Source organism: Coenobita brevimanus, chromosome 22, assembly GCF_032717465.1.
Source record: "Coenobita brevimanus isolate Jiangsu-jjx chromosome 22, ASM3271746v2, whole genome shotgun sequence".
Taxonomy (NCBI): domain Eukaryota; kingdom Metazoa; phylum Arthropoda; class Malacostraca; order Decapoda; family Coenobitidae; genus Coenobita; species Coenobita brevimanus.
The window spans coordinates 45,767,912-45,912,090 of record NC_136975.1 but is presented as its reverse complement, the minus strand read 5'-3'; the positions used below and the strand labels follow the sequence as shown (position 1 = coordinate 45,912,090).

Here is a 144,179-nt window from a genome sequence, read left to right as displayed (position 1 = left end):
TTTTCTTTAATAACGCATTGAACATAATCCAGTACAGGGACAAAGATGTTTTAAATAGTAATGAAGATTGTTATAAGGCTTAGTCGTGTGATCTCTCACTATTATGATTCGAACCTGCTCAGGTTAGCAAATTAGTTCGGGAGGCCGAGCGTGGAACTTTAATCTTGCCGCTCCGCTACCCCCCCCCCCCACTGGGGCGAGGCGGCTGCAAGGAGCGACAGTTCGAGAGTAACCACGGTGAGGGGTGGTGGGTGCGTTGTGGTTACGAACTCCCGCCGTTTGGTAAGCATTGTTGTAGTTATTTGGTAGTTATAGGGCTTTGGGAGATCATAATTATTTACTGGAGCAACCAGTGGACTACTTTATTCATATTGGGAGTTGGGTACAGTACTCGGGAAGTGAAATGGCAGTGTCGAGGTGGACCCTGGAGCAATTTTCCGAACTTGTTACACCATATGGTAAGTATTGTTTACGGAATTTAGCAGTTTTTAAACTCTGAAAACACGTACTTATGTACTCTGGTTAACACCAATTTATTTTATTCAGTATGGCGTTGGGTTACCCTACTGTAGCAAGTTTTTGCCGCACGTAAATTTTGACTGGGCCAGCTCAAACGCTAGCAACCATCACAAGTTGGCTTCGGAGTAATTTCCCCTAAATTATAGTATAGTTAAGGTGAAGCTGATGCCCCAGTGCACGTTTACGATAAAAATTATATCAAAGCAAGCCAGCAATGGGCGATGTACAACCACTTGCTCCTTTGCATGACTGCGGACGCTGCATTGTTCGTAAATTCTGGCCGCCATTTTGATTTCCTTGCAGTTGGTCTTGCGGCCCCGTACAGATGAGTAATGGAATCTGACGAACTTGTTGCTTTATTGCTGTTGCTTCCAGGCACATTATTTTCCATTTACTGATTTTAATGTGGTTTACATCAAACCCCTACAGTTTAGTAGATTAAAATCGTCTGGGGGATAGAAATAGTATTCGTAGTAAAGGGATTTATGTAGCTTGTTAATAAGGATTATTGACTTATAACGAAAGTAATTTGTATTTTCAGTTTTCATTCTTCATTACTATTTTCAGGGGTTGTAAGTACATGTTGGTGACTGAAGGGAAGTCTAATGTAACACGAAGACAGCGAAGGTCCCCATATCAGAGGTTGACCACGTATGCTGTTCGTCGCTTCAGGACAAGGTGTGGATTTTAACCAGTTCGTTGTATTTAAATTAGCTGTAGCTCGTGTTCTAATAGTCAACAGCAGAAATTAGTTGAGCATAATTGATGTCCCGGCAAGCGATTTACAATATGATGGAAGTAGCTTTTAAATGGTCACTTTATTTCCTTCGGTCCGTTGACGTATTCAAAGCTACATGCTAGAAGCGAATTTCTGCCACTGACCTCGAAAGTTCTTTGTCCACCCGCTTCATATGTTAATTTTCAGGCCCATTACTTGTAACACTTCGGCTTTCTCAGCCCTGCAGCTCTGCCGTTCACTATACTGTGCTATAATGATGGTCAATATTTCCCATTTGTAGCTAACTTTACGTAGCTCCGTGGCAGGAAAGGACAACGCTGTAGAGTACATCCTTTCCATAACGGTTTGAAGACTGCTATATATATATATTTTTTTTTTTTTTTTTTTTCATACTCTTACTAGTACGTAAGATTCAAAGCTGATATTCCGTAAATGAAGTTTTTGCTTGGCTGTGAAATATATAAGAAGCCATGGTTGAGTACAGAGAAATTCCTTAGGGATCATCTGTCTATCTATCTATTGCCAGACGCCGTAATCCCTTATACGGGGTGGCCACAAACTAATCGCCTCCACGTCACCCTGTCCCCCGCCAATTCACTGCCTTGCTCCCAATTCACACCCCCTTCTCTCATATACCTCTCCACTCCATCCCTCCATCTCATCCTTGGCCTTCCCCTCCCTCTCTCCCCCTCCACCTCACTCACATACAGTCTCCTCGTCAGTCTCTCACTCTCCATCCTCTCCACATGGCCAAACCACCTCAGTGTGTTTCTCCCAATGCTTCCTATCACATCCACACCACAACGCTCCCTCACATCCTCATTTGTCAGTCTCTCTCCATGTGACTCCACAGGCTCCTCTCAAATAACTCATTTCCACTGCTGTCACTCTTGTGTCCCTCCAACAACGTCCAAGCTTCACTTCCATACGTCAGAGTTGGTATCATAATACTGTCATGTAATAACTTTCACTTCCATGCTCACTTCATGTAATAACTTTTTCACTTCCATGCTCACTTCCCTGTTTCTTATCACTGCCCTCAAGGAACCAGCAACTTCCTTGTTACCCTTTCAAGCACTTCATCCTCCAAACTTCCGTCCTTACTCATCGCACTACCCAACTACTTAAACGTACTCACATTTTCCATTTCCTCATCATCCAACCTCACTGTACATTCACTGACTTCACCTTTTTCGAAGACCGTAACTACTCGATCTTCCCTACATTCACCTTTAAATTCCGTTTCTTATACACTCTCTCAAACTCATCCACCAAGCCTTGCAGCTCCTCTTCGTCTTCACTTAAAAACACAGTATCATCTGGAAACAACAGTACAGGAAGTTTCCAAACACTGCCCTCTCTCAGTAGGGCCACTCCAACATCCACTGCCCTACCTTGTATCTGTTTTATAACCCCATCCATAGACAGATTAAACAACCATGGAGACATGACACATCCCTGTTTCAACCCAACCTTCAAATAGAAAAACTCACTCAGTTCACTATCCACACGCACTGCAGCCTTAGCACCCGCATGCATACTCTTCACAGCATTCAACAACTTCCCATCTACTCCATATACTCTCAATACTTTCCACAATCCTTGTCTATCCACCCTATCATATGCTTTCTCCAAATCCATGAAGGCCGCATACAACTTTTCCCTTCTCTAGACACTTTTCCACTAAAGATCTAAGTATGAATATCTGATCTACACAACCTCTTCCCTTCCTAAAGCCTCCCTGTTCTTCTCCAACTAATTCCTCTGTTATTTCCCAAACTGTCAATAAGTATCCTACCGTATACTTTTGTTATTTCCCAAACTGTAAATAAGTATCCTACCGTATACTTTTCTTATTACACTAAGAAGACAAGTCCCTATGATTACCACACACTTCTTTTTCCTCTTTCCCTTTGTACAAGGCAATAAGTATACCTAACTTCCAGTCATCCGGGACCGTACCTTCCTCCCAGGCCAGTCTGCTCATCTTCCACAGCCATTCTACTACTATCTCTCCCCCATGCTTCAGCATTTCACCACACACTCCATCAATTCCTGGGGCTTTCCCCATTTTGACTTCAGTGCTTCTACAACTTCCATCCTACTGATTTCTTCGTCTTCTCACCTCCCTCCTTCTCCCAGCCATTCCCCATGCTTCAGCATTTCACCACACACTCCATCAATTCCTGGGGCTTTCCCCATTTTGACTTCAGTGCTTCTACAACTTCCATCCTACTGATTTCTTCGTCTTCTCACCTCCCTTCTTCTCCCAGCCATTCCCCAGCCACTTATATTCACATTACTTTCATTCACTGTGTTCAACAATCCATTAAAGTGCTCTCTCCTTATGCTCACTTTTTCTCCGTTCTCAACTAGTAAGCTACCATTTTTATCTTTCACTCCCCTGCTAACTTCATTACCACCCTGTCTGACTATCTTCACCTCTTTCCAGAGCATATTCTTACATTCCCTCCACAAAACTACTCTTACTAATCTTTTCACCTCTCTTCCTTTCTACGTATAACTCTCTCTTCCCTCTCTCAACTTCTTCCACGCTCCTATTTCTCATCCATTCATTATATGCTTTCTTCTTTTGTGCCACAGCCTGTCTCACCTCTTCATTCCACCATGCTGTTCCTTGCACCCCCTTTCGTCTTCTCTTCACCCTACACATCACCTCACGTGCTGCACGTATTTCCTCTGTGAATATCTTGCACACACCTTCCATGTCCTCCATCTGCTCCAATTCATATTTGCCCAATCGTTCCTCCACGTCTCTCTTATATTCTGCCTTTTTCTCATCCTCTTCTAACCTTTCCACTCGCCCTACATCTACTCCTTCCTCCCATCCTTCCCTTCTTCTATTTCTCCATTTTACTTGGACCTTGGTTCTGACAACCACCAAGTGGTGGTCAGAAAGTCCACTCCCCCAACCTCTGTTTGCTCTTGCATCCATGGATGGAGATGAGAGGGGGTGTGTGAGTTGGAGGGATGGCAGTGAAATGGCAGAGGACAGGACAGTGTGGAGGAAATTTGTGGCCACACCTTACAGGATTAAAATGTCTGGCAATAGATAGATTAGATAGATATATAACTGAATTTCCAGCAAGCACACTGTATCGATGTGGGAGTGGTAGTTATGTCCAGTGAAAACATGTAGTAACCAAGGAGACTCATTCATACCTCCATAACTATAAAATTAATGAAACTAATTAATTAAGTACTAAATTTGTGAAAATGGACCAGTTCCACCAGGTGAAGGACAGACTACAGTATAGCTAAGTGGCAAGATTATTTTTTCCTTGGTTAAGAAATCTCAGTGAGATGGAAACACAGATTTTACTCTTAAATTGGTATAGCTTTTTGTCCTTTTGTGGAGGGATACAGCTTAATGCCAGATTGACATTATCTTGCCTGTACACCTTTCTCATAGGCCAGAGGTCAGCAACCCTTAAAGCTACAAGAGCCATTTAGTTTAAAGTTTCTAAAAATGTAGTACTCTTGGAGCCGTAATACAGAAAATTCTCAAACTGAAATCTGCAGTATTTTAAACAAAACGTTACGGTAATACTATTTGATCTACTTATAGTATATTGTAGATCTTTTCAAAGTTTCATAAAAATGTAGTACTCTTGGAGCCGCAATACAGAAAATTCTCATAAACCGAAATCTGCAGTATTCTAAATCTAAACAAAACATTACGGTGATATTGTTTGATCTGCTTATAGTATAGATCTTATCAAAGTTGAATGAAAAATCTAATGTTGCCTTGCATATATAATATGATGCCTTTGTTCTGAAAGAATAAATGGTTATGAAGCTCCTGGAGCCGCTAAAGTGTCCTAAGAGCCTCGTGCGGCTTCTGAGCCGCAGGTTGCCGACCTCTGCCGTAGCCCTTCTTTAGGATAATTAACAAGTCATTTAGATACGTGTGTTAGAGCAGTTAACAGACTATACAGTAGACTATGCAAGAAAGATTAGGGAACAGTTGATACGTTATGACTTAAGTTTTATCCAGTGTGGGTGAAGGCATTGGTAAAGTATACGGTATATCTACATAGGTGCAGTCATAGAAATTTACTGTCCATTGCATTGGGCATGTGGAGAGAATGGAGGATGACAACTGGATGCAGCGGGGTAGAGGTGTGTGTGTTGAGGGTAGAGTTAAGGGGTAAATTGAGATGGTTTTGGGAGGCAGGATGGGGCTGGAGTGTATTGGTGTTGTGATGTGAAGGGGGTAGACTGAGATGGTTTGGGAGGAATGATGAGACTGGAGTGTAGTGGTGTTGTGATTAGGAGGGTGAGATGGTTTGGGCATGTGGAGAGGATGGGGGATGACATTTGGGTGCGGAGGGTGAGAGGTGTGAGCATGGAGGGTAAAGTTGAGAGGCAGACTGAAAGACCTGGGATGAAGTCAGTGTCCTCAGGGATAAAGGGCTGGACAGAGAAGCTGCTAGAGATCAAGCAGCATGGAGAACTGCCATTAGGTGATCAAGGGTGCTGGTTCCCTGGTGCTTCCTATTGTGACATGCTCTTAAATGCAGTGGCCAGGTATCTTGCACTGAATGGTTCCCTTACTTTGTTCATTTCTTGTTTGGGAAGATTTTTTTTTAACTGTAGTAGCTTCCTTATGTAATGCAGACTTTGAAATAGTCTCCAGAATTACTTCAGTAGATATAGATAAATAGATATAGATGGATAAAGCACTCAGGGAGTATGGTGAATTATCTTAAGGTGTATTAGCAGTGGTTACAGTTTCTGCCATTTTTCTAAATCTGGCCATCGTCTAAGTCGTTCAGTGGGTTAAGGTGGTGGTGTCTGATGCTTTGAATGTGTCAGGTGGTTGTGGTGCTGTGTTTACTGTAGGTGCCTGGTGGTGTAGTGGGTTAAGGTGGTGTTGGCTGATGCTTTGTGTCAGGTGGTTGTGCTGCTGTGTTTACTGTAGGTGCCTGGTGGTGTAGTGGGTTAAGGTGGTGTTGAATGATGCCTTGAATGTGTCAGGTGGTTGTGCTGCTGTGTTTACTGTAGGTGCCTGGTGGTGTAGTGGGTTAAGGTGGTGTTGGCTGATGCTTTGTGTCAGGTGGTTGTGCTGCTGTGTTTACTGTAGGTGCCTGGTGGTGTAGTGGGTTAAGGTGGTGTTGGCTGATGCTTTGTGTCAGGTGGTGGTTCCTCTGTGTTTACTGTAGGTGCCTGGTGGTGTAGTGGATTAAGGTGGTGTTGGCTGATGCTTTGTGTCAGGTGGTTGTGCTGCTGTGTTTACTGTAGGTGCCTGGTGGTGTAGTGGGTTAAGGTGGTGTTGAATGATGCCTTGAATGTGTCAGGTGGTTGTGCTGCTGTGTTTACTGTAGGTGCCTGGTGGTGTAGTGGATTAAGGTGGTGTTGGCTGATGCTTTGTGTCAGGTGGTTGTGCTGCTGTGTTTACTGTAGGTGCCTGGTGGTGTAGTGGGTTAAGGTGGTGTTGAATGATGCCTTGAATGTGTCAGGTGGTTGTGCTGCTGTGTTTACTGTAGGTGCCTGGTGGTGTAGTGGGTTAAGGTGGTGTTGGCTGATGCTTTGAATGTGTCAGGTGGTTGTGCTGCTGTGTTTACTGTAGGTGCCTGGTGGTGTAGTGGGTTAAGGTGGTGTTGAATGATGCCTTGAATGTGTCAGGTGGTTGTGCTGCTGTGTTTACTGTAGGTGCCTGGTGGTGTAGTGGGTTAAGGTGGTGTTGGCTGATGCTTTGTGTCAGGTGGTTGTGCTGCTGTGTTTACTGTAGGTGCCTGGTGGTGTAGTGGGTTAAGGTGGTCCAGCCAGATGTGCTTTGGAATATTAATAGGTCTGTTCACCTGTGGCAAAGCTAACAGGTCTAGAAGTGGTACTTTTTTTTTCTCTCCAAGGAAAGTGTAAATATCTGCTCTTGGAGAGCTTTGAGTGATTTTATGAAATACAAAGCTGCTCAGCCTGACCTTTTGTTGATTTATCATGTCAGCCATTGCCTAAGCTTACTATTGGGTGCATTTCAGTTTGACTTTAAGGAGGCATTGTAGTGGCTTATGAAATACAAAGTTGCTCAGCTTGAAATTTTGATTTGATTTGATAGGTCAGCTGTTGCATCAGCTGATTATTAAACAGTTGTCAGTTTTGGCCATAAGGAGGCATTTTAATACAAGTTTCACATTCTGAGTTTGAAAGAGAAACTTAAATATTGACTGCAGTCTGTGCAGATAGGCTCTTGTTGTTTAGGTACAGAATTTAAACTTGTCTTAAGTTTAGGTAATCCAGTTGGCTGGTGTTTGAAGGTTAGGTGTGTGTGTGTGTGTGTGTGTGTGTGTGTGTGTGATTAGGTCAGTGGGTGTAGGTGTAGAGTAGGTTAGTGGGTGTTGTAGGTTAGGTCAGTGGGTGTGGGTGTAGATAAAAGCACAGCTAATGTGTTGTTGTATTTGCAGGAAACAGATGGTGTCCAACAAGATCTATGAAGATATCAAGATGGCAAGATGAAGGCAGCTGGGTAAAGAAGCCAGCTGGGTAGAAGAATATGCTCTTGGTAATGTGTTAAAACTCATCTCAATCATTTTGCTTTAACTTGGCCTTAAAATACCTTGCTAGTCACGAAGAAGTGCTGTGGAAAGGTTTCAACGACCTAAAATTACCATCTTTGAATCGTGTTTAGCTATACTGTATTAGATCAAATTTAGTGATCTTAGTCATGCAGTGCGGTAGAAAGGTTGTAGAGCCAGTGATTGTGTCTTTGCTACTGAACAAAGTTAAGTCAGCTGTCAAAGGATATGTCTTGGCCAAGTTTAAGTGAAAGAACTGTAGTTGTGTGTACAGAAAGTCCTCGTTTATGCTAGTCATGAAGTGCTGTTTTCATGTACGTTAAATCCAAGTCATTGTCATTGTGTTCCCTGGCTGGTTTATATGGTAGTGCTGAAGTGATATATTTTGTGGCCTGGCTTATCTGAACAGGAACATGTTGGTCTGCTGGCTGCATTGGCCCGTATCCTGTAGTCCACCATATTCCTTTATGGGATGATAGGGAGGTATTAGACTAGTAACCAATAAGACTCGTGTACTCCACCATCCTTGGAGGATAAGGGAGGGAATTGGGGCATGTTTTGTTTGATGGCATTGTGAATTGAAGTACGTTGTTGATCAACCCCAGTCTGCCTGGCCAAGCAGACCCATCAACCATAGGCAAGCAACAGCCTTGCCACCTCATTTAGTGAACCAGTGTTCCCCTGTGGCAGACAGAGCCCTGCAACGGCAAGGTGCGTTGAATAGTGTGGAGGTTTGGTTCCTGGAAGGATGCTGCATTTGCATAATCCAGTTAACGTGAGCACCATAGCAGGCCCCACATCACCCCATTATTTGGTGATATGGTTACCACCCAACATTGTAAATGTTTTCCTGGGTTGCAGGAAACTACTAGGCCTGTCACCTGGTGTAAAACCACATGAAGTGGAAAGAAGAGAAAAAGTGACAGGAAGGAAAGGGAGAAGTAGGGAGTGAGGACCAACAGAATGATAAAGTTGAAGGAAGAATAGGTAGTACTACAGTGCAACCTCAAAAGTTTGCAAACCTCTAAAGTTCAATTGCCTTAATTTATGAAAAATGTCATTTTTATTTCCCAAACTTAGCTCAGAAATAACCAGAGACTAGTAAAAAAAAAAAAAAAATTCCTAGCTACACCCATCTGGTACTGATGACCTCACCATAAAGTGTGTGGTCACCCATAATAATAATAATAATTTCCTTTCCTCCTCTTGGGTAAGCTCTTTCTTACTCGAGTCAGTTTTATCATAACCAAATTTGACCATAATTGTGGCTTCAAACAGGTGTCCTGGCTTTATCAATTAGTGCAGTGCTGGGAACAAAAATGATGCAGTATAAGAATGCAGCCACAAGTACTTAGTGTGTGTGTTGTGAAATGATTGGTGATGGAAACTACCATGTATGACAAATTTGACAGTTCTCAGTGCTGTACCAACTTAAACTAGAGTAAATAACTCATTGCAGGTGTTGTCCAAGATAGCGGTGTTGTTAAACCTGACAGTGTATGACATTACAAAGCAGTGTGATAAGGTTTTTAAGTTTTTGAGTGGAATTATGGTAAATATTCCTTTATTACACACCACCATGCAACACGACTTGTCAGACGTCAACTGATTTTATTCACTTTTGACTGAAGCATGATTGTTGGTAGGCAGCAGGCTTAGTGTAATTCTAGTAGATCATTTGCATCAGTGTTAAACCACTGTGCAATCTATTTTTGAGCCGATATAAACCACCACCATCATCCAATTTTTTTCACACACACACACACACACACACACACACACACTTAAGTATTTCATCACTGAGATTGCAATATTTCTGCAAGATTATAGTAATGCAGACTGGCAGTAATTGTACATATCATAAAATGTCATAAAATAAACTGTGTAATCAGTGCACAATATGTGAAGTGTAGCATCACGTATGGGTTGGTTATATGGTTACCACCCAGCATTGTAAATGGTTTTCTGGCTTACAGGAAACCATTAGGCATTTACTCAATGTAAAGCCACCTGAAAAGGAAGGAGTAATAAAAATTGACAGGAAAGATGAGAAATAGGGAGAGGAGGACAGAAACAAAAATAATGATGGAGATAGTGGGCAGTGCTACATCAAGGAGTGGATGGTGGTTGCTGAAAGATGTAAATATTCATGTTCAGTACTGTAGTTTTTACATAAATAAATGAATGCATAATTACTGTCCCTTGCAACTTACTGATTAATGTTAAATATGAATACAACTGCAAAGTGTTTTAGAACAAGGGAACATACACAAGATGAGGAAAGGAAATGTGAAAGAGACATTTCATGGTTTTTAGCGATTATTGTACTGATCCTTGAGTTAAGAGATGAGATAAATGGTAGTGTTAACAATGGAAAATAGGATGCCTGAAGCCAGCTAGTTAGCCCAGACAACAAAGCTTGGGTCAAAAGCATGTCTAAACCATGGGAATTAAGACAGCCACAGAAATGCTTTATTAAAAGTTCAAATTTTTCAAAAGTATCAAAAGGACACAAGAACTTCGAATTTAAGAGGTTGCACTGTATATATATCAAGTGAGTCGATGATCACAGTCACCTACCACCTGCAGGACTAGTAACCAAGGAGACACATGAAAGCAAGCCTCCTGTACCTGTAAAGTGTATTGTTATAGCACATTGATATATGACTAGTAGCCATAACCAAGGAGACTGCCACCTCGTGAAGGCAACTTTCTCCATTGTCTGTTAAATTTGTTATAGCATGTTATCACACCTGAGAGATCCCTGTTCCCTTTTGTCTCAGTTGATGGCAGTGTGTAGTGTGATTGGAGGGTCGATACAACTAGTAACCAAGGGTGATGGTATCTAGGGCTGGTGGTGGTACTGTCAAAGCTGAGGGAGTGTGGCCATGTGTGGATTACCACTAGGGTGTGGGAAGGAATTACAACTTGTTCAGTGTTGGTGAGAGGCTGTGTATGTGGTGTTAGAGGTACAGTAGACTGTGAAAAATGCTGACATGGTGTGTGCAGTGTGTGGGGGGGGGAGCATATGGAGATTTCAGGCATGAAAGGATTAGTCTTGCTGTTGAGTGTGTAGATTTTTTTTTTTTTTTTTTTTTTTTTTTTTTGAGGACATGCTATGTGCTGGAGGTGGAGCTGGTGTTAGCTGTGTGGCTAGGATAAGGAGTGGCTGGAGGAAGTTCAGGGAGCTGTTGCCTCCTGACATTGAGAGGGTTCTCCCTCAGTGCTAAGGGATCTTTGTATGTGGCACGTGAGACCTGGGCAGTAAAGGATGAGGATGTTCATAGGCTTAAACATACAGTAATGACAATGATTAGATTTGTTTGTAGTGCATCCTTGAATGACAGGCCTTGGGAAGGGTGTTAGGACTGCAGTTGAAGAGTTGAGAAGAAGATTGGGACTTGAATGTATTGATGTAGTGATGAGGAGGGGTAGGTTGAGGTCGTATGGACATGTGGAGAGGATGAAGGGTGAGAGCTGTGATTGTTTAGGGTCGAGTTGTGAGAGGCAGACTAAAAAAAAAGACCTGGGATGAAGTCAGAGTGAGACCTCAGGGATACGGGACTGGACAGGGAGATTGCCAGAGATCAAGTAGTATGGAGAGATGCCATTAGGTGACCAAGGCTAACTTATGCAGGCATGTTGAAGCCTTTGTAAGCGATAGGAAAATAAACGAAGTAACCAAGGAGACAGTCATACCTCATAGTTAAGGACCATCAAACAATGCAACCCCTCTCTCGACCCTCTCCATTTTTTTTTTTTTTAATCAGTGCAACCCCTCTATCTATTTATTTATTTTTTCAAACAATGCAACCCCTCTCCTTCCCCAGTGTTTTTTGTAAAGGTTAGTCAGGGTGCAGAATTTGCCATTACCAGTTGTATGGTGGGAATACTGTTAGTTTAGGCCATACCTGTGGCTAAACGAGGACATCTGTATATGCACTGTACAGTATTTGTGGATGTGGGAGCATCTCTTGGCCAGTCAGTCAGACCATATGATTTTTCAGCAGAACTTCACTCGTGTAGATTTTAATATATTGCGGCCCTTCATGATCCCACATCCATTACTTATATATTTATATGTGCAGACCATATTTTCTTTATTCCAATAAATGCATCTTTAATGTAAATGCTTCTTTATTATAAATGTTTCAATATTTTGTCTAGTGGAGTAGAGTTTATCGCCTTTTAAGACTAATGAAAAACAGCTTGATTTTGACAAGGCAGTCTTATAATTTTCGATATTTGAGAGGTAGTAAAATTAATTGCTTTTAAAATCTAACATCAGTTGCTTTGCCAATGAGTGAAATATTGCTTCAACTTTTAATCAAAAGACTAAACACACAACCAAAGAACTGCAGCTAAAAAAAAAATAAATGCATGCTCCTGGTGCAGGCCAAAAATTATTTGAAACATCTCGACATATTGCATCAGTGGCACATAGTGATGCAGCTTGCCAATTTTTATTCCATCTAACTACAACTGTTGCATGTTTATCTCATTTGTACTGCTGTGTCAATGGTCACTGCCCCTCCGAAACGTCTGCTTGCATCCCTCCACCACCCTGGCGGGTGCGTAGCACCTGTCTAGCAGCAAACGCTCATCCCTTTTCTGTCCAGCTATCAAATGCAGGAGTTAACCTTCATGTACGCAATAGGTCAACTCTGGAACTGCTTTTCACTCTTCCTACTGCCTATGACCCTCCAGTCTTTTTAATGCTGTGTCCAGGCATCTCAAGATGAACGATCTTGAAGTTGGCCCTTAACTTAGTTTTTTGTTGGAGGGAACAGTCGTTCAGGTTTTCTAGCATTTGGTTCCTTCTTCCTTGCATAAAATATTGATTTAAATTGTTGTGGGAACAACATTGCCTAAAAATTACCTGCTGTAGTGTTCATCTGTCATGTTGGACTAAAAGACCTGTTGCCTGGGTATGAATGGCTTGGTAGGCCAGGAACAGCATTACTGATTTTATACATACAGTACTTTATTAGTTGCCTACTTGCACCAGACCATGAGCAATAGATTTAAACTCAGGCAGTCTTGGTTAAGATGTGTATGTGTTTATGACCAAGAAATTAACAAGGGTTATATAAACTGTAGCAGCCAGTTCATAAGTAACCTTGTAATTTTTTAGAAGTGCTGTTCCAAGGTTTCTTAAGGGAACGAAGTCTTAAAAAGCGAGAAATATTACTTCATTACTTTTAAAACTAAGGTGGCCATATCACTTTTTTTTTTTTTTTTTTAAAGATCTGTTATTGGTAGGTAGGTATGGCAACATTCCACGAGTTTAGTAAGAAATCATGTCATTTGGTTGTCTATGCTCCATAAATTAGAATTGGGGTACTGAGGGATGGAGTGGAGTGGGAGAGAATTAACTAGGAGTGTATGTGAGTGAGGTAGGAGGGGAGACCAAGGATGAGATGGAGGGCTGGAGTGAGAGACTAAGGGCCAATTCACACTATACGGTTCGTCTTTGTAGGGTTACGGTTCATTTGCTATGTCACCGTTCACACTATATGTCCATGATCTCGTCAGTCTGCGTGCAGCTGTGGCTCCGACAAGAAGCCTCAGAAATTGGTGTAAAGCAGCTTGCTGCAACTTTCATTTTTGCACAACTTCTTAGGTGACAATGCCACTGATGTTACAACCATGAATGTCACGAACAATGCAAGCTCTTTAGTAGACATAACTAGACAGGGAGGAAATGCTCCACAAGGTGCATTCGTTGTAAAAGAAATTTAAAAGATTCTTGAAGTCCCACTGGTTCTCTTCCATGGGCGTAAAGAGGGTTGAGAGAGAACCTACCAATGGTTATGAACAGGATGTTGGGAGAACCTGTGAATGGTAATGGATAGGGTGTTAAGAGATACCCTATGAATGGTAATGAATAGGATGAAGGATAAAATGCTATTTGTCACACTTATAATAAAAGTGAAATATTTGAATATCTTACCCAATTTTTCCAATCCCTCTCCTATTAATTTCCATATTTTTTCTTTCACATGGTTATCGTTGTATTTTCTGTTGCCCATGTCATATAGTTACTCGTAGCCTCTGACCAGTTCTAATAACTTCTCGTCACTCATGACTGCTTATAGTACTGTTCATGGCCAAAAGCAGTGACAGGCTAAAGTTGTCCTCTGTTGTCTGTAAACACACCGTGACTGATACGTATCGATGTTCACACTGATCGGTGGAGGTACGGAGCGTTTCCATACGTATACGTTTCGTTCGTTAGAGATTTCTTCCAAACGTAGGCGATCCGTACGAGTGAAAGCCGCACGAAAGATGAACAATAAACGGAAAATATAGTGTGAACAGCCCCATTGATTTCTATAAAATAATAAACGTACGAATGCTGTACAGAGACGAACTGTGTTGTGTGAATCGGCCCTAATGTGTGAGGTGTAGGGGGGGGGGGGAACAGGGATTGAGTAGATGTAAATTGAAATGGGATGGAGAGGGAAACTAACTAGGAGTGTATGTGAGTAAGGTGGATGTTGGGTAAGAGGGAGAGGGAGACTGAGGATGAGTGGAGGTATATAGGAGAGGAGGGTGTAAGTTGGGGGTGGAGTATGAGAGTGAGGTGGAGGGATGGAATAGAGGTATGAGAGGGAGGTGTAAGTGGGGGGGGGGATGGAGAGTGAGACTAAGTAGGGGTTTGTGTGAGTAAGGTGGAGGTGGGGAAAGTGGCAGGGGGAGACTGAGGATGAGATGGAGGGATGGAGTGGAGAGATATGAGAGGGGGGTGTAAGTTGGGGGAATGGAGAGTAGGAAACATAATCAGGAGGGTGTATGTGAGTGAGGTGGGGGGAGCTGAGGATGAGATAGAGATGGAGAGGTGTGTGTAAGTTGGGGTGTGAAAGACTAACTAGGCTAGTGTATGTGAACAAAATGGAGGGATAGGGGAGGGGGTGTAAGTTGGTGGAATGGAGAGTAGGAAACATAATCAGGAGGGTGTATGTGAGTGAGGTGGGGGGAGAGGCAGGGGGTGTAATCTGGGGGGAGGGCAGGTAGATGGCAGTGGACAGGGAGGAGATATGTACCCTCACAGGATCAAGATGTCTGGCTATAGGTAGATATAGCATGTCCACACTTTGACATTGTTATAGTAATATGGCCATTATATATTTTTACAGTTTTATTTGTTTGCTTGAGATTATACTCTGAACTTTAGCTTGGCCTAAAATTTTAAATATTTCCAGCCTGAATTATGAGTTGTAACTTTCTTAAAACAGGATAGTAGGCACTGTGTGAAAAGGATTATGAGTAATAGCATTGCCTTTCTGTGCCTTGAGTTACTCTTATGTGACAGCTGGAAAAGACTGAAAAATTGGGCCAAGTTAGTGAAGAGTAAATATTGTTCAGTGGAATGTGATTTTGTTGATATTTAACTTGCATCACAACCAGTCCATGTTGGTATTTTTGAACCTCTTCAGTACTGTTACATCTTTTCTCAGTGTATTGTTGCTGCTGCCAGACGATTTTACCCAGCTTAAGAAGGGGGTCTCATACTGAAGGGATGCTATGTCCCCTCCAGTATGAGATCGCACTCCAAGCTGAATAAAATCGTGTGGCATCAGCAGGAATAAAATATCCCCGTACTGAAGGGGTTAATTGGTTTGTCTTTGGTATACTGTATGTAATGTTGACTAATGGTGCATTGCTTCCTGTTTAACATGCCTTAGCAAACACACGTTGCGTGGTGCACACAGTGTTTAGCAATGCATGTTAAGTAGCCCTTTTGATCACTTTGTTGTATGCCATGTGTTCTTGTATAGCTCTGCCTGGCATTAGCTGGGCAGAGCAATACAAGACATGGCATCTACACAGTGATTTGAAGGGCACGGTCTTGGAAGCATCTTGGGGTAGGGCGCAGAACCTATCTCGATAAATCGGCCACGAAAATACGGACTGGCAACCCTCCCTTGGGGTTGCTAGTCCTTATTTCTCTGGCCGATTTATAGAGATAGTTTTTTTTTTTTTTTTCCACCTTCTTCACTTAAATGTATCTTAGTGGAAATAAAACCAATGTATTATTACCATGTCTTTATTATATACATATACCTTTTTTTGTATATTACTTATATATATAGTACTTATATATATATAGTACTTATATATATATAGTACTTATATATGTATAGTACTTATATATGTTTAGTACTTTGAAAAATATCAGAAAGAGAATACCAAAAGACATGAATAGTACGAAGGAAACATCACTTCGTACTATTCATGTCTATTGATATTCTTTTTCTGATATTTTTCAAAGTACTATACATATATAAGTACTATACGTATATAACTACTATACATATATAAGTATTATACATATATAAGTAACTTATAACATTCAAAATTTAGCACTTAGAAAAAAGTATGAACTTAAAAGGACAGTATACAAAGACATTAAAGAATAAAAGAAACATATATTAAAAACAAACAAAACAAGACACATGGAGCAGGACAGAGGAAGGACATAGCACAGAAGACAGGGAAGGACACAGCACAGATGATAGGGCAAGAACAGTAGGACATGACAGATGATGGAAGGACACAACAGGGCAGGACATAGCACAAATGACAAGGCAGGTCATAGCAAGGCAAGACAAGCAGGATACAGCAAGAGATGGAAGGGCACGACACACAAAGGAAAAAATAGCAGATATGGAAGGGCAGGACACCCTAGGCAAGAACAGCAGGACACAGGGTAAGAATAGCAAGGAGGGGAGGACAGGCCAAGGATGGCAGGGCACAGCAAGAGTGCAGATGACAATGCATGGGCGTAGGGCAGCGCACAAAGCAGGACATAGCACAGATGATGGAAGGGCACAACAAGGCAGGTCATAGCAAGGCAAGACAAGCAGGATACAGCAAGACATGGAAGGGCAGGACACCCTAGGCAAGAACAGCAGGGCACGGCAAGAGTGCAGATGACAGTGCAGGACAGGACAGGGGTGGCAAGGCAGGGCAGGGGAGGGAATAGCAAGGGTGTAGGGGAGGGAATAGCAAGGGTGTAGGGGAGGGCATGGCTGTACAGTGTATTGCATGGGTGTAGGGGAGGGAAGGAAAGTGCAAGGGTGTAGGGGAGGGAAGGAAAGTGCAAGGGTGCAGGGAAGGTAAGTGATGGCAGGACAGGGATGGAAGGACAGGACAAGGATGGAAGGACAGGACAAGGATGACAGGAATAGCAAGGGACACCTGGTAGGCCATAGGAAGGGTGGGGGTGGTAGGGTGGGTTGCAGGGTGGTAAGGTTAGGAAGAGGAAGAAAGAAAAGGGAGAGAAGAACGAGAAGTGGAGGAGGCCAAATACAATAAGAGGAGTGGAGGAGGCCAAATACAATAAGAGGAGAGGAGGAGGCCTAATACAAAAAGGGAAGGAGGAGGAAGGAAAAAAAGAAAGAGGAGGAGGATGAGGAAGGAAGAAAAGAATGAGGAGGAGGACGAGGAAAAGAATGAGGAGGAGGAGGAGGAAGGAAGAAAAGAATGAGGAGGAAGGAAGAAAAGAATGAGGAGGAAGGAAGAAAAGAATGAGGAGGAAGGAAGAAAAGAATGAGGAGGAAGGAAGAAAAGAATGAGGAGGAGGAGGAGGAAGGAAGAAAAGAATGAGGAGGAGGAGGAGGAAGGAAGAAAAGAATGAGGAGGAGGAGGAGGAAGGAAGAAAAGAATGAGGAGGAGGAGGAGGAAGGAAGAAAAGAATGAGGAGGAGGAGGAGGAGGAAGGAAGAAAAGAATGAGGAGGAGGAGGAGGAGGAGGAAGGAAGAAAAGAATGAGGAGGAGGAGGAGGAGGAGGAAGGAAGAAAAGAATGAGGAGGAGGAGGAAGGAAGAAAAGAATGAGGAGGAGGAGGAGGAAGGAAGAAAAGAATGATGATGATGAGGAGGAGGAGGAAGGACGAAAAGAATGATGATGATGATGAGGAGGAGGAAGGACGAAAAGAATGATGATGAGGAGGAGGAGGAGGAAGGAAGAAAAGAATGAGGAGGAGGAAGGAAGAAAAGAATGAGGAGGAGGAAGGAAGAAAAGAATGAGGAGGAGGAGGAGGAAGGAAGAAAAGAATGAGGAGGAGGAGAAGGAAGGAAGAAAAGAATGAGGAGGAGGAGGAGGAAGGAAGAAAAGAATGAGGAGGAAGGAAGAAAAGAATGAGGAGGAAGGAAGAAAAGAATGAGGAGGAAGGAAGAAAAGAATGAGGAGGAAGAAAAGAATGAGGAGGAAGAAAAGAATGAGGAGGAAGAAAAGAATGAGGAGGAAGAAAAGAATGAGGAGGAGGAGGAGGAAGGAAGAAAAGAATGAGGAGGAGGAGGAAGGAAGAAAAGAATGAGGAGGAAGGAAGAAAAGAATGAGGAGGAAGGAAGAAAAGAATGAGGAGGAAGGAAGAAAAGAATGAGGAGGAAGGAAGAAAAGAATGAGGAGGAGGAGGAGGAGGAGGAGGAGGAAGGAAGAAAAGAATGAGGAGGAAGGAAGAAAAGAATGAGGAGGAAGGAAGAAAAGAATGAGGAGGAGGAGGAGGAGGAGGAAGGAAGAAAAGAATGAGGAGGAGGAGGAGGAGGAAGGAAGAAAAGAATGAGGAGGAGGAAGGAAGAAAAGAATGAGGAGGAGGAAGGAAGAAAAGAATGAGGAGGAGGAAGGAAGAAAAGAATGAGGAGGAGGAAGGAAGAAAAGAATGAGGAGGAGGAAGGAAGAAAAGAATGAGGAGGAGGAGGAGGAGGAAGGAAGAAAAGAATGAGGAGGAGGAGGAGGAAGGAAGAAAAGAATGAGGAGGAGGAGGAGGAAGGAAGAAAAGAATGAGGAGGAGGAAGGAAGAAAAGAATGAGGAGGAAGGAAGAAAAGAATGAGGAGGAGGAGGAGGAAGGAAGAAAAGAATGAGGAGGAGGAGGAGGAGGAAGGAAGAAAAGAATGAGGAGGAGGAAGGAAGAAAAGAATGAGGAGGAGGAAGGAAGAAAAGAATGAGGAGGAGGAGGAAGGAAGAAGAGGGAGAAGAATGAGGAGGGGAAGAGGAAAAGAACAAGGAGGAGAAGAGGAAGCCTAATACTATACGGGGAGGAAGAGAAGAACAACGAGGAGGAGAAGAGGAAGCCTAATACAATACTTAACTATATGAAGTACTAAAACACACACAGAATAAACACTCAACTTTGTTTTCCTTTGTAATATTAATGCCAGCAAGGGGTATCATTAGTTTATGCTTCAAAAACTGCTTGTGGGTCAAATAATAATAACAATAATAATAATAATTTACTGGCAAACCCCTATCAGTAATTCCTCATTTAAGATACTTTCACTAAGCACAGTCTCTCTCTTAATGTCACTCAAAAATACTTTTCACAAACTTCTTAATTAATCTCAAAGGTGTGCTGTGAAAGATCAATGTTAATTCATCTAAAAATATAATTTTTTTAAATTTAACACAAATAAATCTTGCTAGTTAGTTCTGTCTTGCATATGATCCTTAAATGCTGGAGAAAAAGTCCCTCTTGCTGGGACCCGACCCTAACTTCATGCAATCAGCAATTTACGGGAATATATATCAATTATTAAATGAGGAATTACTTACTGCTGGCATTATACACAAACAAAACTCACAATTTACACATATTCTGTTTTTAACTGTGTGGAAAATGTGCCACTAGATCTCAGATGATGTGTTTATATATACAGTATTTCAAAGCTATGTATATATATACTGAGGTATACATGATGGGCCTGTAGAAACAGTTCAGTATTTTTATATCATTTGTATCGTACCATTCATGAAGGCTCCAACATGCATTCATTGGCCATAGTCACCTAATGGTGCCTGTCTATGCTGCTCAATCTCTGGCAGCCACCCTATGACCTTGTCTCGTATTTTTTTTCCAGTCTGCCTCACAACCCTACCCCCGAAATTCACACTTCTCACCTTACGCACCCAATTGTTATAAAATTGCGGTGCAGGCCAGACACCTTCAGGTGGTGGCACTGATATAACCAGGCCACGTCCAGTGCAAAGGGCCAGATGCTCACTCACTGACCATTTAAGCCCCTGGAATCCTGACTACCTCACATATTTCTCCCTACATAAGTGCTTCAAAATTATCAACTCCAGGACTTTCCTATTCCAGACCAACACCACCACAATACCAGCTGGTGTTCTCAGTGCCAAAAATCCATCGTGGCTAAACGCACAGACACAGGACAACGGGGACTCACAATGCAGAAAAACACGAACACATAAACCACCACCACAACCCAACAAGACCTCCACACAAAGTTATAAGGCTGCCTCCTCCCCCCAACCTCACTATGTAACTCTTCATAATAACTAATCCCATGAAACAGTGAAATTTTTAGTACTGAGACAGGAATGAGTCTCCTTGATTACTAGTTCAACTGACCCTCCAGTCTGGCCCCACTCTGTCAGAGGAACATAAAAGCATTACGGCCATTCAAACCACCAATGAAGTTGTACCAGACCAATTACTTGACCACTGCCCCAAATTAGAAAGTTACCTAAATCCAAAAAAAAAATGTGCAACCATTTTTATTTTTCCTCCTTTTTTTCTTATTTCCTTTTTTTTCTGTTAATAATTTATCCTGTACATACTGCCTACCTAGCCACTACAGCCATTCAAAGCCTATAACACTGCACGCCAGCACTAAATTTCACAAGATATAGTCAATATTTTTTTTCTCGCCCCTAAAACGGCCCCCATTCAGAAGAAACTGTGCTGTGAAAATACATGGAATTTCACAGTACAGGTCATCGGCTCCGACCACCTGCACTTGTCGCAGTCCGCCGATGGCTGTGGCCGTCAACCTCTTTTTTTTTTTTCTCCCCCCCTCCCAGTACATTATTATTTCAGAGCGTACACAGCTTTTTTTTTTTATATATATATATATATATATATATATATATATATATATACATACAGTACTTTATTTTTATTATTTCACACTGTACCTAGCTACCTATACACACAAGGCCACTACAGACATCCACAAATCTGCAGCCAAACAGGACCTTTCAAAAACCATCACCAGACACCCACCCTTCACAAACAACCCTACCCAGAGAAACATGAATACACCTACTCTCTCTCACCCTCTCTTTACTCTAACTTTGTCTAAAAATGCCTTGTGCTCTCTCTCATGAATCTATCTATCTATTGCCAGACGCCTTAATCCCGTACGGGATGGCCACAAACGTATCGCCTCTCTTATGGATGCTGGGTTGTAAGCATAGTATATAAACACTAAAATACGATCCTGGTTATGAAGAAGAGCTATGGAAGGCATGTAATAAAAACTTGCATTACAAAAAGTATTTTTAAAAAATCTATAAGCCAGGAAACTGTTTACAATGCTGGGTGGTAACCATATAATCAAACCATATGTGCTCCCTATGTGTCAACAAGTGGGTTGGTGAAGGGTTATTGCCCCTCCCCATACATAAAAGTCAAATGGCCCCCCCTTACGGGATTAAGGCAGCTGGCAGTAGGCAGACAGATAGATATTCACATCCTATACCCAACACTAAAATTCACAAGGATACATATTTTCTTTCCTACCCCCTTAAAACGGCCCCCATTCCAACAGAACCATACTGTGAAAAACATAAGGAATTTCACAGTACAGGTCACTGGCTCCGTCCACCTGCAATACCTGTAGCCAAAGTGCAGATCCACCAGTGGCTGTGGCCGTCATCCACTTTTTTTTTTTTTTCTCTTTTCTAACTTTATTTCTACTACTTCAGACGGTACACAGCAACTACCTAGATATACATAGCCACTACAGCCAAACAGAAGCCTTCAAAAACCATCATGAGACACCCACCCTTCAGACACAACCACATCCAGAAAAACAACCTATACTCTCTCTCTCTCTTTTACTCTTACTTGGTCTAAAAATGCCCTGTGCTCTCTCTCATGGATGCTGTATTGTAAGAATACAGTATACAAGCACTAAAATATGATGCTGGTTTTGAAGAACAGCTATGGAAAGCATGTAATAAGAACTTACATTACAAAGAGTACTTACAACCTATTCTCATCCTATACCCAACACTATTTTTTAGAAGGATACATATTTTTTCCTACCCCCTTAAAACGGCCCCCATTCCAAAGGAACTGTGCTGTGAAAAGCATATGGAATTTCACAGTACAGGTCACTGGCTCCGACCATCTGCAATACCAGTGGCCTAAGTGCAGTCCAGTAGCCCAAGTGCAGTCCGCCAAGTGGCTGTGGCCGTCAACCACTTTTTTTTTTTCTGTCTTTTTTAACTTTATTTCTACTATTTCAGATGGTACATAGCTACTACCTAGATATACAACAGAAACCTTCAAAAACCATCACCAGACACCCACCCTTCAGACTCAACCATACCCAGAGAAACACAACTCTAACTTGGTCTAAAAATGGCTTATGCTCTCTCATGAATGCTGAGTTGTAAGAATACAGTAAACAGGCATTAAAATATGATGCCTGTCACAATGAAAAGCTATGGAGTGAATGCAGGTCTAATGTTTTGTTTCTGCCAGTGGGACACGTTAAAAAAAAAAAAAAAAAAAAAAAAATTGTGCCAAGTTAGAGTGAAATGAGTATACCCAGACTTCAACACAATCATCATCTTTCTCTACTTCAATGCCAACACAATACACAACTCAGACACAATGCACTATGCCCACAGTGTAATGCTTCCTGCCACACCACACCACACTCACATTTACCACAGTGTAAGGCCTCCCCCCCTAACCACAACACACTACTACAAACACTCACCACATGTACCACAGTGTAGGCCTCCTCCCACACACCACACCACACTACCACAACAGACAATCCTTCAACATACACCTTTGGGGCTGCCAGGGTTTCTGTAGTCAGTCAAGTGGGATTACAAGCCAAGATTTACTAATACACAGCAAATACCGTATTCTTCAAAACAGCATAATTTTGATATAATAGGTTTATCATCCACTGACAAAGGAATTCAATTTATCATGAGAATTAACTTGCTGGAAGGGAAGGTTATGACGGCCAATACAGGTGATAGGAGGGTCAGAGGCATGTAATGATTTTAGCACAACAACAACAGGGTCTCTCTATCTCTCATGACAGAAATATTTGAGGTGGGAGCAAAAAAACAAAGAATAAACAAGCATTAAGGGGGCGAACTATCAGTACCATGCCTAGTGAAGTGGACTAATCATCATCATCATCATCTTCGTAACCAATTATTTTCCAATCATCGTACTCATTTTTTTTTTTCTTTTTCAAGCAGTCACTCCTAACCTGTTTATTTATTTTTTTTACACATGGATAAAATGCATAGGGCCAATAAAGCAAAGAGGAAACCCAAGAGAGAGTGAAACTAACTGCAAGCCCAATGAAATGGCTCATACACTCATTCACTTACCATTCAAATCCTAGTACCTTACACACACACACACACACACACACACAAAACCATGGGAACATCACACATCCTTGCTCTCTCTAATCATAAACCACGACAACCCAACCCAACAGACACCAACACCATCACAAACACCCAAACGATACACAGACCAAGAAAACGCAACAATGAAAGAGAAATATCAACAGCATAGCCTAAGAATCAGCATAACGATAGTAATTCTAAAAACGTATCATCCATTGGCTGTGATGTTGGAGACCTTGCAACTTTATACAACATCGTCTGCCATCATCCAATCCTATGTCACCCCATAAGGAGCGTAGGAAGCCAGGGCTAGGCATACTGCACAAAATTATCTGCTCAACACATAATACTGCTGATTTCTGAGATGCCCTGGGTTGAAAGACGATAGAGACCTGACAGGCAAATTGGTTCTTGCTCATGCTTAGGAAAATATGGCAAATGACTGTGTGACAGGAAGAGATATATCAAAATAGTTTAGTCTATGGGCACCCTAGGATCTCTCCCTACCTATCTATCAATCTATCTATAGCCTGACGCCCTAATCCATATAGTTATAAAATTTCAAACACGTGGCACATTTTCCACCAAACCGATAAGAGTATAACATATTCCAATTCAACATATAACTATAGTCAGTTTATTTCCATCTGACAAAACAAGGCAACTTTTATCACTTCAGTACTAAATCATTGATGAATAAAATTCAGTATGCCTTAGTGATGGGGTACGGATAAGTCTCCTTGGTTACTAGTCAAATTAACTCTCCAGTCTGACTACACTTGGCCATAAAGCTAATGGTTATCTTTGTCAGGTGAAGCAAACTGACTATAGAATAAATCAACAGAAATAAAGACACCAAAAAAACACTCCCACATCGATAAAACATAGTCAGCCACAGGAAAAAAAATATAAAAAAATTAACCGTATTAACGATAAATGTTCGTATATATGCAGGGAAAAATCTTGTTAATCTCTCACCTAAATGAAGGGAATCAACTGCTAGGTTTAATGAGGGGAATAAACTCAGAATGATTGTTATTCTTGGATATAAATGAAGGGAATCGACTCAAGTTGCTCATCAACCTTTGACATAAATGGTCATTAACTAAGGATGCTTCTTAGTTTTAAAATCTCAGTGCTATTTAGGACAATACATTTTTCTTTTTAATGCAGAGAAGCAGAAACTGAAGAGTGCAAGAAATAATACACAAAAGAGAGCCAAATGCAAGATATCTTACATCTGAAATTCCTGCACACATTGCATTTACAAGACTGGAGGTCACAGGCAGAGGGAAATAGAGATTGAGAAAAATAAATTCAAGTTGACCTGTTGCCAATTACAATCAACCAAAGAAGGACAAGAGTACATATTTTTTTCAGCATATTTTTTCCTGTGGTTGACTGTGCAGTACATCACAATGACATGGTAATAATAATAATGCAAATACAGTATAACAAGAAAATGGGCATAACAATTGGCATACAAATACAATAGCCAACATCAACAGTCCAGGAGGGATGATATATACAAAACACCAATTTTTATTGTTGGGTAAACAAGCACTATGGCTTTTTTGCAAAGTCCTTTTATTTGCCACAGTTATTTACGATCTTTTGGGCTGATAATACCTGCTGTTGTGGTGGTCCCTGGCTCATTTTAATTACTAAGAATCAGAGTCAATGCTGGAGAAACTAAATACTCGAATTTAATCAAAGAAAAGAGGCAATAGGAGCTCCAAAATTCTTACAACCAAGATTATCCTCTAATATTCTTCAGACGTGTGTGTGTGCATCTTTCAGGAGTTTACTCTGGAAAATGACACGCATATATCCTTAGCAAAGTTTCATAGCTCATTTAGCCACATCTCATTCAAGAAGGTAGATGATCAGCACACACAGATAAGCTACAACCAACTGACACTGTTTTACTTAGGCAGCAAATACTGTACTGGCAAAAATGCTGAAATTGATGCTATGTTGGTTCAGAGAAGTGGTTTCATTACAGCACTACTACACAGGCATATCCAAACACCTGCCACTGTCCTACTTAGCCAGGAATACAGGACCACAGCAACAGCAGCCCACAATTTACTAAACCAAAATACAGGGCTGCCCATATATATCTGGTGTTGTCGGCTCAGTCTGTGGGTATCGGGGGAAACACGTATTTTGACAACTTAATTCTGCTCCGTTTAACTGGGTATTAAATTACCATCATTCCTTTGTAAATGCTAGTTGAAACATGAGTAATATGGTGCTAGTCATGAAGAAGTGCTATGGAAAGGGTGTTGGGCCACAGTGCTATTTTATTCTGCCAGTGACGTGAAGGAAATGAATCTGCATAAGGACAAAAATCTTGTCTCTTTGTGTCATGTTTGTGTCATACCTTTTGCCATGCTTTTGTGTGTCATGTCTGTGTGTGTCGTGTTTCTGCATGTCATGTCTCAGTGGCTGTTCAATTTGTATATGGATGAAGCTATAAGAGAGGTAATAGGAAGGAATGTGAATATATTGGTATCTAGTGAGGGAGGGTAAGATGTGGAAACTTCCTGAGCTGTTGCTTGCTGATGATACTGTATTGTGATGAATATGAACTGCAAGGCTTGGTGCATGAGTCTGAGGATGTAAGAAACAGAATCCTACAGAGAAGAGAAGTATGGGTAAAGTTATGGTCTTGAGGGAAATCACAGCATACAGAGTGAGACTGGATGGTGAGGAAATAGATAATGAAGGTGCATCCAAGTACTTTTGAGTGAGGATGGAAGGATGTGCTTGAATGGGTACAGCAGGGTAGAAAGGTTGCTGGATCACTGAAAGCTGTGATAAGACGTTGAGAAATGAGGCTTAGATCCTGTTGGAAGGGCACAAGAGTGAGAGCAGTGGAAATGACCTGAGGAATGTGTGGAGTTTTATGGACAGACAGATATACAAATGAGGAAGTGGAAAAGTGCTGTGGTGCTATTAGGAGAAATACTTTGAGATAGTTTGGCCATGTAGAGGATGGGGAATGAGAGAATGACTAGAAGGTATGTGTATGATGTGAAGAGGAGGAGACACCATGGCAGAGACGGAAGACTGGAGTGGAGAGATACAAGGGAGGGAGGTGTGAGTTGGAGAGAGGGCAGTCAAATAGCAGATGACAGAATGACATGGAGTTAATTTGTTTGTGGCCTCCCCTTATGCGATTGAGATGTCTGGCAATAGATAAAAGTCAGTGGAGGGTAAAAATCTCTTCTTACCAAAATGAGTGAACTTTAAGCAATTACTGAAGAAAATGCAAGAGGAGATATTAAATTACTTGATAAAAAAATGCAACCAATGGATGCAAACAAGCAATCACTATCAAGTAAGAAAGGGTTATGGGAAACAGAAAATGATGCAGGGTAGTGATGGTAAAGCCGACTGAGCCTCCACCATATCAATCATCAAATAATCAAAATCAATATAATAATCATCATTCATTATTATTAAAATCATCACTGCAATCGTCATCATCATCCCAGCCTCTTCTTCCCACCTAAGGATGGGGTAAGGTATGGTTCAAAATGCAACAACAAAACACATGGGATCAGACATGTTATATATGAACCACCCTGTATTTTTTAGCATCTGTGGCACATAACCAGGACTTAACTGCATCTGTTTGTGATGTACAGGCATGTGCAAAAGTATGCCAACAATACTCTGCCAGCACTAACTTGTATTTCATATTTACCACTCTTCCCCAAATGACTAGAGGGTAACATTCCTTCTATTCCCTGTTTTCCTGATGCCTGGAACAGACACCTTCATATGGCAATGATCAGATATTGAATGTCAGATTAAAATAACAGCCTTCAGTTCCTTTACTATCCCCATACAGGAGAATGGTGGACTAGGAAAGAATAGTAACGCTGATGTGCAGTCCTTACCACATAAAATATTTCAAACAACACCTTCCATTCCTACAGCTGGCAGAGAAATGTCTACATACTTTGCTCATGCTCAGGACAGGATTTATGCTAAACATTTCATAGCCAATGGTTGTGTACGGCTGGCCAGTTGTCTATAACCTAAGTTGCTTTACTCGAATCTGGCGAAGATGTCTTCTTTCAGAGCTGACGGCAGCAGGTAAAGAAACTGGTTGTTTGATACGATTACTAATCAAAGTGGACATCTCGTGACTATCGTGAATGATAAGCCAAGTGGCTTCTGCCTACCCAGGATATAAGTTACTACACTTGGTGGTAATATACAACTAGACAGTCACGTGGTGGTGTAAAGAGTTACGGCCCTCCAGCTGGATGTGGCAATATCCAGTATTAAATTAGTCAGTAGCTAGTCCCAGGTCTCTTCACAAAATGGGGAAACAAAAAATTGGTGAATGACTGGGTGGCTGTGAATGTGAGGTCCAGCATCTGATAGATGTGAACAAAGTGTGCAACGTCTGGCTTGCAATATCCACTTAAGAACGTATGCCCAATCCTTGAGGCATTGCCTAGGCCGTAAAAAAAAAAAAAAAAAAAAACTGGCCATCAAACACAACCCCCTCATAGAGCATTCCGCCCCCTTACTGTACGGCCACAACGTGGTTATTGCAAGCAAGGCCTGAGTGCATGTTTACTTATATAATCATCCACCTGTGTGCCACTTATCCTTCCAACATACGCAATGATGGACTCCTTCTCACTGTCCGACAGTCCTCATTACCCACGTCAAAACGAATATATGTCATGGCACACAATGGTGGGTTGTGTGTGCTGTAAAAGTATTGACCCAACCCCCCAGGCATCCCCAATCCCCCAAAACCCCACTAGTAGCAAAGGGACTTGGGGCCACGCTACACGACAGTATTATGGCAACTAATTCAGCACAAAATTATTAATGCTTATTTTTACGAAGCAGATTTTTCGTTCATTTACTGCCGGCGTAAAACTTTAATCTCCTTGGTCTGACATGGCGCATATTTTTACATTCGTACTTAGCGTTCTAACTTCCAGCATGAAACTTTAAGAATTTATACATTACTCTGCTGCCTTATGTATTATGGTAGTTATTCCCACACCATACTTGTTACTAATCTTACTCAACCTTGTAGCATGCTTTTATAAGTATGTCCAATTTCCATCTGACGTTAAGAATACAGTAATCGCTTTTCCTGCCACAAATGCTTTCATGGAACAATAAGGTTAATTGTATACAAAGGGGAATCGACAGGGTCGCGGTTTGTAAACAATGAGCATACAACTAGACAGTCACGTGGTGGTGTAAGGAGTTACGGCGCTCCAGCTGGACGTGGCACTATACGGTATTACATCAGTCAGTAGCTAGTCCCAGGTCTCTTGCAAAACAGGGGAAACAAAACAATGGTGAATGACTGGGTGGCTGTGAATGTGAGATCCAGCATCTGATAGATGTGAACAAAGTGTGCAACGTCTGACTTGCAATATCCACTTAAGAACGTATGCCCAATCCTTGAGGCATTGCCTAGGCCGTAAAAAAATAAACAAAAAAAACGGCCATCAAACACAACCCCCTCATAGAGCATTCCGCCCCCTTACTGTACGGCCACAACGTGGTTATTGCAAGCAAGGCCTGAGTGCATGTTTACCTATATAGACATCCACCTGTGTGCCACTTATCCTTCCAACATATGCAATGATGGACTCCTTCTCACTGTCCGACAGCCCTCATTACCCACGTCAAAACGAATATATGTCATGGCACACAATGGTGGGTTGTGTGTGCTGTAAAAGTATTGACCCAACCCCCCAGGCATCCCCAATCCCCCAAAACCCCACTAGTAGCAAAGGGACTTGGGGCCATGCTACACGACAGTATTATGGCAACTAATTCAGCGCACAATTTTTAAAGTTTATCTTTATGATGCAGACTTTTTGTTCATTTACTGCCGGCGCAAAACTTTAATCTCCTCAGTCTGACTTGGCGCTAATTTTTTTTAAAAGCATACCGGTACTTAGCGTTCCAACTTCCACACAGGGGAATCGACGGGCCGAGGTTCGTAAACAATGAGTAACGCCAGAACTGCAGGGTCGACTGGTGTGGGTGATTTAAACGGACAACATAGCGACAATATACACAAGTATCAAACAACTGGCCTAAAAAAATCTGTCCACTGTGCATCAATTACAATACAAACATCAACATAATAATCAAGCAATAATCATATGCATAATTCATTTGGGTGTCTTCTAGGTGGCTCAGGAGGCTTGCTAAGAAATCACGTTAGGAAATCACCCCAGCCACAAAGAAGACAAGCCACTTTGACTGAACTAACACCAGACACTGTTCAACTGAGAGAAACCTACTAGCAAAGGCATCAAAAATAACATGAGGAACCTTTCCATCACAAAATTCTTGCAGTATACTGGGTATCTACCTAGCTAACACTTACTGCAATATAGCTACTATCTCTGTGTATCTGTGTAATGTTTACCTATCTGTGTACTTTATCTATTAGCTTGAAATATTGCTGAGCTGAGGCAACACCTTAGCAAGGAGACATGCTAATCATGAAGTGCAGGGGAAAGGTTTCAAAACTATCTGCTACTGGTAAACCTGGGGAATTTACTTACTGTACTCTTGTTACTCTACCCAGGCATAAAATATGCATCTTAGCAATAGTTTATCAAGCAGAATGCTAGTCATGAAGAAGTGCAGTGGGATGGATGTAGACATGTAGTACTGTGTTATTCTACCACAAAGATATATGAACAAAGCAGGTGAATGGACAAATCCCAGGCCACGTTACGGTGCAAGAAGTATGATAATTGAGCATAGACGAATATAAATAAGTTAAAAATCCATCCAATCAGCCATCATCCAATCCCACGTCGCCCCACAGAGGAGCGTAGGAACCCGGGGCTAGGCAAGTTGGTCCTGACATTTAGGATGAAAATAAGTTAAAAATAAAGCTCATTATTATCCTTAGACCCCCAATGCATCACTCTCAGTTGAATAAAACCATCTGGTGTTAGTTGGAATAAAGACAGTTGCTCTCCCACTTACGAACAAGAGCTAAGAAGAATTGCTGTTGAGATTAAACACTTACCGGCTTGAGATTTCATTCGGCTGTGTGGTTGCCAGCCTGATAGTGCCAGGGATTGACTCCTGGCACTGCATCATCCTAGCTTATCATCAATCATCGTCGTCATTGATTAGCCAGTAAAATCAGCACCTAGACTAAGTTAACTGGCCTTCTATATCCTAGTGGTGGAATGATCTAGTTATGGAGCCTAGCACTAACTATTCTATCATCAATCATCGTCGTCATCATCAATAGGCAAGTAAAATCAGTACCTAGACTAAGTTAACTGGTCTTGTTTACCCTAGTGGTGGAATGATCTAGTTATGAAGCCCAGCAATGCCACTGATCATAATTAAAATCATCATTAGGCATTATCATCATCATTCCTGACTCCTCTTCCCACCCAACGATGAGGTCAGGAGTTCTCTATTAAAATATCGTAAGTAGGGGAGCAACTGTTATACTCTGTCCATCTCAACTTGGCTTAAAAGTGATCTGGAAAGGATGCAGAGCCACAGTACTGCTAGCCTTGTCTTACTCTGCTTCTGGCCGATGAAATTAGGCTGCCAAGGACAAAACTCTCTACCAAGTCAAGGTGGACCATCCAAAAATATTCTAACTCACATTTCAGATGGGTGGTTGTAGCTGTAGTTGTAGTAGAAGGAACTGAGATGTAGAAAGGTTTCAGGATCAACGGTGCTGGGAACCTCTATATCTATCACAGGTATTTCCCGAGTTTTGAGGCCACTGAGTATTTTTCAACATTCATCACACAATCTTGTATCACTCTATGAGCAGCGAAGGAGCCCAGGGCTGGGCAAGTTGGTCCCGACATTCAAGATGAGAGTGACCAGCCACACTCATCCCCGAGTGGCATTACGTTAACGATAAACACCAACCACCCTTGGGTACAGCCACTGCATGATGAGAAAAATTGAGCCAGCACCGCCGGCTCCAGCAGGCAGCACCACCAGGATCAACGCCAGCATGGCAGCACCACCAGGATCAACGCCAGCACGGCAGCACCACCAGGATCAACACCAGCACAGCAGCACCACCAGGATCAACGCCAGCACGGCAGCACCACCAGGATCAACGCCAGCACGGCAGCACCACCAGGATTAACGCCAGCACGGCAGCACCACCAGGATCAACGCCAGCATGGCAGCACCACCAGGATCAACACCAGCATGGCAGCACCACCAGGATCAACGCCAGCACGGCAACACCACCAGGATCAATGCCAGCACGGCAGCACCAACTCAGCAATCGCAGGAACAGCAGCCTGAGTAACACAGACGGACCCTGAAAATAAGGCAAGGTTTTAGGAGATAATCTCAAGTGTGTTCAAACTCAATCCTTTTGTCTGTGGAGGAGTTCAATATGAATCTTAACCCCTAGTGTATTGGTGCTGGATGGGGGGGGAGAGCTGCCTGACATTTACACTTCTCAATGCCACACCTATCCCGCAAGAGGAGAATGATGGACTACAGAAGGGTAACTCAGCCTGCAGTCCACTGGGATAATGTTCTGCTGTGCCTGGGGTTGAACTACTACTAGTACACAAGACCTAAGATGAACAAATCCATTTTACATCATCTGTCTGGCTCAATTCCTTGGTTATAGTCCCTCAAGTACTTCCTTATTCCCAGCAGAACAAGAAATTCCGACGGCTCTGCATTATTTACTGAACTCTTCATGACTGGCTTTATTCCTGTGTTAATCTTTTGTTACAACTCAGTACTGAATAAGGACAGATGGCAGTTTAAACAGATAGATAGTGGGAAACTGGGTAGTAGATAGATTCCTTCACAATGATGGCCGTTTCCTAATATAAATGAAAGAGTCTGGTGGTAGCAAGTATATTATGACAAGAGCAGAAGGCCCCATACTACAGGTCCCTTTGGCAAAATTCAAAAAATTCACAATAGGACGCTTATCTGAGAGTGGAGGCAGATGGTTGGTATTACCGTGATTGGGCAGCTGGTTGGTATTAATTTGGCAGCTGGTTGTGGCTTTCTTCTCCCCTTTCTCCATCTCTGTTGGCAGTTTCCACAGCTGGGTCAATTAACACACCTGAAAAAAATAGTACACATTAGTCCCTTCCTTCCAAACCTTAACAAAAGTATCTGGTTAGCAGCAAGAACAATATAACCTGGGAACAGTAAGGTTTAATTACATGGCAGTAAGAATTTGCGAAGTCTGTAGTAATAATAATAATAAATAATAATAATAGTAATAATAATAATCGTTTCATTTTTAAAGGCTCTAACATGCTTGCATGAGTCAGCCTTGGTCACCTAATGGCGGCTCTCCATGCTGCACGATCTATTGCAGCCTCCCTGTTCAGTCCCTTAACCCTGAGGTCACACTTAATGACCTCATCCCATGTCTTTCTCAGTCTACTCCTCATAACCTCACCCCCAATATTAACATTTCTCACCATCCTCACCCAATTATCATCCCCCATCCTCTCCACATGCCCAAACCATCTCAATTTACCTCTGCTCATCACAACACCAATACATTCTAATCCCATCCTACCTCTCAACTCTTCCATTGTAAACCCAGCCTCCCCAGACCTTGCACGCAGGGACACACTACACATCCACCTAATCATTGTCATTTCTGTACATCTAAGCCTGCGAATATCCTCCTCCTTTACTGCTCAGGTCCATAATATCGAGTTTCTAATCTAACAGCTTCAGCACTTTAAGCACATCCATCCATTCATCATCCAATCCTATGTTGCCCCATGAGAAGCGTAACAGCCCAAGGCTAGGCAAGTTGGTCCTGATATTTAAGATGAAAGTGACCAGCCTCACTCATCCCTGAATGGCATTCCATGAGCAGCAAACCCCAACCACCCCTTGGATATGAACCTGTACTGTCTCAATCTGACCGGAACACCGTCATTACTCACTAAACCACCTGGTACCATAATTTGGTTATATGGTTACCACTCAGTGTGGTAAATGGTTTCCTGGTGTACAGGACACCATTTGGCTTGTCAATCAGTGTAGAGTCACCCATATGCAAAAGTGAGAGGAAAGAATGAAGTAAAGAAAGACAGAAGAGGAAGAGTAAAGTCAACCGTTGGCAGAAGAAAGAGAAAAGAATGAAGGAAAGAATGAAGAGGAAGGATGGGAGAGGAAAGGGCAGACACCCAAAGCAACACTACATTGAGTGAGTGATGGTGAGCGCCCCCACCTACGGTATCACAAATTATATAATAATAATAATAATAATAATATGATAACCTGTCTAAACCCTGACAGTCATGACCCTGCAGAGAAGGGGGGATGTAATGAACACATGGTCTCAGTGTTGTCCTGTCCTCTGCCATCATGTTGCCCTCCCTCCAACTCACAGAAGCAGATATATATCATGGATAAAAATGTGTATGAAGAAAGTTTTGGGTCATATTATCCTGAGACCAACAAGGCCTCTCAGCACCTCTTCCTAAGCAACTTACTGTTTTGTGTATTACATCCTAGTGTTCTCTTGCATATTATTTACATTATTTCTAAGGTACAGGAGAGGTGGAACCTTTATAAATGATACAAATGAAAGATATGAGGAGGGGATTAAAACACACACACACACACACACACACACACACACACACACACACACACACACACACACATACACACACACACACACAACTCAGGAGGAATGGGAATTACTAAAAGAAAAGTGGGAAGAAGCAAAAACAAAATCTGAGGAAAAATTAAAAAAGTATTTTTTTTTTTTTTTACAAAGTACGGTGAAAGTCCTGTAATGTGAAAGAAAGGGAACCCAGGGTCTTTTGAATTATCGTTTACTTCAGACTATTGGGAGGGACCTAAAAAAATCTGAAATATGTACATGATCTTCAAGTAAACACTTAAAATGATATGGGTTATTGTTTAACTCACTGAAAATGCATAGAAGTGTTGTTGAATAGCATGTCCAAGCCAGTTAAATCCATAGATAAAGCCCGAGAGACAGAAAAAAAAAAATCCACCAGAATTGCTCCCAGACGACAGTGTGACCTCACTATAACGGACTAATTGGGGCCCAAGCCATTCCAAAAAAGCGAAATTCTGATTAAAATGACATCCGAACCCCTCCTAATTCGGACTTTTTCCAATAGATCAGACATAGTCCGGATTGCACCAATGGTTTTTAAACTGTTTTCACTACCATTGCAGTACTGTACTGTGTTACAGCTTCACTACATTAATCAAAAGGTTTAATATATATAATAATACTGTACTGTACACTGATGAACATGTTTTTTTATTTGACCTTATTGTGGTGAACACAGCTGAAGTGTCAGGCAGTCCGGACTGCTTGCGGCTTTATTGGACATTTTCCGATATATAGAAATTTTGTCCGGTGGCTCTTCGATTCCAATAAAAGCGAATTCCAGTCTATTGAAGTCTGTTATATCAAGGTTTTACTGTAGTGTTAAGTTTCACTCAATTCACTTTTGGAATATCGGCATGAGGATTTTTGGATTACTGGTTAAAAAAAAAATGATTAGCTCCAAGAATTGTTAATTTTTACTCAATTCACTTTCAGAATACAGCAAAACTCAATATAATGGACTTCAATAGACTGGAATTCACTTTTCACAGAATCAATGAGCTACTGGACTAAATATTTATATGTATCAGAAAAGTCCGATAAAGCCAGAAGCAGTCTGGACTACCTGACCACTTAAGCTATGTTCACCACAATAAAGTATATAGCAAACATGTTTATCAGTATACAGTATTATTATACAGTACATATTATACCATTTGATTATTGTAGTGAAGGTATAATACTGTAATGGTAGTGAAAACAGGCTAAAAACCGTTGGTGCGATCTGGACTAATGTCTGATACACAGAAAAAGTCAGGGTTAGCAGGGGGAAGTCCGGATGTCGCTTTTATTGGAATTTCGCTTTTTTCGGAACGGCTTGGGCCCCAATTAGTCCATTACAGTGAGGTCTTACTGTCTTGGGATTTTTGGATTATTAGTGGTCAGATTACAGGAGTTTTACTGTAGTAGGGTTACAAGTAAGAAAATGTAACCTAAACAACAGAGACCATTAAAAAAAAAAAAAAGTGGACTCAAACTATGACAAACATGTAGACAACATTACTAAGCTGATATACAGAAGGCTCTCGATCTTCGATCGGTTTTGGGACCGAAAAAAATGTTTGAAATGCAATTTATCGAAGTGCGAATTGATAAACTTATGAAAAAAAAAATAAATGGGCCCGGCGTGTCACTGACAAACCTACAACAACTTTTACGTATACACTTACACCCACCTAAAATCTTAACACAGCCATATATTTGCTTATATTTAGTACATATTTACTTACTATTAGCAATAAAAGCAAGAAATACAAGCTGCACACACTTTAATATAGAAAGAATGAAGCTCATGTGGTGAGTGTTAGGTTCCAAGACAATTCACCGTCAAGTCAATTCACACCCTGGACGATTCCCCGTCATTCTATAAATATACATATTATTAATTAATCAATACTTTAATAACTATATTTCAGGGGGATCCATCAGAGTCTATGTTCAATAGCACTAGCTTTGGATATTACAGTATTTATTAGTTGCACCTTTAGTCAATAATTGACTTGGTTCTTCCTCGCTGTAGTCGCCTTTAAATTATATTCTAGCATCACTCATAGCTGTCTTCATTAATGACGGCAAACTGTCTTGTTACTGTTATGATGGCGAACTGACGACGGTGAATTGTCCCGACCGGTTCCAAAGCGGTGGTTGAGTCAATGTTGCCAGCCACCACTGCCACCCACGCTGCCATCACTCTCGCTCGCCCCAACCCCACTTGAGTGAACACCTGCTTCCTTATTCTTGTCCCAATCACCATGGCTACTGCTGTTGATGCTTTCACTGCCTCCATCATCACAAAAAAGATTTCAAACGTTTGAATGAGGGCAAGCTTCACCAAGTGGCCTGTAGGTGGCATGACAGATGAGCAGATGAGCTTCAAGTTGCACTCGCAACCCGGCCCGAGTGATCGAAGCACGAATTTTGGACGAGCAGGCAAGTCTGACTGACGTACGAAATATTGAAGTAAGATTAATCGAAGATCGGGAGCCTACTGTACTCACATGTAGCTAGATGGAATGGCATCCAAATTATTGGGGATAAAAGACTATACCAAAGATAGAAACCTCAAATTATTTGTCTGACAGAAGCAAAATTAATCCCAAGGATATCCAGTGACTGCTTAAAATTTGATAAATACAATATATGGAGAGGAGACAAGAAATTTGAAAAAAGGAAGAGTTATGATATTAACAAACAAAACACAACATGTCAAAGAGACAGAACTAGATATACCGTACCCTCACAAGTAGAATTAATTGCACTGAAAATCAACACCTCTGAAGGGAAAATAATGGAAGCAAATTTGAAATTTATGTATGCCGCCCAAGAGAGATGGGACAGAGGCGAATATGAAGACCCAGCAGAAAGTACAATACACCTGTACAGAGTTTAAGAATCCTGCTACATAGAATGTAAGATAAATCTGAAAGAATTATACTAACAAGAGCTTTCAACACAAATGTTAATTGGAATACACTAGATGTAAGAAGCTATGAAAGCTGTTGTGATCAAAAACTACATCTTATACAGGAGTTTGTCCTAACACAACATGTAAAGCAAAACACCAGAAAAAGAGGACCAGAAGAACCATCACTATTAGATTTCATATTTACTAGGCAAGAAAATGAAATTGACAACTTAATTTATCACCCTCCTTTCGGCAAAAGCGACCATGCAGTAGCTATTAGACTGTAATTTCAGGATAGCTTGTGATATTGCTAGTGATAATTAAAATAAAAATAGGCTAAACTACAAAATGGGCGATTATCAAGACCTCAAGAAGTATTTTATAGAAACAGATTGGGAAAAGGAACTTAGAGGACAGATGGTGACATACAGAGGTGTATGGTATGTAGGAGGACTACTGGGCCTTGGGAGCAGGCTGTGAAGCCCATGCCCAGAGTCGAGCACATAATATATATATATATATATGTTACATAAAAAAATTCTGTGAAATTTACGAAACAGGAGTCCAAAAGTATATCCCCCAGCACAAAGTGTCAGAAATAAGGATTAAGAAACGGTTGCATACTAAATATACAAAAGCAAAAGAGATTTGCTGTGGACTAGATACTATCTATCTATTGCCAGACACCATAATCCCGTAACGGGTGGCCATTTGAGTTATTTGTTTTACAGGGAGGGGCACTAACCAAGGCTGTCTTGATATACAGGCCCGGAGGAGAGACTGATGACATCACAGGAGGTGGCTGCAAATTCCCTCTGCCTTTGCCTCTCTCTCATGCCTACACATTTAAGGCGTGTTTTTGTCGTCCAAGCTGAAGCTTGGGATTCGAAGCGTGTCTTGGGGTGCTTGGTCCAGGATAAGTAGAACCGAAAAATTACGTGCCAGTCATCAAGTAAACAGAGGGGTTCGCCGAAGATCTTTTGACGAATATGCAACTTACATGCAGACGTTATTTGTGCTGAACTGGCTCTATATGTTGTTAATATTAGCCACCTGCACCCTAATTTTGTGTACATAATGCTAATTTCATTATATTTATCATTTATGTGTCCTTGCTGGCCTATCTCACTCTCCCCAAGCTACACCAAGACTGCTCCCGACCACACTTGGGTGAGATACGAAGGCGGTCTTGGTTTCGATGACAGACGCTTTGGCCGGCTTCGTAGCACTTTGGCCGACAAAAACGGGGCAGCTTGGTTTCACCGAAGATGGCTTCGAATCCGATCCCTCAGCTTGGACGACAAAAACACTGCTTTAATATTTGCTTACTTATGTATGGCTACTATTATTTATTTTTGATTATTAGTGTTAATACTAATATTAGTTATTATTACTTATTATGATAAACATTAAGAATTACACTGTTCCCGAATTTAACGCCTAAAACATTGTAATGAACAGATGTGTTCAGATGCATAATTTTATAAGATATTAGGATACCTGTCTGTGTAAAGATTATGTATCACTGTACAAACTGAAAATAACTGTTTTATTTGCACAGTAAAATAATACACACAAATCCGGGTTGGCGACAATGTTGGTGGCCCACCTTTTGTCCACCTCAATTTTGAATAATACCCACTTGAATAAACTCAATATTATGTCCACTTTACTGTTTTTAATGCATCTATTAACATAAAATCTGCATGAATTCCCAGGGAATTTGAAAAATAAAGTATAAATAACCTACACACAGATAAAAAACTGAATTGCTGAAGAAAGCAGAAACAGTACACCAAAGCAAGAAACTATAGACACTATATGTATATACATAATCAACCAATATTGTATAGGTTAAGTTTCTGACTACCATTGCACTGCATCGCATATATAATGTGCCTTTTTTTCTTAGGCTAGGTATAGGTAAATATAGCTATATAATTAAATAAGCCTATTGCTATATAACTATATTCCGATCATCGGTAATTTTTTTTTCTCCTCTTCTTGCTATGTAAGGTCAGATTAGTTTATTATCCACCTAATAGCTTCTGCCATAAAACAGTGCAACAACTTTACCTAACTGTAATGGGGACTAAATTTTATACAAAATAATGGGTACCGAGTATTAGTTAGACTTGCCCAACAGCAATTTTGCCGAACTGATATTTGTCATTTAAATAATCAGTTTCTAGTATCACATTTTCATTTCTATTTATGCTCTATTCGGCGCAAATCTCTTTTTAAGTCCCTCTCTTCAAATTATAGGAAACATGAGTATCAATAAAATACCCTGGCCTTGCTAAAATTCATATTTAGCTACCAATTCTTATCATCATTTAGGTATAAGATTTAGGCAAAGGAATACATTTGGCTTTGGGCAGACCCATACACATTTCTTCTTGGCCTAGGCTAGGCCTATGCACATTTTTCCTAACCTGGGCTTGGCCTATACACATTTTTCTTGGCATGGGCTAAGCCTATATGTTTCTTCCTGCCGAGACAAGGCACATAAATGTTTTTGTTTGGCCTGGGCTGGGCTTATAAATGTTTCATCTTATCCTAGGCTAGGCCTATACTTGTTGGTTGATATCCTTGTTACCTAGATATTTCAGTGAATACATAGAAATAAAATAAATCAAGCTACCATTGAGTAGCCTAGGTTATTTTGCATGAAGTAAAGCATCAGTAACCAAATTAACATCTCAATATGACTGTGATCCACCAAAATATGTTATGCATAGTTAATAAAGAACAATGAGAAACTTAGGCCGTGTTGTCATTTTGTTGCCTTACGTATTTATGAAAACTACTTTACTGTAGCCTAGATATCCACTGTTGACAGTCTGAAACCTCTAATTTCTCATTTAAAATGTTTTCAGTAATAGCATTGATGCTTTTCATGCATTCTAGTATGGCTATACATATTTAACCCCTTAACCGCGAGACGCAAGGGATCATACCACGGGGTGTCACTTTGGTGATTCTGTGTTATTTTGAATTCACCCGGGCTTTCAAGTGGTGGCTTGTATCATCTATCAGTACTGCCAATGTCCAACACTAGTCAGCACTCCTAATCTCATCTGTACTCCCATCCATTGTTGACAATTTAGCCTTTTCTCCCCGTTTTTGACTCCCCTCCCTACCTCCCCTCCTTTACCCTCTCCTCTCGCCTGCCCGGCCGTGCTACACTAAGTAAATCTTCCCTGGAATTTTCCACTGATTTCATCCATTGAAATAAGCCCTATGCCTATTCTTATACCAAATAATATATACAAGAAAGAAATAAGGTAAGTGATAGTGCCATACACTTGGAATTGGCTAATTATCACCCGACAACACCTCACATGCACTCGTTCGCTAATTTTCGCTGTTTATTTCGCCTTGAAATATGCCGTGTAATCTATTCTCGTAATAAAAATATATATAAGAAAGGAAGGGAGAAGCCTAAGTGATATTTACATTCACCTGGAACTACCTAATTTATTATGTATTGTCTAGATTTCCTGCCAATCATTTCATAGCGTATATATTAGCAGCTTTCACCCCGCTGACACTGGCAGCATTGCACTTCCCCTAGGCAGGCAGGCCACCACACTGTATTCAGTTTACTGTTGTCTTTCAAGGTGAAAGCACATCGGATTCGCACCTGCCCAATTACAGTGCTTTTTAGCCCCATGCAAAGGGCCCTGTGACCTCTACCCCCTACTACACCTTGTGTGGAAAAAGGTAAAGGGGTAAGTGACTGTGGAACATGAACTGGCTAATTTGTCAATGAAAATGATAGACAGTGTCTACGATCTACCTGGTGAGTAAAACAGTGCAAGCGGAAATGTAAATAATGTGTAAACAGCAAGTGAAAGCAATGAATGTAAATATAAGTGAACAGTGGAAAATACGTTTATAAGTTACTGCAAGTGACTGCATAACACAGTGTAAATAAAATGGAAATGTAAATAATGTAAATAAAATAGAGAATGTAAATAGAAATGTAAATGAGTAGTAATATACGAATACGAGTATATATACTAGGAGTAATGAAAGTGAAAGCTTCACTCTAGCATGTATATATGAATACTATGAGTTATGAAAGTGAAAATGAAAGTGACAGATTCACTCTCAATGCTAGTATACAGGATGAGAAAGTGAATGCTACGTATTTTACTGAAAGAGAAATTGAATGCCTACAGTGACATTAAACTACTATTACTGAAGGAAACTTATGGATAAAGACTGTAGATATATATGTGTTATATAGTAATAGAAATATAAACTGTGAGTGTTTTTATGAATAATAAATGACAGAACACCAGCGGTGAATGATGTCGTCGGAAGGTCATACGCGCTCGTAATTTTCATTGCATCCACAGTGGGTTTTTTTTTGGAGTATGGATTCCAAACTATCTGAGAATCATAGAATAGTGTTTCTAGTGATAATATCAGGCTGTGGTAATCATATTACGGGTTGTCGGGAAGTGTAAAGTGGAGACTTCGTTACCCAACTTCAGAGGTCTCCACAAGTCCTACGGTACTTGACGAAGGCTCAACAAACATCCCAGGAGAAAGCTGAAGGTATGTGCCATATGCATATGTAATTATAATATTCTAGGACGCTGTATGTCGAGGTCCTTCACACACACAATCACACTCTACTGGAAGCTAATAAAATCCCTGTATAAAGTCGACAACTGTGCAAGGGTAAAGAAGGCATGGAATGGTCTCCATCACCTGGGATTTTGTATCACCTAGAGTAGGGCCTCGCCTTTGAATCCCTCAAAGCCACCAGAAACCTCACATATTGCACCATCATTGTTGGCAGAAGCCAGCTCAGATGCACCATCGCATTGTGCACAGTTTCCAACATTTTTGCAACATCAATGTTGTGCACAATTTCCAACAATTTTGCACCTTTGTGTTGTGCATGATTTCCAGCCATTTTGCACCATCGTGTTGCACACAATTTCCAACAACTGCACACTGTCGCACATGATTCCAACAATTTCATACTGTCATGCCACGCATGACCTATAAAATTTTTGGTATTTTTCTGACACTCCCCATCAGGAGTGTACCCTACAGGTTTGGGGCTAGATTATTCAGTCCTGTCATAAAGGATAACCAGTCACTAGTTAATGACAGCCAACACTTTTTTTCTTCTCTCTTTCTCTCTCTCTCTCTCTCTCTCTCTCTCTCTTTTTTTTTTTTTTTTTTTTTTTTTAAAGGAATGATGGATGATGACATGACACACTATCCAGTGCAGTGAGTGTAAAGAGTGGATCCATTTCTACTGCTCAATATTGCCTCTATATAAACTAATGTGTCTACTAAAAACAAATAGAAAATACACTTGCGAAAAATGCTACATATCAAAATACCTAGATGAGGAGTGGGAAAATGTAGCAAAGGAAGCACAACAGGCGATTGAAAACCAGTCAGCCTTCAGACAAATTAAGTCTAAACCTAACCAGCCAAACAATTTAGAGAGGTTCCGGGACATTTCGCCGTCAAAACATGGATGATTCCCTGTCAGGACAATTCACACCCAAGACGATTCCCCGTCACTCTAGAAAAATACTTAGTATTATTTAATTAATATTTAGTAACTAATTTTCCTGGAAACTGACAAGGTCTGTGTTCATTCAATAGCGTAGGCTTTTAGTTCATAACGTGTTTCTACCTCGCTGTTGTCTACTTTGAATTATATTCTGGCGTACACTTATTTTTATAGACGTAATATGGAGATTATTCACATAATTTGAAAGTATGTCGATCGTTCACTTAAGGTTATTATGTACTTATATAAATGTCAATGCCTTGTACGTTGCCTTATGTTAAAGACGAAGTGAAACATCGTACATCGCCTGATTCACATTTCAATAATTTGGTTTCCTGTTAATACGGACTACTTGATGCTGTATTTTATATTCATTATAAAAATAAAAAACCACCATCACTTTTATAACTCGTATAGCTCAAAAACTAGTATACTGTACTTGCTGAATAAAATTATATGTAAACACATGAGGGCGAATCGTCCTGACGGCGATTTGTCTTGTTACTGTTGAGACAGCGAATTGACCTGATGGCGAATTGTCCCGAAACCTTCAGAGACACCCTGTCACAGCCATGATGACCCACCTAACATGCCTAAATCAGAGCCAGTGGAAATACCAGAACTTAGAAACACCCCAGAGGATACTGACCTCAGGACTTGTCTTCAAAAGATCATATTGCATCTCTTGTGAAATCTGCTTCCAAGAGAATGGGTGTGCTAAACCGACTCCGTTCCTTCTTTACCCCTGCACAATTGTTGACTCTATACAGGGGTTTTATCCGCCCCTGCGTGGAGTACAACTCTCATGTGTGGGAAGGCTCCCCACATACAGCTCTTCTTAATAAGGTGGAGTCAAAGGCTTTTCGTCTCATCAACTCTCCCCCTCTTACTGACTCCCTTCAACCTCTGTCTCTTTGCCAAACTGTTGCATCTTTATCTCTTTTCTATCGCTACTTCAATGGGCACTGTTCCTCCAAACTGTCTGCATGCATTCCTTCACCTCTACGACGGGTGCGTAGCACCCGTCTGGCAGCAAATTCTCACCCCTTTTCTGTCCAACTCTCTAATGCAAGAGTTAACCGTTACTCCCAGTCCTACATTTATGCAACAGGTCAACTCTGGATCTGTCTCCCTCTGTCTGTATTTCCTGCTTCCTATGATCTCCAGTCTTTCAAACACAGTGTGTCCCGGCATCTCTAAATGAATGGATCTTGAATTTAGCTCTCTCTTGTATTTTGTTTTTCTCTTGGAAGGAACAGTTTTGCAGGCTCATTGCCTTTGGTTCCTTCTTCCTCACAGGAAAAAAAAAAAAAAAAAAAAAAAAAAAAAAAAAATCCCACCAGGTCAAATTCCCAGATGAATGACTCTTCCCAAGATCAAGAGACTAGACCTAGGTCTACACCCCTAGACCAGGATACACCTGGGACCAACGCTGCCCTAGCAAACACTGCTACTACCACAACCCCCAGTACTGTACCAACAAAGGCAGTAACCGTGAATGCAGATTTTACAGACGAGGTACTTGCAAGCATGGGTTAAGTGGCAGAGGCCGTAAGTTCAACCATCCCACACCATGCCAAAAGTATGTAAGCCATGGTCCAAGGGACAATCATGGGGACTGCCCTAACTACCACCCAAAATTATGTTGTGACTCCTTGCAGAAGCATGAATGTCTCATAAAAGACAGCAAGCTCACTCATATAAGGGGAACAAAGCATCGCCAAACTGAAACTGATGCCCCTGAAAAAGCTGACCCTGGCAGCTCTAGGACCCAGACCATCCCAACAGTCACACAACAACAGACAGATGCACCACATCGGGAAACCGGCAACAATTTTTTTGAGATGTTCCTCGAACTGAAATCTGTCATGTCCAATCTGAACAAAGTTACAGAGGTCCTGGGACTTCTTCAACAGAGCCTGAAAAAATCAGTAAACCAACAGCGTCCCCCACTGCAAGCAATTACAGCAGCAGTACCAAACTGGGTCTGCCCCAGAGCTGGGGGATACCAGTAGAAAAACTCTTGACGGGCAATATCCAGGGTTTATACCCCAAAACAAACCAAAGCAAGCTTCCATTTCTTGGAGAGTTAGCACAAGTTGAAGACCTCATGATTATTGCCCTCACAGAGACCCACTTATGCAAACAAGTAAAAGATGAAGAAATTAAGCTGACCAATCACATTTCATTCAGAACAGACAGGAAAGGCAGAAGTCATGGTGGCACAATCGTATATCTAAGGGAAGACATTGCTCCAAATGCAAAACCACACCTGGATTACAGTGACAGACAAGTGGAACTCCAGATTATCCTGGTACAAGCACTCAACTTAGTGGTTATAAACTGTTACTGGCCACCAGGTTGCTCCCCAACAAAGTTCAGCAGTGCAATGGAGGCACTGAGTCATCTACACGACACTCTGCCTACCCCCACACCAGACATAATTTTTTGTGGGGATTTCAACTTCCCATTCATCAAGTGGCCGGAAGGAATCTTAACAGGAAGCACGCATGCCAATAAATCACAAGCAGAACTCCTCCTGGAAGTTGCAAACTCCATGTTCCTTACTCGGGTAATATCCGAATCAACCAGGGGAAACATCTTTGACCTAATTTTTATCAATAACAAGGATACAGTAAGCAGTTTCTCCACTGAAAAAACAATCTTTTCTGACCACAATCTGCTCAGAATAACTACTAATTACAAAAAACCAGGACTTCTCCCTGAAATGCCTTTGTCAGCAGAGATATGCCCATTCGCCAGGTTCAACTTCTTCAGTAGTCAAGTGGGACCTCATCAACTCCCATCTGAACAACAAGGACTGGGAGAAAATTCTCCAAAATGAAGACCCTAATGATATGCTCGAAAGCTTGCTTGCTGTCATCTTGGAGGTATGTGAGAACAATGCACCAATGAGAAGAAAGCAATCATCTTGAAAAAGTGCTATCCCGAAAGATCGGAAAATATTGATGAGGAGACGAGGTTCCCTAAACCGGCAATTACAAACTGCAACAAATGAAAATCGGAAGCATGCACTCCACACCAAAGTCACCACAATAGAGACTGGGATCAAAATGTCCCACGAAAAGCAGAGAGAAAAGGAGGAAAACCAAGCAGTGAGTAACATAGAGACAAATTCCAAGTTTTTCTTCAGCTACTGTAAGAAATTCTCAAAGGTTAAAGTCAGGGTTGGACCACAACAAGCAGAAACTGGGGAAATGTTAGCAAGCCCCCAAGAAACCTGCCATATTTTGTCGTGGTAATACACAAGTGTTCTCACTGCCAATGAGCACAATGACTGTACACGACCCTAATGAATTTTACACTGAAAACCACCAACTTCCCAGCCTCAGTGACATACAGTTCACCACTGCCGACGTAAAGAAAGCAATACCGGTAGGCGAACTCGGCTCCCGGACCTGATGGGATACCTTCCATCCTGCTTATGCAATGCAAAGAGGCTCTAGCACTTCCTCTCCAGAAAATCTGGTGCCAGTCTCTGGACACAGGAATAATACCACCATCAAGGAAGCTATTGTCTCACCAATCCACAAGGGGGGGTGACAGGAGTCAAGCAAGAAACTACAAACCTGTGGCCTCCACTTCCCACATGATAAAGATATTTGAGAAGATACTAAGGGACAAGATCATTACCGTTTGTATTTGGAGAGGAGTGATCTCCTGACAAATGCTCCGCATGGTTTCTGCAAGGGAAGATTATGTCTATCCGGCCTACTAACCCACTATGAATGGCTGCTCCAATGGCTTGCCTGTGGAGGAATTGTGGACATTGTGTACCTGGACTTCGCAAAGGCCTTTGATCGGATCGATCACGGCATCCTGCTTCACAAACTCAAGCCCTTGGGAATTACAGGGGAAAGTTGGAGTATGGCTCCACAGCTTTCTCACTGCAAGATCCCAGGTGGTGGCTGTTGACGGACACAAATCAAACCAGGCCGTGGTCATTAGTGGTGTTCCTCAGGGCTCGGTATTGGGGCCATTGCTCTTCCTGATTCTGATGAATGACATCGACCAAGTAGTAGACAACTTGCTTTTGTCATCCTTCGCCGATGACACCACCCTCAGCCACAGTGTAAACAACGAGACTGATGTCATGAAGCTGCAGACCAACCTCCAAAAGATCTCTGAATGGGCTGATGACAACAATATGCGGTTCAATGAGGCCAAATTTGAACTACTGAGGTGTGGTCCGAACTCAGACATAAAGAATTCCACCAAACCGTATGCGGTACAGGGGGTGGTCACGCTATACAGTATCACCAAGTCCAGTCGACAAGTGTTTTGGTGTTCACCTGAACGACGACGCCACCTTCAAACACCACATTTCAACAAAGACAAATAAAGCCAAGCAAATGGCCGGATGGGTCCTCAGAACCTTCAAGTCATGGGAACAAGAACTCATGATGACACTGTGGAGGGCCCTCGTACAGCCAACTCTCGACTATTGTAGTCAGCTCTGGTCACCCCACAAAAAGGGTGATATACAGGAACTGGAGGCAGTACAGAGGGCTTTCACCAGGAAAATTACAAGCATGAAAGACGTCAACAACTGGGAGCACCTGGAAAACCTGGGCCTATGTTCTCAGCAGTGGAGAAGAGAGAGATATCGGACTATACATGTTTGGAAGATACTGGAAAAGCAGGTGCCTGACCCTGCTTCCTTACCACTGCAGGCCAAATCAAATGCCCGCACTAGACGCCAGTGTGAAATACAGTCTCTCCCTACATCGGCCCCACAGAGGATTAAAACTCTCCTTGCCTCCAGCCTTACCCTCAATGGCCCGAAGCTATTCAACGCACTCCCAAAACATGTCAGAAACCTCACCGGCTGCTCCATTGTCAAATTCAAGACTGAACTAGACAACTTTCTGTGGTCGCTACCAGATGAACTTCCTGTGCCTGGTTACACAGCATACTACAGGGCAGCCTCCAACTCTGTGCCAGACCGGTCAACCTCCTGAAGGTGGACTCTCGTGCTGGCAGAAGCGGTGGACCACCACAGCTTTGAGGAAGAGCCTCCAGATTCTACCAAGTAAACCAAGTAAGTATGCAAGTAAAGAGGGAACTGAAGGCCAGAAGCATTCAACCCCAATCACTGCAAAAATTTAACTGTTTCTCTCCAATGATGTATTATTTTGCTCTTGAAAGCTGCGCTGTAACAACTGCTTAATGGCAGAATATCAACGTATTATTATTTATTTTTTTTCAAGAAGTTACAACAAGTGTTATGATTTGTTGGCCCAAGTTGTCACGACGTCCACCATCCTCCTTTAGGGGGATCAGGGAGGGACTGAGACGTTTATATAACCAGGCTAATCAATTTCGCGATAATATCAGTGTTAGCACATGAAGGCATCCCTCTCCAGCGTCAAAAATGTAAGTACAACCTGACAGGGACACAAGCTTACCTGCCTAGTATAAGCCTTGCATTTGTATCATCCGGTTCTCAAAACACTACACAACAATTCAAAGATAAAATACCATCAATATATTCCCCAGAACTACTGTAATGGGTAAAAAATACTTACAACTGTTTTAAATGTACAGAAACAGGGAAAAACAGTCCGTAAATACGAGAAATCTCTTACTTGAAAACATGGCGCCGGGCCCGCCGGGCAGGAAAGCAATGAAATGAAAGAGTGCGAATTAAAAAAAAATCTTCGAGCATTTGATTATGTCTTAATAAGGATTTATTGCAGTATTTAGTCGGAAAAATTCTTTTATCCTTTCAGATAATTCTTTATGCAATAAATCAAAGATATCTCACAGCCGACCACTTAGCTCTGCTACATGAAGGGGCTGTTTCCGGGGCGACTGTGTGACTTGCGGTCGCCATATTGAAACACTAGCACTCGTCGCCTCCAACCTTCTTGCTTTCTATCTCAGTGCTGCTTCTGTGTATACATAAATAATACAAAAATGTATATCTAATATGATTTTTTTTTTCTGCCTAGCTCTACGAATTATATGGGGTAAATTTAGCCAAGAGTATGAATAAAACTACGTCATTGGATTCTGCAGTGCAGTAAAGATAGCCTTTTTCTTTTTCATTTGTCTTTATGACCTCCTTAACCTAATGCATGTTTAATTATGATAAAGAAAAAATTGTGGTCGATGGAGAGCACATATACGAAAATAATGTATATTTCGCGACCATAAAGTATAATGGCATATCAATGTCATTATCTGTCCATCTGTCTGTCTTTATCCATCTATCTATCTACACAGATCTACTTATATCTATGTGTATATAATTGTCTTTATCTATCTATCTATATAAGAAATCCGTGACATCGAAGCAAAGAGTAGTGTTATCAGCAATCTTATAAGATTAGCAACAAGATATATTTCTTACCTTTGATATTTAATGCCAACTCTCTTCGATGAATTCCTGTGCGAATTTTTGCATCCATAAGCTGCATAGTGGACCTGGCACTATAATTTCCACATCCCATCTCAGTCTACCCCTCCTCAGCACAACACCTGAGCATTCCAGCCCCATCGTTCCTCTCAACTCTTCATTAGCAACTCTCACCCTTCACACCCTGTTGTCATCCTCCATCCCCTCCACATGCCCCTGGCATGTCAATCCTCAGAGTGTGACCTCAGGGTTAAGGGACTAAATAAGGAAGCTGCCAGAGATCGAGCAGCATGGACAGCCACATTAGGTGACCAGGGCCTACGAATGCAAGCATGTTGGAGCCTTCAAAAACGAAAATGAAACAAAACGATTTTTATATAAATATATACTGTATCATCATCATCATTATCATCATCTAATCCTGCATTGCCCCATGAGGAGCATAGCAGCTTGGGGCTAGGCAAGTTGGTACTGACATTTAAGATGAGAGTGACTAGCCTCACCCATCCTTGAGTGGCATTACATGAGCCATAAACCCCAACCACCCCTTGGATATATGCCTGTGCAGGCTCAATCCAATTGAAGCACTTTAATTACCCACTAAACCACCAGGCACCATAATTTGGTTATATGGCTACCATCCAGCATAGTAAATGGTTTCCTTATGTACAGGAAACCATTTGGCTTGTCGCTCAGTGTAGAGTCACCCATTTCAATTTTGCCCCTCTTGAGATGTAGGGAGCCCAAGGCTAGGCTACTGGAGTCCAAGACATTTATTCCCTTCAGTCCTTCCATATTTTATTTCTTGCTATTTCCAGACTGGAGGGATTAGCTGTTGCTGTATTTAACCCGTGTGGTGAAAGAGATTTCTTCCTATGCTGAACAGAACTGTATTGATATAGTAAGACTAAAACATAAATACTGCACATCACCAGACCATAGAAGTTAAGGGTAGATGATCAGTCTCCTTCCTATGGTGGTATTACATGACTGAAATGCCTCCAGCCATCTCCTGGGGATCAAACCTATGGAAGCATGTCATTCCAATGCAGCATTCTAACCACTAGACCACCAGGCACTGCGCTAGGGCTGGAGAAAAACAAGGAAAATTGGTATACAGTAATCATTTATAAAAGTTGCTTTGATACATTAATCACCCGAAATGAACCAAAATTCACCTGCGAGGAAGCAAGGGTCATGATTCATAGCCAGATTACTGTATTTCACAATATCTCCTGAACATATAAATACCATAAATCTGATACTGCTCTAATAATTATGGTGGATGTGAATTTACAAAACATCCCTCAAGAAACAATGCAAAGTGCCAATCATATAAAAAATGTGCTCCATTACATGAGAAGTTACCAGTAAGGAATACTTTATGTATAATATACCAAGTTCCTGAAGCACTTGCACCTTCAACAGTTGTTCACAGAATACAATTAACTTCCAATGTCTTAAATTTCTTTAGCAAACTGTCAATGAATAACTAATTCAAAATTGAAAAATGAAAAGCTGTTTAAATAAATGAATCACAAGAATCAGTAAATGGTAAGACACTAATTAAGAATAAATTTATACTGTACTATAAATTATCAAATAACACAACAGTATAATATATGGAATGAAGTTTTAATTTATGCAACAGTATTACTGTAATTAATAAGACAACTTTTGAAGTTGTAAGGTAAAACACCAACACATATCTTTACTAGCACATAATGCAGTACTTAAAAAGGTACCAGAAAAGAAATCTTACTAATACTCTAAATGTGGTAATTATTGTGCAGGGACATTCTTAGTGAAATTCAAAAAGAAACATTATACAGTATACTTATGGTATATCCTTCAAATTACACATTCCAAGGCTTGCCTACATGAGGCACAACTTGGATTTATTTATTTAAAAAAAAAAAAAGTTTCAATGTTAACAAGCAACACTACCTGTTCCAATTTATGAGACTCTGATGCCTGGGAGTCAGGGCCGGGATTCACAAACAAATTTATGATCAACTGCCATTCGTAACTTTAACTGGTTTTTACAGGAAGAACCAGAGGCATGGGAAGATCCTGCTTTCTTCTTTCCTTGTTGTTCCAGCAAAATCAAAATTAATAACAGAGATCTGATGTTGTCTGAAAGTCAACCTCCTGGCATTAATATTATGGTTCAGCTCTAAAGTTTGATAAGTTCTTCCTACAAAACACAAATCATAGTTACAACAAGGAGTTCATTGTAAGTCTGTTTATGAATCTACATCCAGTGCATATAAAAATTTACTGAACTGGCAGTACATCTGTCCAGGAGGGTGGGACATGACTAGTGTGGCAGGAGTCTGTATTCTCACAAACTATGGAGGCTCCACAGCACCTCTTCGTTAGTGATATCTTTTGCATATTACTCTTTACTTTTCTCTTCTGTGGTATTTATGGCTCTGTGAAACTGACAGAAACTATTAACATACCATATGTAAAAATTATCTCTTGCATGGTATTTATGGTTTTGTTATATTTACATAGCATAAATTAATTACACAAGATGATTAATGCACTATATGCAAAAATGACCTCTTGTATGGTATTTATCATACTGTCTATAAAGGCTCCAACATGCTTGCATGCATTGGCCTTCATCACCTAGTGGCAGCTCTCCACGCTACTTGTTCTCTGGTAGCCTCCCTATTCAGTCCCTTATTCCTGATGTCACACTCTATGACCTCTTCCAAGGTCTTTTTGGGTCTGCCTCTCACTACCCTACTCCCCAGTGTTAACACTTCCCACCTTCCACACCCAATTGTCATCCTCCATCCTCTCAACATACCCAGACCATCTCAATCTACCCCTCCTCATCACATCACCAATACACTCCAGTCCCATCTTTCCTTTCAACTCTTCACTCATAATCCTAGCTCCCCAGGCCTTGCATTCAAGGATGCACTACACATCCTAAGCACTGTCATTTCTGTATGTTTGAGTCCACAGATATCCTCTTCCTTTACTCCCTAGGTCTCACAACCATACAGCATTAAACTCATACAATGATCCTTTAGCATGAAGGGAGAGCCCTCTCAAATTCTGAAGAGGCAAAAGCTCCCTAAACTTCATCCAACCACTCCTTACCCTACCCACAGAGCTAGTTCCAGCCCACATACAGCACAAAACATGTTCCTCAGACAACAAAATTCTTCCACACACTCAAGAAACTCACCAGCAAAGATCAATCCTTTCATGCCTGACAGTTTCACCAACACACCGCACACACGAAATCAGCATTATCTCGTAGTCTACCTCCAGTACCACTACATATTTTATGCACCCACTTATCACAAATGCTGTGATATCGACAAAGACTACAGACAGCAAAAATTACATACAAAAGATGATCATGATATCTTGTATAATATTTATGGCTTCATAATATGGGTACAGTATCAACATTGTACAAGATCTAACACACAGACTATCAACAAACCATATGCAAAAATTTCTTGGAATGGAAGAGATGTTAGCAAGTCTCCCAAGTTGATGAGATACATACAAGGTAGTACAGTAGGTACCCACAGTACACGAGTTCAGAGTACACAATCCCCATTGTACAGGAGGACCTATTTTTTTCCGAATTTTAGTGTATTTTTCAACAGTACACGAATTGAACTCGTTGTAGGCGAGACGGCAGCGAAGAATGGCCCAAATCCGGGGTTTACCCCGAGCACGCGACATTGTCACCCCAAGAAGCACCAACCACCAGTGATGGAGAGTGGAGACTTGTCAATGATGGAGCTCAGCTGAGTACTGTGTGCCCTAGATAAATTCAAGGAAGAATTCAAGAACATCGAACACTGTCAGTTGCGAGTGGAGAAAGTGAGACTTCACTTTGAAGGGTTTATGAACGAAGTGAGTGTATTAGCTAGTGAAAGTGTTGAATGTGCTGGTGATGTGAGTGATGTGTCGGGTGATGCATGCCAGGGTTCCAAGAAAATTCGCCATTAAGTCAATTTGCTGCCAGACACTAATTAACTTGTTTCTTCCTCGCTGTAGTCGCCTTTGAATACATATTCTAGCATCACCCATAGCTGTCTTCATTAATGTTCGCGAATTGTCTTGTTATTGTTGTGACGGCGAATTGACTTGACGGCGAATTCTCCTGAAACCCACGCTAGGTGCCTCACCCTGCCTTGGATCCCCTTCTTACCTCCATTAAGCCTGCTGTCCTCTTGGGTTAAAGTAAGCAGCCATATTCTTGTTGGTTTAGTTAAGCCATATCCTTGTTGATTTAGTAAAGCCATAATTTTGTTGGTTTACTTTATCTTAGGTAATATGTCTTAGATTGTTTCCCTGTACAGCACAATACTTACGACTGATAGGAGTGTCAAGGGTTGCCCATGAAGGAGGGGGGGGGGTGCCGCCCATTTGCAATTTTTCCCGTATGCTTATGTATTCAGAGTACGCGAATTCCTAGCACATGACGTCCTCTGCCATATACTCGCGTACTGTGGGTACCTACTGTACAATGTTTACTCGCAACTGCAGCTGGTTCTGGGAAAGGATACTGGTAATTTAATTAACCTCTTCAATCAGATGATGTATTATTTGATTTCTGCTATCTTTAGACAATTTTATTCAGCATCAGAGGGACCATTTATAGTGATGGAGTTGGAAACAGTCTTCATAAAGCCCTTCCCAACCTGGTGATTCTCCCTTGGCTGAACTAAATCATCTGAAGTATGCAAGAATAAAATGCAAAAAACATATAAGACTGAAGAGATTAAACATCACTCTCACAACCCTTTAAGTAAGGAGCAGTGTTGTTTGTATCACTGTTGTTTTACACAAAACTGTAATAATTCTCAAAACCCTTCTCTGGTAAGTCACAGATCTAATCATCACAGTGAAGCTTACTATATACAGTATATTGTAATGAATATTCTTCAAAGTGAACAAACTTTTCACATAAAATATCATAATAAACATCTATACATAAAATTACGACTTAATTTCTAGATATGGGTGGATTTCATGAGTATGTTAAAATTTTCAGTGACATACTGCAAATTTTTGCTTTCACAGAGGAACCTATTTCTTACAAGTGTACTCTGTACCCTTTAGTTCAATTCATCAGATGCTGTAAGCACTATATATATATATATATATATATATATATAAATCCAGTAACAAACAAATATAATTAATCACCAAACTGTTATAATAAGTCTCAACCCATATAATACAAAAACAACTGAACTAAAAAAAAAAAAAAAAAAAAAAAAAAACAGCCAACGTGCAATTTCAGAAGCGAATGCATTAACTCAAATTCTCCAGGGTATACCTCTAAATGGCAAAATTCCTTTAGGCAAGTAAATATATTTGGTACTGTATACTGAGATTCATTATTTTTCCTTTCTATCACACACTTCTAACAGCATTTCCAGTTACAAAGCTTCAATTATGTACTACATTTCTGTAATGCTGATACAGTATATACCTGTACTATGGAAAAGAAAAATGGAACAAGGTCTAAAGCTGCCTGCAGTGATCTTTCTCGGTCAACTACTGACTAGACTAAGTAATATTCCATTTATGTGGATTGAAATTATGGAAGCTTTTGAGTTGGCTTTCAACCCCCTCTGCCTGAGGACGCATTTTCATTTCATTCATGTCATCTCCCAATGATTTTATTTTACTTATTTTTCAATTTTTATTTTTTTAGTTTAGGGATCAAATATAAGCTTCAGTAACTCCTTCAGTATGAGTGGCCTTTCCTTAGCTGAACAAGACTGTCTGGAAGTACAGTAGTAAGAACAAATTATGAGAACACGTCATTGGGCTGGAGAGGTTACGTTTCACTCAGCTTCTTTCTGAGCACCAGTATGATATTCCTTCACAAGCACTATAGTATAAAAACCATAATATTGTACTGAAGCAAATAAAAGCAAAGGCTAACAGTACTTCAAGCTTTACCTCAAGAAAAATTCTTAGCAGTGTGAGCTCACTTGCATATTTTTTTCTCTCTCTCAAACATGTGAAATTTACATCGACAGGACAAAACACTAACAAAGCATTAATACAAAACTGCCACACTTAATAAACAACTGCAAAAAATTTCATTCAGTATACTGCATTGTACTGAATTCACTTGTATGGAATATGAGCAGAAAACACACCCTTTAACACCATCACTTCATTCTAACATTGTTTCACATAGTGTCATATTCTAGGTGGCATGGGAGGAATTTTAGCACCTCTTCATAAGCTACTCATTTTCCTTGTTATATCTTACTTCCTATTATATATTATGAATGCTGTCTATATATCATTTTACTTTTTGCATGCTATGTATACCTGTTTAATACTGACACAATTTGCATCAGTGAAATACAAGATGTAAATTACGGTGTGACGCACAAAATAACTCACCAAGAAAGAGATGTTACAAGAGCTCTGATGACAGTTAGATATACGAACCACTGTTACAAGAGGTGGGAAGATCTCAGTCATACATACTAGGGACTTTACTCGCATACTGTACTTTCTTGAGCCTTAGTCCCGTATAAGACTACATTATCTGTTTATATCAATCATCACTCATATAAATACCAAACACTGCACAATCAAACCAAAGCATATATATATATATATATATATATATATATATATATATATATATATATATATATATATAATCACTTCCACAGATGTCTATTGTACAAATTGGTAAATGACTTCAGTTCAATGATGCATTCTCAATTTTATTCTTGCCATGTCCAGATGACTGTTTTCATGTAAGGACATTCTTTCCAATGAAGTAGTTAGACACAGCCTTTAGTGTTCCCTTCACTACCACAATGCTCTCTTAAGCCAAATGTAGTCAAAATAAGCTAAGGAACCATGTCTAGTAGTGTATGGGTGATGTTTATGATGCTGATGATAGTGTTCCTTCCCCTGACTTAACCCTTTCAATCCAATTTGTACAGTTCTAAAATATCACAGCTTTTTACATATAATTACAGCTATAAATTGGGGGAAACAGACAATCAACTTTACAGGTAACTCTGAAACTTTAACAGGTAATTTTTCTTTAGTAGAGATATTGGAGAAAAAAAAAAAAAAAAAAAAAAAAAAAATCCTGTATTATATTGTCGTATCCATTTATTCTTGCTACCTCCAGACAATTTTAATCAACTAAGGGGATGCCTCTCACAGTAAAGGAGTTTGAAAACTCTTCATTAATCCCAAAGCGTCAGGTGATGGTTATATCTGATATGACATTGGTGGATTGGGGCCACCCGGTGACAACTATAACCGCAAGTGTTTTCGTACCACAGTTTGAAGTGGCCGCCACTTGATCTCGTCACCGAAGGGTGGGGATAACCTTCCAGCACCTGAGGTAAGCGTACCTCGGTTGTATCTGTGACTCTACCTGGTGTAGGACGATGTCTTCTCATGTCTCTCATCCAATTCTGTTCCTGCCTTACATGGGCCCTTGCATCATCCACACCTGCCAAGCCTCTTTCCAAGGATACTAGAAAAAGGCTCAGTGATGGTGCCATAAGGCATGCCTTGGATGCAAGAGTGTCTAGTTTATCTAGTAGTGAAGTTATCATATTGACAGCAAAGCCATAGTCGGCCCTGTGAGCAGATGCACAAACACGTCCTGCTCTCGCGCCAAAAATTAGTTCTCTTCCTCACGTCATTACTCATCAATGCAATGACCTACAATCCTTGGGATAATTTCATTTGCAAAGAGGAGGAGTTGGCAAGTAAAATGGTCGTTAATTCGTGTTCCTAAGTGCTATACTTTCCGAGAGATTAAGGTTTGAAAACAGGCAATTTTCAGCAGTTTCCAGGAAACTGCCCATAGTGAGGTGACGACAGCGTTAAAAATGCCCGACATTTGGGAGTTAAACTCCTCTACTGTGAAAGGTCTTTAAAAAAAAAAAAAAAAAAAAAAAAAAAAAAAAAAAGCATTTAATGCCCTATACAGTATTTGTACAATAAATTTTTCTTCATGAATGTAACAACAGAAGAAAATTAAACTTCATGAATGTAAGAAGAATAATAAAGGAACTTGGGAAAAAAAACTCAGAATGAGATCAAAACTACTGTAACATAAGAAAATAAATGGAACAACAGAAAAAAAATTGAATGAATTAGAAAGTAAGGGAACATAAGAAGATAAATGGAATAGGAGAAAAAAATTCAATTGAGAGAGAAAGTACATTCATCTATGAAAGTCACACTGCTGATCTCAACCCACAACCCACCCTGAACATCTAATCCTTCTCATCCTTGGACCCTCACTAACCCAGAGCCCTACATTTACTGTTAACTGAATAACGCTTCTCTCCCTGCCACCGCAAATTAATTGCCTCACACTGACATGGTTCGTGAACACCAGGTTCAACGACGACTTGTGGATGACTACACGTGAGGGACAGATGAAAATGCACAAGGGAAAGATAGTGCTTGTTCATGCACATTCACTCTTACATTCTCACTCATGTGTATAACTGTACACACACACACACACACACACACCATGTACTTATTCCTTCTCCCTCTTACAGTCATACTGAGATACAGTAAGTTTTGTTACAAGTCTAGGATGTGTTTCAAAATATCAACTTTTTTCATACAACTGGTTTTGTAAATTGGGGATTTAATAATCTTACTAATGTAACAATGGGATTTAATGCTGACTCAACCAAAAAAAAGGGACTTACATAAAGGCAACATATAACATGGACTTACTGTACAGTGTTGGAAAATCAGACAATACCAAACCTCTCCAATTTACACAGCCTAACTAAACTCATTAAAGTCTAATATGAAAATGATGTCCCTGGGCTCAATGGGTTAAAAACTTACACTGCAAAGGGAAAGGCTAACCCAAAAGCTTTTAAAGGACATTTATGAACATCTACAGTTATCCAATATGATCAGCCAGCATCCCACATTACACAATGTAGCCAACATTGATATAAACATACCGAGTACATTCCACCAATGTCAGGTGCCCCATTAATTAACAAAAATTGGAGGATTGCCCCTCTACTTTAAGTTGTATGCATATACTTCTAAACACTACAGTGCATAAGGAAATCTGATTAGCTGAGATTTTTCTGTATTACACAAAGTATAAAAGGATGAGCTGTGAATTTACATCCTTCAGAAATTCATTTAAAAAAAAAAAAAAAAAAAAAAAAAAAAAAAGCTATTCAAGTTGTAAGCATACTGCCCTTAGCACACTACTATATGTTGAAATCTGAAGGCCAAGACTATGCTGCACTGCACAGTACTGGGAAGAACATAAAAGGATGTGATGTGAATAGTACTGCATTAAAAATTATTATAAAACAACTACAGACTTCCTTCTTGTTTCAAAGTTTAAGTTTTGAGCATAACCCATCCAGCTCTAAGTGGTGTGATAGGTGCAATTTTGAATAGCCATGATGTTGCCAGATTAGGCCAAGCATAAAGGATGAGCAGTGAATAGTAGTCCAAATGAAAATAAAGTTTTATACAGCAGTGTAAAGCATAACACAAAACACAATAAAATACCCCTTAAATAGCTAATAACATTACTTGACAAGAATTTCAGTTCAGAGACAAAAATGGATATCCCAAGGCAATAACATGGCGCTGATTTCAAATATGATGTCCACCTTGCTCCAGCACGTACAGTTTTTCTAACTCACTAACCTCACACGCGTCCCTATGGTACAGTGGTCCTTCTTTTCACTGCTTTATTTATGCTTATTATATGTCTTCATATATATGCAGTGTATCAAATGCAACATACACATTGCCAGTTGTCTACATCCACTATCTGAAGAATGTCTATGTAAATTCTATCTCTCTATCTACTGCCAGAAGCCTTAATCCCATATGGGGTGGCCACAAACAAACTGTCTCCATGTTGCCCTGTCTCCTGTCATTTCACTGCCCTCCCCCCAGTTCAAACCCCACCTCTCTCATGTACCTCTCCACTCCATTCCTCCATCTCATCCTCAGCCTCCTTCCCCCCCCCCCCTCCACTTCACTCACATACACTCTCCTTGTTAAATCTCTCACTTCCACCTTCTCCACACAGCCAAACCACCTCAATATGTTTCTCCTAACACTTTCTATGACATCCACATCCACACCACAACATTCCTTCACTTCCTCATGTCAATCCGTCTCTCCATGTAACTCCACACGCTACTCTCAATAATTCATTTCCATTGCTCACACTCTTGACTTGTGTCCTTCCAACAAGGTCCAAGCTTCACTTCCATACATTAGAGTTGGTATCACAATAATGTACTAATGTGCACCAACTTTTTTACTTCCATGCTCACTTCTCTATTTCATATCACTGCTTTCAAAGAACCAGCAACCTTTCTTTTTTGTTGCACCCTTTCAAGCACTTCATCCTCCAAACTTCCATTCTTACTCATCACACTACCCACGTACTTAAATGCACTCACATTTTCCAATTCCCCATCATCCAACCTAACTGTACATTCAGTGACTTCATTTCTCTTGAAGACCATAACATTACTCTTCCCTGCATTCACCTTCAGATTCCTTTTCTTACATACTCTCCCAAACTCACTCACCAAGCCTTGCAGTTCCCCTTCATCTTCAGTTAACAATACAGTAACATCTGGAAACAACAATACACGAAGTTTCCAAATGCTGACCTCTCTCATTAGGGCCACTCCAACATCCACTGCCCTGCCTTGTATCTCTTTCATGATTCCATCCATATACAGATTGAACAACCATGGAGACATGACACATCCCTGCTTCACTACAACATTTAGATGAAAAAATTCACTCAGTTCACTATCCACACACACTGCAGCCTTAGCACCCTCTTACGTACTCTTCACGGCATTCAACAACTTCCCATGTACTCCTTCTAGTCTTAATATTTTCCATTTTCTTTGTCTATCCACTCTGTGGTTAGTGGGGGGCCCCCACATCATCCACTCACTCAGTGTAATGGTACTCTATTTCCAGTAACTCTACACTGAGTGACAAGCCAAATGATTTCCTGTAAACCAGGAAATAATTTAATACACTGGGTGGTAACCTTGTAACCAATCACCAAGTGCTCCTTACGTGCCAAAAAGTGGGTTGGCGGTGGGTTAGTGCCCCTCCCCAGAAAACAACTAACTAAAATACGAGCAAGAAGCTTCAGATTAGGACAGACCAACAGGATACGACCTATGTAAATTCACTATACTGTACTTAATATCTCTCATTTCAGATTTACGGGCTGCCAATGCCTTGCAGACGTGTGAATGATCCTAATGTTATGTACAACTTGCACTCCAAAGAGACAAAAACGGAAGATCAAGTCCCCCATAAAGACAGCTTATCTACATTATTTTGCTGTTACGATTGATGACCAAGACAAATGATGGGCACCCCATATCTGCTGCGTGACTTGTTCCAACATTCTTCACAAATGGCTAGCAGGAAGGAAAACAGGGATGCCTTTTGCAGTTCCCATGGTGTGGAGAGAACCTAGTGACCACACAAGAGATTGCTACTTTTGCATGAAGTTGTAGGATTTTCTTCCATAAACAAAAACAGCATTCTTTATCTAAATTTACCATTGGCAATAAGACCAATCGATCACATGGAGGACCTTCCCATTCCACGGTCACCAACAAATGAGAATTCCAGACTTCACATGAGGATGAAGATGAAGAGGCATCAAGGAGAAGCTGCCCCTGATTCTGACTTCGAATGTCAGTCGTCTGGTAAAGTACCTCACCAAGTCACTCAACGCGGCCTTAACGATCTTGTACGTGACCTAAATTTATCAATACAACAGGCAGAACTATCTGCTTCAAGACTGCATGAATGGACTTTATTAAATCCAGACACAAAGGTGACTAGTTTCAGAATGCAGCAACAATTTTTTTTTTTTTTTTCCAAGTCACATGGAGGAGTATGGTGTTGTAACAATATTGCTGGTCCGTTCAGAACCTTGGGAAGGGTTCATGATCCTGATGAATGACAACTTTTTATTGACTAGCAAATCAGGTCTGAAGGCAGTTCTCCACAATGGGAACGTTACCCAGTATACCATTTGTTTTAGCTCCTGAAATGAAGGAAAAGTACAAATCAATGCAAAAACTCCTTGCTTTGACTAAGTACGACAAAATTCGATGGAAAATCTGCAGTGATTTATAAGTAGTAGCCATGCTGCTTGGACTACTAGGAGGTTTCACGAAATACTGCTGCTTCCAGTGTTTATGGGACAGATGTGATGTGCAGCAGCACTACATCCAGCATGAGTGGCCCTCCCAAAGTTCCTACAAAGCTGGCGTATATAACGTATGGAATGAATCACTCGTCCAAGTGGACGATATCATATTTATGCCTCTTCACATCGTTAGGCTTGATGAAAAACTATGTTAAGACCTTGGGTAAGACAGACGCAGGCTTCGCACACCTGAAGAAAGGCTTCTCTAAGATTAGCGACGCCAAATTGAAGGAAGGCATTTTTGCTGGCCAACAAATTCATACCCTGATGAAAGACAGTCAAAATGATGCAACTGTTGAGGCAGACGAACTTAGGGCTTGGAGGTCTCCTAAGAAAATTTGAGCTGGTTTTCTGGGCAGCCATTGCATAAAGATTACATGGAAATCACTGAAGAGCTTCTGGGTATGTACCATGAACTTAGATGCTGCATGTCCCTTAAAATCCATTTTCTTCACTCACATCTCGTTTTTTCTCCCAACAAACTTGGGTGATGTGAATGACGAACAGGGTGAATGTTTTCACCAGGATATTGCGGTAATGGTACAAAGATACCAAGGTAGAATTGGTGGACTATTGTTGGATGCTGACATGGGAAAGCAATGTAGCATACATAAAGATATCACCAAAAACCATACTGAGTACTGTACCTGTATTCACATCAAAATTTACATACAGCAGTGGAAGAATACACTTGAATTTATTTTTGCACATTACTTTTACATCTCCCTACGTGTCAAGTGGGGTTGGTGGAGGATTAGTGCCCCTCCCTGTAAAACAATTAACTCTAAGCCCTTGGCCACCCCATTTGGGATACATGGCATCTGGCAATGAATGAATGAATGAAACTTTTACATCCCAGTTAATATTTCATGATTTTAAAAATATTCCCAGCATAACCAGGCAATAGGAGCATAATGATTTTTGGCCAATGGGAGAAAAATTTCAAGGATAAATTCCGAAAATCTGTGCATGACAGAAAAAAATTTAAAACATATTTGTAATCGGCACTGTCAGTTTAACCCAAATCACTCATTCTCATTTCTGAACTAGTTAAAAAGTTAAAAACCTGTTGAGTAGTGCAATTATCCTGTGTAAATTACCATATCAAAAGTGATGTCATAATATGTCTGATACAGTATTGCCGTTACACAAAAAATGAAATATAGCAACATTCATTATGACACTAAAGACTTTCTAGAAAATGTTATTGGCCATATTCTAAATCCCTTCACAAGGAGGTCACCTGCTTACTTGTGCTATGCTCAGATTATTTAATTTGGGAGATTTTTTTGGAACTTTAGGTGTTAGATATGGCCTTCAGTCATCCCTTCACCCTAATATGAGACCTCCCAGTCTAATTAACTGTTTCAATCTAATGATGCATATTTATATATTACTCTAGCCACCTGTAGATGATGTTATTGTATTCAGATCAGGTGAATTCTATGGTAATGAAAGAAATGAAGGCTACATTTAACCCCCTCCCCCCAAAAAAAAAATCTTTAGACTACCACAACTATGGAAAACTCATGTTGCTGTCAGAGGGTTCAGCTGAAGGAAATTCTTGTAGTCCGATGGTTCAAAATTGTCTCAACCTTTGCAATGTTCCAAAATCCTCACTATAATGAAAATATCCTGGTTTTGGAATTAAAAATTATGTATCCAAAAGTGTTCAGGGCGGCAAACATACTAAAACACAACAATGCAATGAGGATGGCAAGTCCCCATTACAGTCATACGCTGCTATACAATCCATTGCTATACGATGTCCCGCCTCAGCAAAGTAAAAAAATCAACATCCTTCCCCGGGTTTCAATGACCAGTCCCTGGTTATCCGATGTTCTTTTTTTGTTTTGTTTTTTTACCGAATTGATATTTTAGACTTAAATTTTGTGTTTAGGTTGATTGTCTTCAGACTTATATTAATGTGTTTTAGCCATACAGTTGGTGGGGTGAACACTGTTATTTTGGGGTACAGTTTACTAAGTTTGATTTTTTTTCCAGACTTATTTTTGATGATTTTCAAACTTTATTTTTGGGTTCCTAGAAAGCTGTGATAAGAAACAGGGAAGTGAGCATGGAAGTGAAAAAGCTACTACACGACAGTATTGTGATACCAACTCTAACGTATGGAAGTGAAGCTTGGACCTTGTTGGAGGGACAGAAGTCAAGAGTGAGAGAGCAGTGGAAATGAGTTATTTGAGAGGAGCATGTGGAGACACATGGAGAGACAGACTGACAAATGAGGAAGTGAAGGAACATTGTGGTGTGGATGTGGATGTGATAGGAAGCGTTAGGAGAAACACACTGAGGTGGTTTGGCTATTTGGAGAGGATGGAGAGTGAGAGACTGATGAGGAGAATTTATGTGAGTGAGGTGGAAGGGAGGGGGAGAGGGAGGGGGAGACCAAGGATGAGATGGAGTGGAGAGGTATATGGGAGAGGGGGATGTGAGCTGGGAGCAGGGTAATGAAATGGCGGGGAACAGGATGACATGGAGGTGATTTGTTTTGGCCACACCTTACAGGATTGAGGCGTCTGGCAATAGACAGATAGATAGTTCTGGGTTTAGGTGAGTTATATGCTCTTTTAGGCTTAGTTTGGCTTGTTTTAAAGCTATATGGGGATTAGTTGAGCTTGATACTTGTTTTTGGACTCATTTGGGTGGGTTTTGGACTTGGTTGGTGGTGGTGGTGGTGGGGGGGACCCAAGGCTCCCAACACATCTATACTTTCTACGTTATAACATCCCCATTTAACAATACCCTGGCTCAACAATGGGTTTTTCTAAACGCATCTTATCATTATAATGGGGACGCCCTCTATCTGACAGTCATTTTATCTGTCATATGGGGAGATGTAATGTGCAATACCTCTCTATTTCACAGCTCACTATCCTCTGCAACATGGCATGCACATCTAAACCCCTTCAATTTGAGGACATCATTTAGATACTTTTGACACCCTCGATAATTGTATGCACTACTGGAGTGACTGTCTGAATTTTAGGGGTAAGATGTGGCACTCATCAACACTTTCAGTACTGTGGTGCTCTCTTAAGGTATGCACAGTTTCCTGGAAGTTTTAAGAATAAAATAGAAAAATACATCACCGGATGGAAGAGGTTAACTTCGATGGTATTTCATATTTGGTCATAAGAATCTGGGGACTAGACTACACCTTTGCACTCTCAGTTGGTATATTTCATGATTTTTGGTCATATACTTAAAATTTTAATCAAGAAAGGGTACCCAAGCTTGTAAATTCTGATGGACTTTTATGGAACACTACTGGTTACTGTATTGACTGACATGCATTCCATATTACAAAGGGCAGTCGACAACAATAAAGAGAGGCTATATACATTCCATCTACATCATATGGTTCTGAAATTATCTTTAAAAAATTAGGGGTTTGTCTTTCCATCTGCAATTTATGTTTTAAGCACACTGCTGTTACAGGAATATTCTTAAAGTCTTAAGAGGCTGACCAGCATATGTTTATAACCAGTTCAGTTCTACATGTTTTCAGTGGCTTATCCATGCAAGGGTGGCACTGGCCGCCCCTGAAATATGCCTGGCCACCCTAAATTTCCCCCAAGAATATCTCTGGACTTCCTTACAGAGTTTTCCTTGGATCACCCTGTATTTAAGAAATGGCCGCCCAATTTTTATACCCATAATTAATGACTTTGACAAATAATTTTTAAAATCTATTTTGACTACCTCAAGGTGGTTTTATTCTGCACAAATATGTCCTTCTCAAGCACCATAAATGTTTGGTAAAAAAAAAAAAAAGAAAAAAAAAAAAAGTGTGTGTGGGGGGGGGGCACACAAGCTGAGTTCACATGTAATACAATATGTAAAATAAATCACTAAGGAAAGACATGCTAGGCAGCCTCCTAAACTGTAGAATATGACCCCATCACAAAAAACATGAAGAAATATCAGCTTGGAACACCGACATTATCTCCAAATTATGAATTCTTACACTGCTTTCTTGTTCTGGTACCCACAGGCAGTCCTCATGACAAGTTAGGTGTTTAAAAATATCAATACCAGTATCAACATTTCCCATGCAAATGTTTCTGTAAATTGGGGGAACACTGCACATGAACTTTATGTATTACAATGGAACAGGCAATTCTTCTATAACATACATTAGACTTTACAGGAACATAGACTGATAACTGAGGTGATTTAAACAAGGACTTAAGTGTAATATTTTTCCTTCCATATCTTCAGCCACCAAGTGTCAAACACCAAACACAACATTACACCTTGTTATCAGTGTGCAAACAATATGCTCATAATGGGCTGTGTACTTTGCAACTATGGGTGGGCTCAGTAATACAAAAATTATGATTCTATGAGCAAGGGTATGGACAAGTGCAACAAGCTCTCTATTACTGTGATGTGTGCAAACTGTGAAATGAGGAAACTATTGCCAACAGTATGCCACGAGCTTAAAACCAGCATAAAAGGCAATAAATTGTGAAATGTACAAAAAATCTCCAAATGAAATACAATATATAGACAATACACTCAACCATGGAAGTGTTTATAGTGCAACATCTGGTACTGGATATACCCATCGTGCACGTGTTTAAATATATGTACATACAGTATGCCAGGTGGCCCATACATATACAATACTCCATTCCACTCTGCAAGGCAATTTCTTGAGTGTTTTGGAAAAGGCTCAATCAGTGTTATCAATATCCACCCTACATCATTTATACATTTCCTACTTCCACTGCCGCAGCCACACCCACACCCTCATTTAATGACTGAGCTGTCCCTGCAACACAGCAGAGACTTTACTACCATGTGAGTTTCTTGCGGAGCAAAATATAAGGGCCACCCTGCATATAAACAATCAAAATGCTGAAGACTTAACAAGATACAGTTAAGTTACTTATCATGACATCCTAGAAATATCTTGTACTTTACCAAGATCTACTTTGCAGTTTAAAATAAGACTACAATGTTATCAAGGACTTATTACAATTGAAAATTTCCCACAGACAAAGTAACACTTATTTTTCACAGTACTGTATTCACAGACAGAAGTCAATGACAAAATTTACAAAAATGTAAAAGTTGTGTAAGTTTCCTGATAACTATTGCTGAGTGGCAGGAGAGAGTGGAGACTAGTGGCTCGATCATCTATCACACCACTGCCACCAACTAATTCTAATTACAATTTTTATGTTGATGTTTGTAAATATTCTGATCAATGCATACTGAAAGTTCTCTCTTAAGCTAAACTTCAGTGCCTAACCCTCAAAAACATAAAACAATTATTGGGAAAATGAGAAGCAATCTAAACACACACACATCACCATCATCATCCAGACTTTATTTTTCCCCCCACTGATGGAAGGAGTGAGGTAATCATAGCTACAGTTAAAAATCATATAACATTCCAGACACCAGAAAGCCACAACTGTGCCACATGTACCAAACTTGGACCAAAAATTAGCTCTGAATACTTGGCAAGATGAAGAATAATGAACCACTGACACCCAGCTTCTCTCCCACATGCACAATCATGGAGGAATACAGGTCTTGCTTGACTAAACTTCATTATCTTATGCTAAATTTTAATAACTGTGCTTCCATATTACTTTTTTTCTCCAATGGATTTTGTCCCATTTTAAAAGACTCCGTGACCATTTTTATACAGTGCCCCGTACTCCACTTTTAAAAATCTTTCTTTGTAAGCCATCTTTATGCACTCTGAATATTTATATTCAACCACCTACAGGCACTTTCCTTTATATAGCTGCCCTTGCATTATTAATTCATTCATTCATACAGCCTTTTCTTCTCCACTCATCACTTACCTACAGTAATGCTAACTACCAGTAGATATTCTTTCAGGATAACAGAGTTCTTCAGTATCTATGTCTGCCCCCAAAGTTAAGTTTTCCCTTAATCTCATACTCCACTTGTCAGTGAAGACTCTCATTACCTTCTGATGCTAAAGCATCCTAATCTCTTCTCTTGATATCTTGTAGCTACTGTAGTTGCATTCTCAACCTCCATGTACTGTACTGAACAAAATAACACACTGAAAATAGTTGCACTGCATCCTTTCTTCCTTTTAACACTATAACGCTGAGTATATTTGTATTCACTATCATCTAGCCTGATGAGAGAGACGAGCAAACAGATATACAGTGCTAAATTTGAATGGTTTTTCTCTACTATGCTGAATATTCTGTATATAATTGACTCTATCGGATACATTTATGTGAAGCTACACAACATGATGAATGTTTTTGGCATATCAGGTAGAGCCAATATTCCGGCGGCATGAATGGTGAGTGAATGGAAGCATGGCCCATTGGATTGGGCAAATTTGGACTGTCTGGAAGTTGCTACTCCTCACCCTGCCCAAGCGTGGGAAAGGAGGTCTGGATGATGATGATGATGATGATGATGATGATGATGATGATGATGATAATGGAAAAAATCTGAAAATGGATATTTATCAGCCTAGTGTACAGGCAAACAATCTGGAATCAGTCCTCAAAGAAGTTGGCAAGAGTAACATTAGTTTGAGAAAAAGATGAGGAGGAGGGCTTACTTGTGAGGTCTGTCATGTTGTGGCCCTAGGATCAACTGGATATGAATTTGGTGGACTGCAGGAAACCTGTTACTTCAGTCAGGCACTCCCAGTCATCTTCTGGTGAAGTTATGTTGTAGGACTGTCTGCACTGTGAGGAAAGAGGTTCATGATGGGAGAAGGTGTATTGTGCTATGAGGGACTGCATTACAGTGAAAGCATAGTGGATTGTGAGTTATGTTTTGTGATGGTATAGGAGCAGAAGAGTGAGAGAACTAGGTGATGACAAAGTGACCAGTAGGTAGTTCTCTGTCAGGGCCGTCATCTGTAGAAGTGTTACATGGAGGAGCAAAGCACTGATAACAATGATGATATGTGAAGTCTGTCCTCATTATATGTCAGGCATGTCTTCCAAAATATCATTTTTTTTTTTTTTTTCATACAACCAATATCACATGCAAATCAGCTTTATGGGTTTAACTGCAACTGTAATAGGAAATAATTTATAATTAACTGGGGAATAATTATATAAAATAACATAAAAGAGGTACCAGTAACCTACAATGACGACTTGCAACCGTCACTTCCTGATAAGTATGATCTTAAGAACTCAAATAGAAAAAAAAGTGTTTTCTTTACACAGTTCCAGTAAGAACAAAGTTTAGTTACTTCAATCTCTGCACGGTGTGCCAGAATCTAAGAACCATGTGTGTCTGAAGCAAAGTTTCTAACATCCATTAAATTTGGCATAAATTTTTGACTTGCCAAATTTAAGATTCTTACTGAATTTACCATAAATTTGTTTATTAACAGAGAAATCTACATCACAGTCAAACTGCTTTATCATACGCTGTTCAGACTGCCTAAGAGAGAACTTGAAGTACTTATAATAACAATAAAGCACTGGGTATATTATAGATGATCAAGGCATTGTCATGATAAATAAATGAGGCACTTAGAAAAGAATCATCATGGGGATGAAAGATGAATCATGAATACAAGTACAAAAAATAATGCTAATTAAATAATTACAAATGCAATTTCTTAGAGTAAAATGGAAAATACTGAAATCATAATCTATTCTTCATGTTATCCCCGACGACTAATCACTGATATGAAACACAGAGCTCTGATAAAAACTTCAGCTGCTTAACTATGAGTCCTTCACTGTTCTTTTACTGCTCTTACCATCAAATGAATCTAGATGGTTTTCTTTAAAATGGGAAGAACTACAATGAATGGATGAAAGACAGCTTTATCCAATCCCTCCAGATCAAATTTTATCCTATGGTGGTTAAAATTGTATTGTGGAACTTTACCCTACTTAAAATACGAAATCATCAGACTGATTTTATTCAACTCAGTGATAGCACTATGGTGATGGGGTTAACAAAATTTTGTAAATTTTAATAATACCTGCAGCAAAAATTAAGTAGTGATAATGGTATAAATTTTTACAGTAAACCTTCATCAATTGTAGTTTTCCCCCCTTCAATAAACTGCCATCTATTATGCATTTTATTCTTGTTACTGTCACATAATTTTTTTCAACTTAGGGGACATTCTCACTGTATGGTGGTCTATAATTTTTTTCAACTTAGGGGACATTCTCACTGTATGGTGGTCTATTTTATTTATTTTATTCTTGTTACTGTCACATGATTTTTTTCAGCTTAGGGGACATTCTCATTGTATGGTGGTTTATTTTATTTTACTCTTGCAGGTGTCACATTATTTCACTCAGATCAGGTCAGACTCTTCAAAAGAATTAGGGTTGTTCTTGGGAAAATCTGTAACATGACCTATACTGGACATGCCACATACGGGATAAAAGTGGTCTATTATTTTTACTGCTGTATTTGATACAAATACCTTCATGTGATGATGATTTTATTCTTGATGTCCCAAGATGATTTTATTATGCTTTGTAAAGATTTTACAAATTGGAGGAGTCATAGATAGCCTTCACTAACTCCCTTTCTTCTATCTCGGTCATCATGATCAGGACCATCATCACCATAATCATTATCATCATCCTAACCTAATTTCCCGCTAATAAACTGGGCTGGTTAGAGCCAGAAAATTAGTTACATACTGGTATTAAAGCTATTTTATTTTTCCAATGAATCAAGAAACATTATTCTGGGTGTTATTCTTCCTGTTCTTCAGGGCATTATTCCTTGAAAATACTCAGGTTCAATTGTACATTACTGTACTTACTTTTCATGACACATCCATACAGTACTGTAAGTTTGTGCTATACATTTCATATCAAAGCTGTATTTGTCGCCCCTGGGATGAAGGTAAAAATTAAACTAAAAAAAAGATATGCAGAGGAAATGAACACCTCCAAAAATGTTACACCACACAGTTATGAACACATCATCTCAATAAATAAGTAGAAATGGAGAAGGATATACTGCATTCTCAATTCAGGCTAAGCTAGAGTCAGTATGAGAGCCACAACTATCAGGAATTCATTAACCAACTGATGCCAGGCATGTCTTTTCCATTTTATTCTTTCCATCTCCAGATAATTATTTCCAGCTTAAGACAGACTTTCCAAACAGCAGGGATTATATATAGCCTTATTAAACCCTTTCAACATTAGATACCTTTCCTAGTTGAATGGAATCACCGGGTACTAGCAGGAATAAACTAGAAAGGACATCACCTGGATTCACAGGGTTAATCATGAGAGAATTCTATGTAAAGCTGCGAGAGTTTTGGTATGTGTACAATAAAATTTATCGCATGATAAAAACAACACTGAAGTGGCAAAATATCATCTCCTTTTTGATTCATTACAAAAAGGAAAGAGATCTAGCATTTTCAAGAGGACAGGACTATAGTGCTCGCTGCTCTCATGCCCCGACGAATAACACAACCTGCGCAGGCACTGAACAATAACATTAATAATAAATACACTATAAGTAACTGGAAAAAACAGGCTAGGCTTGGATAATAGCTACGAGTTACCACCAGTGCTGCTCCCTGTTTCTGTGGAGTGCGATGTGGCAGGGGTAAGCTTAGATGCAGAAGGGATGGGTGTGGTTTCGATGTTTGAGCCTGGGGTGGAGGCCACCTTGCCCCCATCCCCACTGCTATGCAGGTTCTCCATGGGCACCCCAATGGACTCCAGGATGGTCTTGAACTGCTGCAGAGTCTTACGCAATGTGATGCAGAAGCCTTTAGATGCGGGAATGAGTGGGAACTCGGGCAGGTCTATCTTGACATCTGTTGGAGTACATCCGTACATTTACAATACTTGCAAAAATTAGCATTAACATCTGCAGCATCAATTGCTCAGCATGAAGAATTAAACTGTATACAGTAATGTAATGATAATGTGTTTCCTGTATGGATGTTGGTGTTGTGGTTCTATGCTTATCTGGATATAAACCCAGTGGACTGCTGGCTGAGCATGTCCTCCTCTTGCAGTCCACCATCACTTTTTACAGAGGATAAGCAAGGAGCTGAAAGACAGCTTTTTAACTGGTAAGCAATGCTGCCCAGCTATATACAGTACTTGAACAAGTTTCAGCCCATCTCAGAAACTCTTCAGGTATGCACCTTTTTGAAGAGGATTCACATCAGGCTGAAACTGTTGTATCATCACATGAAACACAATTTTTGTAGGAGGGTATATATTCAGTAATTCCTGCAATACCAGCAGTATATACCTTTTATTACTCTTCTTTCTTACTTTTCTAGTACAACCTCCTGCATTCCATCACTGACTACAAACCTGAGTTATGAATTTCTCGGAAGGTGGTGGGTGTGGTGGGTGAGAGTGGGTGGCTCACATTGTAGTTCTCTGAGATTTCCAGCCAACACTCTAGCCTCTGCACCTGTCTGTTCACAGGGAATGATTAAGTCTTTATCAGTACATGAATTGAAGGTACTTAAGCCATTATCACAGGATCAATATCATCATCATTCCTATCCTTAATTCTATCAACAAAGATTCTACCTTAATTCTACAAACAAACGGACTAAATAGGGAAGCTGCCAAAGATCAAGCAGCATGGAGAGCTGCCATTAGGTAACCAAGGCTGACATGCATGTTGGAGCCTTCAAAACCGAAAACGAAAAATAATGAAAACAAAAGATGGGAGTGAGAGCTTTAACTGCCATGAAAATACAATAAAAATGTACATTTTTATAACACAACTTACTTTATCAGGGTAACCTAGAAAACAAATTCACAGCCTCTATAAACATTACCATGGATAACACATCAACTCTTCTCAAGACATCTTCAGGACTAAATCTTAATCGTTTTTTGTAAACCTAGTACCAACATCCTGATTGGATTTCCCACATTTGTATTTGGGGAGATGCAGACATTGGCTATTGGATTTATCTGGTGATATTACTCTGCAGAGAAAAGCTGCATCTCTTACGCTGTCCCCTTCCCCATACCATGAGACATGAAGCTACTTTTTGTTTATGTTACTGGCTGTTTGTAGTAGGTGCGGGTGCTCACCATCCACTCACTTGTTGTAGTGCTGCTCTCAGGTGTCTGCCCTTTCCTTTCTTCCATCCTTCTTTCCTTCCTTCCTCTTCTGTATTTCTTTCCTTCATTCTTTCTTCCTTCTAACTATGGGTGACTTTACACTCCCTCTTCTGTCATTCCTGCCTTCATTTTTTCCTCTTCCTTCTCCCTATAGGTGACTCTACACTGAGTGACAAGTCAAATGGTTTCCTGTACATGAGGAAACCATTTACTACACTGGGTGGTAACCACACAACCAAAGTATGGCACCTAGTGGTTTAGTGGGTAATTACGGCGCTCCAATCACATTGAGTCGGTGCAGGTTTATATTATTCAAGGGGTGGTTGGGGTTTATTACTCATGTAATACCACCTGGATGAGTGAGGCTGGTCACTCTCATCCTAAACGTCAGGACCAACGTGCCTAGCCACAGGCTCCTACGCTCCTCATGGGGCAACACAGGATTAGATGATGATGATGATGATACAGGCTATTCATAATTATCATCTCCAACACCTTGCTCACCCCTCTGAAGAGGGGATGGCATGACAGAAAGGCTTCCAGACTATCTGATCCTTGAACACCTCTCACTCTCTCAAACATTCCTCTTCCTCTTCCTTTTCTTTCACCAATATACTGCTCCACTCTCTTATTCCATTCCACATAAGGTCTGCCTCTACCAATAACACCCTTGACCTCACTGTCACAAGCTTTCTTTGATTATTACCATTTGATTACCCACCTGCGAGCTTTTTTGTGGAAGTGATGTATGATTTCATTTTTAAATATGTCTGGAGGTGCCTGTATGACCTTGGCCATGGCTTGGATCAACTTAAGCACCACCATTTCGTTGTACATGCGTGAATTTTCCCGGCCCTGCTGTGTGCCCTTCTGACGTTCATATCCTGCCTCGTTGAAGTATGGTTCGCTTACCAAAATGAGACCTGGAAGACAGAACCAAGATAAACCTTTGCTAATCTGTAAGGAAGAGGTGGGGGCAGATGCCATGAAGTGATTTGCCATGGTGCTCATCTCCCTAACTTAAGCTGTTGAGCCTGTGAAGGGTTGTTTACCCACTACCCTGGGATATTGCATCATCCAGATTACCACTTCCTTCCCATTTACCTACCAACGTATAAATAAAGGTCGATGGACACCCACATCAAGCGATATCAGCTGCCTGCACCAGGATGCAAACCCTGGCACTAACAGGCTGGGAGCTTTGCAGTCAGCAAGGCCACTCAGCCACCACTGCTAATTTGTGATGCTACAGAAATTCAATTTTGCTTGGTTAGTGCAAGACTAGAGGTGAAAATATTTTCATTTATATATACAGAGTATTTTCTTTATCTATTACCTCGTGACACAATGATATGCATAACGAGATGAAGACTTACCCTGTATGGAAATAATGACTTGAAGCAGATTGCTCTGACTGGTCCATACTTCAGTTCCTTTTCCACTCCAAGTGCCTAGCAGGGACACACACACCTGGGCAAGGAAGAGTATTCTTACTGTTGTTGTGTCCTCCAGCTCCTACAAAATTTAACCTGAAGGACTGTTAAAATTCAGTCACTCCAGCAGGGCACTCCCAGTGACTTCTGTAGGGGTTATACTGAAGAATTGTCAATGCTGTGAGAATGATTTATAGGTATTAGATGCTGTGCTGTAAGGAGCAGCAGTGGGTTGTATACTGTGTTGGTACTCCTTTAGCTTCAAAAATCTTTATTACTTGAATCCAACTGCAAGGTCTTGGTCAGAAGAGAGTAATAAATATGTCATTATGCTGAAGGGGTGAAAATGTGCACACCGAGGTTAGCCTTGAGGTTCATATGTGTCAAGAGTGAAAAGTGATTCTCTTGAGGGAGCAGCCTTTCTAATTTTTTGTCTAGCTTCCACTGACTATTGGGAAAGCTTTGCTGCATAATGTATTGTTAAGCATTGTGATGCTACTGGACTGTTAAACTGTTAACAAAGGAGAGCAGGTCTTGCAGATATAGGTTAAACAGTAAGAATGAAAAGATAGGGTCAGGTGCACTACTGGGAAGAATTTTGCACCTGGATAATAAATTTGCACAATATCATAAATTTGTTTGAAGAACTTTTAACCTACTGTATAGAAATATGGTATCACTATGTCTTTTACTTCCTTCCATTTCTTCTACACACACACACACACACACACACACACACATTCATGTGCATATAGGTATATCTGCACACACACACACACACACACACACACACACACATTCATGTGCATATAGGTATATCTGCACACACACACACACACACTCTTAAAATGGAGGTATCATCAATCAATTTTGTCATCTGATCAAACAGTATACAATAACTTTGTTATCAGCTACCACACCCACCTTGCCATCCTCATATAAGTTAGGGTTGAGCTTGTCTGAGCAGTAAGTAACATAATGACAGAGTGGAGGGGCTCGGGGATAGTCGGCTGAGAGCTGGAAGTCAAAGAAAAACAGGCCATCCTCATAGGGGGTACGCTCAGGGCCACGGATCATCACAGAGTACAGGTCCTGCAAACAGAAACAAAACAGACTGCTGATACTCTTCATATATAGTAATTTTAATTAAAGTCTTCTTTATTAATCTGCCTTTGTTTTTCTTCTTACTGTTCCTCATTTGAATGGGAATGCTGTAGGAGTGTAGGTACTTCTCATTTTCCGTATCCTACCTCACAACATCCTTAGGACACAAAGAGGGTAAGAATGCTGTTGCTGTGACAAAATTTTATTCTTGCTACTACCAAACAAGTGTAGTTTGCTTTGGGAGAACCATTCATTGTCAGGGCATCAAAAATACTACAATATCCATTAATCTCCTCACTACAAAAAGGCAGATTTCATTTTTCCTGGCTAAAGAGGTCTTCATGAAACTATTGATAAATTCCATCATCATGCAGCTACCATAATAAAATAAAAAGTTAGCAAATACATGAAGATGGACAGAAGTTGAAATCTGGCAATACACATTCTCAATTTCAATTCATGAATACCTATACCACTATAATGAAACTCTGGTTTACTGTATTATCACTGTAATGAAATATATCCTGTTTAACAAAGTACTCTTGCAAACTTTATACCCAGCACTGGAAATTTCATTTGAATTTTTTCCATAAATTCCTATGGATTTACTGCCAAACCTATTCAACTCTTTGTAATTTCCCATGGATTTACTGTAACAAACAGCATAAAAAATAGGTGACACTGAGAATATTGTACTTACCATCCTGTCCTCATATCCTCGGACCCAAATGCCTGGAGGGAGGGATGTCTTGAGGAGTTTCATCTCCTTACGGACGGTACGGTAGAAGTGGGGTGGGTCGGTGGGCTGGAACATGGTCAGTTTGAACTTGTGGCTGTCTGGTGCTGCCTCTAGCACAAGGAAACCTGTAAAATGAGCAGCTATGTTGAGTAAATTACCTTTTTCTTGACCTCTTCTATCTGATGATGTCTTCCTCATTTGATTTTTCATACCACCAATGCTTCAATTCACCTTTGGGGAGAGATCCTGTATTGAAGGGGTTAATGAAGGCTGTATCTTAGGCCTCCAGTCCAGAAAGTCTCTCCTAAGGTGAATGAAGTAATCTTTAGCTGGCAGGAATACAACACAAAAGACATCACCAGCTTCAAGAGGTTAACATGACATATGGCCATGGACAAATATGTTGTATGGGTCACAACAGGTATAATAATTATCATCGTTGATGAAACACACATCCTCACAATAAGTTTTGATAACATGAAAATATATGCATGAAAATACATTACAACATCCACACACTCACACTCACATACGCAAACAAAATGTCTACACCTCATACCTGACTACTTCGCCTCTAAATTTCCTGTAGGTAAATTAAAATCAACACCAAAAAAGTGGTAACATTCCCAGTTATGCATAAAAATAATCCTTTGGGAGTAACATAGCACTGATGAGAAAAACAGATTTACATAACATTCAATAATAGTCACAATTCTCATATTACAGAAAATAAATTACAGTAATAAAGTACTGAGAATGTGTATGCTTTCTGCATGTTACTTATACACAAAATTTTCAGTGGATGGCAAACCCAGAAAATGGCAACAGTTACCTGCACATTATCTTCATATTTTAGGTGCTTTGTGCAATAACTCTTCATGGGTCCAAACTTTATCATGCATTCATGACATACAGCATTTGTAAACTTATATACATGAATAGATATGGACTCAGTCACAGCTGCTACACTTTCGGCAATGCTAATAAACTAAAAAGAAATTTAAGTGGATTAACATGGCTGAATTGGTTAAATCACTATCAAAGATGAGGTGAAGTGGCAGAAATTAATCAATATCACAAAGAAAGCAGCTGATGCAACCCTGCTCTCAAAAGCAAAATCCAATTAACTTCTCAACTACGATCACATCTGCATTTAGTTTATCCTTGTAACTACCAGACAATATTATTTTGCTCTCCATCTTCATGTATTTGCTAACAGAAGTGTCTGGCAGTGGCAAGTAAACATAAAACAGGATGATAACACTTCCATGCTTTAAAAAAAAAAAAAAAAAAAAGATAATTCACATTACACTTCTTAGATGTAAGGGCCTGAGGCTGGGCTATAATAGTCCAGTACATTTAGGGATATCATGCGTACAATGGGAAAAATTTAGGGAAGCTTAAGTTCTCACCATCTGGCTCGGAGCTGGGAAGACAGTTCTCAAAGGCTTGTCCGATGCCTACATTTAGCAGCGTGTGGGAAAACTACAGTTATGCTCTTCTATCAAGCAAGCAGTACAATCTTAATAGATGGCATTACCACACCTTCCAATTACATCTCAATGAAAATGTACAATCTTCCAAAACACACCGTATATAGTACAACTGTCTTACAATTAAAAACACCAAGCATTCCTTAAAAGTGCTGCAGTATGTGATGCAGCATAAGAAAACCTACTCTTGTATACCTTCTTCTGTAACCCCTCTGAACATTTAGTGGTTTTATTAGAAGGATGTTATCCATAATGAATATGTTTGGAGACAAGGCAAAAACAAATACAGTACAAGGGAATTTATTTACTTAGTTCCGTCAAGTATTTATTTTTTAAAATTAAGATGAAAATAACTGCCTCCCCAAAATGTATAAACTTATCATGTTAAAAACTCTGAGGTATGTGATTTTTTTTTTTTTTTTTTTTTTTTTTTTTTAAGGAACAGTACTGACTGTCATGTTGCAGGCAAATTTTGACCAACGTGGAAACAATGATTCACCATAATCACTGTATGACTTTATCTTGAGTACATTTCAGGTTAACACAACAATACACAACTTTTGTCACTTAATATTTTGAAGGTAGCCTTCAAAAGAAAGGTCACAGCAGTTGCTAAATATTTTCATGTTTTCAATTCTTGTAATACTGATGCACTGAAACAAATCCCTAAAGATGGCATCTAGTTAACTGACTGGAAAATTTCAATGTCTGAAATTAGCAGGGTTGATATCCAAGAACCCTTATGTTTACAGGTCTGTGAAAGGTGAATCTGTATTTTAACTACATTTGAGAAAATACAGACATCTTTATGAATACCAACACTCTCTTGGCTATGCAATGGTTCTGTTCTGGAAGGATCTGAGAGTCAAAATTTGAAAAAGCTGGGTTAAACCCTTCAATAAGTATCTGCAACAAATGAATACACATAAGCACTATTCAGTATACACTGTAATAAAAAACAAACATACTTTAATAACAAATATATACTGTACACATTAACAATAAAAACATAACATACAGATCATAGTACAAGATCTTTCTCTAAGACTGAATTTCTGAAAGCCAAGATCTCCGTAACCTGGGGAGTATCTGTAAAGCTATTTTATAATTTGTTGATGTTGCCACAGACTCTGTTGAACATGAATCAAGTGGACTGCAGGCTGAAGTCTTCAGTCCCCCACTGTCATCCTCCTTCTGAAGGATAGTGAGGCAGCTGAAGGACAATTGTTTACCCAAGCAGTGGAGAAAACATCCCTCTCCAGGATAATTTAAAATTAAACAGTGATACAATAACCTTGTCACTATCTGCTTTACCTTCAATGGGGCTGACGATGGCATCCGGTGAGGTGGGGTTGACGGCAGTGGCAGGGCTGATCTCCCCGTTGACCACTGTCACGGCCCCAGCGATGATAGCATCAATCAACTCATCACTCACCGCTTCATGTCCCACATACACCAGGTTCTTATCTGTCACATAGCTGTCATTGCCATTGTTTGCCATCATTCCCCCATTGGTGAGTAAGGCCAGGGAGGGTGGGGGTGCAGCCATGGGGGGAGGGGGAGCCGGACTGGGCCTCTCCTCTGCCTCCCTCTCAATGTCACAAGTTCTGGACACAGCTCCAGCTGAATGAGGTTCCACATACTGAGCTTCCTGAGCATGAAATATAAGAGCTGATGGGAGGTTCCTACAGTAAAATTAATCTATCTAACCATCATCCAATCCTTCTCTGCACAATCATGAGTGTACACGCCCTGAACTAGACTATGCAGTCCTGCCAAATGCAGCTCACCCCTGTGTGGCATTATGTGGCCAATGAAACCCAAACAACCTGGAATATAAGCTCCTATGGGCTACATACAACTAAGGTACCTTAAACCCACTACAAACATTCAATACTGAAGAAAAATGAGGGGGAAAAAAAAGAAAAGGGGGGGGAGGGGGTACAAAGCTGGGCCATCACAGTCCAAATCATTTAACAGTAGGAGACAAACCTACAACATCTGTAATATATGACTAGTATTGTGTTCATAACACCACTGTAAACTTTCAAATTTACTGAAAAACATCATGCTTCTTTTGCCAACTGACTTCACTGATATTCAAGCCCTCGTTTTAAGTCATCTCTCTATCTATCTATCTATCTATTGTCAGACGCCTCAATCCCGTTTGGGGTGGCCACAATCGAACTGCCTCCAAGTCGCCCTGTCCCCTGCCATTTCACTGCCCTGCTCCCAACTCACACCCCCCTCTCTCATATACCTCTCCACCCCATCCCTCCATCTCATCCACGGTCCCCCTCCCGATCAAAAACACTCTCTCATTCCTTCCAAACTTTTCCATGCACACTTCCACATTTGTCCAGAACTCTTCTCTCACTCTGCTTGCACGATCTTGCGTTGGCGCATACACACACACACACAATCGCCCACATTTGTATTCTAACTTTCAATCTTACCCACACAATCCTTGACCCAACTGATCCATACTCTCTTATGCTCTTCTTCCATCTTTTACTCACAACTATACATACTCCTTTTGCTTTCTCATTCCCACCTACTCCTGCACATATACCCCATCCATACTCCCATTCTCTCACACTCTCACCTCTCCATTTTGTTTCAGTTATTCCGCATATATCAACTTTTGCACCCTCAAGCACCTGGACAATCTCTCTCTCTTTCACCTCATCATTCGCTCCCCTTACATTCCAAGTTCCGATAACCATGTCCTTTGTCCGGTCCTTGGTCATCATCTTTTGGTCAGTCCTTGTCCGAGGCTTATTGTTTGTCTTTTTAGTTAGTTGTTTTCCGGGGAGGGGCACTAACCCTCCACCAACCCTTTTAGTCGCCTTTTACGACAAGCAGGGATACTGGGGAAGTATTCTTGAAAAAAAAACCCTGCCCCCAGGGGTAGTCATCTCCCATGATGTGCATTTTTGTTATGAGGTCTACCGTATTGAAAGTTTCATAATAAATGCCTATTAACTTTACACGCTGTTTCCTGTAAACATGATGTACCAGTTTCTCCAGATTTATAGTACCAACTGTAACGAAAACGTTACGATAGATTATATCAATGACTTACAAGCATACATGCATAAGTATAACAAACCTGTATTGGAGCTGAAATCGCTGTGTTTTCATTCGCTATGTCCTCAAATACAGGAATGTTTTCTTTATTATTGCACTGTGTGTCTTTGCTCTCCACCTGTGCCCCCTCTGCATCCTGTATCAAATGGGAAATCATCATCATCACATCAGTATAACCCTATTCCCCAACAAAACATAAATGGAGTGGGTATGATCCAAAAATGTGAGCAGTGAAGCATAAATATAAAACTATCAAGCCAATGTGCAGTATAGGTGGACACATAACCAGTCACTCAAAATTCAAGATGAATGTTAACTGCAAGGTGGGACCAGAATTTCAAAGGCTTGAATGAAATGTGAATGATTTTGCAGCCCATTCCAGAGGGTATAAAGTTTGATAGTCCTCTGGCTTTTGTGTTTTCTCTCTGCTGCTGAACTTTTCCTCATCTCATCATCTTATCTCTGTGTCTGCCCTTCTCTCTTCCTATTTCTCTCTTTCCTTCCTGTCTCTTTTTATTGTTCTTCTTTATACTCAAGGTGGCTCTACACTAAGTGGTTTCCTGTAACCCAGGAAACTATTTACAGTCCTGGATGTTAACCATATAAACAATTTTTTGGGTGAAGTGGAGCCTGCTATAGTGACCCTGTTCAGTGGGTGGAGATGCAAATGTGGCTTCCATCCATGAACCAAACCTCTACACTATGCCCCACTCTTTATTATGTTTAGGCGCTGTCAGCCACATGGGAACACTGGTTCACTGTACAGGGCAACCCTTCCAGGGCAGCTGCCTATCTGCAGCTAATGGGTCTGCTTGGTCAGACATACTGAGGTAACAACCACCACCTCACCTCATCCTTTAAATGTATCTCCCTACATCAACATATCATACTGTGAGCCACCCTCTCTCTCAGCAACCATCACTTTGCTATTATCTATACTCACTTTCAAACCATGCCACTCATGGCCATATACAAAACTCTGAACTGAACTGCAAAGATCCCAGTCACTCTAAGTAATCAGCTCTGGATCACCATCAATTCCACTTCATTTTTCCCAACTCTAGTTTTTAACTTGTTCACTAAATAATGAATAACCATGGGGACACCACACTACCAATACTGAACCACTTGTTCTAATGTCCATCTACTTATACAGTACTTCACTACCATCATAAACTCTTTGCAGCAATCAACACTTTTCCTTCCACATTAAAGGCATTAGCAGACCAATGTTTCTATTATAGGACTGCTTGGTAATCTTAGTAACTGAAAGGCAAACAAGCTAGTGGCAGCATAGGTTGCCAAGTTCTACATTACACTACAGTACGTAAGCACTCACCTGACATGCCTGCATCAGACTCATGTCAAAGTGTCCCCCAAAGCGGAACACAACCTCCTCATAGGTTTTAAGCAGCTGAGCCTTCATGAGTGAGCACAACTGAGCACACATGTGGGATGTTCGAATCTCCTCTGTCACACCACTGCCCTCACATGATACCTGAAAAACAGTCAATTAACCCTTTCCATGCTGTTGATGGTGCTGAAGAGAGGTGCATTTATGCAGCGATACTAACATAACTAGGTTGTGCAACTGCCTGGTTATACAAACATCCTTCAACTACTTCCTTATCCCTTGAAAGGTGGATGGTGGACTGCAGGTGAAGATCAGCTTATGTTTGCAGCCCACTAGGCTCACACTTCAGATGAACCTGGGGTTACAACTACAAGTGATCCCAGTTTTACGATCAGTTGACCTACGATTTTTCAACTTTATGATGGTAGAAACTGCACTTCGAATTTTGAATTTTGATCTTTTCCTGGGCTAGCAATATGCAGTATGATACTCTCTCATGATGCTGGGAAGCGGCAGGAAGCCTCAACTCCCAGTCTGCCCCATGATCGCTGGTGAAAACAACTGATACTCTACAGTGTTGTGTGTTGCCAGCGTTTATTTTTAAACCTTCCTGTATCTACGTTGTGTTTTGTGCATCCATCATGTCTATGAAATGCCCATCTGTCTCTTCTGCTACTGGTGAGAAGAGGAAGACAATTACTCTTGAGATGAAACTCAAGCCAACTGCCCAGCATGAAGGCGGCATGCCGGTGATGGTCATCACACAAAACTTGGACTTTTGCAATCAACAATCTCAATACAGTGAAGTATTTAGTAAATTACATGAGATATTCAACACTTTATTATAAAATAGTCTTTGTGTTAATGATTCTTCCCAACTGTAGGTTAATGTAAGTGTTCTACGCATGTTTAAGGTAGGCTTGGCTAGGCTAGATTGGTTAGGTGTATTAAATGCATTTTCAACTTACAACAAATTCCACTTATGATCAATTTATCGGAATGTAACCCGATCGTAAATCAGGGGCCACCTGTACTACTACTGTTGTTGGTAGACTCAAGCCAACAGCAAACTATTTTCTCCATCCAAATCCTAACAGTGACTTGCTTAAAAATTATCTACAGTAACTCTTTTGCTACTGGCACTGCACGTAATAATTTATTTAGGATAACACCAAATGATGTGGTTTAGCTGAGAATAATCAAAGTAGTCAAAGGGTTAATGTAACTACAATAAATGCATCAGTTCAATAATTCCATGCATGTGGTAGGGAAGGTATATGGAAGAATTATTACATAGAAAGTAAGAGAGATATCAGAAGTCCTTGTGAGTGATGAACAGGGTGGCTTTAGGAGTGGCAGAGGATGTGTGGACCAAATATTTGAAGTGACACATATAGTACAGAAGGCTTGTGAGAAGGACCATAATGTGTTTATGGCATTCATGGATCTGGAAAAAGCATATGACAAAGTGGACAGAGAAGGATTGTGGAAAGTTTTGCACATGTACGGTGTAGAGGGTAAGCTGCTAGGTGCCATCAAGAGTTATGATGGTAGTGAAGCATGTGTCAGGGTTAATGGGCATCTAAGTGAATGGTTCACAATCAGTGTAGGCGTGTGACAAGGTTGTGTGATGTCCCCATGGTTGTTCAATGTATATATGGATGGAGTGATGAGAGAAGTGAAAACATGAGTAATGGAGAAAGAGATGGCATTGGTAATGAATGGCGACGGAATATCTCAAATTTGTTGTATGCTGATGATGCAGTACTGCTTGCACATACCGGACAAGAACTTGGTAGGCTAGTGCAGAGTTTTGCTGATGTCTGTAAGCGTCGTTCCTTGAGAGTAAATGTAGAAAAGAGTAAAGTGATGGTTACTGAGAGAGAAGGTGACTCCCAGTGCAATGTAACAGTGAATGGAGAGAGACTAGAATTGGTGAGAGAGTTCAAATATCTGGGTACAGTGATAGAAAAGAGAGGAAAATGTGCAAAAGAAATTGAAAGTAGAGTGACACAAGGAAGAAAAGTAGCTGGTGCAATGAAGGCCTTGATAAGAAACAGAGGCTTGACTGTTGCAGCTGCATGAGGCTTACATGAAGGAGTGTTAGTGCCAACTTTAACATATGGATATGAGACTATGGTGTGGCATGAAAATGAAAAGTCAAGAGTAAGTGCTGTGGAGATGGGACTGCTGAAGAATGTATGTGGAGTACAGAAGGTGGATAGGATACGAAATAATGTGATTCATGAACGATGCGGAGTGAGGAAGTCGGTGGACACCAGAATTGAAGAGAGTGTACTGAGATGGTATGGTCATGTGGAGGGAATGGATAACAACAGAGTGGTGAAGAAGATATATCTGAGCGAATTCGAAGGAGGGAGGAGGCAAGGTAGGCCAAGGAGAAGGTGGAGAGATATGGTGGATGAATGTGTGAGGAAGAGAGGTTTGGAAGTCGGTGAGGCTAGGGAACTGACAGGGGATCGAGCTGGCTGGATGAATTTTGTGAGGAGAAGTGCATGATCAGGGATTTTTTCACCCCTTTTGAACATGGCAGCATCTGGACTGACTCTGTCGGATACGACTACGTGAAGCTACAGAACGTGGTGAATGTTTTTGGCGTATCTGATAGAGCCAGGATTCCGGGGGCTTGAATGATGAGTGAATGGAAGCGTGGCCCATTGGACTGGGCAATTCTGGGCTGTCTGGACATTGCTACTCCTCACCCTGCCCTTGGGTGGGAAAGGAGGTCTGGATGATGATGATGATGATGATAATGAATTATCTGTTTCTTTTCATTCTGGTTTCCTGATATTGCAGCTATTCATTATTTTGTACTTGAATATAACACAACACTGTCTGTTTTAAGTATTTTCATTTTGTGAGATTTAGAAATGTTTATGGGGAAAAAAAAAAGAAAAAAAAAAAAAGCATAACATTATGTCAACTAAGGGGGTTAGGAAAAAAAAAATATATATATAGTAATAGTCTCTTGATAACAAAATACTGTCTTACTTTATGACACTATTCCATTATTATGGGCATTCACATTTTTTTCCTGCTTACTGGTTTATTTAGGAACACAATACTGAGAAGGTAATGTAGTGCAATATAGACCACGAGAGTTCAAACCCCAAAATATTTCACACACTGAAAGGAAGCGCTCACCTTGAGGTCATTGCAGCTCTTGGAATCCTTGAGGCGTGAATCAGCGTGGGACTTATCATGAAGTGTCATGTCTGTCTCACTCATCCTCTTGTGCCGCAGCTCACCTCCCCTCCCTCGCCCACCTCCTTCAACGAACTTTTCAGACCTGCTGGCTTTGCTGCAAATTAGTTAAAAGAAATTAATTTTCATCACAATTAACCATTTCCATCCACAGATGACATGCTGCTTTTAATTTTCCTCTCTACTGACAATTTCATTCATCTTGGGGATGACTTTTCTAAATGGATGGATTCAATATTGCCCTGACTAACCCTTGTGCGACTGGACCTGAGTAAAATAACAGTAAAATTGTCTGGTGATAGCTTAAGCGAAATGAAAATTACTGTGAATGATTGGAATAAAGGGTCTGAATATGCAAACAGAAGCTCCTACCTAACCAGTCTCAGAACTCTTGCTCCACAATGATTATGACAGCTTCTATTATATTCCGGCAAATGCCAGATCTATTCAGCATAGGTGAGACCTCTCAGACTGAGTGTGTTAAACCATTTCTGGGAGGTTAGTCATTCACACAAGTTTCCTGGCCTGGGATAGAAAACATCATGTCAGCTAAGTGACTCAAGTATATGTTGACAAGGTGGCAAGACCACAAGTTTCCCACAGATATATTTCAGCACATACTCTCACTGGCTGACAACATCCGAATAAAACACAATCTAGATATACTATCTTATGTGAAGAGAGAATGTACTGTGCTGTTCTGTGCTTTATAAATTATACAAAAAAACTAAAAATAACTTATAAAAGCTAATTATAATAATATACCGCAATTCTAGGAAGAGGGTATCAATACATTCCTCTGCGGCCCATTTCTATTTTACATGAGATTCAAAGCAACAAACAAATAAATGTCTATGCTCTAAGGAATTGAGCGTAGTCAAAATCCCAAATACCTGTACAGTACTGTACATAATTCTGCAATGTTGAATTTCCATTACAGGTATCAAAGGACACTTATAATGTGAGATTCTGCCAGCAAAACAATAACACTATGCGATCTTGTGGAGGCTGAACAGAAAACAATAACTGGTATCTCCATAACATCCCCTTCAGGTGTAGGGGCCTGAGGCTAGGGTACTGCAGTCAAGAACATTTACAAGTACAAAACAAACGTACACCCCTGGTTATCATCATATAAAAATAAAATGAAATTGCAGGCAGTTCTGGAAGATCTCAACTTATGCATGTAAGGCAAAACCATCACACTGACTGGTGAATTTTTAACCATCCAGTCACCAGATGCAAAACTCAAGGCTTACCTCTGAGACATGCTGAGGTTGGCCAAATTCTCTGAGAGTGTTGTGGAGGTGCTGAGAATTGCATCCTTTGAGGTAAGAATATCAGACTCTAGCGACTCTTTGCCACCCTTGTTACTGTTATCCTTATTGTTCTTATTGCTCTTCTGGTCCACTAGCGTCTCATCTATATTTTCACTCTTCTCTCCATTTACCTCCATGTTATCTTCCTCACAACCATTATTAAGATCTGTTTTATCTCCCTTGCTAGAGTTGAGCTCTACAGTGTTAGAGCCCAATGCCTCCGCCTCTGTTGTGGTTGAGAAAAGGCGGTGGATCTGCTCAGTCATGCGCTGAGTAGTTGATGCTCGACCTCGCTCACGTACTTTCTCTATCAGACCTTGAAAATTGCTCTCGTGGAAAAAACTTGTACCCATCAACTTGTCCATTGACCTGTGGTAATTAAAAATGAATTAGAAAATAATGTAAGACTACTGAGGAAAAGGGTACAGCAACATGCACATCACCACCATAAAATTCATTAGCTAACATCATCCATACCTCTTCTCCTGTCTAATGATGGGATGAGGTAGGATTTTAAAAACTCACTGAAGCAGAAACTAACCAAAAGACTGCCCAACTGAATGGGCCACACTCTCATTCACTCACCACTGAAGCCCCATAATCCTGAACTAAAGGCTTGAAGTTAGCAAATATCCTGCCAACCCACCTGCATTCTTTGTAGCAGTCCAGTAATTGCTTCATGACGGCAGTGGTCTGGAGTGCTGGATTTTGGGTGAAGATTTCCTCCAGGCGACTCATGGCAATGCGAGCCTTCTCAATATTGGCTACTAATCGTGTCTTCAGCAGTCCCTCGCTCTCACTCTCACTTTCCCTGCAATTATGAAGAAATCTGTTACTTGGGATCTTTTACATTACCCCTTCAATCCAATGACTCATTTTTTTTGTCCTTGTTATCTCCAGGTGATCTTTTCAGCTAAGGAGAGATCTTTCAAACTGGAGGAACATACAGCCTTCATTAACTCTTCTACTGTACTTCTAAAGTGTTCTAAACCAAGAAAAATAAGCCTGTTGCATCAAGAAAAAATAATAACAAACTTGGATCAAAGGCATTAATAACAGGTAGTTTCAGGATTTGAAGGGGATGTGTGGATTAGTTGCCCACGGCAAGACATTTCACAGCGAAAGCATACAACAGAGGTAGTTATTCATTATATTTTACTTTATCTACTTATTTTGTGCAGGGGAACATGAGAAAATACATGGAAATGCAGGTAATTGTGAGGAATGGCCAAGAAAAAGGGTAAAAATTCTATCTACTAAAACAAATCCTTACTCAGCAATAATGGAGTGTTCGCTTTCAGTCTCCCAAGATTCATCAGAGGCGGTGTCATCCCAGAGTTCACCATCATCTGAGTCATACTCTCCCACCTTGTATAAGTCTTGAGGGTAGCATACTGACTTCTGCCCATCCACCCACCAGACACTCACCTAAAATAAAGCAAGGGTTTGGTAAAGTTTAATTTACAATGTTGCTACTATCATTATTATAATCATGCTAAGCATATTTCCCACTAAAAATAAGATGAGAAGGAATGGTAAGTCCATCCGTCCATCTTGCTGCGGAAAAGTTTGGCAAAGAAAGAACAGCCATCATCATTATCGTCCTGACTCTACCTTCCATTAAAATGTGAACTTGTAAGAAGATAACTTATATATCATTACTACTTTATCCCTCAATCCCACCTAAAAGATGTGGTACAAACAATCAACTAAATGAGTACTACTAACTAAAATCCTTACCTCACCACTGGGGAAATTATCAAGGACCTGTCCCGTGAAGCATTTCTGATTCTCCTCAAAATTTGCAACCCTAATGACAACAGAGCCTGGGCGATACCGGAAGTCTGGGTGGTCACGCAGGTCATACACACTCATCTCTTGCTCTGTCAGTAGCTGGGGTCTGCAGTATTGATTATTATTATTATTATTATCATTATTATTATTATTATTATTATTATCAGAATCTGATCTATGCAGAGGATGTGTTGCTTATCAATGGAAAACAGCCTTGCAAGTTAATACAGTTTTTTTACTTTCTTTTTTCTTGTTTTCTTTTTTACATAAGTGATGACTGTTGAGAGACAAGGTACCTCTTAGTGTGATGTGCCGGTTAAGAGAAAGAGAGGTAGCTCTCACTATAACAAGAGGAAAGAAGTAATGTGCAAATCAAGTGGAAAGCTGAGTGGGACGGGAAAGAAAGGTGGCTGGTGCTATGGAAGCCTCGATATGAAGTGTAGGGCTGAGTACAGAGGCTGCACAAGAACTGGATGAAGGTGTACTATTGTCCATATGAACTAATGGACTGAAGTCTTTGTCATGGCATTAGTTTGAAATGAAAAGTGGCAGCAGTGGAAATGGGACTGTTAGAGAATGTGTGGGGGCTGCACAGACTGGATACAACTGAGAAACACTAAGAATTATGAAAGATGTGAAGCAAGGAGGGAATAAGCCTTTACTTTGGGTCACTGCCAGCTGTGTAGGTGCGGAACCACTTCACGATGGAGGTCCTGCCAGCATGGTCAACCCTCTGGACAACCCCATACTCGTGAGGATCGAGGGACTCGCGCTGCTCCACCACAAAGTCACCAGGGAAGAACTCTTGGTCGTCTAAATGGTGGATTGGGTACAGCACAGTTGACAGGATTGACTGCTCTAGTGTACCATCCTGTGGAAAGTTGGGTGTTGGTGCTGTATTCTGAGTGGCATTGGAGGATTTTATGACACCTCTTCCTTAATGATTTATTTGCATACATCTTAACATTTTCTTGTGTTATTCATATTGTTTTAGTGACAAAGTTTGCGTAACTAACATAAGGGAGGTTACTGAGGTGTAATGTGCACAACAAATTAATGAGGAACAGGTGTTAAGAAACCTCCAAACCATCTTGCAATAATATTACATAATAAGACTGCCTAGGGAGCAATCAACACATTCTCGCTTGCCTGGTTATAAATCTCTTAGATGACAATTATGTTGATGAATTAATAATAATGACCTCATTAATAAATGTAGTGGGTTCACTCTCATCTTAAATGTCAGGACCAACTTGCCCAGCCCTGGGCTCCTACGCTCCTCATGGGGCAACACAGGACTGGATGATGGATGGATGGATGGGATTAAAAAAAAAAAAAATTCACTTACCAATCACACGTTCACAATTCTACTATTTACTTCCAGGAACCATCCACTACACCTTAAAATTAAAAAATAATGCAAAATTACAAATTCTCCAGCACCACACCTGCCAGACAACATCTGCCTTAGAAGTAGTCATGAGAGTCTCCACCACCAGCTGATCCCCAGCCTTGATGGTTGCAGCCTCGCCAGTCTGCTTGCGCTTGGCTCTCTTCAGTTTGCGTTTCTTCATCATTTTGGTCATTAGTGCTGGACCTTTCTTGTTTCGCTTCCCTTGTGAGACCAAGCACAGCAATTATTAACCCATTCAGACCCATGGATTTATTTTTATTTTTATTACCTTTTTTTTAAACAAAAGATCACCTAGTTTACTTTTTTTGACTACCAGGTAGCTAAAGAACTGGCTGTCCACTTACCAACAGAACCAGTAGAGGCACCACTGCTGACAGAGGCTGTGTCGGAGCCGTCATCGGTGTCCACATCAATATAGCCATCACTGTCCATGGTCATAGTGAGGTCCTCCTTGCCATATGCATCCACTAAGGCCGTTGCTCCGCCCTCTGCCCCTGCCACTTCACTAGTAATATCTGACTCACCCTCTGACAACAGGAAAACAGGTACCTCAATATTCCACCCATCACCCAATCATTCACTATATTGAGTTAACCTTAATCCCTTCACTATGATGGCATATTGTTCAACTTACACTTGCTACCACCATGAAATTACAATACAGTAATCCCTCCACTATCCGATGTAATAAAGCCAAAGGCATGTCCGGAAAGTGGTCCCATCCGGAAAGTGGGCCCCTGGCTCCTGGACTGGTACTTAAGGATCCTAACCCAGCCTAACTTTGAAAGTCACCTAAATAACTCCCTACCGGACACAACAGCACCTATTTAAGACCCTATTCACACCAATAATGGACATAAAGCATGAAATAAATGAAAAGGAACCAAAGAATGAGGAATTAGAAGTGACTACCTCAGCCAGGGTACTTACAGCAAGTCTGCAGCCGCCTTCTCTAACGCTTTGGCAGTGGCGAAAATGCTCTTGAAGCACATACAGTAATTCTTTGCACTGTGAGTTATAATTGTGTAACACTGCATACTGTTAATTGCACCATGCCAGTTTCAACAGCCAGTTTGCACTCCACAGTTAATCCTTTGCAGTCTAAATTCTAATTTCTTAACACTGCACAACACTGTAAATTCCCGTGTGGTCTAGTGGCGAGGTATTGCAGTTTGTTCATTGTTTATTCACACAAAACGAGCATGTGCACCATCCACTGCGAAAAGCATCTACTCGTGATCACAGTTCTTTTTTTTTTTTTTTTTTTCATGTGTCCGACTCGGCATAGGCTTCACAGCCTGCTATCAAGGTCCAGCAGTCCTCCTACATACCATACACCTCTACATGTCACCACTTCGGCGCTAACACCCACTGTCCATATTGAATACATGCTAGGCCTGTCTCATACAGGACTGGTGTATTGGTATTAGCAGGGGTATTTTTAAGTCATGTGTGGTAGGTGGTGGTGACCATCATCTACTCACTTGATGCAGAGCTGCCCACTTCTTCCTTAGCCTTTATCATTCTATTTCTGTGTCTGCCCTCCTCTCTTCATATTTCTCCCATCTTTCTTGTCACTTCTTATTGCTTTTCTTTCCTTTACAGCTGACTTTACATTGAGTGACAAGCCAAATGGTTTCTTGTAAGCTTAGAAACCATTTACTACGCTGGGTGGTAACCATATAACCAAATCATACGTGCTCCCTACGTGTCAACAAGTGGGTTGGTGGAGGATTAGTGCCCCTCCCCATAAAACAAATAACTCAAAGTCAAATGGCCACCCCTTATGGGATTGTGGCATCTGGCAATAGACAGATAGATAGATAGATTTTTAAGTCATGTTGGCGAGTCTTCTGGTAGATCAGTAAAGCCTGATTTAATGAAATTCAAATCCTTAAACCGTTACCTGCCCCAGCCAGGATTTGAACGTGGGTCCGTTAGGATTGCAAGCCACCTCTCTACCGATTGAGCCACCGCAGTAACTGGTGGTGAGGGAGGAGCTGGGTTGCCAAATCAGAGCTCGGCCACATTACCACACTCCTCAATATTCATTACCAAATATAACGTTTCATTACCGAATTCGTAAAGCTAGCATTTACTCTGCACTAATTATATATACAAGTGGAAATAAATGTAATCATTTTCCTTATAATTAACAGCAAGTTGATTATTTTCATGCTATGTAGGCTAGCAGATTAATCAGAGACAGCATACAATCCACCATCTCCATCCTGTGTATCCTCATACATGTGAAAAACCTGTTTGGTAATGCATTATTCTGATTCATTACCAAATGAATGTTTCATTACCAAATTGGTCCACATTTGGTAATGAAAAATACCAAATGGCAATCCTGACAGGGTAGGGGGGGAGGGGGGAGGAAGGAAAGGGTGAAGGGGCTGTCCTGTAAACAGCAGTTTGGTGCCGCGCGGCAATTTCAATTTACGGGTGAGGAAAAAATCAGATTTTGGGGGGATTTTTGTCTTTTTTTGGCCATTTTTGGGTTCCAAAGGTCCAGGTCCACAATGTCCGGTAAGTGGGGTGTCCGGATAGTACGGGGATTACTGTATTTAGCAGGGCCGTGCAGATAGCACTATTTTGCTTTGCGATTTCACAGACGGCGACAGGATAGAAACGATCTCATACTGACACATGCTGCACGGATTGCAACAGGACATGCTGCACGGATTGCAGCAGGCTGTCATGCAGAGTTGCCAGGGTCGGGACCCTGGTAACCCTGATATTGAGCACATGGCGATTGTAACTTGTTGCAGGAGGCCATCCCATCCCACTGTTGATGTTTTTTTTTTTGTGCTTTCAAGGCCACCTTTACAGTGACTGTGTGCTTAATATACAGCAATGCCTTCTACCTCTGGCATGGTTCCAACTGGAGGGCAAAATGGTGGTGGCGATCAAATACAGAAGGCTGGAGAAAGGAGGAGGTGAAAAAAGGGTAAAAAAAAAAATCCTAGAGAATATATGCATGGAATACCACAAGCAAGACGAGAGCCACTAGTAGGCCATACCAGTACACTCAACATTCAAAAACAGCACTCAGAGCCATTAAAAAGTAGGTTTGATTAACCTTCCTGCATGTTTAATATACAACAGTTTTAATACTGTTGAAATTCTAGTTGATACATGTGGTTAAAGATGGAAAATAGGGGTGTAGCTGAAAAAGTCCCAGACTAATTTGATTTACTTAGGTAAGAAGTTTATCCCATGGATGGCGATTCCACAGATAGTGACATCAGCGCAAGACCAGCAGTGGCGTTATCCGCGCAGCCCTACTGTATTCAGCTAAGGTCATACCTAACAGCCCAAGGTCAAAAGGCATCTCCAAAGCTAGTGCTTGGAAATAGCAAGAATAAGCTAAACTAAAACGATAGGTCAACAGAGTGAGGGAGTTAATCAGGCTGGAAATGGTATAGCTCACACAAATGACATCAGCTTCATCTGGGAGGGGGGGAGGGGGAAGCTAGTCACAAATAAATGCTATGAAAAATATGTGGTCCATGATTTTGTCTTCTGCCACACCACACTGTGATGGGAGCTGCAAAATGACAAAAAATTTGGACCAAGTTAAGGTGAACAACCTATATCCATAAAGTTTATTTGTCAGTTCTCCCAAGTCAGAACAAGTTCATCTACATAAACTTGGCAGAGATTTTTTTGATGCTGGAGAAAAGTACCTTTGTTTGGTGGCAATGACATAGGTGAGTGGCTCAGCTGCCTGGTTATGTAAGCATCCCTCAACTCCCTATCATCTGAAAAGGGGATGGTGGACAACAGGAAGGGTAGGGGGTTACTTCAGTCTGCAGCCTACTGGGTTAACATACAGATGAACCTGAGATTGCAACTACTACTACTACTAGAGATTTTTGTCTTTTGCAGCTTATTTTTCTGTACCTCAGATGCAAATAAAGACAATACTATGGCCCAGCATTCTTTCCACAGTACCGGTATCTCTTTATGCCTAGATCACATTCTAGTGTTAATCTCTTGTTACAGCTCAGCATTCAAAATGGACAGGTGGCAATTTTGGGCCAAGTTCAGAGTGTATATCAAATCAACTGATGTCACCCTTCTTCTTACGGAACCTCCATATCAGGTTGGCAATGGTACAACAGATGTTGTCTATTGACTGGGGGCAAAACCTAGTGTCAAACCAGCTAATTATATTCTAAGAGCTAATGAAAATTGCTGGGAAAAAATAAACTGAAGATTTATAAGATTTGTAGCAATGTGAGATTCTTAGCTTAGACTTTGGCCTTAACACTAGAGGCTGATTTTCCTGCATATGAATGTTAGTTGTGTGGTTAGTTATCATGTTTGTAGCTACAGTTCACTCTCATGGTAGTTCCTCCCAGGGTCAATGGTACTCCTCTATCTATTAAATGAAGTTATAACATTCTGGAACATATCCCTGACTTAAAATGATAACTATCATTAGTAAACTTTATACTAATGCACTTACCTTTTGCTGCACTCGCCTGTGGTTGACTAGCAGCTGACTTATCTGCAAGTGAACAATGTTAAATTATTAATACATATTAGGTAATTCATCACCACTGTTATAACCCTACTTTCTTCTAGTAAATGAACAGGGTGGAAATTTGAAATAGGCAACCATGAAAGTGTGAGAACTATCACAGTGTTCATCTATAATGATTATGAAATATAATATGCAGCAATCCATAATTTCCAAAACATGCACTATTGCCAAAATTAAATGGAACCAATCTTTAACCCTCTAATACATGGATTTTTAAAGCAAAAAAAATAAATTGGTATATGGCTGAATAGAGTCTACTGTAATCCCTTCACAAGATATCCTTTAAAATATCTACATAGTGAACTGTGATAATACTAGCAGTGGAAAGTTAATCAATAGAGTATTTAGCTTCCCAACACCTAGGATTTCTGGCAAGACAAATAAAATTTGGAAACAGTACTGAACAAAGCAGCCCTGAATATCCACAACAGCAATGTGATTTAATAATAAATGACATTCATCACATCCTTCATGTACACTTCCCTTACCTGCTCCATCCTAGTCTATGGTACAATGTTTAACCTGCAACTCTTCATCTACTATAAAGTTTTCCTCTGTAATATATATTAAAAAAACTAAAATCTAGTTCTTTATTATCTCTTCAAAGGTGTAGGGGCCTAAGGCTTGGCTACTAAATTCCAGAATATTTAAGGGCGGGTGACCAGTCTATGTCCCTGGTGGCATTTTATGATTGTAAAATCTCAGCTCCATTTACAGATTCAAACTGATGCATACAGCACCTATTCTTCATTCCAACTGGCAACTAAAATTACTTAACCACCAGGTATCCATGGAGAACTCAACCCCTACAGTACGATGACATTCTCTTCAAAATGTATTCTTCCTTCCTCCATATAATTTCATTCAGCTTAGGGGAGACTTTTTGCAATGAAGGGGCTAATGGATAGTGTTCCTTTCAAAATGAGAAATCTCCCCTAGTTGAACTAAATAATATGAGGGTGGCAAGCAATTACGCAAGAAGACCACTGTACCAAAGGAGTTATTACTAAAATACAGTATTACAAAAATAGTATTTTAAAAAAAATACTTATGCCATATCATTAAAATTTTGCAAAAACAGCAAAAAATGTTACCAAACTATGAAAAACTACAATAACAAAAACAGAGAGACTAAAGTAATCAACAGATGTGCATACCTGCGGCTGCCTCAAGGGTACCCGCTAAAACAGACCGTACTTTTCTCTCTGCAAAGTAATCGACCGGGGGGTAAACAAGCAAAATATAAATACAGCTGCCAAAGAAAATCAAATTACCTGATGTGCCAAATGATATGGTAATAAGGAAATGCAAACTCAAATATAGTATATGACAAGAAATACTCATTACTAAAGTATCTCGATAGCACAGTGCTGTGAACTGTTCAAAAGGAAGAATTACACATACATCTGATACAGTTGTTCATTGGAGAGGTACAGTGAACTCCCTTTCTGATGGAGTAACTGAGTGGATATCATGTTTGTTATTGCCAAAACTCCACTAAAATCATAATTTGTACTACTGTATGTGGTTCGTATTTTTTTATCACCTCCAACTTTAAGTTAAAAGTAGTATACTAATTTATATTTATTCCAAGTACTGAAGAAGCAGAATCCACAGCCAGAATGTTATTAGTGCAATATGAAAAAATATGTACTGTATATATAAAAAAAATAAGTAACACAACACTAACAACTTGGCAGATCAAGTAGATGATAGTCTGACCTTGAAAGATGGCTACTTGTAAACAAAGGCAGTTGAACACCAAGCAGCATTCTAGAAAGTTAGGCACTTTTTTGAAATGCTAAAAGTGTTGTATTGACAAATGAGTCCGCTATAGTGTTCATTGTATCAGAGGTTCACTTCGCTGGAGCAACGGTTTCAGCCTGAATTGGACCTTATTCATAACTGAAGATAGATTATTGTACTGTACCTTGCCCCCAAAACAACTTTTCTATATGTATAACTCTTCCATTCATTACTAAAGGATTGTGCTGTAAAGAGTACATAAGGCATATTCATTTGAAGCTAAGGTAACATAAGAAAAGTGCAAAAGGTTATAACAATGTTTACATTTTGCAAAGCAGCTAAAGTATACTGGTACTGTATATACTATCTGACAACTGTAACAGCAATTAATCCCTTAAAAATACTTTATATAAATTACAGAATCTATGTCAGAAAATATATAAATTCCTAATGTTTTACTGTACTCTACTCTAAAATCAAATTGACGCTGTCAGTGAGTGTAATTTTCATTTTAGAATTCAACATGTTTTTAAACTAGGTTAATGATTATGATCTAACTCTTTTATGCTTTCCAAGTAACAGACAACAAATAAAACTCAGTGGAGGTAAGAAAGTGCTGGTTTGCTGTGACTAAAGGAGAAAATAATAAATACTTTGTAGTATAAAACAGACAAGCTAAAGGTAGCATGCTTTACACACACACACACACACTAAGAGCTGAGACACACACAGTACAGTGATACACTGAACACTGCTGCAATATTATTAGGAAGGTACTGAAAAAAATTGTCCCACATACAGCCTGAAGTAAAATAATTCAGATATCAGAAAGAAAGGCCCTCTCTCTCTAAGAAATAGTAATGGTAAAACAAAATAAATGAATAATATATGATTATCTACAGACAGAAGAATTTTACTACTGTACTTTCAGAAACAGATCCCACTCAGACCCAATAACACTAGTGTTTGACTAGCTGGCTGTTAGAATCCACACATACTGTACATACCAAAACTTTACTCAACCGCAGAAAAAAAAGGGGGTCTGAATGAACTATAGTCTCTCAATATATTCAATTCAGACCCAGTGTAACCTTACTAATTCAGTCAGATTGTCCTCTACTGGTTTTACTCAACTGCAGGAAAGACCCTTGGTCTGAATGGGATAAATATTTAATGGCATCATGCTGTGAGATAATTTCAGCTTCCAAACTCAAATGAACCTAACATATGTTCCATGATTTTTGTACCCTAAGCTGTCTCAAATATCCTGACCTAATCTACAATTTATCAATGAAAAATGGTAACAGTCTAGGTGGATTTAACAGGACTGAAAAATCTCCATCAGCCATGCACTGGGGATCAAATCTATGCAAAGTTGTTACTCCAATCAGGGGTGTAGCCAGAAACTTCACAAGGGGGGGGCAGGACAGAGATGTCTATAGAATCTTGAAAAGGTGATGGGAAGTGAGCGAAGTGAGCCTCTGCAGCTGGGGGGTCTGGGGAGGCACTGTGAGCCCCCCCAGGAAAATTTTTGAAAATTAAGTACTTTTAGGGGCTTCCTGAAGCTTCTGAAGGTATGTATGGGAATATTTAGATGGTAACTCATTATAGTGAAAATGGCAAAAAATAGAACAAGAAAATGATTTTGTAAAAAAAAAAAAAAAAAAAAAAAAAAAAAAAAAAAATTAATGATCCTTATGGAATAAAAGGACAATAATGCATCTGGGAGTCTCATCATCATCTCTCTCTCTCTCTCTCTCTGTATTATATAGTATTTAGTGATTTGTTTACTTATTTTCAAAAATTTATTATTATCATTATTTTTAGCCCCATTAGATTTCTAGACCCTCAAGGAGGGGGGGCGGCCACCTCCTCCGCCCCCCCCCCTTCACTACACCCCTGACTCCAATTGGAGTGTTCTAACTGCTAGACCACCAAACACCAAAACAAAAACAGCACGACACACTAACACTAATCACAATGACTTCTGATGTGACTTGCTCTTGGTAGGGTTGGATCTAAGGGAAAGGACTGGTGAGACTTAGTAGGCTGGACCATTACCTTGAACATCTAAGTATGTTCAGTTATGCATCTAAAATTAATCTTTTCACACCAGTTTAGTCTTGCCATCTCCACATGATTTTATTCAGCTTTGGAAAGACCTTGAGAAGCGAAGAGATAATGCAAGGCTACTGTAACCTCTCCAGTTCATTTCTCCAAAACTGGATAAAACTTTCTGGAATCAGCTGTTATTAACCCCAAACTCATATGAATGTGGACCTAGCTAACTGGGCAGAAGCTGCCCTTTGTAGTCCACCATACTTCTTTTAAGGGAAAGGGAAGGGACTGAAAGATTTCTGTATAACTGGGCAGCTTGATGCCACCACATGAAGGCATTCTTTTAATAAACATATATACATATATATATAAAGACCTCACTATAACGGAATATTGGGGCCCAAGCCATTCCGAAAAAAGCGAAATTCTGATAAAAGTGACTCCCGACTTCCCTCTGCTAACCCAGACTTTTTCCGATTTATAAGACATAAGTCCAGATCACAAGAACGGTTTTTAAACTGTTGTGACTATCATTGCGGTACTGTACTGTGTTATAACTTCACTATAGTACATTAATCATATGGTATAATTTACATAATAATACTGTATTGTACAGTGTGGTAGATGGGGGCACTCACCATCCACTCACTCAATGTAGTGCTACTCTCGGGTGTCTACCCTGTCCTCTCCTCCATCCTTCTTTCCTCCCATCTTCTGTCTTTCTTTCCTCGTCTTTCTGCCTACAGGTGACTTTACACTCCCTCTTCTGTCTTTCATTCCTTTATGCTTTCCTCTTCCTTCTGCCTGTGGATGACTCTACAGTACACTGAGTGACAAGCCAAACGGTTTCCTGTACACCAGGAAACCATTTACTATGCTGGGTGGTAACCATATAACCAAATTTTGGTGCCTGGTGGTTTAGTATGTAATTACGGCGCTCCAATCGGATTGAGCCAGTGAAGGTTTATATCCAAGGGGTTGGTTGGGGTTTATTGCTCACGTAATGCCACTTAGGGATGAGGGAGGCTGGTCACTCTCATATTAAATGTCAGGACCAACTCCCTAGCCCCGGGCTCCTATGCTCCTCATGGGGCAACATAGGATTGGATGATGGATGGATGTACTGTACACTAATAAACATGTCTTTTATTTACCTTATTGTTGTGAACACAGCTGAAGTGGTCAGGCAGCCCGGACTACTTCTTTCTTTATCGGATTTTTCCCGATATACAGTATAGGAATTTAGTTCGGTAGCTACTCGAGTTCGATAAAAGCAAATTGTGGTCCACTGAAGTCCGTTATATCGAGGTTTTATTGTATATGTAAAACTGGACTGACAGGGTTGCTATTAAATGTATCCCCTGTTGTCAGTGTGGCCCCTGACTCACACAAACCTAATATGTTATAAACAATATTAAAAAATGAAAGGGCTGCATACTCACTGGACTTTGTCTTGGCTGGTCTGGGTCTGAGAGGGCATGGGTTGGTTTGGTCTGAGTTAAGCTGTGCTGCCACTAGACGCCGCCACTGCTCACGCGTCATGATCACGTCCCCCTCACGTGAAGAATAATAGTTACGATCACCCAGCTGCAGTGTACATGGCTCGAACACATTCAGCATCTTCACTCTGATGGAATATGAACATCCTGATGAACCTCTGTACTTCTAAACTGCTGCAGAATATTGTTAACTAAGGCATGGTCAGAAAGTTAGATCATTCATTTAGAGGTAAATCTTACTTTTTCAGTCATTTCCTAAAAGAGAGCAGTAATTCTTGTCAGACTGAAGTGGATGTATGACCACTTTATACAATACTAGTGCTGACATAATTTACCTATACATAATTTATAAACTTTAAACAAACAAGAGGCTACTTGAACTGAGGAATTGTTCAAAGTTCCTGTTTCCATCAGGAAAACAACAAAGGCCTGGGCAATGAGATATCACAAGTACAGAAGATAAAGTTGTTTGGAGGCAAAACAAAGATAATATTGTGGGTGAGATTTCTGTCACTATTATACTGCTGTTAATTTAGACCTTTGTTCTTGATCATGAACATTGGAAAGCATTTGTTCAAACCCCTTTCAGCTCAATTAATGACCAGGTACACTTACAGCGGAGGGTACAACTGACTAGTAACCAAGAGACCCATTCCTATGTCCTAAGTAAGGATAATAAAATTCCATGCAACCACAACTTCATATCAAGCTATGGGAGTGGCTTAGTTTGAAAGATAAACCAACTACAGTCAGTATTACTACCTCTTTAAGTCCTCTCCCTGGACAAGGTATTTGGGCTGCTCCTTATCAACATTTGGATCATTGGAGAAGGCTCGACACTGCCATCTGACACCCAGTTGAACCACCTGTCAAGAGAGAGATAAACATACATTTTTATTCAAATGCCTTGCTGTCTAGTGGGTCAAGGTGCTCCAACCAAATAGAACCCAAAATGGTTTCAATCCATGGGGTGAGTGGGGTTTACTGCTCACATAATGCCACTCAGGGGCGAGCATGACCTGTCACCCTCGCCTTAAATCCCGTGACTGTGCAGCCTAGCCTGGGAACACAATGTTTCTGATGGGGTAACAAAGGATCAGGTAATGGATGGATGGATGGCTGTACCAATGACAATATCAGATACATAAAGGCTGTTTTATCACATCCCATATATTATTGACATCTGTGACTGAATATAAAAGGGAGCAATGGCCAAGTCCATAATCCCCCCTTCAAGGTGTTGTGCTCCTATGTTCCAGTGCATTTAGAGGTAGATGACCAATCTACTTCAACTGATGATATTACATAACTGAAAAACCTTCACTCACCTCTTGGAGATCAAATCCAGGCAAGTCCATCATTACAACGGGGACATTTTAACTACAGTGCAAGACACAGCTGAAAACCATAGCATAACCATATTTATCATTTTAATCTTGCCATGAGCAGATGATTACAATCAGCTTAGGCAAGACTTTTCAAACTGGAGGGGTTAGATACAACTTTCGCCATCTCTTTCACCACGACTAACCTCCACTAAGCTGAATGAAACAATCTGGGCTTAGCAAGCATAAATGACATAACATTCATAAAATTGATACCATGCTTCCCCTTAATGAATCCTCACACTAAGTCAGACCATGGTACAGCTGAAGCTTCCTACAGACAGGAAGCTAAATCAAATACCAAAGTCAGCTAATTATTTCCCAGCAGTCCTGGGAAATTGCTGGGCAAAATGATGTCCAAGATATCCAAGAACATCTGTACCAATGTCAGAGCCTCAGCTAGAACTCTATGTACCTTTGGTAGTGTTTCCTGTTGACAGTGATGAAAGCATACCTACTTACCAGGCCTGCAGTCACACATCAACCTCATGGTAATACTTCCTGGGGTTGATGATAGTTACCCATCTACAAGCTAGCATAAATTAAAGAAGGTTTTATTGGACTCACGAGGTTAAGAATGAGGTTAAGAATAAGGCTGTCAGACACGAACAGCACTGACCTGGACTTGATCGACGGTAACCTTAATAGACTTGTGAGGCTTGGCAAGGGTGGCCTCCATTTCCCGAGTGCGGTGTAGCCATTCCACATCCTCAAATGCCACCGAGCACCCCACCAGCTGCTGACCAGGGTAGAAGTCGTACCGGCGGAACTCAGAGTCCTGATGTTGTTGGACAAAGGCTAGTTACATCTTCCTCTTGTGTTTCATTTTTGTATCAAGACTACTCTTCAGTATTTCAGATTTTTTTTTCAATCATCCAGAAACTGTGGAATTGGATTTTTTCATCATTCCCATGGCCAAAAATGTAAATTTTCCAATCTTTGTAAAAGAGAGAAAATGTTGACATACAGATCTGTCTAATATAAGTCAACATCTCTCAGTGTGGTCATAATACAGTACGTGCCAAAACTTCCACCCACTGTTGGGTGGTATATATATTTATATATATATATATATATATATATATATATACTGTATATATATATATATATATATATATATATATATATATATATATATATATATATATATACTGTATATATATATATATATATATATATATATATATATATATATATATATATATATATGTATATATATATATAATCACATACACACACACACATACACTGTACATGGTATAGAGAAAAGAGGATCATGCTGAAAGGAGCCTGATTGATTACATGCTTGTAGAAAGGTCGATGCTGGGAATGGTTGCTGATATGAGGGCCGTGAAAGGACGATGTGCAGGTCTGTCAGATCATATGATTGTGGTATGCAAGATCAAGCTGAGAGGAGTGAGGTGGACCAGGAGAGAAAGGAGCAGTCAAGGGGAAAGACTGAAAGTCGAGAAGCTGAGAATCAAAGAAATGGCAGATGAATACAGGACCAAAGTAGGGGAGGAGTTAGAATCAATGAATTGGGATGAAATACAGTCACTACTCGTTTTACGATGGGGTTACGTCAGGTCATACCTTATCGTATACCGATTTTATCATAAATCGGGAGATTGAAACACATTATAAAAGGGGGGTTATGTCAACTCAACTTCCCAAAGTCACTTAACCAAGACTGAACCATAAATGACAACCCACCTTCATTCCTCCCTGCGTTGGTCAAAGTCGTCTCCAAGTTGTCCCCCCCCGAGGCTGGGGGACAGCCTGTGCTTCCAGGCACTAGTAGTCAGCCTCTGAGTCAGACAGGAACAGGTTAGGGGGAGGGGAATCCGGCCCATACCTGCACCAACCTTAGCACCGGGGCCCATACCCGCACCAACCATAGCACTGGGGCCTACACTGGCACTGACCTTACCACTGGGCACACAAATCCACAGTACTGTACAGTAATTCACCAAAAGAAACACTATCACACCAGTACAGGCAAAGTTACTAACGTATAGTAAATCATTATAACAACACAATACAGTACGGTAATCACACTTGCGTAAAGTTGGCCTGGTGCTACACGATGTCTACTGTAGTATGATATTTGGCTGAGAGGTGACGATAACAGGGGGGCACACATGAACAAGTTGAAAAGACAGGGCTTTGAAGGGGTGACGGAACCTGAACCATAACAATGTACTGCATACCGGGGCCGCCATCTTGCCTGAGACAAGCGACAGTCACCTTGCGTGTGCCTGGCACTTTCCGATGGCAAAATTGTTATAGCGGGAAATTTATCGTAAATCGGATTTTGGGAAGGAACTTTTCTATTATTGTTGTAGCGAATTAGCGTAAACCGAATCAACGTAAAACGAGAAGCGACTGTAGATCTGGACAGCATGTGGAATGCATATGGGGACTGCTTAGTTAGAAATGCTAAAGCAGTGTGTGGTGTGGCATGAGTAACAACAAAGAAGGTAGAGCATGGTAGGATGAAGAGGTTAAGAGAGTAGTGGAGGAAAAAAGGAAGAAGTGGCTAGAGTGGTTATGGGACAGTGGTTCAATTGAAATAAGAACAGAATATACTGAGAGCAACAAGCACGTAAAAAGAATAGCGAGGAGGAAAAAGAAGGAGGCACTGTACATGACGATCTAGGAACAAAAATGAATGCAAATTACTCTGAAAATAGGAAGTTATTATGGAAAGAGGTGAAGAAATGTAGAAGTGACTGTGGAAAGAAATGTGAAAGTATGAAGGATGTAAGAGGTAGATTATTAACCCATAGGGATGAAGTAAGGACCAGATGGAAAGAAAATTGTGCAAGCCTGATGAGTGGGAAGAGAGAGAGCAGAGCTGCTGTAAACACGACTGATTTTGGGGGTGTCCAGAGAAAGAATGCAGAGCCAGGAAACGTGACACTCACACCGGTGAAGAACGCTGTGATGCGGCTGAAAAATGGGAAAGCAGCTGGGGTTGATGAGGTGTATACAGAGATGATTACGTGTAGTGGACAGAGTGGAATGAAGTGCTTGCTGGAGATATGTTAGAAGGCATGGACGAGTGAAACTGTGCTAACAGAGTGGGAAAAGACAGTGATTGTACCCCTGTACAAAAATAAAGGCGAGAGAAGTGAGTGCAAGAATTATAGTGGCATAAGTTTATTGAGTGTGGGAGGGAAGGTATATGAAGAATCATTATAGAGAAAGTAAGAAAGATATCAGAAGTCCTAGTGAGTGATGAACAGGGTGGCTTTAGGAGTGGCAAAGGATGTGTGGATCAAATATTTGCAGTAAGACAGATTGTGGAGAAGGCTTGTGAGAAGACTATAAGGTGTTTATGGCATTAATGAATCTGGAAAAAGCATACAACAAAGTAGACAAAGAAGGACTGTGGAAGGTTTTGTGCATGTATGGTGTACCTGTAGATGGTAAGCTGCTAGGCGCCATCAAAGAGTTTTGATGATGGTTGTGAAGCAGATCTAAGGGTAAACAGGCATCTAAAAGAATGTTCACGATCAGTGTGGGCGTGCAACAAGGTTGTGTGATGTCCCCATAGTTGTTCAATACTGTATATATATATATATATATATGGATGGGGTGATAAGAGTAGTAAAAACATGAGTAATGGAGAGCGGGATGGCATTGGTAATGAATGGTGATGGATGGAACATCTCAAATATGTTGTATGCTGATAATGTAGCACTACTTGCTAATACCGCACAAGAGCTTGGTAGGCTAGTGCAGAGTTTTGCTGATGCCCATAAACATCATGCCTTGAGCGTAAACGTAGAAAAGAGTTAAGTGATTGTTGCTGAGTGAGAAGGTGACTCCCAGTGTGCTGTTACAGTGAATGGAGAGGAGACTAGAAATGGTGAAAGAGTTCAGATATCTGGGTACAGAAAAGAGAGGAAAATGTGCAAAACAAGTGGACAGTTGAGTGACACAAGGATGGAAAGTAACTGGTACTATGAAGGCCTTGAAAAGAAACAGAAGCTTGAGTGCTGCAGCTGCACGAGGCTTACATGAAGGAGTGTTAGAGCTTTAACATATGGATATCAGACAATGGTGTGGCATGAAAATGAAAAGTCAAGAGTGAAAGCAGTGGAAATGGGACTGCTGAGGAATGTATGTGGAGTACAGAGAGTGGATAGGATATGAAATAATGTGATTCATGAAAGATGTGAGTGAGGAAGTCTGTGGACACCAGAATTGAAGAAAGTGTACTGAGATGGTATGGCCATGTGGAGAAAATGGATAACAATAGAGTAGTGAAAAAGGTATATATGAGTGAATCTGAAGGAGGAAGAAGGCAAGGTAGGCCAAGAAGAAGGTGAAGGGATATGGTGGATGAGTGTGTGAGGAAAAGAGGTATGGAAGTTGGTGAGGCTAGGGGACTGACAACAGATTGAGCTGGCTGGATAAAAGTTGTGAGAAGTGCATGATCGGGGATTTGGCACCCCTTTTATGGTGACAGCATCCAGACTGACTCTATTGGATAAGTTTACATGAAGCTACAGAATGTGGTGAATGTTTTTGGCATATCAGATTCAGCCAGGATTCCAGGGGCTTGAATGATGAGTGAATGGAAGCGTGACCCACTGAATTGGGCAAACTTGGGATGACTGGATATTGCTACTCCTCATTCTGCCCTAGGGTGGGAAAGGAGTTCTGGATGATGATGATGATGATGATGATGATGATGATGATGACGACATATCCATATACTTTTATATATATGTATATATATATATATATATATATATATATATATATATATATATATATATATATATATATATATATATATATATATATATATATATATATATATATATATATATATATATATATATATATATATATATATATATATATATATATATATATATATATATATATATATATATATATATATTTTACACTGCAGACAAATTTTAGCACATGAATGAATGAGTATATTTTAATATGGCCATGTCAATTTTAAGTCAACATCTACCTTAACATAGGGCAACGGAATCAAGATTCACATTTTAGAGTGATCTGCATTAAAAAAATACACCATGAGTAATGGGAAGGAGGGTTAAAGCATTTGATAATTATGGTATGTTTTTCATTAAATCATCTTTCTCAAATCTGGTGACAGACTCCCAGTCAAAATTTATAATGGAATGTGCTGATTTTCAACCTGACTTGGATGCTGAATCTCACAGTCTTCTGCCTGACATCTCCTGATGTATACTGCAGTTAATGGGTTAAGCTGGGGGTCACCATTAAGTGTAAAGAGCAGGTATGCTTATTTTTATTAACACATACATCACCACCACCATTATTAAATTAACTGCCCCAAAACTTAAGAACACAACTTTTACTGTAACAAAGGCCACTAATCATCCCAGGAAACTATACTAATATTATCTACAATGGTAAGATCCACATATAGAAAAAAGTAAACCACTAAAATACAAGGCATCAACTACTTGCCTGCTGAAATGGGACATATACCCAATCACTCATCACTGAAGCAAAAGAAGGGCAGCACTACAACAGAAATTATGCACACTACATATAAATAATGAATAACAGCCACGAGATAATGAAACGTTGACAGAATCTTACCTGTCTCTCGGTAATGTAAAATGTCATGCATACCGCAAGACAATGAACTAATTACACTGTTGAACCGTAGGACATTAAACAGAAACAACAATGATTAAATGGTTGTGTGGTGCATTTTTAGATGCGAGGCCCTGGGGGGTGAGGGGGAAGTGGCTAGGTTTAATATTGAAGAGTTGTGAGGTAGGATGGGACTGGAGTGTATTGGTGTTGTGATGAAGACAGGTAGACTGAGATGGTCTGGGCATGTGAAGAGGATGGAAGATAACTGGGTGTGGAAAGTGAAGAGAGTGAACATCAGGGGTAGCGCTGAAAGAGGCTGGCCAAAAAAGACCTGGGACAGGGTAACAAAATGTAACCTCAGGGATGAGGTAATGAATAGGGAGGCTGCCATGGATTGAGCAGCATGGAGGCTGACTCATGCAAGCAGGTTGGAGCCTTTATAAACGACATGAAACGAAACAAAATTGTATATAACAGCTTCTTAAAAATAAAAAAAATAAAAAAAGTGTTACATTACTCATAAACAACTCTAAATGCATATCATTAAAACAAGGAAAACACAACTCTCTGATAACTGAGATTTCATTATGGCAGTGTCCTTATTCTATGCTCATAATACTACAGAGGGAAAAAATATAACTAATTATGAAAAAAAAAAAACTATAAACTAAAATAACATCAAGCTCAGGATAACCTTGCTTAACAAAACTTAAAAAAATAATGAAACTTACTGAAGTAATAGTGACCTGATTACAGCAGTATACAAAGTAGCTATTATACCATCATCCTGGTGTCTTTTTCCCACTTAAGGAAGGGCTGAGGTTGGGTCCAGAAAATAAAGAGAGAGCACAACAGAGAAAACTATCGACAGCAAGCCGAGCGAAATGAGCAAGACATTCATTCACTCACCATTCAAGTCCCCAGAATCATGGCCCTAATTCACAGGTTTAACCAGTGGCACACACTTTTTCTCGCATTTTTCTTTACAAATGTGCTTCCATATGGAAAGAATGAAAATTTTGAATGAAAATAATACTAAGAACACAACTTATTAACTAATCCTAGAATGTTATGAGATAGAAAAATAATGGAATAAAAGTTAAAAAGTTCTACAAAACATAAGAACAAAATAATAAATTTCATGAAGGTCCAAGAATGTTTAGTTAACAAAGAGAATAAATGGAAGGTCATGGAAAGCTACTGAAGAAAAATGTAAGTTTGTAGAATGCAGGGGAAATTTCTAGAATGTTTCATAAGAGTATACAAATGGTACTTCTGTGCAGAATGAGTTAGTTTACAGTAAGAGATAAGCAGGTAAGAAGTGTTTTCCCTTGTTTTTTCCAATGTTTCTTAGTGAAAGATGTCAAGTAAACGACCTAATTCTTTGTTTCACTTCCACAGTTCTGTAAAGGTCAGTATGTAAATCACCCTGAGTTTGTACCCTTTCATGACTTTAGTCAGTTACAGTACCTAAGTTTACCATCATCTCCAGACATCACCTTCTGCTCCCCAAACCTCACTCCCACCACATCATGGAGAGTGGTCAAAACCCTAGGTTCTGATCACCTCCCAATCATCACTACCAAAACTAGAATCACCCCAGCTGGCCACAAACACACATACACTAATTATAAGAGAGCCAACTGGGAGGCCTTTGTAACTGAAACAGAACAACATTTCGAAACACTAAACAGTACACCCATCACAAACATCAACACCACTGTGCACACTTTCAATACAATCATACAAAACGCAGAAAAAAGACACATCCCTAGAGGCAACAGAAAGAGACACAACCCCAACTTCACACCAGAAATTCAAGGCCTCATCAGACAACGGGACACACTGCAACACTCCCCAACACCCCATACACAAGACACCATACAACAAATACAAGAACTCAACACTCAGATAAACAGCAAAATATCAGAACAGCAAACACTAAATTGGAAAAATTACCTCCAAACACTTGACCAAAAAACAAACATCAGCAAACTTTACAAAACACTAAACAGCATCACACTTTCCAACAGCAACACCACACAATCATATGCTACCATCACAACAACAGACACCATACCCTCAAACAAACAACAAGCAAACACTCTCATCAATCACTTTTCACAAGTCAGCCATCTAACCCCCTACCCAGAAGACCGACGTATCATCAGACGTAAGAGACAGTTCTCCACTGACCCAGACTACGCACCTTTCACTTACAACCAGACGAAGCACATCATTGACAACCTCAAGCACTCATCTACCTGTGGACCAGACAACATAAGCAACATTCACCTTAACCTGCCCCGTCCCGGCAACTTTTCGACCACTGGTACCCCCCAATCCCGGGCAATTTTCGACCTTTTTTTTTTTGCTTAAACTTTCGCTTTTGGTCAGAAACAATGGCCGGTGGCAAAGAAAGTGGTCCCTGGGGTCCCTAATTAGCTTAACCAGGTATGCGTTCGTCCCACCTGGTCCCGTGTTCTCCCTATGCGGTGTGAGCATCAAACGTTTTCTATGGTATTATAAGTTTGGGAAACCAATGAAAGTAAGTAGAAATGAATTTATTACAAACATAAAAACATGTGATAAAAGAGTATATTGGATTTTATACAAAAATAGAGCAGAAATAACCATTGTACCATCGTGAGAAACGAGCAAAATCGGCCAACTTGGTTCCGATGAATGGCTAACATTCTAAAATCATGATACATATAATTTTTTTTACTTACATAATACTTCTACAATAACATTATACCATTTTACAATATATTGAACTGTTTTACGTATTCACAGGCCTTTTGATAACATTTAGCGTAATGCTAGCGCTAAAATTACGTAGTGAGTGAACTCGCTGTGACTGATGTTTCAACTCGTATTGTGCTTTTTCTACTAACATAATACCTTTCTAATATTATTATACACTTTTCAACTTTATAGAACTGTTTTGAGATTATTTCAGGCCTTACGCAAATATATAGCGTAATATTAGCGCATAGTAACACACACGGTGAAGTCGCTATGACAACTAATTCAACTTACAACCTATTTTTTTACTTATATAATTATTCTACACTAACATTGCACATGTAAACACTTGATATAATTGATATTACATCATTTCTGAACGTACGATGGAACTTAGCGTCATATTTGCAGCGTACTTACACAGGAGTGTTATCGCGATATCATTTGTTTCATCTTACACAAGTAATCAACTTATAAAATACCTTACTACTAACATTACAACATCATCCACTGTATATAATTCCTATCACATACTTACTGACCAGAATGTGGGTGTACTCGTGACATCAATTATGACAACTTACAGTAATGTTCAACTTATACGTTTTATTCATGCTAACATTACACCCGTTTCCACTTTATTTCCTTGCTATCACATATTTACTGACCAGATTTACACAGTGGGTGTAGTTTTGATAACAATTCTTTCCACTTACACTAATTCTCATCTTATACATTATTTTTCTGAAAAATAACACCGCTTCAACTTTATATTTGACTTAGCACCTACTGACTGGCCTCTTACCATTATCATGAGCGTCATTTCGCCTTCCCACACAGTTTCAGAAGTGTACGAGATTATGATATTCCTTGAAACAAGGCTGAAGGCACAACGCAACATTGCACTCGACAAACTCGTATCTTGTGTCTTTTCTCTGCGTTGATGGTCTGACTGTCGAGTGCTTACATACATGGCAGCGACGCTGGGGTTTACGACGGTTTGGTTCGGAAGGATTAGCTGGGGTAGTGGCGGCCTGCAAGCCGTCGGGGAGTCTGAGCAGCACGGGGGGCACGGGGGCGGTGTGGGGGTCTTTCCTGGGCATGCTTGGCGATTATTTCACGTGCCAGCTCCCTCACAAACCCCTCAAAGGTCTCGGATACTCCGGTGGTCATTGCGTGCAGGTAGTGGGCGTTCAGGACCGTGATGTTGAGCAAGTGGAAAAAAGAGTTTCTTGTACCACTTCATCGTTGTCCTGGCACAGTCAACACTTGAAATCATCGAGTCTGACTGATCAACTTGCCTCATGTTCAGATTATAGGCAAGTACAGACTCTGGTTTCCATACGTTGCGCCTCCACTCGCTACGGTGATCCACGGAGTCTGTGCGGTGCATCAGGGGGCTGTGAACAGTTGATAGGAGGCAAACTTCCCTGTTGTGGTTCCACAGGGTTGCCAGGATGTTATTGGCCTGGAAGAAAACCACCTCATTCTTGTCAAGTTTCCTCCCTATCTTGACCATATGGCGACGGTTTCTCTTGACTGTACCACAGACTCCGGTATCGTGTTGGCGGAGGAACCTAGCGAGAAGAGGGCTAGTGTACCAGTTGTCCAGGTACAAACCTTATGACCACGATGAAGGTACTCTTCTATCATTGTCTTCACCACGGCCCCAGAGAGTCCTATACTCCGATCTTCTATTATATGTCTGTCAGGCTGTACAAGACTATGTCTTGCACATAACCAGTCTTACAGTCACACATAACAAAGATCTTGAACCCGAAACGGTGTCTCTTGCTGGGTATATACTGCCTAAAGGAAATATTGCCTCTCCACAACACAAGACTCTCGTCTATGACGAGGTCTCTGTAGGGTAAAATGAGGCGGTGAACATTTCCAGAAATGATCAAATACCAGCCTAATTCTCCACTCATTTTATCGGTGTTATCTGCATTGGCTGGATCATCTGCATCAAAAAAGTGGAGGCGGCCGAGAATAAACTGAAATCTATTACGACCCATCACCTTTCCAAAGAAAGGTGTTAGGATGATTGGGTCCGTTGTCCAATAGGCAGGAATTTGATTTTTCTTCACCACACCCATCAAGATTACCAGGGCCAAAAATAGGAACATCTCTGATATAGTCACGGGAAAGTCATACTGTTCTGCATGCTTGCTAGTGGTTCCTAGGCGTTCACTTTCAAGGCGCTGGGATTGTGAAAATATATTCGTCTCTTCTACTATGCGCCCAACAAACGCCTCATCAAAAAACAAATTGAAAAAATCTAAATGTGACGACCCAGCATTTACACCTGGAGCCGTGCAACCTGACCGCCACTCCTCAGTGAACTGGTGAATGATGGGAGTAAAATTACTCCCATCCTCCCAGTTCCATGTGACACCACCGTCTCCAGCCACGTCACCATCGTCCCTTCGTCAGGGTGGGGAGGTGAGGTGGTGGGGAGGTTGGGGGAGGTGGAGAGCGCGCCTCTCATCACTCGCACTTCTCTTCCCTCTCCTTTTCCTTTACCCTTTCCCTTCCCTTTCTTTCCTTTCCACACATCCTAGGGCTGTGGGGATGAAGTTTGGGCATATTCAGGGCGAAAGAAGTGCTGGGGAGTGACTCAACCTCCTCTCCCCTAGGCCTACGAGCACCACGTGCTCGTGCTGCCTCCCTCCCACCAATGGCCCCTTCACCCCGCACTACCCCCACACCACTCTCACTTTCACCCCGTGCTGCCGCCACAACACTTTCCCTTTCTCCCAGCTTTAGCACCACACCACTTGCTACTTCCCCAGACAAAGTACTTGAACCATACCTTAGGTGTCGTCTCTCGCCCACCTTCTGATCCACGTGGTGATATTTTTTCCTTTCCCAACCACTCGGCGATATCACGTCCTAGCCCTCCGTCATCCTCATCGTCCTCATCCTCGTCCTGATCAGAATCGTGATGGAGAGATAGCTGTGCACGTGGTTGGGGAGCAGCCTGGCCTTCCTTGCCTTACGGTATGTCACATACCGCGATTTTCGGGCGAAGGACCTCCTCATCACTGCTACTTATTTCTTCCTCTGGCTGGACGTGTCCGCGATCCACCACATCATCATCAGTGGAGAATCACTGTCTCCAGTGAAGGCTTCCAGGACGGATGCAATTTGCTCATCTGAGAGACCTTTCCGCGCCATGTCTGACCTGGGTCACTGCTGGCAGGTGAGTGACCGAGACAAGGGCGAGCGCGGGTCACGCGGGGTCTAGGACGCTGCCCGCCTGGCGGCAGGTAGGGGAGGCTTGGGTACCAGGGCGAAACGAAAATCTCCCGCGAATTTTGAAATTTGTGGAAATTATGAACCTTGCAATTGCAGGACGTTGAAGTACGTCCTCGGGACTGGCTGTGACAAAACGTGAGGACGTGGAAGTACGTCCTCGGGACGGCGTGGGTTAAACACCTAGGACCACAAGGCATACAAGCACTCATCAACATATCAAACTACAGCTACTCACACAACATAATATCCAACATCTGGAAGCATGGCAATATCATCACTATCCCTAAACCAACAAAGACCCCACGTTACCCTCCTCACATCACCCCATCACACTCCTCTGCACCCCCTTTAGTACAACTAGTCACACCTCACATTCCCCTAGCCCAGTCACAACATGGCTTTAGGCCACTACACTCCACAAACACCCTTCTTACAGACCTTACACAGAGAGTTTTTGATGGCATGAATTCAGCTAGGCCACCACACAGAACATTCCTAATCACACTAGACATTAGCAAAGCTTTTGATGCCATCCCCCGCCACAACCTCACAAACAAAATACTCAACACAAACATGCACAATAACACAAAAAGATGGCTGGCAAACTACTTAGCAGGCAGATGTGCACACGTAACATTTGTCAGTCAGTCTTCTAACATCAGAAACTTTACAAACGGCATCCCCCAAGGATCTGTTTTGTCCCCTACACTCTTTAATCTATACATGAACGATGTACCCACACCCCACACACCACAGATACACATAGCTTCCTATGCAGATGATATAACACTTACATGTACACACCAAAATGCAAACACAGCTGCACACATCATTCAACCTTACCTCAACACACTACATGAATGGTTCACCACAAACAGGCTCAAAATAGCCCCAGTCAAATCTACAGTGACTCTTCTCACAAACTGGACAACAGAACACAGACACATCCCACACCTCGCCATAAACAACATTCCCCTACCACACACACACACACACCCAAAATCCTTGGTGTAACATACAATACATCAATGTCATTTAAACAACACATCACAAACATTAAAAATAAAATAACACCAAGGCTCAATGCTTTGAGGTCACTTACCCATACAACATTCGGACACAACAAAGAAACCACCACCACTGTATACAAACAATACATACGTTCAGTGATGAATTATGCAAGCCCTGCCTGGGCTTCAAACCTCACCAAAACACACTACAACACTCTACAGACCATACAGAACACGGCCCTAAAAATAATCACAGGCTGCACAGCTACTACACCCACAGACCACCTACATCAAGAAACCAAAGTCCTCAAAGTCAAGGATCACCTAGATATGAGAGGCACCCAGTTCTTGCTGCAGCATCCATGAACCCACAACATCCACTACAGTACATGGCAGCACATCCACCCACACCAAGGAACATCAAAACAACACCCAGCACACGATACCATACACAAATACTGTCATCTCTCCCCCCTCGCCCACCTCAGACCAGCTTCCAGAAGCATATCCACACTCAGATCACTCGCCGCTCCATTCAGTCACTTAAAGACAACACACAGCTGCATGCACGGCCTCCTGACATCCACCCTTCTGAATCCTATCTTCCTCATGAGGACAGGGTCCACCTGGCCAGGCTGAGATGTGGGCACCATCCAGCCCTCTTAAGCTACCAGAAGAGGCTGGATGACTCCGTCGCTGATGCCTGTCCAGGATGCAACACAGCACCCCATACTATTAAGCACATTATGGAAGACTGCATTGCACACAATCACCTACGCCAACAACACAACATACACTCTTTGAGAGATCTGTGGGAAAGCCCGGTCTCGGCCATGGCCTTCCTAAGGGACTCGGGGCTGTTCAGCCAGACTGCCTAGGGAACAACTACTACTACTACTACTACTTCTACCATATTGCATTATACTTAGTTTGGTACATAATTAAGGCACTCCACCTGGATTGAGACTGCAGTATACATCCAAAGGGTGGTTATAGTTTATTGCTCACGTAATGCCACTCTAGGATGAGCATGGCTGGTCACTCTCATCTTAAATGTCAGGACCAACTTGCCTAGTCCTGGGCTAATAAGCTCCTCATGGGGCATTACAGGATGAGATGATGGATGAATGAATGAATGAATGAAATAAAGTGATTAAACTATGTTATGAATTTTTTTAACCCCTCCCCCTTTCAAAAATCCTGCGCACAGCCCTGCACACTCATTTACCATATCCAACATATAAAATTTTTAACCTCACCACCATCAGTACTTAAGTCACATCCTCACATCTAATCTAATCTCTCTCATCCCATCTTTCTCTCCACTCTAGGCACTCTTAATGGTAGTCGTAGCAGTAGCTGCTGCCCCTGGTTTATCTAAAAATGTGAACCAAGTGCACTGGAGGCTGAAAATGCCATGCAGTCCACCATCCTCTATTTGATGGAACTTGGAAAGAGATAAGAGAAATTTTATAACTAAGCAATTCCACTGCCTGTTTATATCAATACCACCACATGAAGACATCCCTCTACAGCAGAGTACCCCTAGTTATACCTTTTATCACAGTTTTCTCTTCCTTGCCACCTTGCTACTTTTCACTGCTTGTTCAAAGACCTCAAATGACTTCCTTTTTCTCTGTCATCTTACCACCATTCCTACCTTTACCATTTCGTATCCCTGACACTTCTGTGCCCCTTCACATTATCTGCATAAAATAAAAGATCCTCAATCAATAAGCCGAATGTCAATAAACCAGTAAACACTTTCAAATCAAGTACTCAAATTAACTAACACAGTGATCAGCTATTTGAGGGATCATAAAGTAACTAAGAAACGGTTGATGTGATAATCACAAATCTCAAATTTTATGATAATTACTGACTTGACATAATATCACAAACATTTATCACAAGATGTCATTACAAAGGAAACAGTCAACTGAGGAGGGTGGGAAATTCCAATAACTGATTATTTATCATGAAGCACAGAAATACCAGCACATACACATATATCAGGTCTATTATTTTAATTTGAACACCGATTTCTGTTACAATGTCTGACAATAACACATCTACATTAACCCCTTCCACTATTCAAAAGGAAACACAAACACACACACACACACACACACACACACACACACACACACACACACACACACACACACACACACACACACACACAAAACCAAATATGCCACCAGCAACTGGTTACACTGGTATAAATGGTATACCATCATCTTTGCTGGTGTTTATATTATAAGCTAATAAAAACACAAAAAACTGATGAGTAAAACAACAAAACTGCTGTGAGAATAAATGATGTTCAAGAGTAAAACTTACCTTCCCACCATCCTAGTGCAAAATTTTGCCCACACTTTGCAAGACTTAAGCAATTGTATAAATGCAGAATTTCATGAGCTTTCTCGTGGATTTCACGGAATTTTGAGATGACCAATAGTAATCGAATAAGTCGCCTACAACTTTTAAAAGCCACAGGTAGGGGCTTTTGGCGAGAAGGAAGGAAGGGACTGAAGGAGGGAGGGGGGAGCTGGGAGGCCTGGCTAATAAGGTAGGGAGCATGGAAGGGTATGGAAGAGGGATGGGTTGGGGGGGGGGAGAAACGAGGCTGTAGGTAGGATTTTCACCCTTCTGTCACGAGGCAGATGGGTGCTTTCACCTGACTTGTGGTCTGTCTTACATGCATGTTGGCTGTTGGGACACAACTCCCGGTGACTGGGCGACTTTGGACATTCAGTGTTGAGGTGGATGGGCGCTTTCACCTGACTTGAGGCTTGTGGTCTCTGTCAGACACATGGTGGCAGCTGGGAAAGGCTAATCCCGGTGGCTGCACAACTTTGGATATTCAGTGGGGATGCATACAGACGTTTTGACACCGCTTGTGGGTTACAGTCGGTATTGCTTGGGTGCTGGAGGTTCATAGGGAGTGATCGGACTGGCATGCGACACTGACCATTCAGTATAGGGGCAGACGGACATTTTATCTCGTGTTGTGGGTTACGGCCCATTTCCTGCACACGGTTAGAGCCCAATGGGCACAATAGCTACTGAAAGTCTGAACATGTCAGCTGGCTGGCCAAAGTTTTAGGGGACTTTTACCTCCTGATAATAGCAAGTAAATTCACATAATGGTTTAATACAGACAAGGTCCAGTATCCGGATAATGAACAGGTCTGGATATCTGACTGGGAATTGAACCCGAGACTTCTAAATAAAAGTCAGGCACTCTTACCACTACACCATGGTGTGATAAAAGCTGAACCACCTGAATTTTCTGACAAACCAGGTACATCCATTATGTGAGAAAATATTTCAATCACATCAGGATTATTGCTCTGTCCCACGCAACTTGGCAGGTAACAGAGCAGTTTTAATCTATCCCAGTCACAATACGAGCGTCTTTATATGTTGGAGACACATATATGCGGTATATATATATATATATATATATGTACATATACCGGTATAGAGAGAGAGAGAGAGAGAGAGAGAGAGAGAGAGAGAGAAAGAGAGCTGTACAGTAGGTGGGGGAGCTCACTATTCACTCACTCGAAGTAGTGCTGCTCTCGGGTGACTGCCCATTCCTCTCGTCTTTCCTTCCTTCATATATATATATATATATATATATATATATGTAGCTACTATCATCACTACCATTATTATCACTACTATTACCATATCAACCACTATCACCAACACCATATTACCAGGATCATCATTATGAAGGATTTATTGTAATTGCAAAGGACAGGTACACCTTCCATTACCTACATATTTCCCCACTCCTCATCTTCCATTCTTCCCACTATTATCCTCATACTCATGCTTTTCTAATGTTATCCAACTCACTTCAGGTGATACAAGTTACACCATTCTCCCACCTACATTATCCACCCACCTACACTACCCACTCCTACAAACACACACACACACACAATTCATTGTTATACTGGATCAAACTATAACATAATGAGCTACTGTATACTACTATGTAAGCAATTTAAAATAAGAAAAACTCCAAGTATAAAATTCAGCATGAACAACATCCAAAAATATGTCCATGCAGTAAAAATGGTACAACAGTGTAGGAAGATAAAAAAGAGCGAGGTTATCTTGAGCCTGACAGGACAGTACCAGTCTAACCCTATCTCGCGTGTCCTTCATGTCGTCTAACTCGAGAGCATCTCCGTCAGACATGATGCAGCGGGAACCATCACTGCACTGCATCACCAGCCGGCACTTCACCATATGAACCATTCCCACCCATGAGTCCAGTGCAACAGCAATGTCTGTTGTAAACTCCTGTTGGAAATAATATTATGCATAAGGTCTGTGTTTGCAATCCTGGGCTGCTGAATTCCTTTATCAAAAACATTCTGCATAATGCTTGTGTCTACAATCAAGTGCTGCTCAGAGATGTGTGAGCACATGAACAACTGCAGCTACCCCATTTATCATATTTAACTGAACCTGGGGCCACCACAATGACCAACACAAACACCTTCAACTTGAACTGTTTATAGCCAGTTCTCCTTTAAATCATGGATGAGTTCTAATACAGTATAACTACTCTTAATTAGGTGAAACTTGCAAACCAGCTTCTTAGGTACCAATACAACCTTAATAAGAAGTGATTCTGTAACTTTGTCTCTATGCTGTATATATACCTGGTATATATATATATATATATATATATATAAACATCTTCAACTTGAACTGTTTATAGCCAGTTCTCCTTTAAATCATGGATGAGTTCTAATACAGTATAACTACTCTTAATTGAGTGAAACTTGCAAACCAGATTCTTAGGTACCAATACAACCTTAATAAGCAGTGATTCTATAACTTACTCTCTCTCTCTCTCTATACTGTATATATATATATATATATATATATATATATATATATATATATATATATATATACAGTATATATATATATATATATATATATATATATATATCATCATCATCATCATCATCAGCCGTTTGAGTATCCACTACAGGACCGGCCTATCCCTACAGAAGTCGGGACGATACAGCCAATATATCTCTACCAAGTGGCTTAGGCTGTCTAGTAGAGATTGTATGTAGGGTGAGCAGTGCTTGTAAGTGTAATTGTAGTGTTGGAGTGGCTTTGGATGTGTGTGTAGTCTGTGAACCAAGTGTAATCAGCTCGCACAAGCCGACTGGGTGCAAGCATACTTTATAACACTGGTTCAACCACAGCACCTCTTGTGTCTGCCAATGTAGTACGTGGCCGGGTGAACACTCCCAAAGTTTATTACCCTGGCGGGGTGCGAACCCTGGTTCACCCGTGTACGAAATGCACACTCTACCACCGTACCACGGAGGCTCCATATATATATATATATATATACATATATATTATATACCAGTATATATATATATATAAGATAAAAAAAAAAAAAAAAGTCAACTTGTGTGAAGACTTACTGTACAGTTTACACATCAGACACATTAAAAAGAAAGAAAGAACGAAAGAAAAAACTGTACCTCTAGTGGGGTGAGATCATTGCTGTCAACATTCAGTATGACCAAGTTAGTGCCCACAACTTGGACGCTGGATGTGACATGAACCTGGCGACAGTAACCCCGCTGAGTGTCCTTCCCTCGTATCAAGCGACGAACAACATCACCAGGCATAAGGGATCTATCAGCCAGTCCAACCTGAAATTTTTCATAACAATAAACCAGGTGGGATGGGGCATGGCAGGCCAAAACAAAGGTAGATGGATATGGTAATTAAGTGTGTAGCCTAAGAAAGCATGGAATGGAAGCAAATGAGGTAGGCAAACTGAGAAGACTGAGTTGGTGGTGGTAGTTCTACCCCTCTCTGTCTGGCTAGAAAGACCAATCGTCCACAAGTAAGTAGCCACCTCCTGTACCAGCCAATGCCTTGCCAGGATTGGAACAGGGCCCTTCCACATGGGAGGTACAGGATAAATGAAGAGGGCATAGCCACCAAAAAGACAAGCTGTGTTCACAAGATGTATGAGTGGTAGTCTCAGCTCAGACCTGATTATAAATGTGGCTGAGTTTCCCACCTGGGAGTGCTGGGCAAGGTTAGTTACTGGGCCCTGGACCCACATCACTCCCATGGTAGTACCTCATGGGATGATGGTAAACCCCCATTTACTACCTTTTTGGTGGACTAATGGGTGCTACACCTTGCACAAAGGTGACCCTGGACAAAGCAAGTCAGGGGTGTCCATCTTATCTCAGCCAGAAAAATACTACAGCTGCATATCCAAGGACTGAGTTGGTTGGATGAGTACGGTACATGGAAGAGCACCTTTTTTTTTTTTTCCAGCTGATGGACTGACTACCTGGTAGGTAATGTGAGGCAGCACCTGGATTTTGAAGGTTTGAATGGTGAGTGAATGAATGTGTCTCCCATTTCACTGGGCAGGCTGTTCATAGCTCTATCTCTGTTTTCTTCCCTTGCTTTCCAGACCCAACCTCACTTTATTTTTAGGAGGGAAAAGAAGTCAGAATCACAGTGATAATTATGAATACAACAGGAAGGCAACAACCCATTCTTCCCCTCCCACCCCAACATGCCATTGACAGTACTCTAAGTTTTTGGCACAGTATTATTTTAGTTTCAGCCCATAACTGATCCTGTTCCTGTATTTGGGGAAGGTTCTATAGTTAAATCTCATCTGTGCAAATGCCCTTTCTTCTACTATATTTCCACTGGAAATGAATGACAGCGGGATAACATTTAAAATCTTGCCTGTTGCCAGCCAGGACGAGTCATGCGATTTACTCCAACCAATCACCATCAGCTGGTGCAAGGCAACTCAATTTTGTCATGGCGAGTGACAAACACTCTCACATTCCTGCTCTTATTTTTCTGGAATGATGATACCGGTAACTAAGGTAAGGTTGGAATTTGTTCTGGTTAGGACTGAATTGCTCCAAGTCTAAGGAAGGTTGTGTGGGGCTAGGATGCCTAAAATGGCTTATAATTTACTTACCTGACAGAATGGGGGGGGGGGAGATATCTCAAAACTTGTCATTTCCAATGGATATGAGCATAAAGCCAGAACATATCACATGAAAAAAAAAAAAAAAAAAAAAAAAAAACATAGATTTAATGTTAAGCTGAGCATGGGCTGAATGAAAAAATACAGAGTTTTCCTTGGATTCTACTCCTGTGTCACAAGCCACCACTCTCTACTTCACATTCTGGGAACAAAGAGGTCACCTCTTTCCAACGTATCCTACTGTCTGTATTACAAATGAAAGTGTAGCATGAGTCATATACTATCCAGGTCTTTTTCACTCTGCTTCTAGCAACCCCACCCCCTGACGTTCACACTTCTCACCTTCCGCACCCAGGTGTCATCCTCCACCTTCTCAGCATGCCCAAACCACATCAATCTACCCCTCCTCATCACAACAGCCATAAATTCCAGTCTCATCCTTCCTCTCAACTCTTCAATTGCAATCCTAGCCCCCAAGGCCTTGAATTCAAGAACACATTACACATCCACGTAATCACTGCCATTTCTGTATGTTTAAGCCCTGGACTATCCTCTTCCTTTACTGGCCATGTTTCACTGCATATAGCATCACACTCCTAACACATGCGTACAAAGATCCCTTAGCACAGAGGGAGACAGCTAAAACAGTACATTGCTTACAATGTGTCTGATATACCCTGGGTGGGATATTACACAATTTAGGTAATATTGTACATGATCGGTAATACTTGGTTGTTATCACACCTCTTTCTTAACTTAGGACAATGCTTTCTGTACCATCTGTAAACACTTAGCAGTTGAGTTTATGTCATGGGCTTAACAGCAATGTATAATTAACATGAAGAACATCACTGACTCAGGAGTACTTAAAGAAATGTTCTGAATTAGTTTATAATCTAGGCTTATGAAGGAATGTCAAAATCACTGGCAATTATAGATGGATTAAAGGTACATTACCAAAGTTAAAAAAAGCAAACTATAAATATATAATTTTTAAAGTGAGACCGGCCTTTGATAATTCGAGTCATGCTAAACAGATACTCCTATCAGGCCCTTCAGGCTGCATCAAACTAATAGTAAGAGCGGACAAATGCTGGAAAACATACTGTCATAAATAATAACCATACCTTCCTCTCAGGCAGAACTTGCTCCTCTCCTTTAGGGTACCATGCCACCCTTATGCTACCCTTGGTGACCTTGTCTTCCTCATCATTATCCGACTCCTCGTCACTAGAAACAAACTCTGCATTTTCAAGCACCATTCCGAGCTCCAAATTTCCTTTTTTATTAAATCTATAGACTTCATCTTCGTAAAAGTATTGATACTCCTGCGCCATGTTGGACTGTGTATGAGTCAGACGAGATGTTACACCGCAGTCGATTTCTGAATTAACCTCTTTTATTCAGAATAACCTATTTCAAGAAAATTATTTATCTTGTTTTAGAGCACTAACGAGAATAACATAGGCTTCACATTTTATGGGAAGAAAATATTTCGCGAAGACTATAGAATACACCAGCAGACGACACGATCAGTGACAGAAGAGCAAATGGAAACTACAATGTTCGGTCCATTCCCACATCGGCTTCATTTTGCCATTGTGGGTTGTTTTTCTTAAAACTGAACACTAATAAGAACATGCACACTTTCCCACGCAATTCAAATGAAATACCACAGTTTAACAACCACCTGCTGTTCTTCTGATTATAAACGTGATCCCATAATTTTTATTGTTACATTACGTAGCTTAATTATATGGCCTACGTACACTTTTCATTGAAACTATTTGAAAGTAGCTGCATCATGTATAGAGGCTTTTTATTTTTTAAAGCAATAAATGGTTTCGTCACTTGTCGAATTGCCCAATATGTGCAGGTAAAGATGTGGGGGGGGGGGAGGTACAGAACGTGGGAGAACAATGTAACACCTGTTACAGAGCACCGTACACGTACACAATGCCACATCAAGTAGACGTTATTCACCATTATGAAATGTACAGAATGACGGGTCACTCTATTGTAATGAATGTTTTGAAGTAAAAGTACACTTACGAGTTTATTAAAGTTTTAATATTAAATTACACAGGGTAATACGATAATCGGATCAATAAACAAATAAAAAGTAACATACTACTGTAATCCCGGCTTCTTACATGAAAATACAGTACTTATCTGCCAAAACCTACATTTCGAAGTTTACTGACTGTAAGTGGACTATTAATATACTGCATAACATCAAAATTGTAATGTCCCACTGTGAACCTACATACTTAAAGTTTAGTATACATTAGTGATTACATCCTAGTAGATTACATTTGGTGGAAGGTAATCTGAAACTTTTTAAAAATACTATACAGTCATCTTTTGTTACACCACAATAGACATTCCACTTATCACTGACAATAAATTTACCTACATATAAAAAAATAAAGTTTTATACAATATTATAACACAAGATACAAACTCTGCAAGGCACTGGAAGCAATAATCATCTATACAGAATGAAAAACAATTTCAAACATTATAGCCTCCACTATAATAGTCATGACCATCCCCTGTTGGAAGATTCCCAGGAGGAAGTAAGCCAATGAAGATAGTGATGATTATGACAAGATGAATAAAGAAAAACAGTTCTAATGGGTATTAAAAAAAAAAAAATGATGTTGAGTGACTGGCAACAAGCTATGACATTCTTTTGAAATATGATGCAATTTTCCTGCAACTCAGAAAAGATCAAGTACAGCAATCATTTACAGAAATATCATAAAACAACCACATCAGCAATAGCATTTCAACCCCATTTCCTACATCCATATAGTAATGAGGTATGCAAAGCATGGCCCATTGAAACCTTTAGGGACACAAATCAGAGGAAAAAATAAGTCCCTGATAAACTCTCACTCCCCCTTTCATGTGGTACAGTCAAAAAGTCTACTGTTCCACAGGGTCTACTATACACATATCCCTCGCTTACTTCACACATATCCCTTACTTTCCTCCCTGCTTCATTATATCAAAACAGAATCATCTGCTGACAAAAATGCCAAACCTCTCACAGCTTAAGAATTCCGTATTTGTCAAAAGAGGAAAGTGTGAAGTGTGGATTTTAATTATGTAAAATTTTGCCTCTGACTATACATGACTTCTTACAAGTGCTGGGTGGTGGAGATATCTCACCCCAAAGCCAATATAATGATGGGGAGTCCTAGTTCACATGTTCGGATCCTGTAACCCCTTGAATCCAGTGGTCTTTTTTTTATTTACCATACTGTATTCGTACTGACACTAAACTATTATATTTAACTTATGAACAACCTCTCATACTGTGTTCAATGGAATGATGAAGGCTATATCTAACACCTCCAGTTCAAGAAGTCCACCCTCCGGTGAATAAAATCTGTTGCATTCTTTTAACTTTAACTCTGCCTAAAATTGTCTCTCCATCTTGAATGCTGAGTTGTAAGAAAAGTTAACACTAGAATATGATATTAGTCATGAAAAAGTTAAATGGAAAGGAAGCTGAGCTATAGCAATGTCTTTTTCTGCCTATGAGGTACATGAATTATGCTGCAAAAAGAAAAAAAACTGGGCCATCTAATGGTAAAATAACTACAGCATTGTGGTAGCAAGAATTAACCATATGATATGGTGAAATAAACCTGTATTAACACACACAAAATCAACTAATATATTATCAAGAGATATCACCAGATTTGAAGGCGTCACCATTTACACCACACACACACACACACACAATACCTGGGTAGAGTAACAATTCTTCATCACCAGAAACAACTATTGAGTACTTTACCAAAGGAAACTTCTACCTGAGATATGGCATAATTATGGCCAACAAATGATAAACAAGACAATTGGAAAAAGGTAAATCTCTGAAATCTGATATCTGCCACTGTTTTTACATATAAAACAGAAAATATTATAGTACGCTAAACTTTACTATACATAACACAGCTGTATAATACACTAGCTGGGCACAGTATCAAAAGTACTGTACCAGCATCCCTTAACGCTTATAATAATCAATACTAGCCAGAAATACAGGTTATTAAGATATGAAGCATTTTTATAATAAAAGATAATTAAAGCTTTCTTTCGTCGGCATCTGAAAAACTTTCTTGTAAAGTCATATTCATGCTATTAAAAAAAAATAACAGCACACACACATACAATACTTGCATCACAAATAATTAACCCCTTCAATCCAATTTATTTTTTTATACTAATTCTACTAACTGGTAATGAAGTTCGTCTTCATTAACTCCTTCTTAACCTGACTTTTTCTCCCTAAACTGAATAAAATCAACTGAAGATAATAAAGTACAGTAACTGGACTGAAAGAACTACTATATGCCTTTCTATGCGAGGTTATCCTTTCCTGAGTTAGGCCAAAGAAACTTGTCTGGGAGTAATAATAATAAACAAAGAGGTTACCAGTGAAGTGGAGCATTCTGATGATGGTGTGGGTGTACTGGAAAGCATTACAAGAGTTACTGTACCTTGAGATGGTTTTGCCATGTAGAGAGATGGATTGGAACACTACTCGCATGTGACACTGAGTGAAGGAGGGGAAGGGGAAGACCAAGGAAGAGATGGAGGGATGGCGTGGAGAGGTATATAAGTAAGGGGATGTAAGTTGAGGGTGGCCTGATGGCAATGGACTAAATGACATGAAGCTGATTTTTTTTGTAGCCCAGATACAGACATTTGACTATAAACTGAAAAACAGAGAATTCACTGGTTTCAAGGGGTTAAGTACAGTATGTGAAAATGGCAGCAATGCAAGTACTGGAGGTTGGTTACTGAAGTGAACAGCTCTTATCATCTGTTACAGGATATGCCTCAACCATCTCCTGAGCTTGAGCTGCTCCACCATTATTTCCACCATTCATAATTTCCTTGAGCTGTTCTGCTTGAGTCATCCAACGTGAGATCTCCTCTCGTAGAAGATCCTTTCTGTGTCCCTTGGGCTCCTTTTGCATCAGGTCCAATAGCTTTCCCAGTGCCATCTCATACTTCTCAAAAGCCAGCTGGTAATTTCCCTCCTGAACATACAGATCACCAGATGCAGCAATCTCAATGGCTGCCTGTATCTGAGGTGTCGTTGCTGTCAGTCTAATCAGTTCTTCACGATTTCCTTTGTATTCAGTCACTTTCACTGACTCCTCGCGGTTAAATTCTGGAATTTTGATGTTGCTGATACTTTCATTATCACTGCTGATTAGTCTCTTCAGTTCTTCTGTTCGCTTCATGTATTCTGTTATCTTTTTCCTTAGGGCAACTCTTTTTGCTGCATTACCCTCAACATGTAGAACTGGTACCAGGAACTGTAAGGCTTCACAGTAGTGTCTGAAAGAAAAAGCAAATATTGAGATTATATTTTTAATGTTAATATTTATCTTGGTAAAATTAAGTTTCCTTTTGCAGTCATATAGATGCATTTTTTTTTTTTTTTACCATACTTTTACAACAGATATTAGGTATTTGGAATCTCGAAATCAAAAGCCTAAATAAATTTTTCTCCCGCTTTTCTTCTATGAACGCACAATGAAACTTCAGTTTTTCCCTCGTATCATACATTCATGTCCTAACACTGGACGGCAAAATCAAATATATATCAGTTACAATTAATTCAAGCTTCCTTCTAAAGAACACAACACTAAGGAAGAAAAAATGGACCTACCTGAAGGCTTGCTCATACTCCTGACATTCATCATAGTTGACTGCAGTTGTCAGAAGCTCTGTTGCCTTTGCCATACTCTCTGGACCTGGCTTGTGCTCCAGGTCCACAAATGGATGTGAAAAAAACCTTTCAAAGTCTATCCTTTTTTCAACATCTCTCTCTAAACAACTCTGTAGCAAATCTCTGCACTCAGGTGAAATATTTGTTCCATAAGGTACTTCAATAGGTTTATCTCTTTTTATTTTTTCAACAAGCTCATTCATGGTTTTGGATGAATATGGTGCTTTTCCAAACAGACATTCGTACAGTATTACACCAACTGACCAGAGATCAACCTTGGCATCATATGTGTGTTTCAAAGCAATCTCTGGAGCCATGTACAAGGGACTTCCTTTTACAATGTTATTGGTATCTTCTTCATGCATATGCTGTGCAAGGCCAAAATCTCCTATTTTTAAGATAGGATTGCTCCTTGACTTTAACAAGATATTTGATGGCTTTAGATCCAAATGACTGACATTTTGTTCTCTCATATACTTTAATGCTGATGCCAGTTGCTGCAGAAATCTTTGGCAAACAGATTCTGCCAGTCTTTGCCTTGACTTCACAAAGGTAGACAGATCCCCACCACTGCAGTACTCCATAATGATGTATATGTATTTATCATCCCAAACAAAATCTTGCATTTCAACGATATGTTCATGCTTTAGTCTCTTTAATATTTTAATTTCCGATTCCAAATTGTCTAGCGATGATTTGGAGAGGTTGCTTCGAAGAATACATTTGATGGCCACAACTTCTCTTGTTTTCCCCTTTTTATATGCTTTATACACATCTGCATAGCTTCCAGAGCCTATCTTCTCGGCAAATATATAGTCCGGAATTTTAGGTGTTCTTGTAGAGACTGCCATTGCTTGATAACAGTAACGTGATAACAAGTTCACATATTTTGACGTCGGTTTGTTTACTAATCGGTGTTGCCACAACATTAAAACTACCTACTACATAACGCAAAAAACGAAAAGAATTATTTTTCAGTTAAATTTGTGACCCATACCATTTCAGCACCTACTGTATCATTTTCCTATGATTATTTCAACGGGGCGAATATATCTAAGGCATAATAAAACACATAGCAATAAACGCTAATTGAAATACTTGACTGGAAATACATCGCACTTTGATTTGATAATATTGAGAAAGTTAAGAGTACTTACTATTCTATAAGACGTGCTGGGATGGTGACAGGTCGTCACCAAAGAGCCATAAGGAACAGGAAAATTCATGAAGCAAGAGTGGTGGTGTGCAAATCAAAATTCCTCTCATAAGGGAAATGGTAATCACGATATATAGACATATCGTGATGGTAATCTCCTAGAAATGGAATTTGTAAAATTTCTTATATGGGGAAATGAATTCCCCCGAGCTAGACCTTGATAGATCATTTAGCCCCGCTAGGTGACGGGAGAGCGCTACCTCTCCCAGCAGGGCTGCTACACGGGTGGGGGACGAACTCTGGACCCTTCGGTCTCAAGTCAGGCACTCCACCACTAAGCCACCCTGCCCCCTCCTGGAAGTGGATATAATGTTGTAAGAACCACCGTATTATCTTGAATCTTATGCTTCTTAATGGGTGAGGTGGGATCCAGAGGATACCTGTTTTTCATACAAATCTTTAGTGCCCCACCAAACACATAGGGACCTGGGGTCTCTCAGGTGACAGGCTGCTCATCCATAAGCATTGCTGTGATAAACCCCATATATCTTTTTGATATAATCCCTTTTACGATCTGTATGGTTACAACCCATATGATATACAGCATATTATATATATATATATATATATATATATATATATATATATATATATATATATTTAATTTTTTACAAGGGAAATTCTCCGAGCTAGACCATGACAGATCATATAGCCCCGCTAGGTGGCAGGAGCGCGCTACCTCTCCCAGCAGGGCAACTACCCACACAGGGTGTGAACTCTTAACCCTTTGGTCTCAAGTCAGGCACTCTACCACTGAGCCACCCTGTATGGTAAACTTTTTTCCCCAAGATAAACCATTTGGCTTGACATTATGTAATCTGATGGCAGCACTCAAGTGAGTAGACAGTGTGTTCCTACCTACCAGAAGGATCTACAAAGATCCACATTTATTGATCCTGTTGACCTTGCCCTACTGTGTTCTACCTCTCCCACACTAACTTGCCTTCCCAGCACTCCCTAACGTACAGTGCCTACTTGGACAAGGAAAAGAGAAAAGTAGTTGGACAACATACTGTATAAAGTTAGAGCCAAAACAGTCACATGATGGGCAATGTATGGAGAAACCCAAGTAACCTTCTCATCTCCAGCCCAGGTGGTCACAGACGGAGGCTGTACAGACTAAGTGACTCACTGTAGGGCTGGAAGTACAGTAGTGCCCACCAACAAAACCCACAATGCACTGTCATGTCCTCACTTTCACTCCTGAGGATCACGAGGGAAACATGAGCCAACAGTAAATCTCGCAAACTTGTTTCACTAAAAGTAATGTTTTACCTTCAGATTCTAGACTTTAATTCTTATTACTCTTCCCCCCCCCTCCTTATTTTTGTTACCACCAAGCAATTCTGAACTTGGGCCAGATCTCTAGATGTGAAGAGGCTGATGATGGCTATACATATGTCAACCACTTCAAAGTCTCTCCAAAGCTAAATAAAACTGTCTGATGGCAGGAATAAAACAGAAGACCTCACTGTACTGAAGGGGCTGAGGAAGGACTGCTAGTACAGTACCTTCAATTAACACAGTAGATAAGGCAGTAACAGCAAGTTCTGCAATTTCAGAAAACACTGGAACTCGAGAAAAATTACAGATACCAGCAGTAAATGCATAGGAGACTTCCCTCTGAAACCAACATTTGATAGTAAGATATGAGTAAACTTGGTAAGAAATGGGTTACTGTTCTTGTGGCTATAGCCCAAGCTTATCTGAACATGAATAAAGCAGACTCCAAGCTAAAGCTGTCCTTCTGCAGTCCACCATCCTCCATTTGGGAAATATGTTGAGATGCTTACATGACTGGGCAGCAGAGTTTCACTGATAAATCGGTGCCATCAAGTCAGGTGGGATGCAAAAATTTCACCATGACATGCTGTGGAGTCAATTCATCAGGTACCAGGTGATCATGTATCATGGTGTGTCTGCATGTGGATAAACAGGTATAATACCATGAAGAAATATGTTGGATTAGTCTGATCATGTGTAATGCATGGAGGCTGGGAAACAGAGCAAATGAAAATGCCATCATCTTGACTTCTTTTCCCACCTAAGGATGAGGTATGGTACAGTCCAAAAAAAACAGTGAATGACAAAGCAGGAAAGAGGGAGACCTATCACCAGCAAACCTAAAGAAATGGGCTTGACACTCATTAACACACCATTCATGCCCCCAGAATCATGCCTCTCTCACACATCTAACATCTGCACATACATTTTTGGTAAAGAAAGGGTGGTCAGATATACAAAACATATGCATAAAGAGAAGTGGGGTGGGGGGGAAAAAAAAAAAAAAAAAAAAAAAAAAAAAAAAAAAAATGCAGTCATAGAAAAGTCACTTTTTTTTTTTTGTAGCTATCCTGTATGGCATACTGCAACAGCCAGCCCTATATTACATCTTTGCAGGCCTGAAGGTAGGCTGTTGTACCCTGACTCATCTGAATGTGAATCCAGTGGACTGCAAGCTGGTTACCCTTCTGCTGTCTACCATCCTTCTTTCAGAGACCAGGATGGGAGTTGAGGGTCATTTATATAACTGGGCAACAAAGTCACTTAGTTATATCAGTGCCAGGACTTAAAGCTGTCCCTCTCCAGCACTTGAGGCTAAGCTATAGTATTCCAGCACATTTAAGGTCAGATGACCAGCAGACTTCCCTTTATTATACAGTACAAACTCTTAAATCCAAGACGCCCAAGTCAAAAGGCTTTATGGAAAACTATTATTTTGGGAAGTAGAATCATACTGATAACTTTTGATAATCATCATCATCAGCCCAAGCTTGCCCAATCAAATAAAAATAGCTGGCAGTATCGTGAACAGCAAACGCAATATCTTGTATTGGTAATGTAATGTACTATCTGTTGCTATACTTTTCCATATATAAGCTTTGTCTTCAAATAACTATGCACTAATTGTGTGAGGACTGATGATGATACCCTCCCACTGAACAAAAAATAATGTAAAAAATATAGGTTTCTGGAAGATGGATGTTCAAATTTGAGAGGTCATACTATGTTTTATAATCAATAAACCTCCACTCACTTCTTGGAGATCATACCTCTACTGTATAAGGCCATCACTCCTGCTGGGGCATTCTAACAATTTAGCCAGAAGGTGCCATGACGACTGAGAAACACTGTGGTACTTACCGCTCATTAAGAATTACCTTCATACAGCATCATCACAATCAGCCATACACTGAAGACTACAATATTATCATTATTTCTTTTATTAAATCACTTTCAGTACTCTACAAAAATACCAGAGTAGAGTGCTATATACATTATACAATACAAACCCTGTACAGTAAAAATGACCCACTGAAATGCATTACAAACAAGATCTGTACCATCATAAAAATCCTACTGGCCACATCAGGTGGTGCTAAAATTACCTGATACACAGTGAAAAATATAATGCATGTGATCATTATAAAGTTTTCTCTTAATTTAAAACACACATGGAATAACAAATTATACCTTTGTGCACAATCTAAATAATGTTTTCCCTTCATTCAAAACCCTGAAGCAATAAGAGATTACTGTACTATCGTACAAATGAACAACATAAACTTTTCTTGCTTGATACACTGTAGAGGCACAATAAAAAATAATGCTTTATCCACAGTAACAAAATCTGCATTGTCTGCTAAAATACAGAAATGAAATCACTGCCTGCATGAGGCAGGGAAGAAATATACTGTACTCTTCAACAATACTACAAGTGAGCACTGTATCTCCAACAGGAACTTCCTGAAACTTATGAACATGTCGGTTAGACACACTCTAAACAGATAGTGATATTGTTAGTCCACTCATTTAATATGCAAGAATTTGGGCAATAGAAGACCTTGCTCTCTAGAAATTTCACGCTTTACAAATAACATACCTTATGGGGAAAATTGTTATTCGTGGGGTGGCTGTCTCAAGAGTCACTTCCTTGGCCCCTAGTCTGTCTTTTCGCCTATGTATTATAGGTCATTATACATGTACACAGTAAGTATAACCCACTCAATAGCCCCTTACCTTAAAACCTTTGCAGGGAAGGCTTCGTTGACTTGAAAAGATCGGGTTCCATGGCAGAGTGAGGCAGTTACGGTGCCCCAGACACAACACTCTCCAGACCATGCAACTCCATCACACCACCACCACCAACACGCTCCACATCAATCACGAACCTCTCAAAGACCAAGGCAGACACAACAAATGCACCATCGTCAACATCCTCAGCTCATGTCAAGGACACTGGATCTTCTTTTTGGTGTGGTGGAGTAAAGAAGGTGGTGATCAGAGTCTATTGCCTTTGGTTCACTTCCTTGGCATACCTGTCTTGGAAGTAACAGAGGCTGTTTTCTATGGCATCTAGAACCACCTGAGCTCTCACTGTACAGTTTTCGTTCATTGTCACTTGATCTTTAAACTCCTCAAAGGCTGCCAGGATTTTGCTTTCATTTTATTATCCATGGACATGGCTTGTGACAGTGATACAGGTAACTTTCTTGCGTGCTCTACAAGAGTAGGTCGTGCTCTGCGACGTGACACCGGATTCAGCTCACTTTGCTGCCCCGATTTTGCATTTTCAAAACCACCTCACGCACTACCAATTATTTAATTTTTTCACCCCCTCGTCGCGCTCTAGTCATTTGGTGTCGTAAAAACTCGCGTATTACGCAAATGGGCTGTATTTATAGATCTGAATTTGATCATTAACTTAGTTCTACTGTTGCCTATGTTGTGTAATTCCTGGCTTTAACTCCTGATGAAATTTCTAAAGCAATAGGCCAAAACACTACTAAGTTTTTTTCTTACAACACTGTTAAGATTATCGTAATTAACCCTTAAAGACCTATGCCGCACGACTGTGCTTTTGTGTAATTTAACATGCCAGCCTATCCCACACGATCGATACACACAAAAAACTGGGGAAGGGTAACTCCGTCCCTTTGGTGACGTATATGGGATCAGACCAAAGAGAGAGAGAGTGTCTGGGGTGGTATGGCGTGATTGGACCCCTAAGGTGGGGGGAGAAGGACCCCTCCCCCACCATCGTCACCTTACCTCCCTCAGCCCCATTGCATCATCTCCACATTGTCCCCTCCCAACCAACCATACCCCAACATACTCCCTACAGCGGTGAGTGCATAGCAACCCTTCTCCCCTCTCCCTCCATCCTCCTCCCCTCTCCAGCCATACGCACTCCACCTCCACTTTTCACCAGGCTTGTTTTGTTGCTATGGGCGTATACCAGACTGACATTTCATGCCTAGGGAACACTTCACACTGTCATTAGTTATGTATATATAATTATTTACCGTAAAAACTGCATTTTCTGTACATTTTCAGTTTTGGCCCATGGGGGATTGGTAACTTTTTTGCATCTTTGACAGGTGATTGTGCGATAATTATCTAGTCAATCTGACTGAAACATACATTTTCAGGTGTGTAAATTCAGTCTCTTGAAATGTGGAAGAAAAATTTTTACCTTGGTGAAAGTCGAAAAATCGACCCTGTTTGCGGCTGGAGGGACAGACCTGCTGTGCAAATTGCGTACTTTAGGGGTTGAGAAGACTAAATGATTATACAGTATATGTGCAATCTTAAGGCAGGTTCATTTAACTTAGAGGAGACTTTTCAAACTGTGAGGGTTAGAAGTAGCCTTAAATCACACCTTTCAATGCTAGTGAACCATTCTAAGCTGGTGGCTTGATTAAACAAAAAAATACGAGGTAAAGGAGTTACAAGTCCTAAGAGTCTGACTTACAAACTGTCAAACTTGTTTAGTTTGAAAAATACAATAAGCAATTCTGGAACCAACAACACTCTGACAGATAACTGTAAAAATAACCAAATACCGTACTGTAGTTGACTGCTTTTCCTGAACTGCGGGATCTACTGCACAACTGGGGACATAAATAGTCACCTCATTACAATAACTAACGAGACAGTTGACATTATTTTTTCATTTTTCATTCATTCATTGCCAGACGCCATGTATCCCAAACGGGGTGGCCAAGGGCTTAGAGTTAATTGTTTTACAGGGAGAGGCACTAATCCTCCACCAACCCCACCTGACACGTAGGGAGAACGTTATGCCAACAGCATCTGGTGTTCCCAGGCAGTCACCCATCCAAGTACTAACCAGACCCAACGTTGCTTAACTTCGCTGATCGGACGGGAAGCGGTGTACTCAACGTGGTATGGCCCCATTAATACAATACTCAGAGCCCAAAATTTTTTTTAGAAAATCAAGTTTTGTGACTTCAACTAAAATGTGAAGTGACATCATTGTCTGTTATTGTACCTTAAATTCAACAAATTCATTATCCACAACATAGTACAGATGTGAAGGAGAATATAGTACTGTACTGTATAACATGAAAAGAGTAGAACAATGATGGTACTGACAGTATTTATCATATCACCATCACATATGAATGCTGGGTGAACACAGTATTTGGTAGGCAGTATATAAATAAATATTATGGGATCACACTCACAAATTCTACAGCTAACACAAGGCGGGAATTAAGGAAACTTACCTAAGGGTCTCTGATGTTTGGAGAGATTTGAATTAAATGGAAGAGGATATACCTGTACCTGGATCTAGCTTGCTTCCTGCATAACAGGAACTATACCTTGGCTTGCAAAAGAAGTAGTGGAAAGTGAAGTTGCCTTGTCTCCAAAATAAATACTATATAACAATGGAATAAAAAGCTTGTTTTAGAATTTAAGGAGATCAACGTCGGCTGGTACCTCCAAACCCTGATGTTGCTCTAGCCCCTCCTCCACCACCGTGGTGGGCTGCTCCACCACCACCCCAACTTCCGCCACCCCATCCTCCACCTCCCCATCCTCCACCACCCCAAGGCCTGTATCCACCATAACCGCGTCTGCCAGTGTTGCCTAGCATGTAGCCCAAGAAACCACCAGTTAATGCCCCTGTCCAAAAGCCTCCAGCTCCACCCCCATTCCCAGCTCCTCCTGCTGCTGCTCGTCGTGTGGCATTCCCGCATGAGGCGTCATCAGTGTACTCTGGACGGAACCCAGGAGGAGGTGGAGCAGTGGGGGCATGACCACCTTGACCAAACCACCCATAACCTCCTCCACCACCACCATGTGGGTAGTCATCATTGGTGGTGCTACGTGCATCTTCAGAGGAGTGCCGGGGAGATACACAGGTTATGTAGAATGCCCAACACATCAGACACACAGCACCAAACACGATCATGTCTGCAAACCAAGTATGGCCTGACAGCTTTTCCTTGCCCTTGCTGTAGTAGTCTCCATAGTAGCTGTGATGGCTACTGCCTTCTTCGGTGTAGTCTATGGAGTACCTTAAGCCACATGAGCCCTTCAACACATAGGGGTCCTCACGGTAGTTGTACCCTTCACATGACACATCAATCTCTCCAAACCTGTGAAGAAACCAATAACCACTCATGGTTAAGACAATTCTCATATTCTACTCCTAGTAATGACACACTAGTATATATACTCAGTCGAGAGTGTACCATTATGCCAACACAAAACACTTCAATACAATGAAGTGCTTAATGATATGTATATTTTATAACACTTTCACTGCGATAATGCCTACTGGTCTTGTGGGAGAGAACTCACAGTGGCAGCTGGGATTTACATCAAATGATCTGAAATTTCTTGGGTTACTCGAAGTCACACGGACTACAGTACATATCCTAGTCCCAGGCCACTATGCTCCTCATAAAAAAATAAAGGATTGGACAACAGATAGACAAATGGTCATACAAGTCACAGCAATTTGTTTTTATACTCTGTGGAACTTAAAGGGTTGGGATGATGATGACTGATTACAAAATGTAGATGTATGTTTTTCATGTTCAAATCAAATAGTTTGGCTGACAATGAATGATGACAATATATGCAAGTTTTTGCTTGTGTGGGTGATATAAATGGTGACAATTGTACCTGGAGGCTTTACTCATGTCTGTCTTAGGTGAAAAGCAAGAAAGACAAAAAGTCATGGCTATACTGTACCTATAATCTCCAGGCATGTCTGTCTTACATTCCCACTGCACATCACTGCCGTCCCAGCCTCTGTTGTAGCACTGGACCACACGGGGTTGGAAGGCACTACACGGTGCTGTGCCACCGTTCACACACTCTAGCTGAGGAACTGGGGATGAACGCTTGCCTGAAAGAGAAAAACACAATACTATAGCAACAGTACACCAAATCCATGCTAAAAGTATTGGTACTTTTTTTTCACAGTACAACAGATTTATTGACATCTGTATAGTCCAGGATAAAATTTCACTTAATCTATCACTTTTCCTACAACTCAATTTCCTCTGCTGAGAAAGACTGCACTCCTAAGTTGACTGAGGCTCATCACATTTCTGTCAACATATGATTCTCCTAGATTTAATGCATGTGAGGAAAGTCATGGGAATGCCCAAAATGTGTAGCAGATGTAACGAACGAGTAGGCAAAAACTTTTGTCCCTGACTCTACATAATGTTGTGCAATACCTGTGTACCAATTAACTAGTGAATTAATTAGTAAACACACACACATCCTACTTAACTTCAGCTGATAATTAGTTACACCAGTTATAAATGATTTTGTAGAAATCTACTTCAACTTCTTAACAGGTTACCTAGTTGAATGAAAACCAAAGTGCCATATACTGATGTAAATCAAGCTGCATCTCTAATACACAATTCCAACTAATACTTTAACCCTCTAGATACAACAGTCCATGGTGACGGCAGTCCCAGGTAGACTGCCTAAATACAGGTATGACCAAAAAATGAAATTGTTCAAATAAACTTGTGAATTGCCTTTTCTGAGCAAGTGGATCAGAGGGGATCTGTATCTGTGAAAAACAGTTAACCAGACCAATATTTTATGCTGTAAACTGCTGTTTTGTCAAAAATATATAGAAAAAACTTTTGACCGCAGTCGAACATTGTATCTAAAGATTTAAACTTAGCTCCATTCAGTACGGTAAGTTCTGGATTAAATATCATTATCTGAATAAGCAAAAGAATGGTTAACATTTTCATTTAAGGATTTTTTCATAATCTGTCAAGCTATACCTTATCTTCATCCTAACCAAAAATCCCATTAATATATGGGTAGGGGAAATCAGGTAACATAAGCAGGAAAACTGTCGTCAAAGCTCAATGAAATGTTTTCACAGCTCTAAGTAAAAATCATAACAATGAAAAATTACTATAAGCTCCATGCAATAACCTCCCCCCGCCCCCCTAAATAAAGTAGTGGCCCATGGCTAGGCTGTCTTATTCCAATATACTCAAGGGTAGTTAACCTGCATCCTCCCATCAGTAACATTATGTGATAAAAATTCTCCAGTCACTTCTTGGGGATTACCGTATATCTATGGTAGGTCAACACTTTGGCATTCGAACCACTAAACCACCATACAAAAGGAAAGAACAATTTAACCTATTTTCAAGTACAGTATGCACAATGGGAAACTTACCCGTTGTCATCTTGCCTTGATACAAGGTGAGTACTTGTATGTCCTTGAGGAGAATACTGTCCGTGTTGAAGCCCTGTGCACCCACCACACTGACTGGACACACTGCTGCCACAAACAGTCCCACAAGGATCATCATTTCGCTTTGCATTTGCATCTTGCCAGTTCTGTTACAGAAATGGCAAAAACTAACAATGTTTATCTAGCACAAAGGTACCAAGCAACATAAGGAAAAAAAAGGTAAATTTTTACTTTAGTCCCACCCTGCCATATTTTCTCAAGAGTTTCAGAAGGCAATGTTTTATAGTGTTTCTCATGTGAATCTGATAGTCATTTCTGTCGCAAATCACTCGTTTTCCGTAAACCCCCCCCCCCACTGTACCAAGGATATTGGGGGAATACGACGAAAACGAGTAATTTTCACTGAAAATTACCACCAGAATCACATGAATAACACTAAAACATTGCATTCTGAAACTCCTGAGAAAGAATAATGGGGGACCTGTGGGAAAGCATGGTTTTGGGTGGGGGAAACACGGAAAATCGAGTGATTTCCGACTGGAACTGGTATCCAAATCAAACTAAAAACACTAAAATCCTTCGGAAAAATATAATTTTCAGCTCCTTGAGTTCGTGTTTCCTAACTGGGGGGCTTTGCCCCCCCAGCCCTGGCCGTGTTTCCTAACTAGGGGGCTTCGCCCCCCAGACCCCCCATTACATTAACCTAACCTAACCTAACCTATCCTAGGGGAATGCTTACCTAGAGATCAGAAACGGTGAACTTGCACAGCACCTTCCCCTTACTCTTCCTACTTTTTTTTTTCCACCTGCCACAGTACCACTGATGTCTGTCTTCCCGATATTTGCAGGGCAAATCACACACTTTACACTTCACCGCACTTGGCAAAACCCCGTGTTTTCTTAGAAGTTCAATAGATGTTTCGTTATTAATATGATAGTACTTGCTAATCTGCCAGTAGTCCGTCTTACACCCGATACAAGCTTTGAAATCGACAACACGCTCTTCAGCACCGGAGGCCATGACTGTGACTGACTTTCAAATCTCGGGCGTACTTGCGTCACCCACAAATACTTCAAGCTGATTGGCTGGTTTTACTTACGACTGTTGTGACTGGCTGGTTTCAAAAGTCCCTCTTCCTTTGCGACGCCTGATTGGCTCCTGGATCCTTCAAATAATTAAGAAAACTAACATATATCTTGGAAAGTATTTATTTGCGACGGATGTTTACTGAGAAGAAAATGATGTACTCAATACACCCGACATATAGAGGTAAGTCCCATTATCCAGCGACATGGTGGGATTAAAGTAAAATAATACCAAAAAAAAATACTAGTGCACTACACTATTATATTTGAATGATGTAATAATAACCCTAATAGCTACATACAACTCTTAATTTTTTTGTAAAACACACACACACACAAAACCAGAACTGTAGTGAAAAATAAAACCATATTAACTCAAACTACCATTGAGGGTAAATGGTTTTGTTTTTCTTTTATATTAGTTTTTATTTATGAAGGCTTCAGTATGCTTGCATGTATCGGCCTTGGTCATCTAATGGTGGCTCACCACACTGCTCAATCTCTAGCTGCCTCTCTATTAGGTTCCTTATCCCTGAGATCACACTCTTTGACCTCATTCCATTTTTTTTTTTCCCTGCGTAATCAAGTGTGAGGGGAACCAATGCGATTCTTTCTCATTTTCAGAAGCCAAATGATATTCACCTGAAACTCATGTAAACCAAGAAACTTTATTTTTTTTATTTTTTTTTGCTACCTTTACAAATTTTCTATTGTACAGTACTTATTTCTACTTACTGGATAGATATGTAAGAGCATTCAGGAGGAGTACCATCAGTCTTCTTTCCCACTAAAGACGCAAATCTCAAACGCAAAAGAAGGCAAAGAAAATCATTGGGTAAAGTATAGTATGAGAAAATGGCAAGCATGATTTAAGTATCCAGATATTATAAACATTGTAGCTTACAAATGGGAGCTAACACTTACATACTGATTTTTAACTAATTATACTTCTAACATATAATTTCTTGAAAGACTTTCATAGTACATGCTTTTTATGATGGTACCAATATTTTCCTGCCTTCACCTCCCAACTGAGTCACTCAGAGGAGTTACTGCACTCTTTACAGACCAATCCATGTTACAGCATTCTTCGTGGACCAACCCACCTTCACTTGTATTAAAAATTAACCGAAATGAACCTGATATTGCCTAAACACTGACAGACAACAAGATAAAACAAGAGCCTTAAGACGTAGGCCTATGTCTACAGTGCTGAACTGTGAAATTCCCCAATCCAGCCCGCTCCTAAAATTTATAAAAATAACACTTTAATCATAAAACCTGCAACTTTCACACTGTATACTTCCTCATTATGACAATTTGTAGGAAAAACTAATACTCAAAGGTGGGAAACGCAGCACTGCTAAACTTTGATGCTATGGCAACTCAAAATCACACTCTGTACAGTGTTAACTCACACTTCTACACTTATACAGGAAAACTAATGGCACTACGGTTATCATATGTTATCTTACCTATACTCCAGAACTTTGGTATGGCTGTTTTTCTGTTCACCTCTCCGGTGAGAACGTCTAGTCCGTGAATGGCGAAGACACGATAATCTTCCTCTCTGCTTTATACGACTACCCTTTGGCTCTGACCACTTCTGTGAGAAGATAAACGCGAGTTCATTTCCCGATTACCAGCTGACGAAACAATAACACAGACGTCACGATGACGTCATGAAACTAGTCGCGCTTTGACTGGCTGACGATGACCGCGAGGTTTGATTATGACATTCCTTAAAAATTACATCACTCTATTGCTTATTTCCAGTTCATATGCGATGTTTTTCATGTCTGTAGATAACTTACAGAACTGTAAATCATCCGCGTTTCGGGATTATAATTTTTCAAAAGTGAGTTAAATAAAATCACGAGTAAATCTAGTAGGGTGGTCCAAAAGTTGGATTGCTGAATCTTGATTGGATTGTTTGTGGATTATAATTGCTGATCTAGCAACTTAAGGAAGTTATATATAATCTAACTTAAACCTTCTGGGGGTAGAGAGAAGGGAAGTGACCACCCATATGGGTTCTGACACATGCATCGTGGACATGAGATACCGCTCAGGGAAGACGATCACACTCTAAACTTGGCCTAGGTTTTCGTCCTTTTGTAGCTAATTTCACGTAGGTCAACGGCAGAATAAGACAACACTACGGCGAAACATTCTTCCATACCACTTCTTCGTGACTAGCATCATATTCTTGACTTAATTTATTGCTACAACCCACATGACATCATAGATGGGAACTTTAGGCCAAGTTAGAAAATAAGACCACCAGCCTAGACCCAGACCCTACGCTCTTCAAAGGGCAAAGACTGAAGGACTGGATGATGGATGGATACAGTATATTCTTGCAAACACTACTTGAATTCTTTATGTATAACAGTCGACCAACCTTTGCAAATTTCATTGAGGAAGTTGAATTCTGATATTTGGTTAGCAGTGACTGACTCAGTAGAAACATGGGGCAGATCCAATAATAGTGTTACTAAATAATACGGTATTTCACATTTAACTTACTTAAAGGCCGCCTTCGCCGACCTCTGCTCGATGCCAAAAGGCCAGTCATAACTCGGGAACCGGTGGCCCGATTGGACTGGGAATTGTTTAATTCTTCAAGTTGGTTAGAACATTGTAACGGTGCCTTGCTACAACAAAAACTGCGCTACGTTGCGCTGTTTTTGCTGTTACGATAACAAACCAACCAACAAACATACAAAAATTGGATCGTTATAATATAGATACAGTTCCATGCAATCAAATTCATTCTCAGAAACTTATTATATATGTGCAAATATAATAAAGGCACTTCATTTCTTTATGGTTATACATATTAATTCGAAAAGGGTGTAGGGGCACGACCAAATCAGCTCCATGTCAACCCGACTCCCGTCATCAGGCTACCCTCCCTCCATCTCATGCCACCCTCATTCATGAAATCCTCCACTCCGTTCTTTCACCTCATCTTCAGCTTCCCTCTACCTCTCCATCACACTCTCCTAGCATTCTAACTCCCTCCATTTGACCAAAGCATCAGGGTATTTCTCCTAACAGATTCCAGCACATCCACACCAACACCACAACGCGCCTTAACTTTCTCATCTGTCTGATCTCATTGTAACTCCAAACGCTCTTCTCAGAGAACTCATTCCATTCTCACTCATGACTTGGGTTCTTCCAGTCCAAGCTTCACTTCCACACGTTTGTAACTAGGGGCCACAATAATGCCATTGTAACGAGTTCTTTATTTCAGTGTTAACCTCCCCAGTCCCAACCATTTTGAAACCTGAAACTCGAAATTCCCCTTCCCTGCCGTAAGTATCTCTGTCGGACTTCATTCACTAACTCTCACCCTTACTCATGACACTAACGATCATTCAGCTTCATTACGCACTCCGCGACACACACACACACACACACACACACACACATATATATATATATATATATATATATATATATATATATATATATATATATATATATATATATATATATATATATATATATATATATATATCGCGGGTGCATCACTGTGTACTGTGTATAAAATAGTCTATCTGTCTACAGCCAGACGCATTAATCTCACAGAGTGGCCAAAAAAATTTTGTCTCCATGTTACCCTACCCTCAGCCATCAGGCTGCCATTTCTCCAACTCATACTCGTCTGTCTCTCCAACCCATTCTTACATTTCATCATCGGTTTCCCCCTTACACCTCATCCCTCCACATTCCTCACATACGTTCCTAGTCAGTCTCTCATCCTTTCCACGCGACCAAACAAACTCAAAATACTTCCCGAAAAACTTTGCGCGTACGTAGTTTATAGGCAAGAAGGGGCAATTTCCCCATCCCCACTCACACCCCCAAAATCTAGCTGTCATTGCGAGTCACGGTCACCCACAGCGCATGTCAGGTGCAAAGACCGCCTACGAGCAATGAACTCAAGATCCGCAATAGATTTCAGGATTTATCGTGCTGCGCCTGAGCTGCTGTGTGGTGATTTGGGTGAGACGTGGAGGCAGACACTGGTTGGCTTGCAGACAGACGTACACTCGCGCACACCACACCACATCTCACCTCGCCACACCACACATCTCACCACACCACATTGTGCCACACCTTGCTACACCACAAACACACTTGCCATCAACTTCCTGTCCTGTGATTTGTGTTCCCTGAGAGGTGAGGGAAACGGAAGAGCACAAACCTCCCATATCTAAACGAGCATCACAGCAAGAGGCACTGACTTTGGCTCTCGTGCAGACTCGTACAGGTAAATGTGCCCATCTCTTTTTGAAACACTCTGGTAACGAATCAAATGAACTTTTTTATTTTTGCTTGCTACCGCCAGGACAGAGAGAGAGAGAGAGAGAGAGAGAGAGAGAGAGAGACGTATTTCATAGTGTATCTTTGCTGACGTTAGTAGCTTTTAGGGAGCTTAAGGTAATCTTTTCTAACTACAAGAGGTTACCCTTAACATTCATTCCGATGACTTTTTTGTTTTAATTCTACCGACCTCCAGACGATTTTATAGTTGAATGGGATTTCGAATTGGAGGGGTTAGGTAAAGCCCCGATCCTGTGACGTCTTCTTTACCTATGCTGCCCCAGACGATTTTATGAAGCCTCGGCAAGCCCTTTCGTACTGAAGGGGTTAATCAAAGCATCTCTAACCATCCGTTACAAAAAAAAAAAATAATAATAAATAAATAAATAAAAAATCTCGTCCAAGCAGAATAAAATCGCCTGGCGGTTGCAGGAACAGAATATAAAAGATGCCACCGTTGTGAATGGGTCAAGATGAGCAAAATCGTCTGGTAGAAGCGAGAATGAAGAAAAATAACCCTATGGTGCTTTTTTTCCATCATTTCTATCTCCAGACGATTTTATTCAGCTCTTTGAAACTGTTAGATTTAGCCTTTACTAACCCCTTCTTTACTAGACCGTTCAAAGTTAAATAAAATCGTCTGGTAGTAGCTTTGTCATCGCACTGAAGGGATTAAGGGAGACAGTTTCCAACCCTTTCACAACAAGGCCCTACACTAGGCCAGCTGTTCTCAACCTTCTTTTTTGGGTCCCCCCCCCCTCCAGCCTTGGTTCACATATTCACGCCCTTCCTCCCCTACCCTTGGTCAACATATTCACGCCCTCCCCCTCCTACCCTTGGTCAACATATTCACGCCCTCTCCCTCCTACCGTTGGTTCACATATTCACGCCCTCCCCTCCTACCGTTGGTTCACATATTCACGCCCTCCCTCTCCTACCCTTGGTTCACATATTCACGCCCTCCCCCTCCTACCCTTGGTTCACATATTCACGCCCTCCCTCTCCTACCCTTGGTCAACATATTCACGCCCTCCCTCTCCTACCCTTGGTTCACATATTCACGCCCTCCCTCTCCTACCCTTGGTCAACATATTCACGCCCTCCCCCTCCTACCCTTGGTCAACATATTCACGCCCTCCCCCTCCTGTCCTTGGTCAACATATTCACGCCCTCCCTCTCCTACCCTTGGTCAACATATTCACGCCCTCCCTCTCCTACCCTTGGTCAACATATTCACGCCCTCCCTCTCCTACCCTTGGTCAACATATCCACCCTCCCCCACTTCCTGCCATCACCTGGCTCTAAAACATTATTCCAGAATTATTATTAATTTTGCTGCAGGTTCAAGTGGATGTTAATCTAGTTGCATACAGGCAGCATCAGTCCTAGTACTGCAATTCACTGTCCCCCTTTTCGAGTGATGGGTGGAAGTTGTGGAACGTTTATATTTTAACTAGCGTTTGGTCTGCCTTGCGATATAAGACTTGCTGGTATCTTTAAGTTTCTCTCGAACTGACTAGATCAGAAGAAAAAAAGGACGACCAGGCCACAGGCATGAAGGAAAAAACAACTTATCACAAGGGTACAAAGAAAAATGTGTTTTGAAGGCTGCAACACACACAATATGAATGCTGAATATTAATCAATAATTCATCGTGATACAAACCAGCGCGCGCGCACGCACGCACGCACGCACGCACACACACACACACACACACACACACACACACACACACACACACACACACACACACACACACACACACACACACTTGTTCAGTCACCCCCCAATTTTTTTCTCTGAGTCCTCACACCCCATTTGGGAAGTGCTCACGCCCCCGTAGGGGGCGCGTTCCCCCAGGCTGAGGAGCACTGCTCTGAGATGAATTAAGCTGTCAACCAGTAACAATAAATTAGAACGTGGTGTCATCAAAGTGAGGGAGTTACACCATTAAGAAGACGTCAACCAAGCTTCCGGTGCGTTGAAGCCGGTTAGGGGTTGCAACTTACCACTACTACTACTGTAGTAGTACTACCACTAACGCTGTCATTGTCGGAAGAACTCTACAGTACAGTACTATGCTACAGCCACCACCAAATGATTATTAAGAGTCACAGGATCCCGATCTCGCTAATGTATATGTATTTTTCTTCGTCAGATCAAGGGTTTCGCCATGCTGAGGTGGAAATTAGCAGGAGGCGGAGGAGACAGACTTCGGTTTTGGCACCCCCCGTGCATGCCGTGGTGGTGGTGGGGGGCGGTGGCGGCGATTCTCCTGATGGTGGGGGGCGAAAAAGGAATCGGCCAGCTGATGGGGGAAGTGATGGACGTG

At 40.6% G+C, this 144,179-nt stretch overlaps 4 protein-coding genes and 1 pseudogene across 4 annotated transcripts; 1 reads left to right on the top strand and 4 right to left on the bottom strand.

The window, feature by feature from the left end:
* The first annotated feature begins 46,703 nt into the window (after positions 1–46,703).
* LOC145392505 (uncharacterized) lies at positions 46,704–47,312 on the top strand. The gene has a single exon (XM_080266895.1). It carries the CDS (start codon positions 46,704–46,706, stop codon positions 47,310–47,312), a length of 609 nt encoding a protein of 202 aa, XP_080123021.1.
* Positions 47,313–65,710: 18,398 nt separating this feature from the next.
* Positions 65,711–121,283, bottom strand: LOC145392504 ((E3-independent) E2 ubiquitin-conjugating enzyme UBE2O). Its single transcript, XM_080266894.1, has 27 exons — positions 121,074–121,283; positions 118,451–118,624; positions 117,069–117,236; positions 100,895–101,053; positions 99,653–99,756; positions 98,834–99,018; positions 94,733–94,792; positions 93,510–93,542; positions 89,377–89,559; positions 89,067–89,233; positions 88,281–88,489; positions 87,565–87,724; positions 87,098–87,252; positions 86,471–86,635; positions 85,765–86,193; positions 84,446–84,602; positions 81,266–81,424; positions 79,949–80,062; positions 78,151–78,487; positions 76,756–76,803; positions 75,305–75,468; positions 74,425–74,592; positions 73,444–73,537; positions 72,789–72,990; positions 71,297–71,403; positions 70,528–70,785; positions 65,711–65,775 (listed from the first exon to the last, which is right to left on the bottom strand). The coding sequence occupies exons 1-27, from the start codon at positions 121,281–121,283 to the stop codon at positions 65,711–65,713; spliced, it is 4,434 nt and encodes a 1,477-aa protein (XP_080123020.1).
* A 2,904-nt stretch (positions 121,284–124,187) lies between these two features.
* On the bottom strand, positions 124,188–126,593 carry Aduk (unc-51 like kinase 3 homolog Aduk). The gene is made up of 2 exons (XM_080266820.1): positions 125,648–126,593; positions 124,188–125,313 (listed from the first exon to the last, which is right to left on the bottom strand). Exons 1-2 carry the CDS (start codon positions 126,556–126,558, stop codon positions 124,764–124,766), a joined length of 1,461 nt encoding a protein of 486 aa, XP_080122946.1. The 5' UTR covers positions 126,559–126,593; the 3' UTR covers positions 124,188–124,763.
* Positions 126,594–133,007: 6,414 nt separating this feature from the next.
* LOC145392623 (5S ribosomal RNA) lies at positions 133,008–133,126 on the bottom strand (annotated as a pseudogene).
* A 527-nt stretch (positions 133,127–133,653) lies between these two features.
* LOC145392411 (store-operated calcium entry-associated regulatory factor-like) lies at positions 133,654–139,148 on the bottom strand. The gene is made up of 4 exons (XM_080266819.1): positions 138,984–139,148; positions 136,405–136,568; positions 134,934–135,090; positions 133,654–134,332 (listed from the first exon to the last, which is right to left on the bottom strand). The coding sequence occupies exons 2-4, from the start codon at positions 136,556–136,558 to the stop codon at positions 133,654–133,656; spliced, it is 990 nt and encodes a 329-aa protein (XP_080122945.1). The 5' UTR covers positions 136,559–136,568; positions 138,984–139,148.
* Positions 139,149–144,179: the final 5,031 nt, after the last annotated feature.

What these genes read in the sequence shown, in the direction of transcription:
- Aduk (XM_080266820.1), bottom strand. Translation starts at nt 126,558, where the DNA reads ATGGCAGTCTCTACAAGAACACCTAAAATTCCGGACTATATATTTGCC. An exon ending in GAGTATGAGCAAGCCTTCAG is followed by an intron (nt 125,314 to 125,647) that starts GTAGGTCCATTT and finishes TTTTTCTTTCAG; the next exon opens with ACACTACTGTGAAGCCTTAC.
- LOC145392504 (XM_080266894.1), bottom strand. Translation starts at nt 121,283, where the DNA reads ATGGCGCAGGAGTATCAATACTTTTACGAAGATGAAGTCTATAGATTT. An exon ending in CAGGGAGAGGACTTAAAGAG is followed by an intron (nt 99,019 to 99,652) that starts GTAGTAATACTG and finishes ATATTCCATCAG; the next exon opens with AGTGAAGATGCTGAATGTGT. An exon ending in GAGGATATGAGGACAGGATG is followed by an intron (nt 74,593 to 75,304) that starts GTAAGTACAATA and finishes TTCTGTTTGCAG; the next exon opens with GACCTGTACTCTGTGATGAT.
- LOC145392411 (XM_080266819.1), bottom strand. Translation starts at nt 136,558, where the DNA reads ATGCAAATGCAAAGCGAAATGATGATCCTTGTGGGACTGTTTGTGGCA. An exon ending in TCAAGGCAAGATGACAACGG is followed by an intron (nt 135,091 to 136,404) that starts GTAAGTTTCCCA and finishes TTTCTCTTTCAG; the next exon opens with GCAAGCGTTCATCCCCAGTT. An exon ending in GACATGCCTGGAGATTATAG is followed by an intron (nt 134,333 to 134,933) that starts GTACAGTATAGC and finishes GTTTCTTCACAG; the next exon opens with GTTTGGAGAGATTGATGTGT.
- LOC145392505 (XM_080266895.1), top strand. Translation starts at nt 46,704, where the DNA reads ATGGCCGGATGGGTCCTCAGAACCTTCAAGTCATGGGAACAAGAACTC.